The sequence below is a fragment of the Zingiber officinale genome, chromosome 8A (assembly GCF_018446385.1).
Source record: "Zingiber officinale cultivar Zhangliang chromosome 8A, Zo_v1.1, whole genome shotgun sequence".
Classification (NCBI taxonomy): domain Eukaryota; kingdom Viridiplantae; phylum Streptophyta; class Magnoliopsida; order Zingiberales; family Zingiberaceae; genus Zingiber; species Zingiber officinale.
In genome coordinates, this window is record NC_056000.1 from 30,581,267 (window position 1) to 30,693,906 (window position 112,640).

General features: G+C 36.2%; 3 protein-coding genes across 3 annotated transcripts; all 3 read left to right on the forward strand.

Moving 5' to 3' along the window:
• The first annotated feature begins 14,635 nt into the window (after nucleotides 1–14,635).
• On the forward strand, nucleotides 14,636–74,874 carry LOC122008282 (transformation/transcription domain-associated protein-like). The gene is made up of 36 exons (XM_042563965.1): nucleotides 14,636–14,905; nucleotides 15,031–15,833; nucleotides 15,931–16,056; nucleotides 16,139–16,224; nucleotides 19,335–19,443; nucleotides 33,403–33,498; nucleotides 33,634–33,696; nucleotides 33,813–33,872; nucleotides 38,349–38,417; nucleotides 38,894–38,975; nucleotides 40,658–40,710; nucleotides 40,786–40,884; nucleotides 40,946–42,178; nucleotides 48,620–49,618; nucleotides 49,693–50,028; nucleotides 50,163–50,421; nucleotides 50,500–50,722; nucleotides 50,819–51,182; nucleotides 52,009–52,158; nucleotides 52,237–52,458; nucleotides 52,562–52,783; nucleotides 53,608–54,258; nucleotides 65,345–65,614; nucleotides 65,688–66,044; nucleotides 66,353–66,759; nucleotides 66,837–67,263; nucleotides 67,388–68,686; nucleotides 68,765–69,025; nucleotides 69,095–69,385; nucleotides 69,480–69,947; nucleotides 72,568–72,999; nucleotides 73,097–73,375; nucleotides 73,536–73,938; nucleotides 74,030–74,178; nucleotides 74,291–74,497; nucleotides 74,592–74,874. Exons 1-36 carry the CDS (start codon nucleotides 14,848–14,850, stop codon nucleotides 74,709–74,711), a joined length of 11,733 nt encoding a protein of 3,910 aa, XP_042419899.1. The 5' UTR covers nucleotides 14,636–14,847; the 3' UTR covers nucleotides 74,712–74,874.
• A 6,135-nt stretch (nucleotides 74,875–81,009) lies between these two features.
• On the forward strand, nucleotides 81,010–82,342 carry LOC122011369 (peroxidase P7-like). Its single transcript, XM_042567751.1, has 3 exons — nucleotides 81,010–81,271; nucleotides 81,365–81,556; nucleotides 81,642–82,342. The coding sequence occupies exons 1-3, from the start codon at nucleotides 81,059–81,061 to the stop codon at nucleotides 82,197–82,199; spliced, it is 963 nt and encodes a 320-aa protein (XP_042423685.1). The 5' UTR covers nucleotides 81,010–81,058; the 3' UTR covers nucleotides 82,200–82,342.
• Nucleotides 82,343–84,297: 1,955 nt separating this feature from the next.
• On the forward strand, nucleotides 84,298–85,111 carry LOC122012253. The gene is made up of 2 exons (XM_042568731.1): nucleotides 84,298–84,505; nucleotides 84,575–85,111. The coding sequence occupies exons 1-2, from the start codon at nucleotides 84,323–84,325 to the stop codon at nucleotides 85,085–85,087; spliced, it is 696 nt and encodes a 231-aa protein (XP_042424665.1). The 5' UTR covers nucleotides 84,298–84,322; the 3' UTR covers nucleotides 85,088–85,111.
• Nucleotides 85,112–112,640: the final 27,529 nt, after the last annotated feature.

Here is a 112,640-nt window from a genome sequence, read left to right on the forward strand (position 1 = left end):
TAAATGAAACACAAGAACGTGAGCATCATGTGGAAAAAGATGTCTAATGATATTAAGGATTTGCTTTGGGAAGATTTTAAGGTAAGTAATAGATTTTAAATTCTAAAAAAATAATCTCATTTTGTATGAATTAATTCATTGTTAATATTATTTATAACCATTGATTATCTATTGGATTTGATGCAGTTGAAATATAAATGGGATAATTTTACTGATGGAGAAATGAAGAAGGTATGGAATGAAAATACAAGTGAAAGATACAGAGCAACAATTCATTTGGCTAAGAAAGTAGCAACATCATTGACATAAGAAGACTTAGGAAGGGAACTAAACATATTAGATATGATAGATAGGGGACCTGAATGATTGGAGACTAATATATTGAATGATTGTATATACAAATTAAAGATGAAATTTATATATGAATTTATAAACATGATTGTAAACAGATTTATAAATAGATTAAAAATTATATTTATTATATAAATTTAGACAAAATAATGCTAGATTTAAAACAAAATCTGAGATGAAATTTATATACAAATTTATAAATAGGATTGTAAACGGATTTATAAATAAATTAAAATTATATTTATTATATAATTTGAGACAAACTAATAATGGATTTAAAACAAAATTAGAGACAGAATTTGTATTCGAAATTAATTTTATTGGGTTAAATTAAAAACAGATTTATAAATGATTTTTCAATTTGTTTATGAAATTAGAGACGAAATAGTTCCGTTTCAAAATTAGCTACGGGACTTTCAATAACGGAATTTTAAGACGTAATATTTCGTTTCAAACATTCTTTAGAGACAGAAAAATAACTTTCAAAAACAAAATTTTTCGACTCTAAAGCCCTGTTTTCTTGTAGTGTTCAATAGGGTGGAAGGCGCCTCCAGCGTGGCAAGTTCTATCTATGCGAAGATAAAATTCATCTTCACAAATGATCACTTGGAATGCGCCTTTGTACTATTCATTGAAGGTGTCTTCCAGCCATGGAAGGCGCCTTCGCACTGTTCATCGAAGACGCCTTCCACACGGTAACTCAGCTCAACGCTGATCTCTTTGCAAGGCTCTTTGCATAGGTGATTCTCTGACCATTTGGAATTAAGCTCACCTGAACTCAACTCTAACCTTCTCCTTGAGCAGACTTCCTCCCCAACTTCTCATCCCTCGAACATCACACGCGTCCTTCTCATCCATCGGTGTACTATTCCGCAGCACCTCGTCCCTCAGATGCACCAAGCCTGTCGGCTCCTTTCCCATGTCACCCTTGTCGCTAGCTGCATCTTCCGCTCGACTTCTTATATTCCTAATCTCTTGCACACTTAGACGCAAGGATCAAACACAATAGGACCTAACTGAACTTGGTTGACCACATCAAAACTACCAGGAGTATTTACAATTTCTCCCTTTTTGATGTGCATCTACCCAAGTTCAAGTTAGGGTTAAAAATGTAATAACATAAAGTAGATAACAAATTGTTTGCAAAACAAGTAAAAAAAATGCTTACAAACAAATAATTAAAAATTCTAAATTCTACCTCCCCCTGAACCTGTACATATTTCTCCCCCTTTGATCACATAAAAAAATTAGAAAAAATAAAATAAACTTTATAAAATATTGAAATATTTTTCTAGGGGTAGTCCATGCAAATAACTAAAAAGAATTTTCAGCAGAAATCTAAGGGATAGAAAAAAATCAAGAAGTTTTTAGAATTTTGAAAAATATCTAAAAAATTTTATACCGGTTGAATGGTTATAAAAAAAACAATATTAAAATTATTTTAAGTGAAAATAAAAATTGAAAAAAAACTTCTATTTTAGTTAGGTAATTAAACATTTATTCTAATAATTAGCTTCCAGACTGTGGCGAGACACTAGACCTTCTTGGATATTGGAACAACAACTACTTCTAGACAAAACATTTTAAAGAAATTAAATATTTATTTTTTTTCTAAATATTCTAGGTCTATCTTTCAAACATAACATTTTAATCTAAGCATATTTTTGGAACCCAATATAGGTTTCTACCTACTAGGTTAATTTAAAATTTCTTAGGGATATATTTCTATAATATTTTTCTAATTTGGCACTGGTGATTTTTAATGTACTAGTTGATTTACCATAATTTCTAAATCTTGATTTTGATAGTAATTAGAACATGCATGGTTATCTTTAAATCTCTCTATTTGTGTTTTTAATTTTTCATTTTCTAATTTCAAATTATCAAATAATTCTAGTGGACATGCATTGGTTAATTGTCTTTTCAAATCAAAATGTTCTTTTTCTAATTTGCACATATTTTTAGAGAGCATTTTGATAAACTCAAAAGATTGCTTGGGAGATAGTGCACATACCTCATTTACCTCGTGTTCTGATTCTCCCCCTTCGTCACTGCTTTCTTTAGAGGATCCTCCCCCTTCGCTAATGCTCATCTCTGAGGAACTTTCAATGTCCCTCTAGTGCTTTGCCATCAAGGCTAGTCCGACATATGCTTCAATCTTGGACTCGAAGGATGATGACTCGTCCCATGTGGCCTTCAGATTCTTGTGCTTCAATCTTGTTGGTCTTTTGTCCTTGTCCTTGTCCTTGTCCTTTTTCTTTAGTTCTGGGCAATTATCTTTGATGTACCCTTCTCCTTGACAGTTGTAGCATCGGACCTTTCTTTTGCTCCAAAAGTGTTTCTTTGCTTCTCCTTGACAATTGCTTCGTTTTCATCAATTGACGCTTCGGAGTCTTGATCGTCCATTCTTACTGATCCTGTCCGAAAGTTGATGAGATGGATGCTGGGGATGTGGCGCTCCTGTTGACCTCTGGTGGACTTCGCTCCAACCTACAACACAAGCAGTGTCAGTGTTGAGCTAAGGAAGGGGTCCCTGGTGATGGCCCTCCGACGCTTAAGTCAGTCTCTGGCGAAGCAAGAAGAAGAGCAACAAGAACTGTAGCGCAACAGTAAATATCGCATACCTCCGCCGATGCTTGAGCCCCCTTTATATAGAGCTCCTGTAGTGTGCGTGCATGCTTCCCAAGGCAAGTACGTGCCCCCAAGTTTTTCCTAAAAAGACGTGCCAGTAAAAAGTCTCTGACATAGTACCTTAACAGGTCGAGCATATCTCTAAAGTGACAGTGGAAGCTTACACCGTACGATCCTTTGTCTGACCATGCTGCCTGTCAGCGACACTAGCTCCCAAAAGGATATCAAAAGATAGCCTGCTGTGTCTATTGCTTGGCCGAGCAGAATAGCTGTTCGGCCGAAATTCTGCTGTTCATGTGTTGTCTGCTTTCGTGTCGAGTGGGATAGCTGCTCGGCTGGAAGTTCATTGTCCTCGTGATCTATTGCTGGGACGAGTGGGATGGCCACTCGCCTGGAAGTCCACTGTCCACATGTTCGGCTGATGTTGAGTCCGTTGCTCAACCGGGCGGAAGAACCGCTCGACTCGGCTTCTGCACGTCGTTCTCCCTTAAGCATCGGTTATTTGAATGCTCCCCGTGTCGAGGGCAACGGTGGATCGAATCCTTCTCTCTGGTCGGATAATGTTTTGCCCGATCGGGCGATGCCCTATACGCGTTGATTGCCTTGACTTTGACCTACTTTGACATCTACCGTGGCAGCAGGGTAGGGTCCTTCATCATTACCGCATCACTTACCTTCATGTCAATGTTCTGACTAGGCTCTCTTTTCATCTTTGTACATCTAGATTCGTGAAGTTCAAAGGTAGGAAAAAGTTTTTCTAATGAACTAACTTTGAGGACTTTAGGTATATAAAACAAGTCGATTATAGAGGTCCACTCGGGTGTCCTAGGAAATGCATTTAAAGCGTACCTTAATGAATCTAGATTTGTTACCTTTTCTCTGAGATTTGTGAGTCAGGTGATGAGTTCTTTGATCCTCGAGTGTATATGTACAATTGTTTCTCTTTCTTCCATCCAGAGGTTTGTCAGTTGGTTCTAGAGCAAGTCTCGTCTCGCAAGCTTTGCTTCAAAAGTTCCTTCATGAAGCTTCAGGAACTTCTCCTAAAGTTCCTTTGCTGATTCGTAATCTCCGATCTGATTTACTTCCTAGGGTGAAAGTACGCTGAGTAGGTAGAACTTGGCTTATCCGTTCACTACGAAGTCTGTTTACTCCTTCTTCGTCCATTGGTATTCTTCCTTTTCATTTCCTTATGGGTCTTTGGGAGCTATAAAATCATATTTAATTATCAAAAGAATTTCAAAATCAGTTTTAAAAAATACCTTCATGCGTTTCTTCCATAACGTAAATTCTCCCTCGAACTTCAGTGGATAGATACTCGGTCTAACCATCATCTCGATACTTCAGTTGGCAGTTAGTTCTTCTGAAATATTTTGGCTCTGATACCACTTGTTGGTGTAGCGGGGCCGATAAGAGAGGGATGAATTACTTGTTAAAACAAAGCGAACCTTTCTCGTTCTTTCAACCCTAGTTAGTAACACAAGTATACTAAACAGAATAATAAAACTGAACAAAAAGTAAGAGGATAATATATTTACTTGGTGTAACCTAGGTGGTTGTTGATCCAAGGTGTTGAAGAAAGCTCCACTAAGAAAACTCCTTTGTTGAAGGTGAAGTAGTCTCTTATAGACGTTTACAGCTCATAGAATGACTAGGAAGTGAATACAAGATTTGTAGTTCAGTTGTTGTATTTTTCCTAGGTCCAGGGGTCTTTTTATAGCCCCTGGAAAATCTGATCTGAAGCTAGAAGGCTCCTTCAATAGGGTTAGGGTGGAAGGTGCCTCTAGCGTGGCAAGTTCTATCTGTGTCAAGATAAAGTTTATCTTCGCAAACGGTCACTTTGAAATGTGCCTTCGTATTGTTCATCGAAGGTGTCTTCCAGCCATGGAAGGCACCTTCGCACTGTTCATCAAAGGCGCCTTCTAGTTATGGAAGGCGCCTTCCACGCGACAACTCAACTCAATGTCGATCTCTTCGTGAGGTTCTTCGCGTAGGTGATTCTTTGGTCATCCGGAATTAAGCTCACCCGAACTCAACTCCGGCCTTCTCCTCAAGCAGGCTTCCTCCACCACTTCTTGTCCCTCGAATGTCATGCACATCCTTCTCGTCCACCGATGTACTCTTCCACAGCATCTCATCCCTCGGACGTACCGAGCTCGTTGAATCATTTCCCATGCTACCCTTCTCGCTAGATACGTCTTCCGCTCAACTTCTTGTGTCCCTAAGCTCCTGCACACTTAGACACAAGGATCAAATACAACAAGACCTAATTGAACTTAGTTGATCATATCAACACTACCCGGGGGTACTTACAGATGTTGGTGCGGGAAGCATCAGATGATCGAACATGGATTTTGATAATGACAAAGGGTTCAAAGTTAAGCTTATTTGTTGTCTAACAAGTTTGAATGAGATTGTAGGAAAGTCCTAAGTGTTCTTAGGTAAAGAACCCTAGCTGCGGTTAGGGAGGTGGAAAACCCTATGGGGTGATAACCCTATGTTCTAGGGGGTGGTAACCCTAGGTGGAAAGTCTTGGTAGGTCGAGCACTTCGAGCAAAATCTTAGAGTCAGGGACTCTAAGTTGAAATCCTGGTGGTCGCGGACCGGGTGGAAGTCTGGACGGGTCGTGGAGCGGACGTCCAGCATGAAGATCGGAAGTCTCGGGCGCTGAGCAAAAGTTCATTCGGTCTGGAGGACTGGTCTAGCAATAGGTAACTTCTCCTGAGAGGAGTAGGTGAGGATATGTTCCCCGAAGAGGGAATAGTAGACGTCAGATCGACCTAGAGTTTCGATGAAACTCAAAGTCAAAACCGGACAGTCAGAGGCTACCAAATCTCATATTATGTATATTGTTTTATGCCCAGACTAACTTTATTTTACAGAAAATAAGGGGCTAGAAAAAGTTGGTCTAGCGCCCAGAGTCCGAGCGCCCAGAACTAGTCCGGGCGCCCGAAGCTGGTCCGAGCGTCCGGAGTCGGTCCAAGCACCCGGAACTCAAAAGTTATTTGCAAGCTGATGTGACGCACGTCGATTGGCTGAATCACGTGTTCCAGGTGCCCGAAGGGGTTCCAGACGCCCGAAACAACCTATAAAAGTAGGCTTCGACCAGGAGCTTCACAACAAGATCACGAACAACTTTCGCTTCTTCGAGCTGCTCAGAATCTGAAAACGCTTCTACGACGCCCGAAAGCTCCGACGATGATTCTACTAAAGATTTCCTTATACAAAGTTGTCGATATTCTTTAATTTTTAAATTACTTGTAAAAATGTATTTGTACTCTTTTCGATTGATTAGTGATTGCCCATTGAAAGCACTCACACGTGTGGGTTTGGAGTACGAGTCACTACAGGCTTCGAACCAAGTAAATTCTTGGTGTTTATGTTGTTTATCATTATTTTCCGCCACATATTTACTAAAAATGACGAATTAGCCACGAGCGCTATTCACCTCCCCTTTAGCGCTTTACGATCCTACAATTGGTATCAGAGCGGGGTCGCTTCGAATCGATGGAACCACCATTCAAGCAATTTTGTCCTAGTATAATTTTTTTTTCTTTTCGGATTCAATCAGAATTGGTACAGTTGCCTTATTCCAATCGTTTTATCACAATTGAGAACTCTTTTTCCTTAAAGCTGGTGTAACACCACTCGAGTTCATATATTATTTCTATCCTGCACTACTAATCCAAGACCAAGTCTTGGAACAAGTTTTGTCATTTTCTTTTGTACTAGATTTCTTTAATGGCCTATTAAGAGGGATATAGCATTGCACGCCCTCTCCTCTTCACTGGCGAAGACTTCGGCTACTGGAAGAGCCGAATGAAATACCACCTCAAGACGCAAGTCAAGATGTGGATAATCATCCAGGCGGGATTCGCATATCCTGCCGAAGATAGAGTCCTTGTCCCATGCGACAAATGGAATGCTCTAATAATAAAAAGGATCGAGGCTGACGCAAAGGCTACCTATACTCTACAATGCGGCCTGACAAAAGAAGAGCTGAACCGAGTTGACTTGTTTTCAAGCGCAAAAGAACTATGAGAGAAGTTGATCGAGCTGCACGAGAGAACTTCAAACACGAAGGTAAGCAAACGTGATTTAATTTTAAATAAACTGTATAACATAAAAATACAAGAAGATGAGTCGGCAAGCCAACTTCACGCGCAGATTCAGGACCTGCTGAATGGCTTTCATGCAATCAGTCAGAAGGCGGAAAACCGCGATATAATCAGGTATGCCCTCAATGCATTCCCGAGGAACACTTTGTGGGCATCCATGGTAGATGCTTACAAAGTATCCAAGGACCTCTCCTTAATAAAATTAGATGAATTATTTTCTGAATTCGAGCTTCACGAACAAACTAATATTATTCGGGTCGAGAAAGGTATTGCTTTGATTACAGGAACGAGCAGAATGCGGGAATCAAAAGTAAAGCGTAGAACTAAACCCGAGTCCGAAGATAAACTAGACTCAAAAGACGACGACGGCGAGATTACAGCCGAACTCGTCAACCTTGTACGAAAACTCTACAAAAAGAAGAAAGAATTCACCAAGAAAGACGTCAAGAAAGTGATTCAATCCAAGATGATGCAATCAAGTCCAAAAGTGACGTCCAAAGTAACCTGCTACGGCTGCAACAAAAACGGACTCATCAAAGCCAACTGTCTGAACTAAAAGGAAACGAAAAAGCAAAGGAAGAAGAAAGCATTGCAGGCGACATGGGATGAGTTTTATTTCAGAAGACTTTGATGAAGAGCTCGAACAGACGAGCTTCCTCGTGCTTACGACCCAGGAACAAGTCGACGAATCTGAAACCAAGAGTGAGTCGGAAACAGAATACGAGAGAAGCCACGGATCTGTATCTGTTTTCGAAGGGCCTAACTCCACTATAAGAACTTCTCATATAGATAAATTGCATAACTTAGTTAACTATCTCATGTGTAAGTTAGCTAAATCCAACCCTCGAGTCAAGTTACTCTAAAAGGAGCTAACAATCCTTAATGAGGAGAGTAACCTAAGTCCTTTGACTAAGTCAGTTCAAAATAGAAGTTCAACCCAAGTCCAACAACTTGAGGAAGAAAATTTCAATTTGAAAACTCAAGTTAAAGGACTTAAGGACACTTTGGAACGATTCACCTCGGGTTCCAAGAATCTTAATCTAATTTTTGGAAAATAAATAGTTGTTTACAACCGATCCGGACTTAGATTTAAGGCTAAACAAAAATACAAATCTTACTTATCACTTGTAAATAGAACAAATAGAAAATTAGTCCAAACATGGATTCCCAAGTCAAACTTGATTAATCAAGTTGGACTTGGTTAATATTGGGTCCCCAAGGATCAAATCCACTACCTTGATAAACCCTATCAAGGCTATGATCCAAGGGGAGCCGATAGAAAGATCATTTTTATCAATAGATAGATTTGTTTGATGCTTGCTTTACTGTTTTCACTATACATGCTTAGACTAGGGTAGATAAAGACCTAGACTTGATCACATTTGACTAGTTAGACCAAGGAGTTTCAGAAAAGAAATTAAATATCTAATTTCTTTGAAAAGCTTTGTCTAGAAGTGGTGGATGATATCATACCTAAGAAGGCCTAGTATCTCGTCACAGCTTGAAAGCCAATCATTGAAATAAATATTTAATTGACTAACTGTAAAACCTTAGTTTAACTCAATTGTAAATCAATTCTTAGATTGTAATCTAAATTGAAGATAACATTAACCATCTCACAAAATCCTATAAAGTTCCCTGATTGATAATTTAGAAAAAGGGTGAGATGGATCTAGGTTTCAATTAGTAAAACCAAATTAAAATTAAACTAAAATTAAATTAAAATTAAACTAAAATTAACTTAAAATTTAACTAACCTAAATTAAAATTAAACTAAACATAAACTATATTAAAATTAAACTAAACTTAAACTACATTAAAACTAAATTAATATTAAACTATACTTAAACTAAATTAAAATTAAACTGAACTTAAACTAAACCAAAATTAAACTAAATTAAAATTTAACTAAACTTAAACTTAATCTAATTTAATTAACCATCTCGCAATCACCCATAGGTATAACATGATTGATAACATAGATTGAGTGAGATGGAAAATAAGGGGCTTAACCCAATCAATCTATCTTACAATCCCTTAAAGTTAGATCCAAATTAAATACTTTATGTGTAGAAACATAGCAATTTGGACCAATAGATGTTGGATAGTGGATGCTCCAGACATATGACTCTAGATCGATTGAAGTTCACCAACTTAAAATTAAAAAATCTATGATCTGTTGCATTCGGCAACGATGAAATACTTAAGGTAATCAGAACAGGTAATATCAAACTGAGTTCTGATTTTTTTATTCGAAAAGTTCTATTGGTCAATAAATTGAATTTTAACTTAGTTAGCATTAGTTAACTGTGTGACTTTGGATACTTAGTTATGTTTTCAAAATCTAAGTGTTTAATTAAAAATGTTAAAAATCCTGACACTTTAAGGAATTAGGAAAAAAAAATATCTACACAATTAATCTACCCACTTCCTCACTCAAGTGTCTATTGACACAACAAGAGGAAACTAAGTTGTGGCACAGAAAATCGGGTCACACTCATATTAGACTCATTTCAAAAATGAGTTAAAATAGCCTAGTTAGAAGTTTATCCAAATTAAAAAATTTAGAAAATACAATCTGTAATGCTTGCTAACAAGGTAAACAAACTAAGTTAATCCACAAGTTAACAAACCTAAATAGAACTAACTCAATACTTGAGCTCCTACACTTAGACCTATTTAATTCACATGGAGCCAAGTCACTAAACAAAAACTAATATTGGTTAGTTATAATTGATGATTACTCAAGATTTACTTGGGTAAAATTTCTGAAAATAAAAGATGAAACGCACGAAATCTTTAAATATTTTTGCAAGTTAATAGAAAATAAAAAAGATACTAAAATTAAAAGAATTATAAGTGACCATGGAGGGGAATGACAATCATAGGTTTAATGAATTGTGCCAAACAAATGGCTACAATCATGAATTTTCATGTCCTAGAACCCCCCAACAAAATGGTCTAATAGAATGAAAAAATAGCATACTACACAAGAAGTCGCTAGAATCATGTTAAACGAATACAACCTGAATAATAAATTCTGGGCCGAAGCAATAAATATGACATGTTACATTTAAAATAGAGTATTAATCAATAAATTTCAAAATAAAACTCCATATTAAATATATTTTAATAAAAACCCTAACTTAAATTATTTAAAGGTGTTTGGATGTAAAGCCCACATTCTAAACACTAAGGACTACTTAGGAAAATTTATATTAAAATCAATAATAGGAATCTTTTTAGAGTACTCTATAACCAATAGAGCTTAAAGAGTCTATAACAAAGATACCCTAAAAGTTGAAGAAACAAGTAATGTGATTTTTGATGAGAAAATAACTTACCTAATTTAATAAATGAAAAATATCAATCAGAATACAGAAAATATTAATACAAGAAACAAAGAAGATGATGAAGATATTCAAATTAAACCTCAAGAATCACAAGAACCAGTTGTTGATCCTGACATAAGACCTTCAAGAATAAATTCGAACCACCCATCTGACCAAATTTTAGGGGACCCAATCCTAGGAGTTCAAACTAGACCATCCTATAGAAATCTAAGTCAGATAGCCCTTATTTCTAAAATTGAACCCAAGATATAGAAGAAGTCTTACCTAACCTAGACTGGATATTAGCAATACGAGAGGAGTTAGCCCAATTTGAAAGAAATCAAGTCTGAGAATTGATACCTAAACCCATAAATAAATTTATCGTTGACACTAAATAAGTATTTAGAAATAAATTGGATGATAAGGGTGAAATAGTAAGAAATAAAGCTGGGCTAGTAGCAAAAGGGTAGCCAAGTAGCAGGATTAGATTATGATGAAACTTATGCACCCATAGCCAGACTTGAATCTATAAGGATGTTGTTGGCCTATGCAACACATAAAATATTCAAGTTATACCAAATAGATGTAAAATCTACATTCTTAAATGGGTTCATCAAGGAAGAGGTGTATGTAAATCAACCCCCAGAATTTAAGGATTTGGACCGCCCAAACCATGTCTTTAGGTTAAAGAAAGTCTTATATGGACTAAAACAAGCACCTAATGATTAGTATGAATGCCTATCAACTTATCTAATATCCAAAGGGTTTAACCAAGGACATATAGGTTAAACTTTATTTGTTAAAATCTTAGAAAAAGATATCTCTATAGCTCAAATTTATGTAGATAACATAATTTTTGGTTCAATCAATACTAAGTTTTTAAAAGATTTTACTAAATTAATGGAAAGTGAATTTGAAATGAGCTTAGTTGGGAAACTTAACTTTTTCTTAGGCTTACAAATTAAACAAACAAAAGAAGGAATATATATTTTTCAAACAAAATATGCTAAGGAATTAATTAAAAAGTTTGGTATAGAAAATTCTAAAAATATAAATATTCAATGACAACTAATGTCAAAATTGACTCTGATTTAGAAGGAAAACTAGTAGACTTAAAATATTATCAAAGTGTAATAGGAAGTCTACTATACCTAACTGCAAGTCGACCTGATATTCTATTGCAGTATGTATGTGTGCAAGGTACCAATCTTGTGCAAAAGAATCACACTTAATAAATGCTAAAATAATATTTAGATACATTAAGGGAACCCTAAATGTAGGACTTTGGTACCCTAGGACTAGCACTTTTTGACCTAGTTGACTATTCTGACTCAAACTATATCGGGTGAAAAATAGATAGAAAAAGCACAAGTAGAAGCTGTCAATTTCTAGGTCAGTGCCTAGTAAGTTGGTTAAGCAGAAAGTAACACTGTGTTGCTTTATCCACTACTGAAGCAGAGTACATAGCCATGGGGAAATGTGCATCTCAACTATTATGGATGATGAATATCTTAAAGGACTATCAATTAGAATATAAAAATAAAAAAATTCAATTGATAATATAAGTTCAATTAACTTAATCAAAAATCCAATCCACCACTTAAGGACTACACACATATAAGTACAACATTACTTTGTAAGGGATCATGTAACTAAAGGTGACATTGTACTTAACTATATTGAGTCCAAGTCAAATCTGACTGATATTTTTATAAAATCCTTACCTAAACTTGAGTTCAGTGCACTTAGAAGACAAATAGGGATGTACTTAGTATAATAGAGTTTACTTTAAAAAATATTCCTCTTTACTATAACTATTTCAAAAGTTATAATTTTTTTGTTGCTTGGTTTTAAAATTTCAGAAAAAATATTTTCAAAATTCTAATTTTATTAGATTTTCAAAAGATTAGACTTAGCCTAGGTATCTACCCCTTAGAAAGCATGTTCCCTTAGGTATCAGCCAGAGCATCTCACAAGCACACTAGGATTACCTTGCTTGTGTATAAAAACACTTAGAATGGTGTGAAATGCATAGGGTACTAACCTGGACTTCAGAATATTTATGTCTGTGCATCAACATAAGTCTGGACGATAAATAACAAGTTAAATCAATCAAGTTAAGTTATCCATATTTAGTCAAACTATTTGAACCATCTACTTAATTTGACTAACCATCAATCAAATTTTTGTTTGATTCAACGTAACGTAGGTAATGCAACAAAAACTTGTTTGTGTGAAAATTTTAATGAATAACCTATTTTAATATTTTATTATATTACCCTCATTTACAAAACCAACCATACATAATAATAATAATAATAATAATAATAATATTATTATTATTATTATTATTATTATTTAAACTCTATGTTTTTTTTACTTTTACTATTTCCTCTGTTTCTTCATTTTTATGTATTTTTTTAAGGTTTTTTTATTTCATTTTTTTTTACATTTTTTTTTTCACTTTTCATTTTTTTTAAAATTGTTTTATTTGTTTACATTTTTAATTTTTGTTATGGGTTTTAATTTTTATTTTTTAAAATTTTTTTTCTATATTTTTAAAAATTTTTATATTTTATTTTTTTTCCATTATTTGTTTTCTATTTTTTTTACATTTATTCTATTTTTATTTATTTTTTATTTTTTATATTTTTAGTTTTTATTTTATACATTTTGTATTACTTTTTATTATTTTTAATTTTTTTCTATTTTTATGTTTTTTATTTTTTTACATTTATTATATATATTTTATTATTATTTTTATGTTTATTATATATATATTTTAATTTTTTTAATATCTTTTTCCTTTTTTTAGTTATTTTATTTTATTTTTTATATTTTATATTTTTTCTTTACGTTTTTGTATTTTTCATATTTTTCTTTTATCCGAGGGTATTTTGGGTAAAAAAATTCGTTAACCCCAAAATCAAAGAAAATCTCAGCTTTACGAGGTTTTCCGATTCCGGATTGCATATCCCTTTTGCTGACGTGTCGAACATGGAACATTATTCGAGAATTATTAATTACCTAAACTAAACAAGGTTTCGTTGATAACCTTGAATGAATAACCAAGGTTATCAATGATAACTCTCAACTAAATATATCTTTTCGTACAAGAAAAGCCAGACGAGTGGTGATTTATACTGACTACAGCGTGAATCTTGAGACTAACGATGATGAAATAAACGAGTTGGCTTTGATACGTTACTCACAATAACCTGATTTTCGTCGAGGTCTAATCAAAGGATCCTTACGCGCTCAAAGACGTAAAACAGTTATTTGGAACACATTCCAAGCATATGTAAATTCTCCGCTTTTTTTTGATCGAGTAGAAAACATATTTTTTTTTTCTCTTTTAAACAAGATCGATCAAAATATTAAGTCTATTTTTAGGAATTTTGCGAAGAAAAAACCAAAAACGGAATTTAGAGTTTTTCTAGATTGTTTGGAATTTTAGAATAGTGAGTATTGAGAATTTTAAATTGGCCGGACAATAATTTACATCAAATCAAAGCTTACACTTCGAATTTAAGGATGTTTGGCTAGACTAGAAAATTTGAACATTGACAGATAAAATAACAGAGCTGAATTTCACCCCACGAGTTGAAGCTGGCGCGTTGCAAATCCTTAAAAACGTTTTGCCGATTAGGACTTCGGTGGTGAGAAGGAGATGATTGCTCGTCTTCCTTGATTTGTTGTCTTGAAAATAATAAGAAACGCCCCACAGACGGTCAGAAAAACACGTACGATAGAATCGGCCAGAAAAACGCGCGCCGCAAAATCGTCAGAAGAAGATTTAGGTTTCCTCTCTGCGACAAAGAAGTTGCATCGAGTTGCCCGGAGATGATTTTACTTTGGACGGACGCCATGAAAAAAAGGAGCATGGTTCAGATATGCTGTTTGGTTCGGAAGGACGGCACTGCCCCGGGAGAGGACGCCACAGCCGGGAGGAATGCCGCGAGGGAGGACGCCACTACCATGGGTATACATAGAAGGGTAAAATCGGCATAGCATATATGATTTAATCATTTATAAGGTATCCTGAATATTTAGTAAACATAATTACTGGGCTAAGTGAAAAGCTAGAAAAGTTTTGGTCAAAGTAACGACGTATTTTTGTTTTTTGCGCTTTATTTTGAGCCCAAATCCATAATATCCATATATCCCATTAGCGTTTTGGAAATTGCACCCGTATATTTCCGTCCGTGCGCCGACGCTTCCGAATTTTGGACTGTCTTCTTCGACTAACATCTCGGCTTCGTGAGCGAGAAAAACGTCCTGTAACTCCCCCCAATAGAAGAAGAGAAGACATAGTGAAGAAACCCTATCCCCTTCCTTTCCTTCGCCATCCTCGACTCCCCATGCGCGGAGAATCATAAACCCTACTCCTTCCTTTCTAGGGTTTCGAAGGGACGAAGATGGCGCCCATCCTCAACTACGAGCAGCACGCACAACGACTCATCGAGCCCGATTTACGTACGCTTTTGCTATGTTTTTTTATCACCTGAACATGTTTCTTTCCTCGCTTTGGTTTCGACGTGGCGCGATAGAAAAGAGATGGATTATTGATGGCGGTTTCTGCTGTTGCTTGCCTTGTGCAGCATTGCAGGTGCGGCTGCAGATGGTGATGGAGGTGAGGGATAGCCTTGAGATCGCACACACCTCGGAGTACCTGAACTTCCTCAGGTGCTACTTCCGTGCCTTCTCGGTGATCCTTACACAGCTGACGTCGCCGCAGACCACCGAGAGCGTAGAACACAAGCTTCGCTACGTGGTGGTCGAGATCCTCAACCGCCTTCCTCACAGCGAGGTACTCCGTCCCTTCGTCCAGGACCTTCTTAAGTTATCTCTGGCTGTGCTCACTAACGATAACGAGGACAACGGCTTCATTTCTGTTCGCATCATCTTCGACCTACTTCGTAACTTCCGCCCCACCGTCGAGGCTGAGGTCCAGCCATTCCTCGACTTTGTCTTGTCCATCTACCACAACTTCCCAGCCACCGTCGCGCACATTTTCAACTCGAACAACAATGCCAACCCTTCTTCCTCGGGGTCTTCTGTCACCTCCCCTTCCCCGCTACCGCTTCCACCTTCCCATTTATTGGGAAGCAGGGGGGATGATGGCGGTGGACTCGATGCACCTTCTGGGAATGGTGGCATTGGTGGCGTAGTAGTGCCCTACGCAGGGGCCGGGCAGTTGAACCCTAGCACAAGATCATTCAAGATTGTCACGGAGAGCCCCCTGACAGTGATGTTTCTGTTCCAGCTTTACCCCAAGCTTGTTCAAACGAATGTTCCTTACCTTTTACCACTTTTGGTTTCTGCCATCGCCATCACTGGGCCAGAGAAGGTCTCCAATAATCAGAAGCCTCAGTTTGTTGAACTAAAGGGAGCACAAGTCAAGGTTTTCCTTTTTTTTTTTTTGGCTCTCTCCCTCTATCATTCCGATTCTTGTCAGCTGGTCGACTTGATGTCATGCTTTATTTCCTTTTTTTTTTCAGACTCTATCATTCCTAACTTACCTGTTGAAGACACATGCTGATTATATAAGGCCACATGAGGAGAATATTTGCAAGAGTATAGTGAATTTGCTCGTGACTTGTCCAGATTCTGTCTCCATTAGAAAGGTGAGTTGTGTACTGAGTAAGAAGACATTTTCATTAATCTGGTTTATGTTATTTCAAAGACATTTTCTCCCCCAATTTTCAGGAAATGTTGATTGCTTTAAAGCATGTTCTCAGCTCTGATATAAGAAGAGGACTTTTCCCTTTGATTGACACACTTTTAGATGAAAGGTACCAGCATGTTAAAGTTCTCTTGGAGTTTCAATTACTCTCTTTATTTTCTCTCATGTATCATGTTCTTAGTTTTGGGCATTGCTTGGTTCTTCTCCCTTAACTATGATGACGGGATTTTATTTTATTTTATTTTTTTTTGCTTACATTATTTTGTAGTTGCAACAACTCAACTCCTGCTGACGGTTGTGTCACCATGTATCTTACTTTTGTACTTAGCTGAGATTCGACATGTGTGACACTACACCTAACTTATGGTGAAAATTTGAATAAATTCCTTTTCCATCTATCATACTGTTGAGCCTTTCAGATAGACTTAAGTTATAAAGTTGCTAGCGACATGAAAGCAATGGAACCCTATGCAATGCTATATGCTAAATGTGGATCATCATTATGGCAGTATCGAAATGACACTTGCCTTTTTTAAGTTGTGATAAATTGTTGTACAGATAATTGACATTTAACTTATGGATGAGTTACATTATATATAATGAAGCATAATGCTAGTGCTATCTAGGTAGGTGGTTTAAATGGATCTTTATTGGTCAGTTGTTTTTTCTGCCTTTTCCAAATTTCTATATCGTTTTAGTCAATTCATCCTATGTTCTTACTATCTTTTTGTTATTATTCTTTTTTGTCTCCTAAATTGATCATTTCATCCTAATGTGAGAATTGACTTGACTGTTCTTTTTTAGAAGTAAGTTTCCACATGACATTATCTTTATTGTGTAAAAGAAGTTTAATTAAGCATTGTATTATATATACACATATATATTATTGGAATAGAAATTTTAACAAATAAATGAAGTCTAATTTGAGCAAAGTATCTTTTTTCTTTTTTGAAAAAAATTCTTCAATCCTTAAGACATTCATTATTGAGAACTATCCACGCTCAATGCATGATAATATTATATTTATTCAAGATCTTTTCTTTTTTTATAAGAAGAAATACAAAAATAGAAAATCTACTTTTAACCAAATTTTAAAATGACTTTCTTGAATTTAAAGTATGCAAAATATGAGGAAATAATATATAATGTAATTTGAATAAAAATTACTATTATTCCAATATAATATCACTAAACTATTTATGCATCTTTTTTTTTGATTCTATTATTTATATTTTTTGATTAATTACAAAAGCAATAGACTGAGTTGCAAAAATAAACTAAGAAACAAAAGGCAAACATGAGTATCACAATTCAAGAGAGAATAGATAAATAACTAAATGAGAAACTATGTTCATCGTTAAATTATACTGAATTAAACTTTATTTGTTGTCTACTTAATGTGGATTGTTCCAAAAAACAATTTACAAATTCATTTCTTTATCAAAAAATTAAATGCTTTAGATGAATTTGGAATCCGCATGTTAAAGCTCTTGAACACTTATCTTATTACCTTGTTTTTTATGCTTCTCACCAAATTATATCAAATTAAAACTGTCATCAATTAACTAATGTGCATATAAATTGAGGAATTAATCATATGGATAAATATGTTGGGCCAATTTCTTATGAACTCATTGACTTTGTTTCAGAAAAAAGCAAAAACGTAACAACAACGATAATAACGAATGATATTCTTAAGTTCAATAATGAATTCATAATGATTTACTAAGAATATTAAAAAAAACTTGTTGCTAATTTTGAAAGATAAATTTAATACCTAATAGGTGAATGAGTTAGGGAAAGGTGGCAACAAAATAGATGGAAATATATGGAACATTGCTTTTAAGTATATAATTATATAAAGAGTCATCAATCGGCTTGCACAAACTTTGTCTTTGTTAATTTCATTGACCTTTTACTTTCCCTAAACAGTTCCACTGTACTGAAATTTCTCATTGCCCTCTTTCTATGTTAAGGAGGAAATGATTAGTGGGTCAAGAAATTAGTGGTTATATGGAGAATCTTCCAGCCATTGCTATGTAGATGAAAATCCTAAAATGAATGTGTGATGCATCATATTTGAAAAGATAAAATAAAAAAAAAAACCTATTTTAGATTCTTGTATAGATTATTTGTAACTTGAGTAGATGAGAGAAACTAAGTTGTGGTTGTATAAACATGTTCAAAATTGGCCAATTATTTGTATAGAGAGGTAGGCAAAACAAATCTTATCCATACCCATTTATATATACAAATTATTTTAATTCAATCCCTGCCTTATTTACATTGCCTAGTGACATGAAAAAGTAATTTGTTAGCACTAGGCGCCCTCTAGATAATGAAAAAGTAATTATATGGCCATCAATGAAAGTGATATTAGCTTTCGTTTGATTTTGATCTTGCTTTTTTGATAATGCTGGGAACAGAAAATTTGCATTATATTAGGTTTATGTCTCTGTATTTTGTCTAATGGTAAAATGTTGGAGCAGATTTTTATCCAGCTGCACAAGGCTGGAAACTCAATCCATATTGATATAAGAGCAGAAAACCCCCTCTAACACTATCTTAATAAGTTATGACATTAACTAGTAGTGATCAGATCACATTTTTCACTGCTTATGTTGTCATTGTTTCTCACAGTTTTTCTCCGATTCAACGGGTCAAATGAGTTCTATTCATTAATTGTGTTGGAGAGTCTGAATGCTGCGAGATCAACTTCTATATCCATGATCTGCTTTAAATTATGTGGCAATGAGATTGGTCTTATTATTACTCATCTTTTAGTTCATATCAGTATGAAGCATCTCTCTATTGAACTAAACATCACCTAGTTGTCAATTGATAATCTTTGATATAGCTTCTCAAACTTACTGATTGGTACACTATAAGAAGTAAAAAGTGAATGATGTACAACAAGATCAGACACTGCTTGTTGGTTGTGCGAGTTATTGTTTTTATTGGTACTTCTGATGATTCATTGTGTACATTGGTCATGTAGCATGGAGGCGAGTTAGAGATTGTTGTTATCTTCTTCCTTAAGTATTGTTGGTAAGATGGTGACAAGACTTAGCTATCTTTCCTTATTATTTGGATTCGGGTTGGGTGATAAATACAATATTCTTGGTGTTTTTAACTTGAACCCTCTTTTCATTAAATCTGCAATTTTCTTCATTATAGCAAAAAAATAATTTTGACTATTTCTCTGCTTTGTATTGCTAGAGTTTTAATTGGGACTGGACGGGTTTGTATTGAGACACTGAGACCATTAGCTTATAGCCTTCTTGCAGAAATGGTGCACTATGTTCGAGGGGAGCTTTCTCTTGCTCAGGTTTGCTAATCAGTTCAACCTGTATTTCCTTTTGATATTCTGGTTAATGTATTTTCTATTTTTTTTATCATAATATTTCTCATGGAGGTGGTGAGGGGAGAGACCCAATCGATAAAAAAGACCAAAATCCCTTGCTAATTGAAACTGAGTAGTTTTATGGAGATCAAAAGTAAATTTGGCTTCCAAGTCAATTTAATTTGTCATCCTTGGTATCATTCTTATAAAACCATGATGTGGGTTCTAGTTATAATTATGTGAGAGTTAGTTTTCTGTGTAGAAAGATAAGAGCCTAGGGTAAAGCTACCTGAGATACTGTTTATTGTTGTTTCCTTTGGTGTAAACAACGGGATGCAGAGAAGCAGTCTGTTAAACTATGTTCTCGGTGCCACCCTATTTCACTTCTAACCAGATCTGGTGGAAGCATTACTACTGAGTTTCTAGCTGATTTTTCCTTTAATTTTTTTAATAATTTAATTTAAATTCTCCAACATTTTTTAAACTGTTTTTAAGAATTTAATTTCAGAAAATTAAAAATTTCCCTCCTTTCTTTCCCTTCAAGAAATCACAAATTAAGAAAATTTTCTCTATTCATTTTCTGCAAGTTCTTTTCCCTAGCTCATTTATTTCCCTAGGTTTTTCCCTTCATTATATTAAAACATAAGAATTCTTCTTCCTGTAAAAATATAAAGAAAGCATTTAATGAAAAAAAATTGACTTTCTTTGTCATGCTTCTTTCTGCCTAAGGTGTTCGTTTTATATTCCAGGACAATTATTTACATTGACACACTTGAGTATAGGGAATTATACTAGTTGTCATCTTTTTTCAAACTTGTTATTTTTATTTTTTTTATTTCAAACTTGTTTCAAATTGGACCTTTTGATTTTCTTTAGTCGTGTTAGAATAGGATATTTCTACTTGGTCTACTATTTGATTGATTAGTAAACTAGTACTCTCTTATTTAACTTCCTAAGAGCCACAGCTAGCATATAGAGTGAATGGGTTTGTTATTCCCAATTAAAGATTGAAATATCATTCCATGCCGTCCGAAATGGATGGTTTTTACTATTCTGCCATGGGAGCGGTACCGACACAGCACGCGCGACAATTTTGCCCGCGTTTGACAGAAAGAAACACATGTGCGACAGATCAAAACTTACCTTAAGCATCAACGAAGGCAATCAGTAGCAGGGACAGCGGTGAGACAGTGGTGACAAGGGGCGGTCGCTCTTCGAACATGTATGATTCAATTTGAGAGAGGAGACATATGATCGATGAAAAATCGCGACAGAAGGAAAGGCGGCGGCAAAATCGCAAGGAAGAAATCGGAATCGTGACTTCGCGAGAAATTTGAGGATTTTTAGGGTTTTATTAAAATTCAATATAACGGTTTTAAAATCATTATATTAAAATTTTAAAAAAATTATAATTATATTTAGTGTTATATGGATTATATCAGTGATATAATTTTTTTTATAAATTGTATTATTTAAATTATATATAATTTCTAATTAATATATAAATTAATAATTGATTTAATAAACTATTAATTAACTAATATAATTATAATATATTTTTTTAAAACATAAAAAAATATATAATTTCTAATTAAAAATTTTAAATTTGTATTAATAATTTATTTAAAATTAAACTTTAAGTTATTTTTAAAATTTAAAATAGTTTAAAATTTTAGAAAATATTTAAAATAATTTTAAAATTTTATAAATAATTCTAAAATTTTTAATTGTTAAAAAATTAAATATATATATAAATTTTTAAATAAATTTAATTTTAAAATATACATAAATATATAACTATAATATCTAATATACATATTATTATTATTTATAATATATTAATAATTTATTTATAAATTCATATAACTATAATTTTATTTTTATAGCTAGTTTTAATTATGTTTTAAAAAGTAATCATTAAATTAGCTTAAATCGTTTTGACCTAAACACCACTATTTCATTATCAACAACATTATCAAGGCTTGTTAGTCTCAACTACTTAAGATCGGCTTAGGAATTTTATCCCTACTTTAAATTAATTAGAGCAAGCTATGGATCCTTTCCCGGGACTCCGCATGGTGGGAGCTTCGTGCGCCGGGCTATTTTTTTTTAAGCTATGTCTCTTAAATCACATTTAATGAAGAAAAGCAGAGTTCTCTTTGATCTACCTCCTAAACATATGACTGACCAATTTAGCTTGTCAAATTATAGAATCAATTGACCATTGGACATGTCTTCATCTCAACCTGTTATCTCTTCTTTTATAATTTTGGATTATGTTGTTCAATAATTGAAAACTTAAATATATAGATATATATCGAAACTATATTGACACGACATGATACAATACTGTAACCGTATCATTCTGGTCTGAGATCGAAGCCTTGACACGGGTCGAGATTTTAAACCTTGCTTCTAACGGTCCAAGCGAGCCCTTTAATTTCATTCTACACTATTTAATTAAGAATAAATCAAAATCTTTGCAAGTTGGACTTAAATTTACGACAACATACTCTTCTATCATTAAGCTCTGAGAGTGGATGATTCAACCCCATAGAGTGTGTCTTGTTTTCTCAACTCATGAATAATATAAGTTCCAAGCTTCCTTAAATCATTCTGTGTTGAGATTTCGATCCCGGAATGATACAGTTTTGGTACCATATCATGCCTAAGATTTTAGTATTTTTTAAATATAAAATATACTTATTAAAAATAAAAAAAATTAAAAATATAAAAAAGAAAATAATTTTTATAAAAAAGAAAAAAAATGAGATTGTGTTTGTTGTATATGGTAAATAAATAAATAGTTTTTTATTATATATTTTGAAATTTAATATATATATATATATATATATATATGTTAAATTAATGGGATAGTTTTATTAGTGTTTGATTAAACTTGTTTAGATTATCCTATGTATGACTAGGATGACTAGTGGTTGATTAAAATTATTAATCTATAGTTTTAATATTAACATAAGTGTTAACGTCCTCGATCTGTGCTCCTGTGGGCGTTCCTGTTGTAGGCTTGCACTGTGGCTGCCACGACCCGTGGTGCCGACAACAATTTCGATGTCGGGTGGCGTGCAAAACGATAAATTTTGCTTATTTTGCCTGCACAAAATAAAATTTTAAACCATGATTTTCAATGAATGAATACGTGGATCTTTCTATTGGCTTGTTAGCATTCCATATGATATACATATGTTTCTCCCATTAGCTTATTAGAGTGCAACTATTTAGTAAATGATATTCTTTTGACTGGAGATTTTACAATTTCAACCATTTGTTTCACAAACTATTGATAGCACAAGCAACTCCATAAGAGAGATTTTAATCCTCTTACACATGGAAAGCCATCTGACAAAATTTCCTCTATAGGGAAGTTCCGTTATTAAATTTCCATGTGAACATTCTAAATCTTCGAAAAGTGACAACAATTTGAGTGGGTATGTGGACTTTTAATCTATGCTCACAGCTACTACAATCCTACCATACTTTTTGGGGACATAATACGGTTTGAAGCCAAGGTGGAGGCTGAGAAGTAGCTACCAGAGGGAATATGCTTGAGATGAAGTTGGTATCTAAGATAAGATTGGAAAAGACTACTAACATGCTTGAGCTGAGCTAGTGTAAATTTGCCATGCTTGAGATGGGCATGAAGGGGCGCATTTTGACCCACTAAGGCAGTATGAGGTATGACCTAGAAAAAGTTGCTAGTGTTCTCAACACATCTTTGGGTTAGGATTGTGGGCTTGATAATTTGAATTAAAAAATTATTAAAAAATAATTAATTAAAATCTCTATATTAAAATTTTATTTTGTAAAATTATAAAAATTAACAAAATTTTTTTAAAACTATAATATTATTAAAAATTGAGTTTTTTTATTATTTGATACTTATAATATTATTATTAATTTTATAAATAAAAAATTGGGCTAAACTTGGCTCGTGAGTTGTGGTTTGACACTTAACTCATTATGTGTGTTAGATTGGGTCAGGCAGTTAGACTGTGTTAGCCATTGGATTAAGTTCAGACTTAACTAATATTCTTTACTATTTATCATTAGTATTTATGTATGAAAAGTATATTCATTTAGATTAGGACGGAATATCAACCTAGGGTTCATGCTATTGGTTCGCTTGACCAAGTATGGAGTATGAACCAACTTATTTATTTAAGAAAATATTTTAAATTATTTAAACTAACTTTGGGATAACATCTACAAGCCTTGAACCTCAAGTCATATTTGTAGTTTGAATCTGCCAATTTTTTTATTTCGATAAATTTTAGAAAAGTAAAGATGCAACGCAAAGCATAAGTGTGTAGGATTGATGAAAGTAGATTATATAATACAAAAATTCAAGTGAACTTGATAATTCAAAGGATAATTGGTATTATATCTGGAAAAGAAGAATTATAAATCTAAGAACAACTCAACCACTTCATATTTTAATCAAATTTGTTTTAGATTTTTTAGTTTTGCAATTTTTGTTCACTTTTAAAACTATTGCCACATGCAACTGAATAAGGACAAACTAAATATGTTTTGTGCGTCCCATGGATGTTGTGCAATGGTACAACACTTAGAGGAATAAATAAGAGGGCCCCCCAGGTTTGAGTCCCAAATGGGATTAATATCTTGGAGGTCAACTTTTGAGTGTGCATAAGCTATGCTCCAAATTTACTCAGTAGGCGAACTAGGTTGGAAAGATGTCTATCTTCAAAATTATTTGGATAAATTTTGGACACTTAAATTATCAAAAAAAAGAAGAAGAAGGTTCTATGCTCGTCAACTAGCGGAATGAGACAATGCAAGGCTCAGCTTCATGCGAATTCAATGTTGATGCAAGTAGAACTCTTCTTCGATACATGAAACATTTGAATAGAGACAGTGCATTGCTTCCCTTGTTATCTTTTGTCAGAACTTTCAATAACCGACATGTGAAATACTTCCACTCGTAAACGACAATGATTTGTGTTTTCAATCCTTCATTGATGTGCACAATGATAACATATTCGTTCTCCACGATTCTTGATACCTTCATTAGCGACAACGACTGCTTTATAATATTGTGATAATTACTTCCTCGACGCACGATTAGGGTTGCTGTGACGAGGAGGTAAATCAATTCCCTCACTTCATTTTATTCCTATTTTGATTCTTGTTCCACTTTACTTATCCTCCTTGGTGCCTTTGACAACATGGTTGGTGAGATAGGACAACGTCTCATTTTGGGTGGGTAACGAAATCTTAGCTTGGAACGATATTTCCAATCTCGATAAGCAAAAGTATAACCTTCCTCTGAAGATGACATTAGTTATTATTTAGTCTGATCTTTTTTATATTTGTAGTTGAACCAATTTGGTATTACAATTGAATACAAAAGAAGGGAAAAGAGACATGTATAGAATAACTAAAATGAAAGAGAAGAAGATAATAGATTTTATCCAAATAAAATGCATTAATGATGAATGCAATAGGGTACTAATGAATGAGGAAATAATATAGTGATGGAATAGGTATTTTCATCAACTTTTTAATAAAGCTTTAGGTGTCTAACTTACTTTTGGCAAAAAAATATCTGATTAGTGGCGAATAAGTATTCTAGTTTCCTATATAAAAACGAAAGAGACTTATAAAATTATCCGAATTAAGGGGGGATTAAGCTAATGAGTCACATCATGAAATTTTTGGAAAGAATAATAGAAAAAAACTAATGAAGAAACTGCCGTGATTAAAAATCAATTTGGATTTATGCCTAAAAGATGATAATAAAAGTTATACATCTTCTTAGGCAACTAGTTGAAAAGTATTGGGAAAAAACAAAACTTGTACATAGTGTTGGTCAATTTAGAAAAAGCATATGATAGTCTCTAGGGAAATTATGTTGAGAATTCTAGAAAAGAAAGGTGTTAACGTAGCGTATATTAAAATAATTAAGGATATGTATAAGGATGTAATACAAGAGTGAAGATTTTAGGTGGACTAAGTCGAAACGTTTTCTATAAAGATAGGATTACATTAAAAATCAACTCTAAGTCCTTATCTTTTTATACTAATCATGGATGAATTCACTAAACTCATCTGAGACACATCACCAGGTGCATGTTGTTTGCAAATGATATTGTTTTAGTAGATGAGATATGAAGTAAATCCTAAATTCGAATCTTGACGGGAAACATTGAAAGTGAAATGTTTTAGGTTTAGTAGACATAATTTATAATTTAAGTTTAGCAATATTAGATGTAATGAGATAATTGTTAAGATAGGAGATGCCAAATTATTTATAATCGTGAGGTTTAAGTATTTATGACCATTTTTACAAATAGATAGAGAGGTTGAGAGATGTCTTATACAAAGTACAAACAGGATAGTTAAAATAGAAGAGAGCGTCGGGTGTTCTTTGTGATTGTTAAGTACCTCTAAAACTTTAAGGGAAGTTCTAAAATAACGATTAGACCTCTTAAGTTTTATGGAATTAAATGTTGAACTATAACTTGTGCACATAAGTAGAAGATGAGATAAGAGACAAAGATGAGGATGCTAAGGTGGATAGAATGGATAAATAAAGAATGAGAATATTAGAGAGAAAGTTCAGGGTGTATCTATTGAAAGAAAACTTCGGGAGATACATTTAAAATAGGACGAACATGTACTTAGACAATTAATAAATACTTCAGTTAAACAATGTGAAAGTGAAACTATGACAAATATGCATATAAATGAGAAAGATCAAAGAATTTATTTAAATATAGATGATAATCCAATGATATAGAAAGATGAACCCATTTAGTGGGATATGACTTGGTTGTTATTGTAGTATGTTACAAAAACTCTGAATTGGAGTTGTAGCACACTTTCTTTGTTGCCTCCATAATTAGCAAAAAGATTTTACACATGGGTTTTAAGATTGCTTCTAGTGTATATGCTAGAGCAATCTTATTCATATACTATGAACCAATATTGTGTTTTTCACCATTTTAAAAGGCGGGCTGCCTAGGCAGTTTCAACAAGTGATCACTTTATTTAGTTGCTAGGTGATCCTTTTAAAACGTGGCACAGATGGTCCACCTACAATGTTTATATAAAGTTATCGTGCTATTTGAATTTAGAAACTAACATTAATTCTTCTCATTAAACAACTGACACCCTATGTATGCATGAGTCTTTTGTTCCATGTAATTCTTGCATTTCCTTTTTCACCCAATATGAGCGCCTTTAATTGGTTTTTGACTATCTTTTCTTCCTTTTTGCTTGTTTCGCTATTCCTCTTTTTTTGACGCTTTTTTCTCATTTATTGTTAGATTTTTCACCATTTAATCTATTTCTTGTTTTGGAATTACAAACCATTTTTTTACATTAAAATTGCAATTATATATTTATATAAATTAATAACTCTGCCTATTTCGACCTAGTCATAGCCGTTCTTAAGCCTGAATAAAGGAGGAGGGTTGCGCCAGGTTGCCACCCAGCATTAAACTATGTCAAATATTCAATGAATGAATTCATTGAACTATTGTGCTAATGCTAGGTCCTTCCTTGGAAGGAACACGTTGCAGGGTCCGATTATAACTTCTCGGTAAGGACCGTTACATCTCCAGAATTCGGGTGTAGTGCTAAATATGTAAGAGTTCGCGTTGCAGTGTTTGATTGTAATGTATCGTCAAAGATCACTATATCTCGATGAGAACTTTGGTGTAGTGTTAAATAAGTAAAAGTTTTCACACCATAGGTTGGATAAAAACAAATATGATAGGAAAACTAATAATCTTAAATTTGGAACATGGAACATAGGAACCTTCACTCGTAAATCAATGGAGGTACTGAGGTAGTAGATAAGATGATTAGGAGAATAATTAGTATTTTGTATGTACAATAGACAAAATGGGTAGGCGAGAAGACAAAGATGCTAGAGAATTCGGATTTTAAGTTATGATACACAGGAAACAGTAAAGCAAGAAATAAAGTGAGTATTGTTGTAGATAGTTCGTTAAAGGATGAAATTGTAGAAGTAGTTAGAAAAGGGGATAAAATTATAACCCTTAAGATAATAGTGGTGAAAGAAATTATGAACATAATTAGAGTATATGCATCACAAGTATGATTAGATGAAGCTTCTAAATCAAGGTTTTGGGATAACTTAGATAAATATTACAAAACATTCTGATAAATGAAATGATTATAATAGGTGATCTAAATGAGCATATCGGAGTGAAAAATGAGGAGTATGTGAGGGTACATAGGGGTTATGTGTTTGGAACGAGAAATGAGGAAGGGAAAACTATATTAGATTTTACGATAGCATATGACCTTATATTAACTAATACATTTTTTAAAAAAAGAGAATAACACTTAGTCACATTCAAAAGCGAGAATAATAAATCGCAAATTGACTTTCTTATGGTTATGAAAGAGGATAGAAAGATTTATAAAAATTACAGGGTCATCCCTGGAGAAAGTTTAACTACCCAATATATGTTAGTAGTGTTGGATAGGTGCCTCAAACATAGTATCAATAGAAAGAAAATATATACGACTCCTAGAATTAAGTGCCGGAAGTTAAAGGATGGGAGGCATAATATATTTAAGGAGAAGGTAGGAGTACTAAGCATTAAGTGAAATATATGGTGACTCTAATACGACATGGGATAAGATGATATCAAACTTGAAAATAATAACTAAGAGTGTACTCGGTTAGTCAAAGGGACATGCACTAAAAGTAAGAAATCTTGGTGGTGGAATGAGAAAGTACAAGAGAAAGTGAAGAAAAAACGAATAACTTATAAGGAATTATATATTTGTATGGAGGAAAACTTATAAAATATATAATAGTCAAGAAAGAAGCTAAGAAAATAGTGAATGAAGTAAAAAAAATGAACTTTTTGAACGATTATATAAAAAATTAGATACTAAAGAAGGGAAAGAAGACATTTATAGAATAGTTAAAGTGAGACAAAGGAAAATAAGAGATCTTATCCAAATAAAATGTATTAAAGATGAATGTAATAGGGGACTAAGTAAACGATGGAGAAATAAAAGAGTGGTGGAAGAGGTATTTTCATCAACTTTTTAATAAAGATTTAGATGACCAACTTAACTTAGGTAATTTTAGTAGGTCAAATGAGTATAGAAATTTAAATTTTTATCGTATAAATCAAACATCAGAAGTAGAACAAATGAGATGTATAATGAAAAAGTCGTTAGATCTGATGATATTCTGATAAAGGTATAAAGTGCCTAGGGAAATAAGGTATTGAATGACTTATGAAATTATTTAATTTGATATTGAAAACGAAAAAAAATACCCGATCAATGGAGGATAAGTACTTTAGTTTTCTTATATAAGAACAAGGGAGATACACAAAATTGTACAAACTATAGGGGTATTAAACTAATGAGTCATACCATGAAGCTTTGGGAAAAAGTAATAGAAAAAAGATTAAGGAAAGAGGCCAAGGTGACTGAAAATTAATTTGGGTTCATGCCTGAAAGGTCGACAATAGAAGTTATATATCTTAGATAATTAATTGAAAAATATCGGGAGCAAAAACAATATTTATATATGATATTCATTGACTTAAAAAAAACTTATGATAGAATTCTAAGAGAAATTATATAGAGAATTTTAGAAGAAAGAGTTGTTAACGTAACATATATTGAATTAATTAAGGATATATATGAGGATGTGATGACCAAAATAAAGACTTGAGTAACTGAAGTATTTCTAATAAAGATAGGGTTACATCAAGGATCAATTCTAAGTTCCTATCTTTATACACTAATTATGGACGAACTCATTACACACATTCAAGAGACTGTACCATTGTATATGTTGTTTGTAGATGATATTGTTTTGGTAAATGAAACACGTGAAGGAGTAAATACTAAACTAGAATCTTAGCAGAAAATACTATAAGGGAAAAGTTTTAAGCTTAGTAGAGTAAAAATAGAATATATGAAATTTAATTTAGCAATATTAGACGTAATAAGATAATTGTTAGGATAGAAGATGATGAGTTGTTCGGAACCGAGTGCTTTAAATATTTAGATTCATTTTTGGTAAAACGATGGAGGGATTGAGAGAGATGACGTACATCAAATACAAGTAAGATGATTGAAATAAGAAATGAGAGCAAGTCAGAGTTGCATCTATTGAGGGAAAACTCCGAGAGACACTTTTAAGATGGTATGGACATGTACTTAAATGACTAATAAATGCTCTAGTTAAGCGATGTGAAACTATGACAACACGCATATCACACGAGGAAGAGGGAGAACAAAAAAGACTTGATTAACAACAATAAAATAAGATAAAATTTATTTAAGTATTGATGATGATATAGTAGGAGATAAAGCTCAATGGTGTAAAAGGATTCATATAGCCGACCCCACCTAGTGGGATAAGCCTTAGTTGTTGTTGTTGTTGTTGTGTATATTTATATAAATTAATATTAGTCATTCTTAATTTAATATATTCTCTTTCCTATTCTAATATTATTTGAATGCGGACCTTCTCCCACTTAGGTGCTAAGCAACAAGCTGACTGCCTAAGAGTACCTTTCCAATAGTTCGGTGATTGCAGCACAATGCTACCTGTGTACTTGACCATTTTTACTCTTAGTACGTTTTATCTGCCGCTCCCATCCTGATGGCAGTTCGCAACCTATTGGGCTGATAAGGAAGATAAAAGGAGGCTAATTAAGCATCATAGGATAAGTATGGAATAGGGCTTACATTTATCAAGTTAGAAGCACATTTATCAAGCTGATAACTGCATTCTGTAGACTGATTAATAGAGTTGTTGCAGGTAAATTTTGCAATGGGCAAAATTCTTATCAAATCACTGTATTTTCTCCCATTAGGCGGCTAAGCAAGTTTTTTTGACTATGACAATCCGTGGATAAAATGTAGGTAAAAACATAAGTTGGGTTTTAAATTATTATTACGGAATATTCCAGAAGTAGCTAATAAATTTAACATTTCCATGCGGGAACTCACTTAATCTAACAACTTTATTAAAGAATAACTTGGCTAAACGGGATGAGATGGACTTTTAGTTCTGCAATCTTCATTCACTTTTGAAGCAAGTGTGACATAACAGAATGAGAACAAACTTGTCTTTCTTGAGAGAGGACATTAATTTCCATTTAGTCAGTGCTGACCTTTTCTTGTTTAACACTTGAGCCAATTTCCAAATGGTATTTATGTTTTTTGTAGTTTCCATTTACTCACCTTTTCTTGTTTAACTATGCATTGCATGTGGAAACAGTCTTTTGTAATACAGGGTAAGATTACGTAAAATAGATCTTCCCCGGACATGCACCTTGCTGCCTATTTATAACTATGCATTGCATTTGCCATCTCTGTTGGATCCTTCTTCATCATGAGCACTGGCAACACTGATCTCTTGTCCTCTAGAAGCATACACTCATTACTCACATGTTCAATCTGATTACGTTTAGCTTTTAGCTTTCTCCAATATTTATGCAAGATTATGATGACACTCAACTCCATCTTGCTCAAACTGTTGCCTCCAGTGAAGCTTCTGTGCATGAGCAGCATCACCTCTAGCTTTCACTTTTGATCTTACGTGTGGGGTTGTTTCTAGAGCTTAGCAGTGGGTTGCCTGGGGAAGACCCTCCTGGTTCAAGGTATTCATGCTTTTCTGCATCTCTTGCAAGCTGTTGAAGTGCGTGCGCACTCACACTGGGTCAATTGCCTAGACCTTCGGCTTGTGCTTCTACAGCTGCTGCATCTATATGATTATTTGTATTTGATAATCTGCATTATTTATAAATATTATAATATCATTTAGTATTATTAATCTGATATTTTCAATAATTCGATATTATTGATAAATAAGTATACTATCTAAGAATATCATTGATAATCTTATATATATCATAGCCTATGCAGTACATACATAAAAATATTTGTAGAATAACAATTTTCTATTGCTAAGGATCTGATTCTGTTTTTAATCTGAATAGGAAAAACAGTCATTGATGGATATCTTCGCGTTGGAGCAACATAATTAGAATTAACTCAGTCATAATTAGTTAATACAATGCGTGACAAACATTTATGTTGATATTCTTAAATAAGCATTGCACTAAGTTTAGTGGAGGAATATGATCCATTCATGCAGCTGACTCGAATATTTGGCACCAGCACGACTCATGCCTTGATGATGATGGTGATTTGTATATAATGATATCTAATGGCATATGACAATCTGGTTGATGATAGGCTAATAGCATTGATGTGTTTCTCGATTAGGCCTGGAGTCTAAATGAATGAAACCAAAGATGCTGGATATACTCTGTAGTAAAACCCAATTAAGTCTAGTTGTGCTAACTTAAAGTTGATATGGCTTTGTGGTGCTGGAATTGAGGAAGGTCGCATATGATATTTAATCAGTCCACAACACCCGCATTCTAATAGCTATGGCATGGTGAAATATTTTATTTAATATATGCCCATTATTAATGACAATTTTTGTTCTATTGTCCATTATTATGTTGGGATGCAGGATATTTGTAAACAATGCAAAACAGGGTTTCATTATTGTTCTTGCCAGATCTTAGGGTGAGATAGTTAAAATATTTGGTTTTGATTAAGGAGTACTTGGCATGGGAAATTGCCTTATTAACCAATGAAAGATCATTTTGCAAATGTTCATTTATGTGATTTTTTTTCTCTTTATTGATATGTGACATGCTGGACTTCATGTTTATACTAAGGTCTCTTTTTCTATAAAGGAAAGAAATAGATAGGCAAAGAAAAAAGTAGGAAAAAAATGAGAGAAATATTTTCCTTTGATGGAAGAGATGAAAATATTTTTAAATTTCATTTGTCTAAAATAAAAAAAAGAATAACAAAAATAAAAATAAATTTTATTTTTTTAATCTAAGATTTGAGCTACAATAAAAAGACTTGGTTAGCAAAACAATAAAACAAGATAAAATTTATTTAAGTATAGATGATGATATAGTAGGAGATAAAACTCAATGGCGTAAAATGATCCATATAGCCGACTCCACCTAGTGAGATAAGGCTTGATTGTTGTTGTAGATTTGAGCTACATGCTTTGTGATTTTTTTTATTGGCTAAATCGGATAGAATCAATACAATGGCAATTAAGTCTTTTCTCATTATCCCATTAAGTGGGGTCGATTGGATAAAATCAATATAGAGTAAAATTAAAAAAAAATCCTCCAAGGTTCAAGATTTTAAGTCGTGCTGAAGTTTTTGTTTTTTTGACTAGAATGATATTGATTTTGTATTGTGCCAATATTTTGATATATGATATTAGTGGCGAATTGGAAGTGAAATGAGAAAGGAGAGAAAAAGAAAAAGATAATCATAAAGATATTAACATTATCTTAATTTGTCTTGACCTATGTTGTAATATGCTGGTGGCATGACATAATATTTATTGACAATGGTATATAAGACATTGTGTGTGCTCTGAGTGATATCAATTTTGTTAACTTATCTTTATGATGTTTCAAAAGGGGAGTTTTGATGTAACGGTAAAATTATTGCCATGTAACTTGGAGATCACTGGTTCGAGTTACAGATACAACCTCTTTTAAATTAGGATAAAACTGTGTACAATAGATCCTTTCCTTGAGCATTGACCGGAGTTTCATGCACCAGGTTGTCCTTTATCTATATGATATTTCATTGTTTCGCCCGACATGATACATGATTTCAAACCATAGCATTTTCCTTCCCTCCAACTTTATCCATCAAAGGAAATGGAGAAAAAGTGCAGCCAGGAAAATTTTTTCTATCTTGCTATTAGGAAACATGGCATAAGAGATTATTGTGAATCAATTTTTTATCTATTCAATTTGTTTGACTAGTCAAATGTATTATGCCATTTTGTTTTATATTTTCCCTCAATACTAACTTGATATTGCTTTCATGCAGTTGTCACGGATTATCTATTTGTTCTCAAGAAATATGCATGACTCATCTTTAACCATTGTCATTCACACAACCTGTGCTCGTTTGATGCTTAATCTGGTTAGAATTTTTTTTCCTTGAAAATTGAATCAACTAAAATGCTTGTACATTTCTGTTTATATTTTTGAATAATCTGAAAACACTTTAATGCAATACATATATTTGTAATCACTGATTATCTACTTTGGGCCTTAGGTGGAGCCAATATATGACAAAGGAGTTGACCTCCAGAGCATGGATGAAGCACGAGCTCTATTGGTACAAATTCTCATGGTTTTGATCTGTTTATTTTGTCTTGTATAAAAACATTATTTTTCTTGCTCCTCATATCATGTTTCTTTATTTTATGTTTCTTATTGTTGTTTTATATTTAGGGTCGCATATTGGACACTTTTGTTGGGAAATTTGTGACCTTTAAACGCATTGTACCTCAGGTACATTGACTCTCTGTTGATTCACACCTACCTCTAGTGTGTTACATATGGTTATACTAATATATGCAACTTTGTATGATAGGTAGATTACAGTTTTTGTTTTTTATTTCCTTTTATGTTTGCTTCTGTTACCTCTTTTTAGGTACATTGGTTGTAGTCTGTTGTTGAAGGTGATAAATAATTATTTGGTATATACAAGTTTGTCAGTACCCAAGAACAAAAAGAGATCGTCGGGTTAGTAGTCGGCTTAGTATTGCAAGATCAGAGTGTAGTATCAAAAATCCTACCATTTAATTAAAATATGTTAGAACTATATTTGACATTTGTAATACATCATATTTATTAACTTTTAATATATAATAGTGCATTGAATTGTTTTGACTTTTGAATATTATTATTCCTATATCATAAAGCTTAAAAAAAATTATTCATATAGTAAAATATATGAAAAATAAAATATAATTTATAAAGTCTTCCATCTTTACATGGCTAGTAGCAATTTTTATGAGTTAATAATAATAATTAAAAATTATTCTTCTAATTAGGAGTTATAAGAATCTTATATGATTTAAAACTTTCTTGAATTATACAACAACAATCAAGCCTTATATACGGGTGAGCAAAAGTTCGGTTAAACCGAATTAACCGACCGAACCACCCAAATTAAAAAATTCGGTTCAATTATTTCGGAAATTTGAGTTTTTTGTTAAAAAATATCGGTTGTTTCGGTTAATTTGGTTTGTTTTCAATTTTAAAGCTCCTAATTCAGTTAAACCGAATAAACCGATTTATTTTATTTTCTTTTTGCAATTATCATAATTGTTAGGGATTTGGATGAGGGATAGTATCCAACTTGTGATTTTGCATGATCTCTAATGATACCATGTTCTGAAAATTGCCATTAGCAATGATAAACAAGCACACATTCTCTAAATCACCGACTTAAAAGTTAAAATTGGATATAAATGTATTATTGTTGGAAAGTTCAGTTAATTCGGCCGAAAATCGAATTAATCGATATTTTATCGGTTCGATTTGAAGGTTCAGTTGGTTCAAAATTTTTTTAATTTGTTTGGTTTCGATTAAATTGGTTCGGTTTTGAACCGATTATTCAACTCTAGGCTTATCCCACCAAGTGGAGTTGACTATATGGATCCTTCTACTCCATTAGGCTATCTCTTACTATATCATTATTTATATAATTAAATAAATTTCAACTTGTTTTATAGTTGCTAATCAAGTCTTCTTTGGTTTTACTCTTCTCGTTTAATGTGCGTATTTGTAATAGTTTCACATTGCCTAACTCGAATATTTATTAGTCGTCTAAGTACATGTTTGTATCATTTTAAATGTCGCTCAGAGTTTTCCCTCAATAGGTACAAGCTTGATTTTCTCTCTAATATTTTCATTTCTTATCCTATCCACACATATGCCCGCACATCTATCTTAACACCCTTATCTATGTGACTTTCATCTTTGCTCGTTTACTCGAGTCTTAGACTAACATTCAGTTTCATATAATATATTAGGTCTAACAATTATTTTGTAGAAGAACAAAATTCAATTATAGTTTAATATAGATTTACAATAAAAAAATCCTCAAAATCCTTAGGATCTGCCCCTACAAGATCAATAATGCCATGAGCTTGGCTTCTGTTCCCGACATAAAAATATCTCTTTCCACAAAGTTTCACTAGTCTCATTTCCTGAAAAAAGTCCTAAACCTTTACATTTCAGAGATACTTTACAATCACAAAGAACCTGACACTCTTCTCCATTTAATCATCCCGCTTATATTTTATGTAAGACATCTCTTAACCCCTATCTATTTGTAAAAATGATTTTAAATACTTAAATATCTCAGTTATAGATAACTTAACATCTCTTATCTTAATAATTACCTTATTACATCTAATATTGTTAAATTTAACTTTACACCACTTAGCGTAAAACCTTTCATTTCTAGTGTTTTCTGCCGCTAAGATTCGAGTTTAATATTTACTCCTTCACATGTCTAATCTATCAAAATAATATCGTTTACAAACAACATATACGGGCCCTAGATGTGTCTAGTGAATTCATCCATGATTAGTGTAAAAAGATAGAGACTTGATCTTAATGTAACCTTATCTTGATAGAAAATGTTTCGGTTAATCTATATGAAGTCTTAATTTTTGTCATTATATGCTCATACATATCCTTAATTATTTCAATTATGCTACGCTAATATCTTTTCTTTTTAGAATTTTTCACATGATTTCCCTCGAGACTTTATTATAAGTTTTTTCTAGGTCGACAAATATGATAGGTAAGTCTTACTTTTGTTCTCTATACTTTTCAATTAGTAGCTTAAGAGGATGTATAACTTTTATTGTTGACTTTCTAGACATGAATTTAAATTAATTTTCTCTCATTGTGCTCTCCTTCGTTAGTTTTTTTTTTTTTCAAACTTTCATGGTATGACTGATTAATTTAATACCCTTATAATTCACATAATTGTGTACATCTCTTTCATTTTTATATAGGAGGATTAGAGTATTTACTCTATCAATTTTTTTTTTTTCATATATAATATCATATTGAATAAATTCATAAGTCATTCAATATCTTGCTTCTCTAGACACTTCTATATCTCCATCGGAATATCATCTGATTTAACTTGCTTTCCAATTTGCATCCCATCTAAAGCTTTTATACTTTTAAGTTTGAATTTTATGATAAAAATTTAAATTTCTATACTCTGATTTATTTAAATTGCTTAAGTTAAGTTGGTAACCTAAACCTTTATTAAAAGGTTGATGAAAATATTTTTTCCATCCCTCTTTTATTTCATTATCATTCACTAATACATTATTGCATTTATCTGTAATGCAACGGTAAAGTTGTTGCTTTGTGACCAAAATATCACGGGTTCGAATCCTGGAAACAGCCTCTTGCAAAAGACAGGGTAAGGTTGCGTACAATGGATCCTTCCCGGGGACCCTGCATAGCGGGAGCTTCGTGCACCGGGCTGCCCTTTTATTTATCTTTAATGCATCTTATTTGGATAAGATTTCTTATTTTCTTTTCTTTCACTTTGGCTATTGTATATATGTCGATTTCTCCTTTTGCCAACTGTCGATATAAACATTCAAGTTTCATTCTTACCTTCACATATTGGTTTCTTGACCTCTTTTTCAGCTATTATATTTCTTTATATATTTTTTAATTTCTTATAAGTATATAACTTGTAGGTTGTTTATTTTTCTTTACTTTCTCTTGTACGTTCTCATTTTATCACCAAGATTCTTTAGTGAGTTGTACACGTCCTTTTAACTTACTGAGTACGCTCTTCTCTATCATTTTAACTTTAATAGTATCTTATCGCATGTCATATTTGAGTTGTCATGTATTTCTTTTAATACTTGTATTCCTACATTTTCATTAAATATGTTTTGTTTTTCATCCTTAACTTTCACCATTTAATTAAAACTTTCTCGAATTATATGAACCAAAAAATTATTATAACACACTGTTAAATTTTAAGAAGATATCTAACATAATGTAAAACATATTCTTTGTGGTTAAGGGCTTTGGGGTTGAAATTCTATGTAGGCATGATAAGGAGACATAGGATTGGCCCATAAATTTACAAGATTCTAATCCAATTTAGATCCTTATTGGGATTGCTGATGTCAATTTGAATCATAAGATTTTAAGATTGTAAGGTTTGGATTGCAATCTTACTACCATGGGTATAAGATCTTGAAATCTCTTCTTGGTGCATGTACTTTCTGTTTTTATTTATGCATTTATCAGCAATGTCAAGACTAGGTTCTGATGTAGTTTGTTGCATCTTGTAATGTATTACACCTGCCTTATTACTTGCTATTGTTTATTATGTATGTCTCTTTTTCAATCTAGATTACAATGTCGTACACTGATATGCTTATGCATAAGTGACAATATCTGAAGAAGGGCAGACTTATGAAATTGCAATCCTTAGGAGAGTTTCTCTTGCCATTTCAGCGGTGTTCATAGTGGTGTCTTATTGGGGCAGGTGTATAACAGGCGTCACATGACCATGGTTCTGCAGTAATGTGGTGGCAGAGTTCATAATGGAGTCTTGTTGTTATACTAATTTTTGAATTTCAAATTTCTTGTTAACTAATAAATTGCTTAGTAGCTATATTGAAAGGTGAGAATGAGTAAAGAGGATCAAAGAAACTTTACATAACATTAAAAGTGATTCAAATAATATGGGATTCTAAAATACTAATGATATACCTTACATTCACCTTTAGGAAGGTACAAGATCCAAGCAGTCCCCAAGTAGTCAGGGTGCAGAAGAGCAGATCTTATTACTGTTTTCATAAATCTGTTTGTTTTCATAAATCTGTTTGCTCTGCTTGATTGTGCTTGCATATGTCTGCATGTACTTGTTCCTTCCATTTAATTTTTATATTCTTGTTCCTTCCATTTTGCACACTGCTGCAGCTCTTGGAAGATGGTGAGGAAGGAAGAGAGTATTCTTCCTTGAGGTCAAAACTTGAAGTTCCCATTCAGGTACTGAAATATTTTTTTCTTTAAAACTCCATGATGCTCTTCTATCAACTTCCTGTTTTGAAAATATCAACTTGAGTTAAGTTTTATTTTTATCCATTTTTCTTGTGGTTTTTCCCCTATAATTATGCTACTTTATTGGAATTTTACTTCAGTTTGCTCGATTCATTTGCTTGATATACCAAGGAACATTTTGTAGCTGTCTTTGTCAAAGTATGGGTCAAACAACTACTTTTAGATGTTAACCTGAAATACTTTGAAGTAACAAAACTTGAAAGTGCTTAACGATATATTTCTGGCTGCTCCAAAAATAAGAGTTTCTGCTTTCTAGTTCTGCTTTGAGGCATTGCATTGCATTCCTATTCTTTTCGTACATGCTTTCCAAAATTAGTTGGACTTTGTTCTTGGTCAATATATTCTTTCTACTTGATTTGGTTATCCTTGTGTATTATTAATCTGATGTTTGCTTCTTTCTGCAGGCTGTTCTTAATTTTCAGACTCCATTGGAATATGCCAAAGAAGTCAGTGATTACAAAAATTTAATTAAAACATTGGTGATGGGTACTGACAATACACCTAGATTCTTGAATTTAATAATAATTAAATGTCTCATGTTTCATATATTCTTCCATATTTCATTTGAAATATCAGTTTTAGAGCTTTCCAATGTGATCTGATCCTTTTCCAGAACATCGCATTGGAGGGACTTCGTGCACTAGACTGCTCTTCTTTATGGAAAAAGAATTTAAATTGAACATAAAACTCTTGATATAATGCACTACAGGAATTCGTTATTATTATTCTTTTTCATTACGTTTTGTGTTTGGAGAAACTTATGGACCGTAATAGTAAAATCATGATTAGTATAAACCATAAAGTAGGACCATGTTTTTAACGGGCTTAACTTTCTTGGGTCCAGTATTCGTACAAGAGTTGTGTTTAGCATATACTTCACCATAGATGGTTTGTAATCTCCTATGTAATTGGCACAATCAGTCTACTAATACAATAGAAAATGAATTTATTTGGAATGAATAATAGTGAATTAATAAGAATCATATTCATTACAAATAGTGCTCAGTCACTTTTTTGATTTCTTGTCTAATTATTCTTAATTAAGATCAGAAGATACATGATATTGATTTTGATGTATTTCACAATGAGAGAATTTTGTTTCATGTAAAATTCTTTTTAATGGATAATACTTTCCAGAAACTCTGTTGTTTGGTACGAAGTATATGAAAAATTAATAGGAGCATTTTGGAGGAAAATGAGTTCCTATACATTTTGAAGGAAAAATGACTTCCTCTCAAAATAGATGAAAGTCATTTTTTTCCACCTGTCGACAAATAGTGCTCAGTCACTTTTTTTATTTCTTGTCTAATTATTCTCAATTAAGATCAGAAGATACATGATATTAATTTCGATGGATTTCACAATGAGAGAATTTTTTTTCATGTAAAATACTTTTTAATGGATAATACTTTGTGGAAACTCTGTTATTTGGTACGTAGTATATGAAAAATCAATAGGAGCATTTTGGAGAAAAATGAGTTCCTATACATTTTGAAGGAAAAATGACTTCCTCTCAAAATAAATGAAAGTGGTGAGCCCTTTGCCCTCCTCTATCATTGGAGAAGGGGGGCATATTTTCTGGGATTCTAAAGTCATTTCCAATGTTTCAGACATGCCCAGATGATTCCTTTATGCATAATTTAAATGCATTGTCTGATCCATATGTAAATTGAGTAAATTGTGAATTTAATTGATCGTGAAACATTATGTTGTAAATATATTGCTATCATGTTGTTGGATGGATATATGGGGTTGCTACAAATTAAAAAAAAGCTTTAATGCTTAACAATCAGTTAAGTATGAACAGGGCAAGCTTATGACTAGTGCTTGTTAAGCTCAAAAGACCTATGCAAATCACTTTTAGCCAATTATATTCCTGTAGATGAATGAAGCATACAGAAACTTAATTAAGAAAGTGAAGAGAATATTTGGTGGTGTATAGTTTTACTAGTGATCTTTCACTTAAAGCAGAGCTGAATATCAGAAAACGATCCCTGGAGCATATTCTAATCTGCTATGATCTAGTGTCATTATTTTACATCAATACACATATATTTTTAAGCCTTTCAATCATGATACACTAGTGAGGTTTATTTTTTGTTTTTCTCAATTCAGATTTTACTACTCTGTAATGATGGATGGTACTGATTGGCTGATAAATTATGCAGGAATGAAGACTATAATTTGGAGCATCACAAATGCTCATATGCCACGCTCACAGGTTTAGATATTTTTACTTCAACTGTAGAATCTAATCAGATTTTTGTATTGAGATTGTTCTCATCTTTTCATGTAGGTTTCTTCATCATCACATGGTGTTCAACAGCAAATGCAGGCCTCCCCATCAACTAATGTGTCCCTTCCTCAAACATTTAAAGGGATGCGGGAAGATGAGGTATTTCAAGTTGTGTTTTCTTTTGGTTTCTTGTCTTTATCTTGATTTTTTGTTGAAATAGGTTAGGAAGGCAACTGGGGTTCTGAAGAGCGGAGTTCACTGTTTGGCACTGTACAAGGAAAAGGATGAGGAAAGGGAAATGTTACAGCATTTCTCACAGATTCTAGCTATAATGGAACCTAGAGACCTCATGGATATATTTTCCCTATGCATGCCAGAACTTTTTGAGTGCATGATAACCAACACTCAGTTGCTTCACATATTTTCTACGCTCTTGCAAACTCCTAAAGTGCTTCGCCCTTTCATGGATGTCTTAATTCATTTCCTTGTTGATAGCAAACTTGATGCTCTAAAGCAACCAGATACCCCTGCAGCTAAGCTTGTTTTGCAACTCTTCCGTTTTTTGTTTATGGCTGCTGCAAAGGCTCCTGCAGATAGTGAAGGCATACTTCAGCCTCATATACCTCCAATAATGGAAGTTTGTATGAAGAATGCTACTGAAGTTGACAAACCTCTTGGCTATATGCATCTTCTTCGTTATATTTTTCGGTCAATGAATGGTGCAAAGTTTGATACCCTTCTACGAGATCTTATTCCGTCTTTGCAACCTTGCCTAAATATTTTCCTATTAATTCTTGAAGGACCTACTGGTGAGGACATGCGGGATCTTATCTTGGAACTCTGCTTAACCTTACCTGCACGTTTAAGTTCTTTGCTTCCGCACATTCCTCGTCTTATGAAACCTCTTGTTCTTGCTCTAAAAGGAAGTGATGATCTTGTCTGTTTAGGTCTCCGGACTCTTGAATTCTGGATTGACAGTCTGAATCCTGATTTCTTGGAGCCTAGCATGGCAAATGTTCTGTCAGAGGTTATACTTGCTTTGTGGTCTCACTTGAGACCCCTACCTTATCCGCGGGGGCCCAAAGCCTTACAACTTCTTGGTAAATTAGGTGGTAGAAATAGGCGTTTTCTTAGAGAACCTCTTGCTCTTGAGTGCAAAGAGAATCCTGAACATGGGCTTCGTCTAATTCTTACATTTGAGCCTTCTACACCATTTTTGGTACCTTTAGACCGGTGCATATATCTTGCTATGGCCGCTGTTACACAAAACAATGGTGGCATGGAAGCATTTTATAGGAAGCAGGCTTTGAAATTTGTTAGAGCATGTTTAGCATCACTTCTCAATTTTCGTGGAAATGTCCCAGGTGAGGGAGTGTCTGCTGGTCTTCTTGGAACCCAAATGCTTTCTTCAGTGGATCCTTGTAGGCGTCGTCCCGAGACTTCTGAGATGAAGGTTAGTTTGAAGTTTCCTGCTTCCCCTAGAAGTTCTTTAATGTTTTTTTTTATTATTTTAATCTACTTTTATGTTCTTTAAAATTTAGGGAATTTTGATTGTTTATAACAATGAAAAGGAGTTAAAGGGTTTATTTTGATGAACTATTTTCTACATCATTTGCTGATGTTATAACTCCAATTAATGAAAGTGTAAAAGGAATAAATTCTAAGCTTGAATTGTGGATAGATACTTTACAAACTCAAGGTTTCTACTTAAATAGAATAAAAGTTGTATAAGTTGCAGTTTTAATAAAAAGAAAAGAATCCAATGAAACTCAAAATGAGTGGACATGACATTTGTGTAAGAGTTGCATATATCCTGGAACTTTAAATCACAAGGACATTTTGATAAATATATCGTTAATAACATAAAAAATGGATTGTTGGAATGGAAAGAAGCTTTAAAAATCTTGATTATTGTGTGTCCTTTAATCTGTTTTTTTTTAAACAACATGATCCATCCTATAAAAAAGAATATGTGGATCTAACATGATATAAAAAATTTTGATTTTTTTTTAAAATGAATATGTGGAGTTATAAAAAAGAAGACAAATACTACTATTCTGAAACAATTGTGTAGATCTAACATGATATAAAATGCGAAGATAACTTAAGATTGCACAAGCATGTTCAAAAACTGATCAAAGTTGTGTGTTAGAGTGTATTCTAAAAGCCTAGCTTTTTGTAACATTTATTTTTGAAATAAAAGAATCACATTGGTCAAATGTCTATATTTATATGCTAAGTGTAGTTCAATTAATTTATATTGTAGATAACATGGTGTGTGGTGTCACACACAGAAGATCATGTTATCAGTTCTTTATAAATTATAAACAGTTGCTCACGACTAAGATGGATAGGAACAAACCATTGGAATAGTCGTAGTGTAATTTGGTATTAGTTTATCTTAACTATAAAATTATACTAGTTTTCCTTGGAGCTTGGTTGGTGGCCGAGACTTGCTATCTCTTGGAGAAGGTTGCTTGACCAAAACTTGGAAGAAGGAAGGAGGAGGCTTGGTGGATTCTCATCTCGGTAGATCGTTGCCCACACAACGTCCGAGATAAGAAGAGGAATACGATAGAAGATCAAGAGGTTGTTGCTTACAAAGAAAGGTATGACTAGTAATTGTTTTCCGCATCATACTAGTTTTCTTTGTATGAATTCCAAACACAAGAGGCTAGAGATTCTAGGTTTCGAATTTGCGTATTCGATTTGTGTTTCTTTTCTTTTTCGATCTTGTGATTCGATTGTTCTTTATGGTTAAACCTAGGGTTACTTTAGGGAGATTGAATATTGAATTTCTTTGAAAGGCTTTGCCTAGGGAATGATGGATGCTTCCATACCCAAGAAGGCCTAGTGCCTCACCACGTTTTGTCCTGGAAGCCAATCTTAGAAATAAATATTTAATCGACTTTGTAACATGGGTAGACTTGGATCAATAATGTTAAGTTCCGTTTGCGATCCAAGTCTAAACCTAAAAGAACAGATAAGTTAAATTTGGAATCAATAATGTTAAGTTCCTTTTGCGATTCCTAATTTAATTTCTAAAGAACACAATAGGTTGTTAGTAAAGGTAATTTTTGTACAGGGGGACCGGTATGATATTCTGCATAGCAACCAACAGTGGGTGAATAAAGGTGGCAATAGATCAGGCCCCCTTTTGGCTCGTGAAGATTTGTGTTAGGTTGGTTGGGTTCAACTTGGTCAATTCGAGTCATACCAAGCGTAACCTAAATTACCCAAGGTCTGGCCTTGACATTAGCCTTAGCCTATAGGATCCAATATTTTTATTTAGATATTTGTTTTTTTTTTAAATTTTAAACAATTAATAAAATCTAAACAATAAAAATGCTATTCAAAATGTTGTTTTTAAAAATAGTACTAGAAATATTTAATATTAATAACTAATATTAGTGTTTTATGGAAAAATATGGTGGGTCACACCAGTGATGTTAGAGGCGCGAGGCGCAAAAGGGCTCCCTAAAGTTTGGGGCGCGAGGCACGTCCGAGGCGTGCGCCTCTTGAACATGAGATTGATTACTAAACTACTGACATACTCATATAATATGTCAAATATGATAACTATTAATATTCAACACACAAATATTAAATATGACAAGCAAAACAACACCATGATAAAGGTTTCAAACTTTCAAGTTTCAACTTTCTAATCTAAACTAACGAAGTTCATCAAAACAAGCGTGATAAGTCAAATTAATCATCAAGCTCAAGGTCATCCTCATTGTATTATTCTTCTTCTTCAAATTTAATTTTTTCTTCATCTCTAAGTCTTAGATATGAGTGTCTCATAGAAGAAGATGTATTTTCCTTCTCGACTTGTTTAGGCCTAGCATGTGAACTAGATGTCATGGTTGCAATATTTTTTCCTCTAGTACAATATTCATGTTCTTCAGTTCCACTAGTCCTAGCAACGACATCCCATGTCAAGTCATCACCTTCAAAAACCAACTCATCTTCTTCATTATCACTTTCTCCATCTATTCTACCCATCAACCATTCATTACTGTTATCAATATTTGTCAAAGAAATAAGGTCAATCTTATCACGTGCATCATACCGAAATTTTAAGGCACGATTGTAGTTCACAAATACCAAATCATTTAAGCCATGCTGAGCTAGCCTATTCCTTTTTTTTATTGTGAATCTACGAAATGTCAAAAATCACAATAAGTATAATAAAATAGCAAAGAATATTTTCTACTTATAAAATAACATACTAATAGTATTATACATTTATATTTATTATATACTTGCTCAAATACACTCCAATTGCGCTTACAGTCGGAAACACTACAAGTGAGGCTAAGCACTTTAATAGCAAACTTTTGCAATTCTGGGGCATTTGCTCCGTAGCATTCTCACCATTCTGCTTGAGATAATGCTCTTCTATGTCTAATTGTCAAATTCCTCCCAAATAGTCCTTCTGCCTTTCGATATATAGAGAGCTGGGTAGTGATTTTATCTTGCTCGGTAGCGCTTGAAACCAATCTCTCTATAGTTTCAAACAAATCATTGACCACTTCTCCATATATATTTGAATCTGTGTATGAATAAAAATATTCTGGATTCAAATAATGTCCTGCAGTATGCAGAGGCCGATGAAGTTGGCATTCCCATCTCGTATCAATGATCTCAAATACTTCTTTGTATTTCTCTTCTTTCTCCTTAAAGGCCTTCATAATTGTTTCTTTTGCCCTATCTATAGTCTCATAATATAGCCCATTGTAGGTTTTCTTTCCCCATCAACTAGTCTCAGAATACGGATTAAAGGGCCATATATCTTTAAAATATGCACATCACTGCTCCAAAATCTAAGTGTCATGATGATTTTAGCTACCTTCTTCCCCTCCGCTTCTTTTGCCCGTTTACTCTCTGTCCAATCCTTTGAAATGAACATTTTTTTTTAATTTTACTTCTGTAGGTGCATCCTTTCAAGAGTGAGAAAAGCAGTAGTAAATCTCATGACACTCGTCCGATAAAGCTCTTTTTGTCTTGCGAATTGCCTCAACATATTTACCATGCCTGTGCGAACATAAATCTAAGCATTCACACTCATTGCCTTCTTTAATGTTGCTTTAAAATCAGACAATTTCCTAATGTCTTCTAAGATCATGTCGACGCAGTGAGCAGCACAAGGAGTCCAATACAAATGTGACCTTTTTGCTTCTAATAATTTTCTTTCAAAAGAAGTTAGAAAACTAGATAAGTTTAACATATATAAGGAAAAATATATTGATAAGAAAGAATTAAATAGATTTTTACCAGCAAGCACATTGTTACTTGCATTATCCGTAACAATTTGAACAATATTTGCTTTTCCTACACACTCCACAAATCGATCAAGCAACTGAAATATTTTCTCTTCAGTCTTTGTATAATCAGAGGTATCAACCGATTCGATGAAAACTGAACCTTGAGGAGAATTTACTAAAAAATTAATCAATGTCCTTTGCCTTTTGTCTGTCCACTCATCTGTCATCAAACTACAACTATACTTGGCCCATTTTGTTTCACACGACTTAATGTAATCATTTGTCACACTATCAACAACCTTTTTTAGAAAAGGAACCTGCACATTATGATAACTAGGTCCTTTTAGACCTATACCATATCGGCCAACCAAGTCCAACATCTTTTTGAAGCTTGAATAGTTAACGCCATTAAAAGGAATTGCCACATCATACATCCACTCAGTTATGAATATACAAGCTTTTCCCCTCAATTCTTTCTTGTATGCCCCATTTATCATAGTCTGTCTCTCTTTATCCTTTCTACTTTCAACAATTTTTTTTTTACACATTAGGAGCAAAATACGTATCCATTGAACGTATTTGTCTTGGCTTTTTTTTTGCATATTCACTAATCTAGAACTTGTACTTGTACTTAGGCAACACAACTTTAGCTCCAATATCATCCATATCAATATCATCACCAACAAGAGGGTCTACATCCTCAAATTCCAATGTCGCAAGTTTAGAAAGATTACTTTTCTCCGTCTTTTTCTCCATGAAATTTTTAATTTCTTCATGGCGGACATCTTTTGCAAGTCGTAGTATTTCGAAACCCCCCAACAAGATGTTTTGCACAATAGATACCCCTTTTTGTAACTTTTTGACAAAAGTTACATATCAAATCATTTTTGTTATTCGGATTGACTTTTTGAAAATAATTCCATGCCGGGTTTTTTGATATATATGCTGAAGTATCACTACTACCTTCCATGATAATTGAACAAGAAAATAGCCTGAAAAATAAAAAATAAAATAAAATCAATGCACAGGATAAAAAATGAAAGATCAGGACAAAAATAATAAATGAAAAACAGGATAACAGCACGAACAGGACCAACAATATAGCAAACATGGACAGCACATAAAGAATACTCTACCAGTAATAGAAAAACTGGAAAAAACAAAAAGAAAAACATGATAAAAAATTGAAAAAACAGGAAAAAAACAAATTAAAAACTGGACAGTAGCATGAACAGATAAAAAATACAGCAAAAACGGACAGTGTACCAGTAATAGAAAAACTGGAAAAAACAAAAAGAAAAATAGGATAAAAAATGAAAAAAAGGACAAAAAAACAAATGAAAAACCGGACAGCAGCACGAACCAGCAAAAATGGTAAAACAGGACCAAAAATACAGCAAAAACGGAAGATCACAACCTGCAAAAATGGAAAAACAGAAGCAAAAACCAAAATCAGACAGCAGCAAGAACAAAAAAGCAACTCAACGAGAAGAAAAAAAGAAAAAGAAGAAGAAAAGAAGATCAGAACACAGAGAAGAAAAGAAGAAAAGAAGAAGAAGAAACAAAGAAAAAGTGAAAAGTGAAAACAAAGAAAAGAAAAAGAAGAAGAAAAGAAATAACAAGAAGAAGATAACAGAAGAAAAAGGAAGAAGAGAGGATGAAGTGAAGAACAGAAAAAGAAAAAAAAAAGAAGGAAAAAACACATACTTGGGCGACGGCGCGACTCAGCAACGGTGGCAGCGGACGAAAATGGCTCGGGTTAGGTTTCTTCTTCTTGCGTTCTTTTCTTCTTCCCTTTTATCCTTTTCTTCTTCTTCTTCTTGCGTTCTCTTCTTCCCTTCTTGCGTTCTTTTCTTCTCCGTACCCTAATTCAAAACTAAATTTGTTTGAAATGGTTTTTTTGGTAAGAATCCAGAAATTGTTCACGATTGTGCCCATGATCGTGCCTTGATTGCGCCTCAGTCGAGATGCAAAGGCGCCCTAGGTCTGCCCCTGCGTATGCCTGACGAATAGCGCCCGCCGCGCGTGTGAAAAGGCGTTTTTTCCAGCGCCTTGTGCGCCTGACGCCTCGGGCGCGCCTCGGCCACGCCTTTAATAACACATGGTTAACTCCCGACCATTTATTATGTAGGCCTTGGCTTGCAAGCCATGACTTCTGTGCTTAGTACGAGCATTGGATTAGTGTTGGCCCGTCACAACCCATTTTGTCTAGGTTTTGCCAAGCACAATCCAATAGTCCAATCTGTGTTGGGCCACTAGCGGCCCAACCCAAATGATAGTTGACATTGATGGAAATAAAAAATTCTTTTTAACATATTTAAAAGTGATTTATGATGTATTAATATTGATAGTGATATAATCTTGAATGGAATTGGAGGGATAATTATTACTAAAATTTCATTTAAATTATATTCAATGGAGTACTAGAGGACTAACCTTAGCTTGACATGATGAATTCTATGGATTATCTGATATTGTTTTTAATGAGATTTTTGTTCTCTTGAGTACCTTAAGGTAAAATAAATTAAGAGTTAAGAATATGCACCTTGCTTTTCCTTGTGATTAACTGTATATTGTGTCCTCTAATATCAATGATCTAACGACTAAGGACTCTTCAACTTTAGGTTGATCTTGGTGTGAAGACAAAAACTCAACTTATGGCTGAGAAATCTATCTTTAAGATGTTACTTATGACAATTGTTGCTGCTAGTGCTGATCCTGAGCTCCAAGATGAAAAAAATGAATTTCTCAGTAATATTTGTCGTCATTTTGCGCTGCTTTTTCATGTGGAAAGCTCTTCATCCAATTTGTTTGTGATGCCGGGGCAGCATGTTGGTTCCATGATATCATCAAGCAATAACATGAATTCCAGATCAAGAGTCAATAATTCCAATCTCAAGGAGTTGGATCCTCTAATCTTTTTGGACGCATTAGTGGAAGTTCTTGCTAGTGAAAACAGGTTGCATGCCAAGGCTGCTCTAAATGCCTTAACTGTGTTTGCTGAAACACTTCTTTTTCTGGCATGTGCCAAACATAATGGCATACTAAATTCAAGAGGTGGTCCTGGTACTCCAATGATGGTCTCAAGTCCATCCTTGAATCCTGTGTATTCACCACCTCCAAGTGTTCGAATACCTGTGTTTGAGCAACTTTTGCCACGCCTTTTGCATTGCTGTTATGGAAGCACTTGGCAAGCTCAAGTTGGAGGTGTCATGGGACTTGGGTCTTTAGTTGGCAAAGTCTCTGTTGAGACTTTGTGCATTTTCCAAGTGAAAATAGTGCGGGGCCTTATATATGTTCTGAAAAGGTTGCCAGTTCATGCTAATAAAGAGCAGGAAGAGACAAGCCAGGTCCTTACCCAAGTTCTACGTGCAGTAAATAATGTTGATGAGGCAAATAATGACAATCGTCGACAGAGTTTCCAGGGAGTGGTTGAATTTCTAGCCTTGGAGCTTTTCAACCCAAATGCACCTATTGTTGTTAGAAAGACCGTGCAGTCATGCTTGGCTCTTTTAGCTAGCAGGACTGGCAGTGAGGTTTCGGAGTTGCTTGAGCCTCTTTATCCACCTCTTCTTCAGCCTCTAATAATGAGGCCACTTCGTACCAAAAATGTTGAGCAACAGGTTGTGTACTTGACGCTAGCTAAAATATTTTCTTGTTTGACTTAATCGTATTGATTTCTTACCTCCTCTGATAGGTTGGAACAGTTTCTGCTTTGAACTTTTGCCTTGCATTAAGACCTCCTCTTCTCAAATTAACCCCAGAATTAGTGAACTTTTTGCAAGAAGCATTGCAAATCGCTGAGGCTGATGAGACCGTGTGGGTTGCAAAGCCTTTGAACCCTAAGGTGGTCACCACATTAAACAAGCTCCGTACAGCATGCATCGAACTTCTTTGCACTGCAATGGCTTGGGCAGATCTCAAAACTCCAAATCATACAGAGTTGCGTGCTAAAATCATTACTATGTTTTTTAAGTCTCTGACTTGTCGGACGCCGGAGATTGTCTCTGTTGCAAAGGAAGGGCTTCGTCAGGTACTTCCAACTCTAATCACCATATTGACATTTTAGTTAAGTAATTTTAAATTGATTCTTTTCAAGAAAAGGAAATCTATGTTTATTCTGATTGTATGTGGTCATAATGTTGCCTTTGCAAACTTTGGTTGTAGGTTGTTCAACAACAAAGATTGCCCAAGGAACTTCTTCAGGGCAGCTTGAGACCTATATTGGTTAATTTGGCACATACGAAAAGTCTTACTATGCCTTTATTACAAGGTCTAGCTCGCCTTCTTGAACTTCTGTCGAACTGGTTCAATATCCAGTTGGGTGTCAAGTTATTGGATCACTTAAGGAAATGGCTGGAACCAGAAAAGCTTGCTCAAACTCAGAAGTCCTGGAAAGCTGGGGATGAGCCAAAGGTTGCAGCAGGTATCTTATGATTTGTTGTTATTGGTAATTCTCGCACTCTGATCTGGCTTGATTAACTACAAAATTTCCATTTTGCAGCCATGATTGAGCTCTTCCATCTCCTCCCTCAGGCAGCAGTGAAATTCTTAGATGAACTTGTAACTATAATTGTTGATTTGGAAGGAGCACTTCCTCCAGGGCAATTTTATAGTGAAATTAATAGTCCATATCGGCTTCCTCTTGCCAAGTATTTGAACCGTTATGCAACAGATGCTGTGGATTATTTCCTTGACAAATTAAGCAATCCAAAATATTTCAGAAGGTTAGCAGATGCTGGTGCAAATGATATAGTTTAAGATGTTTTTTTCTTAACAAATTTTAGCAGATGATAAACTCCTGATCAGATCTTATCTTTTAGGTTTATGTATATAATCTGTTCAGATATTGGACAACCTTTAAGAGAAGAACTTGCTAAGTTACCACATAAGATACTTGGGAATGCCTTTCCCCAATTTATTCAGCAGTCAGATGGGACTATTACTCAATCTTCAGCCTCTTTAATTACCAATGAAGGTCTTACTCCAGACAGTTCTAGTAATCCAACTTTACCTGTGTACTCCGATGGTTATTTTCATGGATTGGAGCTTATTTCGACTCTAGTCAAGTTGATGCCAGATTGGCTGCATGAAAATCGGATTGTATTCGATACATTACTCCTTGTCTGGAAGTCACCAGCAAGGATTGCTCGTTTGCAAAACGAACAAGTTTTGAGCTTACTCCAGGTTGTTTTTTTTTTGCTTATCAATTAATGCTGCAAGACATGCTAAATTTCTCGTGTTAAATGAAGATTACTGTTTCAAAATCGTTTGATTCCTCATATTACAAAGTTATGGTACACTTTTTGGGGGGAAGGCCTTGCTATCCTAGTTTCTACTCAAATTGTTATTTAAGTATTACTATATTAATTTTCCTCTATTGACATTGGTTTGTGCATAATCATTTTTCCTTGCAATTTATTTCATATGTTGGCTCTGATCCCTTATTCCGTTTTTTCTTCTGCTTCCAAGATTGGTTGCAGACCACTGTGTTAGTTTCTAATTTAGGGAGTTAGCAGGAAATACAGTATTGAAATATCTTCTATATTGTTTGTCTTAATTCGTCCTATGACTCTGTCAATTATTTTGTATTTTGGCAGGATAGAATTATTTATAGTAGTATCCACTGGTGCAAATGGTAACAACACTTAAGTCCCTCAGTATAATTAAAGTTCATTAGTAGAATTCTTGGCTTTTATTCTATTCTGGTAGGTCTCTAAAGGATCTTTTGACTGTGTTTGATTCATGATGCTCTTTAGAGCTTATATGGTTTTCTTCTAGTTGCACTATCTATTCAATTGTAGATTTGTGGTGTACCTTGACTTCAGTTAACTATACTAATCATGGGAATTAGTATTCTTGATATTGAAGATTGTCTACCACTCTACCCCATCTTTGAGAGACAGCAGCCATGGAGCTTGTGTTTTCTGTTTATCACATCCTAGTCGTAGTAGTCTTGTAACTTATCTTTGTTTTTATAATATTTAAGGACATCAATCTTCTTGATCTGCAGGTAAAGGAAAGCAAGCAGCTTGTTAAGTGTTTTCTGAATTACTTGAGGCATGATAAATCTGAAGTTGGTGTACTCTTTGATATGCTGTCAATTTTCTTATTCCGAACTCGCATTGACTTTACCTTTTTGAAGGAATTTTATATAATTGAGGTAAGCAAATTCTATTGTCCATCTTGGTAGAACACTACTTGGAGATGCTCTAACCAATTGTTGCAAATCACAAATTAGGTGGCAGAAGGTTATGCTCCCAACTTAAAGAAAGCGATTCTTCTGCATTTCTTGAATGTCTTCCAGTCAAAACAATTTGGTCAAGATCACCTGGTCATTGCTATGCAAATTCTCATCCTTCCAATGTTGGCACACTCTTTTCAAAATGGTCACAGTTGGGAAGTTGTGGACCAGTCAATAATAAAAACCATTGTCGATAAACTTCTTGACCCGCCAGAGGAGGTGACAATTTCATGTGCTTGCTCATTGTTTATTAGGCTCATTTTTTATTGATCAATGCTTTTTTTTAGATTGATTTTAATTTCTTAGGATATCCAACCTGCAGATTAGTGCTGAATACGATGAGCCTTTGAGGATAGAACTTCTACAGCTTGCTACATTGCTGTTGAAGTACCTACAGAATGATCTTGTTCAACATCGCAAAGAGCTTATAAAATTTGGTTGGAATCATCTTAAGCGCGAGGATAATTCCAGCAAACAATGGGCATTTGTGAATGTATGCCACTTCCTAGAAGCCTATCAAGCTCCTGAAAAAATTATCCTTCAGGTTGTATTCTTTTGTCCTTACCATAGTCATCAAAGTCCTATTATTTGTGTTCTCTGTTTTATAAACTAAATTTAAGTGGAGTATGTTTTGTTTTTTTTTTTTTATAATTTAGTAAAGTTGCAATTCTGAAAGCTATAGTTGGAGCTTTGGATCTGTTGTCTAGAGACCTAGGGTTCAGACCTACAGGTCGTATTTCATGTTCTTGTCTATTAGATTGTTTGAATGTATTCAGGGAGGTGTATTCTTGGTTTAGTAAGTTGGCTGGATCCAAATATGGATGAAACTAAATAAATTGGTTCCTCCTTTCTTTAGTCAAGTCTAAGTCAACTCCTCTGAGTTCAGTTATAATTTTGCACTGGTTAACATGGAATACTCCAAAGATGCTCATGCATAACTTAATTGTATGCCATGTAGTATTAGTGGTGACAGAAAAAAATTACAGGTAAGTTTCTTCCAGAATTGGATATATAACTCTCCATTACCACCTCTTATTAGTGCTTGTATTATCTCGATGACAGTTGCATGATAATTTAAAATCATTGTTCAATGTGATATCATATGCAACAAAAGAACCATTATTTGTCAATTCAACTGGTAATTTGGCTTGAATGGTTTTCATTAAATGCCACCTTAAATGATGAATCACATATAAAAAGTTTTTATCGTACTATACCATTTAATATATTTTACCTTTGTTGCTTTTATGACAACTAAGTTTTAGTTACGTTTTATGGTCAAATCATTTCATCTGTAAATTAAGCATATTTTGTATTAAGCTAAAGCACTGTTCTGAACATCAACTAACTGAAACTTTCATCTATCAGGTTTTCATTGCCTTGCTGCGAACTTGTCAACCAGAAAATAAGCTTCTAGTTAAACAAGCCCTTGACATACTAATGCCTGCACTTCCTCGGAGGCTACCACCAGGAGAAAGTCGTGTACCAATATGGATTCGTTATACCAAGAAAATACTTGTTGAAGAAGGTCATTCAATTCCTAATATGATACACATCTTTCAGCTGATTGTTCGACATGCGGATCTCTTTTATAGCTGCCGAGCACAATTTGTTCCTCAGATGGTAAACTCCTTAAGTCGGCTAGGTCTGCCATTTAACAGTCCTCCTGAAAACAGACGCCTTGCTATTGAACTTGCTGGCTTAGTTGTTGCTTGGGAAAGGCAAAGACAAAATGAAATGAAAGTTGCGCCAGGTTCTGAAGGTTATAACCAGACAGGTGATTCATTGCATGCTGTTGCTATAGTTGCTGACTCAAAGTGCCCATCAGATACTTCTGTATTTCCTGATGACATAAGCAAGCGAGTGAAGGTTGAACCAGGACTCCAGTCTCTTTATGTCGTGTCACCTGGTGGAGCATCAATACCAAGCATCGAGACACCTGGAACTGCTGGCCAATCTGATGAAGAATATAAACCAAATGCAGCAATGGAAGAAATGATAATTACATTTCTTATTAGGGTGAGGGTATCTTCTATTCTCTCTGTGCCTAATATGTCCAATTCTTTAAAGGACTGATGCCTTGAAATTTTTGAGTTCATGCTTTGATATAGGGAACATCTGACCTGGTTCATAGATTTTGTTTTTGCACTTTTTTGTTTGTAATAATTTTCCTGTTCTATAACTTGTCCATCATGCATATAATCACCACCATTCTGTACTTGTTATCCATCATCATTATACTTTTGATGTTCACATTGCTGAAGAACTTCTTATGGTTTTTACCATTTCTGATCTTGGCTTGTCATTCCATTATAGAGATTCTCCTAATTTTCACTCTAGACAAGTCCATTCTAGCGTTACTTTATTCTTGTGTACCAGGACTCATCTGCTCATGTTACATCTTTTGCAAAAAGAGCAGACTATTGACAATTCTTCCTTTTTGCACAATTTAAGCAGTATGCAAAGATATCGTCGCAGTAACTTTAATATTTAAGTTCTAAAATTAGTTAAAGGTGGTGTATGGCCATTTCTTTCTAAAGTTTCCTCATTTTGTTTCTTTTATTTTGGTGAAAGCTTGTATATGTATTCATTATTCTTTCTATCACATGCAGAGCATTACCTTTTTTTTTTTTTAATTTTCTTTTGGTTCTAGTGGCATATCTGATAATTTATCTGAATGGTGATTACGTATTTATAGTAAACATATTGATTATTAGTCAACAGCCACATGAATATTTTCAACAACCTTCATGCCTGATTTTTCAGTTGTCATTTTCTATTAAATATCTTCCTTTTAGTTCTAGTGGCTTTTATGATAATTTATCTGAATGGTGATTACGTATTTATAGTAAACATATTGATTATTAGTCAACAACCACATGAATATTTTCAACAACCTTCATGCCTGATTTTTCAGTTGTCATTTTCTATTAAATATCTTCTTTTTATTTTAATGGGAGATTTCTGTTGTCCCCAGTGTTGCATATTAGCACATTCAGAGTTCATGATACAACTATTTTGTCACATATGCTTGCTTGGATGGAAACAAAAAGAAACAAATTGTGTCTAAAAAAAATGCATTATATTTTTGGGTTGATTTACAATCTAAATCTATTTATCCCTAGTTGAAGAATTGATAAATCTTTTGAAGCAGGTGCACTATAATATTTTGTGATCCAACTAATTCCAATGTAGCCTTACTATGTATATGATAAATCTGTAGGATTGAAAGATAGTGATAGAGGAGATTCATCAATTTGGGTTAGGGCGTTCCGCCAAACAATTAAGTGGGTTGAGAACTTGAGATTTTATCAATCCTTTCAAGGCAGGTCAAGGCTAGGGGTGTAATTGAACCGAGTTGAGCCGAACAGTAAGAGGCTTGAGCTTGAGCTTAGTTCGTTTTTCCTAAGCTCGAGCTTGGCTCGAGTTTGATTCACACTTAATTCTTAAGCTCAAGCTTGACTCATAATTAAATTAAATAGCTCGTGAACTGCTCGAGCTCAGCTAAAAAATGACTCGATTAAAAGTTAAACGAGCTTAGTTCGAAGTCGGCTTGTTATGTGATATGCTACGGATGGTGCGCTGCACGATTGTCCGCGCCGCAGTGATTAGGTGCTGGATTTCTAGGCGCCTCAATTCATTTTTTTTCCTTTTGATTTTTTAAAAATCAACATTTCTTTAAATCTTAAAAATATATATACTATACCCCGTGAACACTTAAAATTTTTTAGTTTTTTTTTTTAGCGTGAACACTATAATCTAACCCCTAAACTTTAAAGGTAAAATCTAATTGGTTTAAATCTGGAGTTAAAAAAAATAAACAAAAAAAAGCTATTAGGCACCCTAAATTTATAACCTCATGAGCATTTAAAATTTTAGTTTGTACACTATAACCCAATCCCCAAGCCCTAAAGGCAAAATTGGTTAAACCCGGGAGTTAAAAAAAATAAAACACCACTGTATGAATCGAGGTGTCTGGATTCATTCTAGGTGCCTCAATCATTGTCTCGGACAAAGTTTGCAGCACTTCGTTCGCAACACACATATATATATATATATATATAAGCCTCTTAATGAACATGTTCACGAGTCTCTTAACGAACACGTTTGCAGACTCACAAACCAAATATTGTTAAGCTTGAGCTCGAATCAATAATGTTTTCGAGCTCGAAATCAGGCTCGAGCTCGGCTTGTTAACTTAATCGAATGAACCTTTTTTTCGAACTGAGACCCAAATAGTTTACGATCGGTTTGTCTCGTTTACACCCCTAGTTAAGGCGGGTCGGCCCATGGTGGGGGCTTGGGTTGTCCCGCAGATTGAGAAAAATAAAATTTCTTCTAAAATTTAAAATTAAAATGAAAAATTCAATGAGTTTGTGGGCTTGACCTACCTAATCCATAATCCATACGTAAAATTTTCAATAATATATATATATATATATATATATATATATATTATTTTTGGCGGATTTGTGAGTTGTCCCGCATAATCCACAACCCGCCTTGGGTTGGCTTGGGTTGGGGATTTCCCAGCTTTATAAGATGGTTGGTTGGTCGACCCCACCTCGCCATATGACAAATTTTTGGTGGGTCAGTACGCCCCACCAATGTCGCTTGTATTTTTATTTTAAAACTTATCTTTTTTTTTTTTTTCAAAATTAGAACGCAATGGAAAGATTAAAACAAAACACAAATAAGACAAGTTCATTTACTTGGTTCACAGTTCTCAGAATTGTTATTTCAAGGCCTACGATCCATTAGGTGGATCGCTTCTCGAATAGACACCTTTAATCCTCTCCTTTTGAAAATCTTTCGAAGGTAGAGAAACTTCTTACACACGAAGAGAGTATTGTAAAATACTTTAGAAATGTAATATAAGTAAAGTAGTGCAATAATAAAATTACTAACAACTTTTAGAGATTCAGAGCTCGGAACAGTTGTCGGAGACCGATGGAGCACAATCAAGCAGAATATTAGTTGGTTTAAACACTTGATGTCACTTAGATTGACGTGAATGAGTAGTTTTGAACTTCTACTTCAAACACCCTTTTATAGTGGTTGTTCGGCCGATTGATCAGATCATTCGGTCAACTGATCCATAGTTTATTTGGCTCGAATAACTGATCCATATTTGGTTTTCCGGTCGATCAAACCTTGTCTTGTCCATGTTCATCTGTTGACTAGGTATTTTAGGTGACCGGTCGCCTGATTTGTTTTCAGTCGCATGAACGCTTGTCACGTTAGCTTCGTGTCGTTTTCCTTTCGCCATGTCAGCTCTCCGAGGTTTATCCCATGACATGTTAGCTTTTACCTCATATCTGCCACTCCAGCATTCTAAGTGACACCGTTGCCACATCAACATATGATGCTAACTATTGTTTAGTTTAACTTTAAATCCTTTATCAACATCAAAACTCAGGTTGTTATTTGCAATAATGGTCTTCCCCTTTTTGATGTTTGGTAATCACGTTTGAAAAAAAAAGGGTAGCTCGGTGGACGAAGCTCTCGTTATGCGGGTCCCAAGAAGGATCCATTATACGTAGTCTTACCCTACTTTTTACAAGAGGCTATTTCCAGGATTCGAACTTGTGACCTTTTGGTCACAAAGTAACAAATGTACAGTTGTGTCAAGTCTCCCCTTCATTTGGTAATCTCGTTTAAAGTTAATAAAAAAATATGCTGCTACTAACTAAATTAAACTCTCCTTGAAGTTTATTGGGTTTACTCATTTTCACTCAGTTGAAAATAAATTTTTAACTTTTTAGACTTTTATTTTCTCCCTTTGACATGCCTCAAAATAGGAGGGAAATCAAATTAAGCCAATTTTGTTAAACTAATGTTTGAAAAAAAAGTTTTCAAAAATTAATTTTTCACAAATAGGATTGTAAATGAATCGAACGTTTGTGAACAAGCTTGGTATTTGGCATGGTAAGAGCTTGTTTATCTTCATTCAATACAGACAAGATCAATTAAATAAATAAGTTTGAACTTCTTGTTGAACTAAATGAACAAACTTGAACACGCGTTCAACTCGTAAATGTTCGTTAACCATGTTCATTAACAAAACTCTTATCAATATACTAAATAAACAAAGAAATTTTTAAAATGAATATATAAGTTTCAATTATTAAGCTCAATAACCAATCAAACAAGTAAAAATTTCAAACAATCAAACAAGTTTTAATCGAGAATTCGATAACATCTAAATGAACCAAGCCAAGTTTGAATCAAACTCAAGCTCATGAAAAATAAAGCAAGCTAAGCTTGAACAATCATTTCAATGACCTAGGTCATTTTAGGCTTGACTGGGCTTGGTTTGGTTACCTTATCAAACAAGCTTGAACACCTTAAAAAAAATCTTGGCTCGGCTTGACTTGTTTATGACCCTATTCACAAATATTTTTCAACGATAATTTAAAAAAATCTTTAGAGTAAACATATAATATTTTCAAGGAAATTTTGAACAAAAGGGCAGCCTGGTGCACGAAACTCCCGCCATGCAGGGTCTCAGGGAAGGATCCATTGTACGCAGCTTTACCTGCTTGTTGCAAGAAGCTGTTTTCAGGATTCGAACGCGTAATATTTTGGTCACAAAGGAACAACTTTACCCTTGCGCCAAGACTCTCATTCCAAGGAAATTTTGAACAAGCATTTAAGATAATTTTTTAAAATAATTTTCAAGAATAATGTTATTAAATATTTTTTAAGATAAAAATTTTAAAATATTTTTCAAAATATTCAGAATAATTTTCAAGATAAAATTAATTTCATTAAAGTAATAAAATATTTATTATATATTTCTATAAAAAAATTCAAAGAAGAAAAAATAAATTTTGAATAGCAATTTCTTAAACCTTTAACTGAAATTTATAGTTTTAAACATTGGAAGAATAGAAATGCACACAAAAAACAATTAATCATACTTTAAGCACAATTTTGAAAATGAACATAATTAATTTGTAAAAATTTTTATGTTTAGATAAAAATGCTCTAAAATGAATAATTAAGCCTAATGAAGTATTTATAATAAAGACATGTTAATTAAATAACCAAGATAAGCATTTAAGTGAATTGTAGATAAAAATTCCAAAAAGTTAAACTTAAGATTTTACACTGGAATACCAAACATAGAGTCATGCAATACCAAAATATAAAGTAAAACACTCGCAGCTAAACACACTAAGTCTAATTGAAGAAGGAGGTTGCTAGCTACTGCTGATATCTGCTTCCACTGCTGATACATGTTCTGGTGGTGTCGCTGCTGCATCTCCTGCTGCCGCTGCTCGAGTGACTGACAGTGCCCTCTTATCTACTAAATCCCTCCTGCATCTAACTAACATCCTCTAATATCTGCTACTCTAAATGAATAAAACGATCATCGGAATAGGAAGGATCTACTGGAGCAGGAGCAGGCAAGCCTAACAAACGGACTTATAGGGATATCATCTTCAAACTATGACTCCTCTTCCTCAACTGAGCTTGCTGTTGTCTGTGTTTATATACCTAGGTCCGGTCCCTTTTGTTATCCCAGCCAATGACATCTGTTTAACTTCTATTTTATCAAATGAACTGGACAATGTCTTGACATTTTCTATTGTGGTGTTTATGCCAAAAGATGCAAGTAATACAGTGACATATGACAGTAGGCCATATGAACTTTTCCGGAAGAGCTATAACCGGAATACTGAATAATAGTCTTAAATACTAGTAGGCCTATGTAAATGCCAAACATATGCCTAAGTGCATACATCAAAAGCATATGATGAGGTCTATAATCACTGCTTGATCTCTAGTGGCTAGTGGTAAAATGCACCCTATAATAACTTTATAAAATGCATTATCAGGTGCGCTAAGATGTATAACATGAATGGGATTATGAAGAGGACCCTAAGAAAATTTAGAATACTTGATATTCAAGGTGAGATGAGAATAAGGTTCAGGTAATGTCTATGGATAATTTGGAAAACAATAGAAAGGATTATTAGTTACCTCTAAGAAAATTTCAGATCATAAAGAAGGGGAGTCTTAGTATAATAGTAAAGTTGTCGTCGTGTGACATAGAGGTCACGGGTTCGAGTCTTTAAAATTGCCTCTTGCAAAGCAGGTAAGGTTGCATACGATAGACTCTTTCCTAGAACTTGCATTGGAGGGAGCTTTGTGCACCAGGCTACCCTTTTTTATCAGCATTATATTGAAATTCCTGACATGTTATTCTAGTTTTATAATTGTAGTCATTTATAGGGTAGAGGTTACGATAGAATTCTGCACATAAGTCATCATTAACGTGGTGTGTGCAATATACCAAGTTGGCCAATGCATAGTAGTTGATTATGTCAACTATGTCAGCACAATACTCATTAAAGAGATGTCTATCCAAATACGGAATGCCTAACACTAAATGAGTCCTAAATGAAAATGAATGCCCAAGTTCATTAGCAGGGAACTGAGGTCAGGCTGGGGTTTGAGAGACAGGCCTGTTCTTGGGTGATTTGACGTTTTTGACTATAAAAAAACTTAAATAAGTATAAAATATTTTCATAGGAAATGGAGGGATGAGATTGTTACCGAGGCATTTTTGAGGTTTTGAAGGCTTAACTAACTGTTGGAAGGCAAGAGAGGAGTTGTTTTTGGTGATAGGTTGACCGTACTGAGCTCCTATTTTTATAGCGGGGGATTGGTTACTGGATAAGTTTTTCGGTCGACTGATAAACTTAGTGTCCAGTCAACTGGACAACTTTTTCGGGTTACGAGGAAGGTCGATCGACCATAAATCTTTGTTCTGTTGATCGGAAGATGAAAAGCCCCTATCACCCGATCAACTTTTTTAGGTTCCAAGGTTTATCGGTCGACCTCAATTGTCTGTTCGGTCTATCGAAACATGAAACGTCTGGTCATTAGATCAGCTTTTTGTGGTAGCGAGGTGATTCTGTCGACCGATAAGCATTTTCGATCCCCTAAATAGGTTACGTCGATCAAACTGACGATCAACCTTTGATTGTGAGGTCATTCGGTCGACTGATAGTCGTTTTTGTCCTAAATGATTTATGACTTTATTTGGGTATCAAAGTTTTTATCTATCGCTCCAAAAGTGTCATTCGGTGAAAAAAATTTCTCAAAAATAATTTTATTTTTATAAATAATAATTCATCTATGATTTATCCTTACCAAAATGTCTAACACTTTTTCTAACTTAGATGATATCAATTAATCATTAAGTATAGCTAAGAGTTAGTCATTTGTTTTATACTCCTTGGTTCATATCAATGCACTAGTCTATATCTGGCCCAGGGGTTGATCTTAACATCTCACGCTCATCTACGTGGCTCAATAAACAAATAGTTAATCCTATATGTTTGTGAGATGCAAATACTGCCTGGATCTATAGTTGCATGGAATCTATGGTAATGTTTAGGCTAGTTCCATAATATAATATTATGTAATAATAACACCGAAAAGATTTTAGTCGAGTGAGCATTTGTTAAACTAGCTTCCAGGTCGTGGCGAGACATTACTTTGGGTAGCGACTTCCTTAGACAGCTGATAAAAGAAATAAATATCCAATCCAACTTAGTACAAGACCTTGGTTTAATAAGTTTAGGATGAAGTGAGTTAGGTTCTATTAGTTTCACTTACCCATGATTTAACTATTTTGTTTTTGCTAGCATGTCTATTTACTAAGAACATGTATAATCTATCTCAAGTTTTTGACTTGTAGCCAAGTCTAGATTTATTGTCCACGACTCATTGAGATCCAATTATCATATTTAAATATTTGGAGTCCAAAGTGAACCTTTCCAACGTACCTTTAAGTTCCTCAACTTGAAACCTTTCACAGAGAATTCTCTTCCTCTAGTTTTTGACCTTGATTTGAGGTTCCTTCCTGAAATTTATTAGTTAACGACTAAGGTCGATCTCCTCCTTAAGGTCTTTTACTTCCTTAAGAAGTGACGTAACCCGTTCTTTGAACTTAGCTATTTGTCTTGTTAAACAAATAATAATTGCATACAATTTCTCTACTAAAGGAGAGATTACATTATCATCTTGTTGGTCTCGAACAGACTCGGACTCGGACCCATGATTTGCCTTGGATTTGGACTCAGTTACATCTTCCTTTGCCTTTAGGGCCATGAAGCTGGTCTGGTCTGGTTTGTTTGAGTTTGGCTCTCTGAGGATGACTCATTCCGGGTGGCCTTTAACGCTTTCATTCTCCTTTGTTTCTTTGTCTCTTTCATGTTGGGCATTTTGTCTTGTAATGTCCTTTTTGGTTGCATCTGTAGCAAATCATCTCCGCTTTAGCTTTTTTGGTTTTGCTCAGACCGGGCTTAAATTACCTTTTTGATGTCCCTCTTGGTGAAGCCTATTTTCTTTTTGATCATCTTCCAAACCAAGTTGACAATTTCCGATGTCAATTCCTCGTCGTCTTCGTCTGAATCCGACTCATCTTCGGATTTCGATTCCGGTCAAGATCTTGACTTCGCCTCCTTGCTCTTGGTTTGACCTGCCATTAAGGCAATAGCCTTTTCGGTTTGATTTGAGTTAGCCTGCTCATGTAATTCAAATTCACTAAACAACTCATCTAATTTTATAGTAGAAATATCCCTAAGCTTTTAACGTGTACCTTATAACATCTCGGTTTTCGATTGGTTTCCCGATCGAGTGAAGTCCATTCAGGATGTCCTTAGTATTGCTTGTAGCTAGGCCACGGACTCACCATCCTGTATTTTACAATTGAATAATTTATTTAAATATAGATCTTGCTTAGTTACCTTTGAGTCGTTGGTTCCCTCGTGGAGTCGAATCAACTTGTCCTAAAGTTTCTTGGCATTGTTGAATGGTCTGATTTGATTGAGTTCTTCCTTCGTCAGTTTGCATTGTAGGGTGCTTACGGCTTGGGCGTCGACTTAAGCTTTCTTCTTGATATTGGCGTCCACTGTCCACTTTTCCCATTCCAGTGGGACAAATAGTGTGAATCCCTTATTTACGACGATCCACATATCGATCTCCTTGAATAGGGGAGGACAAACAATACTATATCCTCTTGATGGGCCATTTCTTTGTTTGCAAAATTGAGACAAAAATGATTCTCCAAGACTTTTTAAGGTCTTAGGTAAGTAGAGCAATAAAAGCGAAGATTAATAAGATTTATAAGAGATTTGAAAAAATGATAAACAAAAGAAATAAGAATTTTTAAGATTTGAAACTCGAATGGTGGTAAAACTAATTTAGAGTGTCATCGCTTTGATACCAATTGTAGGACTGAATAAAACGATAGGGGGAGTGAATATCGCTTGTAATTTTAATTTTAAAACTTTTCTTTTGAAAATCAGAACATAGCAAAAAGATTAAAACACAACACAAATGAGACAAGTTCGTTTACTTGGTCCACTACCCCGGTTCGATTGACCGATCCACAATTTATCCGGCTCGATAAACTGATCCAGATATAGTTTTGGGTCGATCGAACAACAAGTTCGGTCAATTAAACCCCGTTCACGCCATCTTCTTGTTCAAGTTCATTTGCTAACTAGGTCTTTCCTATCACGCCTGATCTATTTTTGGTTGCTTGAATGCTGTGTAACATGGACGCTCTAATTTGTTTTTTTTTTTGTTGAAGTGTCGGACAATACAGACACGGGCACGACACGTAAATACGCGCGTCAGATGGCAAAAACTGTGTCATTGACTTTTTTAAAGTTTTACCAGTCGGATAAGGCTAGGACATGGATAGGGATACGTTTCCAGATACGTTTGAGCTCAATTGTAAAAAATTAAAGGTTGCTAGAGTTAAATTGAAAAACAATAAATTTCTAAGGACTAAATAATAAATAAATTAATTAATGATGAAAAGTAGTGTTAGTTTTGGATGTTTAAATTTTTTTATTTGTTTAAGATGGATTTGGTGTTTTATATTTTGTTATGTTTATTTTTTGTTTGTAATGGATATTATGATTGATGTAATATAGTTTTCTATCTAGGATTTTTAATTTTTAATACTATATATATATATATATATATATATATATATGTATATATATATATGATATTTTTATATTTTTAATAATTGCCGTATCATGTCTTATATTTTCAAAATTTTCTGTATTGTCATATCCGTGTCGTGTCCAATACGATACCCATACCTGGATCCATGCAACATAGCTTGAATGCTTGCCGCATTAGCTTCGTGTTGTTTTCCTTTCGCCACGTTAGCTCTCCAATGCTTATCCCTTGACATATCAGCTGCCACATCATCATCTCGAACCTTATCCATGCTACATCAACATCCTGGAGCTTATCCAGGTCATGTCACCAGACATGTCAACATTCTCAGCGAAACTGTTGTCACATCAACATAGGCTGCCAACTACCGAACACGATTTTTCGGCCGAACGTACATTTCGGTCGCCTGAACATGGTTATCCTACAAAAAAAGAGCTAGCACAATATACAATATATAATAACAATGGATGGATTGGTTCCTTAGTTGGATCAACGCCCGACTAACAAGACTACCCTCATCCCAAGATCGAGACACGCCTTGCAACCTTCTGTTCAGAAGGTCCTCTCCTAAACTTACCTTATCTTTCTTGCGAAACATTCGGTCCAGTTGATCAACTGTTTGGGCTTCCTTTGCTTAATGTCAAATCTCCTGATCCACTAGGACTTCCTTTGACTCGATGTCCGGTCCATTAAGTCTGTCCTCCCCGACGTCCGGTTTGACAATCCATTTGGTCTTCCTCTGCCAGGTGTTTGACCCTTTGATCTATTAAGACTTTGCTTAGTATCCAGTCTATTGACTTGCTAGGGTTTTCCTATCAAGTGACCTGTACACTTAACACCTATATCAGTTCTCAAGGGCTTAACTTTAAACTCTTTGTCAACATCAAAATTGAGGTTCGATTATTTGGTGCTATTTGCACTTAACAAAATGGATGTGTAAGATTGAGATTGTTTTTTATTTAGAATATGAGGTTGTATTAATAGTTTGATTTCATAGGATACCTTTAATATATTACATTATTGGTGAGATCCATTGTTGTTGCAGGACATGTCTACTTCAGCTGCCCTCATTTCTAATCTCAGTTTCTCATCTGGTTTTTCTAAATAGGTTGCTTTGGTAATAGAATCTAAGGATAAAGAATCAACTTCTATGTATAAACAAACTCTGGAGTTACTGACTCAAGCTTTGGAGGTGTGGCCAAATGCGAATGTTAAGTTCAACTATCTAGAAAAGTTGCTTGGACAACTTCCACCTCCGCAGGCTCCTCAATCCAAAGATCCAGCAACAGCTCTTGCACAGGGGCTTGATGTCATGAACAAGGTCTTGGAGAAGCAGCCACGTATATTCATCCGCAACAACATAAATCATATCTCACAGGTATCTCATTACATATATTTAATTAAATGAAATTTGTTAGAAGCGCTAAACTTTTTCAATTTCTGTCTTACAGATATTGGAGCCTTGCTTCAACAGTAAAACATTGGATGTTGGAAAATCTCTTTGTACCTTGCTCAAAATGGTATTTACTACCTTTTCACTTGAAGCGTCTGGTACACCACAGGAGGTTAAGTTACTATATCAAAGGGCTGGAGAGCTTGTACAGAAACATCTAGCAGCAGTCACAGCTCCTCAAATATCTCTGGAGACTAGCAATGCTAACTCAATGATTACTTTTGCTCTCCTTGTTGTTAAGACTTTGACTGAAGTTCAGAAGAACTTTATTGATCCATTCATTCCTATGCTGCTTCGTGTACTTCAGCGTTTAGCACGAGATATGGGAAGCTCTTCTGGTTCACATATCAGACAAGTACGTAATTGCGTAAAAATAAAGAATTAATTGACTATGTTTTTATGGCATTCCATGTTCTTCATTTTTCAATTTCCTGACTCATAGATGTAACATCTGAAGGGTCATTGTGCTGCTGTTTAGCTTATGTAGATATTGCAATAGAAAGCAAAGAGGTTTAGGCTATCAAATGATGTTAGATTGGGCTCATTACTTGATGAGAATTGCTACATTCCTAGAGCATGTGATGATCCCTTAGATCAAGCATGAATTGATTAGAGTTGATCATACTGATGCTGATCAAAAGAACAATGTGGCTTATATTGCAGGGACAACGGGCAGAGGTTGATCCATTAATCAATGCACGTTCAGCAGTCGACTCATCTTCTGCCATTTCAAACATAAAATGTCTCTTGAACCTTGTAACTGAAAGAGTCATGCAGTCACATGAGTGTAAAAGGTTAATATGTCAAATTCTGCAAGCTCTGCTTTCTGAGAAGGCTACAGATTGCAGTGTGCTTTTGTGTGTCCTTGACACGGTGAAGGTGTGGATTGAAGATGATTACAAATATTCCTCTTCTAGTGCATCAAGTTCAGCTCTAACTCAAAAGGAGATAGTTTTCTATATGCAAAAGCTATCATTAGTTGAATGGAAAAAATTTCCTGCAGCTTCACAAGAAGAATGGCATGGAAAATATTTACAACTTCTCTATGAACTTTGTGCAGACTCGAAAAAGTATTAACTTAGAATTTATTCTCTTGTCCATATATCTTATGCCTTTATTGTTGCCTAATCTTTTTGATTCATAGCAGGTATCCTTTGCTCCTTTGCCAGGAAGTGTTCCAGAAGGTTGAAAGGCAGTTTATGTTGGGTCTAAGAGCCAAAGATCCAGTAGTTAGACAAAGATTTTTCATGCTGTATCATGAATCACTTCCTAAATCTCTATTTAGCAGATTGCATTTTATCATCCAAAATCAGGACTGGGAAGCTGCAAGTGATGTTTTTTGGCTAAAGCAGGCCCTTGACCTTCTGTTGGCGATCTTAGTAGAGAAAGAGCCCATCATGCTAGCACCAAATTCAGCACGTGTGCCACCAGTAATGGCATCAGGAAGTTTTCCTGAGATGTATAACGTCCAGCACACATCTGATTCGTCAGATTGTACAGATGGAGGTTCCCTTACTTTTGACTCTCTTGTGTCTAGACATGCACATTTTTTGTCTGAAATGTGTAGACTTCAGGTTTGTTTTCCCTATATGGAACTTCACATTTTTGCAACTTTGCTTGCTATGTTCTTACCTTCAACTTTGTAAATCTATGGATCCTTATTCTATATTTATTCCATCCATAACTTTCTTTGTTTAGGTGGCTGATCTTGTCACCCCCCTGAGAGAACTGTCTTATGCGGATGCTAATGTTGCATATCACATGTGGGTTTTAATATTCCCCATTGTCTGGGTGACTTTACAGAAAGATGAACAAGTTGCACTTGCCAAACCAATGATAACTCTGTTGTCAAAGGATTACCACAAAAAGCAGCAAGGTAGTAGACCTAATGTTGTGCAAGCCCTACTTGAAGGGCTTCATCTGAGCCACCCACAACCGAGGATGCCGAGTGAGCTTATCAAATATATTGGAAAAACTTATAATGCTTGGCATATTTCATTAGCTTTATTAGAGAGTCATGTCATGCTGTTCATGAATGAGGCTAAATGTTCTGAATCACTGGCAGAACTATATCGACTTCTTAATGAAGAAGATATGAGGTGTGGATTGTGGAAAAGAAGATCAATTACTTCTGAAACAAGACTTGGATTATCACTGGTTCAACATGGTTATTGGCAGCGGGCACAAAATCTTTTTCACCAGGCAATGATCAAAGCAACACAAGGTACATACAACAACATTGTTCCTAAGGCAGAGATGTGTCTTTGGGAAGAGCAATGGCTTTCCTGTGCTAGTCAGTTAAGTCAATGGGATGCCTTGGCTGATTTTGGCAAGAGTATAGAAAATTATGAAATTCTTCTTGATTGCCTGTGGAAGGTTCCTGACTGGACTTATTTGAAAGAGAGTGTGATTTCTAAGGCTCAAGTAGAGGAGACCCCTAAGTATCGTCTAGTTCAAGCCTTTTTTTCTCTTCATGACATGAATGCTAGTGGTGCCAGTGAAGCTGAAAACATCGTGGCCAAAGGAGTTGACCTTGCATTGGAGCAATGGTGGCAGTTGCCTGAATTTTCTGTTCAGTCTCGAACACCTCTGTTGCAGCAGTTTCAGCAATTAGTAGAGGTTCAAGAATCTGCAAGAATACTTTTGGACATTGCAAATGGGAATAAACAACCCTCGGGAAGTTCAGGTGGCAATATGAGCAATATATACGGTGAGCTCAAAGATATCCTTGAGACTTGGAGACTGCGCACGCCTAATGAATGGGATAACATGTCTGTTTGGTATGAACTACTGCAATGGAGAAATGAGATGTATAATGTTGTGATAGAAGCATTCAAAGACTATTCTCAGACCAATCCACAACTTCATCATCTTGGTTATCGTGATAAGGCTTGGAATGTTAATAAACTTGCTCATGTAGCTCGTAAGCAAGGGCTCTATGATGTATGTGTAAAAATCTTGGACAAGATGTACGGTCTTTCTACAATGGAAGTGCAGGTAATTTTTGCTAATGGATGTTATGATATTCCATACTTATCTCTTTTAGTGTCAAACTCTCTTTGTTTAATTTTTTAGGAAGCATTTGTCAAGATAAGAGAGCAAGCAAAGGCTTACTTGGAAACAAGAGGAGAATTAATCAATGGTCTTAATTTGATCAATAATACTAATCTTGAATATTTTCCTGTAAAACACAAAGCAGAAATATTTCGCATCAAAGGTGATTTCTTATTAAAAATGAATGACTCTGAGAATGCTAATCTTGCATATTCCAATGCCATAAGTCTATTTAAGCATTTGCCAAAAGGATGGATAAGTTGGGGAAACTACTGTGACATGGTATGTCAAGTTTGTGCTTTGATCTATGCATAGATATTGTGAGAAGTGTTACAGTCTTTCCTCTTTCAGGTTTACAAGGAGACACGTGATGAGTTGTGGTTAGAGTACGCTGTGAGCTGCTTCTTTCAAGGCATAAAATATGGTGTTTCCAATTCGAGCAGCCATCTGGCACGTGTTCTATACCTTCTTAGTTTTGATACACCAAATGAATCTGTCGGGAAGGTATTGGATAAGTATTTGGATCAGTTACCACATTGGGTTTGGCTTTCTTGGATACCACAACTTTTGCTTTCTTTACAAAGAAATGAAGCTCCTCATTGCAAGCTAGTTCTTATGAAAGTCGCTCAAGTTTTTCCTCAGGTCAATCTCAAATAGACTGTACATTTTTGAAATTATTGATATTTTTCATTGATAAGATACCTTTATTGAAATTTTGTTTTGAAATCTTTCTCAGGCCTTGTATTACTGGTTACGTACCTATCTAATGGAACGTCGTGATGTTGCTAATAAATCTGATTATGGAAGGCTACAATTAGCTCAGCAGCGAATGCAACAAGTTGCAATGGCAAATAATGCTGGTTCACAAAGCTTGGTTGATGGTAATCAACGAGGGACCTCTCATCTCAGTGTTGCATCAGAAATTCAGACACATCAAGGTTCTCTTGTTGCTAGTGTTGGCTCACATGATGGTGTAAATTCTCAAGGACAAGAATCTGAAAGATCTGGAACTATGGAAGGTAATGCCAATAGTGTGCAGGACCAAACTCCACAAAATCCAATTTCTGCTGAAGGTGCTCATATTCCTTTAAGACGCAATGGCGGACTTGGTTGGGTGGCTTCTGTCGCAAGTGCTTTTGATGCAGCAAAAGATATAATGGAGACTCTTAGAAACAAACATCAAAACTTGGCCAGTGAATTAGAGGTGAGGTTTAACTCTAGGATCGTTCTCAAAGACCTTTGTTTTTCTTCCACTTTTTATCTACCAAAGTACATCACATCCTCACATGCTATGAGGTCAAAGGGTGTAAACTAGAATGACTTGGTGACAGTTGGAATCTTTTCTAGCTTTGCATGTAATTTTTATCCATTTTGCATGTTGTAGGATTATATTTGAATCATAATTTGAAGGATGACGCCCTATTTGATTCTATAAATTTTGTACATTATAGTTTAAGGAATTTGAAAAAGGAAATACAAAAACTCATTAGAAATCAAATATATCCTATTAAATAAATGCAGGCAATTGAAAATTGTGTCCATTTTATCAAAAAATGAAACCCAGTGCATCATAAACACCACAAAAAGAAAAGAATCTTCTACTATAGAGAAATCGAGAGGTTGAGATGTGGCATAGAAGAGTTATTGTATTTCTTTTTTTCAGCATTTTCACCATCATAATCATCTCCCTCCAATCCTCTTTGTTCTCAAGTGTTGTTTTTTCTTTTTCATTTTTCTCTTTTATTAAGGAAATAACAACAATCAAACCTTATTCCATTAAGAGAGGTCGACTATATGGATCATGCTATCTAAACTTAAATTTCATATATTCTATCTTTATTCTACTAAGTCTTAACACCTTCAACTTCAAATATCTCCCACCATGTTTCGAGCTTAACATTTTGGATACGTTTGGTTATAATGTAATAAACTTTGTAATGCAATGTAATATAATCTTGATTACATTAATACATTTGGTAATGTAATGTATGCAATCTTTGATTACAAGGATTCTTTTGTTTAGTGTCCATTATTTTTTATAAGGAATGCAATTCATATTATTATAAAATGATAAAAATATCTTGTGACTTTTGCCGGAGGCGACGACCGGCGGCGATGGTCGCCCACCTCTACCGGATGCAGCGGCAGTGGTCGGCAACCTCATAATGATCAGTTGATGCCGAAAATGAACTAGGAGTATATTTGACATTTAAATTTTACTTAAACATTGACCTCGTACATGGTGTTGGACTTGTAATCCAGATTACAAAATTTTATTACCTTTTGTAATCTAGATTACATTATATTAAAGCTTTAAAATTGTATCAAATAAAATAATTAATATTGTAATATAATCTTGATTACATTACGAGGTGGATTACCTCCTACCAAACGTAGTCTTCCTCTTTTAAGAGTCTCATCGGCTAAAACAATATCATTGTAAACAACATGCATCATGATAACTTATTTTGGATGTGTCTAGTGAAATCATTCATAATTAGTATAAAAAGATATAAACTTAGAGCCGATTTTTGATCTAACCATTTTTTTTATAGGAAATGGTTCAGTTAATCTACTTGGAATCCTCATCTTGTCATTTACATCATCATCATCATCATACATATCCTTACTTATCTCAATATGCGCTGCTATCACCTTTCTTTTGTAAATTGTTCACATTATTTCCCTTGGAATTATGTTAGAATTTTTTCTAGGTTAATAAATACCATATGTAAGTCTTATTTTTTTTAATACTTTCAATTAGTTGTCTAAGAAGATGTATAGCTTATATTGTTGACATTTCAGACATGAATTCAAATTAATTTTCGATCACTTTGATCTCCTTAATCTTTTTATCTCACTTTTATTTTCAAAGTTTCATAATATGACTCATTAACTTGATACCCTTATAATTTTCACAATTTTATACGTCTTTTTTCTTATATGGGGGATTAAAATACTTATCCTCTGTTGATAATGTATCTTCTTCATTTTCAATATTTAGTTGAATAACTTCGTAAGCTATTCAATACATTAGTTCCCTAGGCTCTTCCATATTTCTATTGGAATATCATCCCATTTAACGCCCATTGTACTTTTGAAATTTGAATTCTCTAATAAAAATTTAAATTTCTAAATCGCTTTGACATTTCCTAAGATAAGTTAGTCACCTAACTCTTCATTAAAAAGGTAATAAAAATACCTCTTCTCTTGCTCCTTTATTTCCTCATCCTTCATTAGTATCTTATTAGATTCATCTTTAATGTATCTTATTTGGGTAAGAATAAGATCCCTTGTTTTCTCCTCGTTCGCTTTAGCTATTCTATAAATACCCATTTTCCCTTGGCCTTCTAGGCTACTGCATACTTTTAGAGATTTCTTCGTTTTTACAAGTAACTTATAGGTTGGTGCTTTCTCTTTCAATTTCTTATTGTACTTTCTTATTCCACTATCAAAATATTTTATTTCTCTCTTGATTATTGTTGCTGTTGCTATTGTATTATGCTCACATGCTTGTTATGCGATCAATTTAAGTAGCAACTGCCTTGGTATGATCATGGTTGTTAACAGATACTTATTGTCTTTAGAATTGCACAATTTTTGCTGTAAACTTTTGGAACATTTGCAACTAGTGTACTTATTCCATTATAACAAGCAACAAGTTTTTTTGGGGATTATTATACACTTCAAGATAAATGTTTTGAAATGATGAGAGGTGTGCCTATTACAGTTTTGAGATGGTTTTATGGGTCTGTGTTACTATGTTAACTAGGTTGGACAATTTGTTTTGGAGTATTCTGATTATGACATTTCTATTTGTTCAGGTTTTACTATCTGAAATTGGTTCAAGATTTGTGCCGCTTCCTGAAGAACGGTTACTAGCAGTTGTTAATGCATTGCTTCATCGTTGTTACAAGTATCCTACAGCAACAACTGGTGAGGTGCCGCAGTCTTTGAAAAAGGAGCTTTCTGGTGTATGCAGAGCCTGTTTTTCAGCAGACGCTGTGAACAAGCATGTTGAATTTGTAAGAGAGTATAAACTAGAATTTGAGCGAGATCTTGATCCAGAGAGAGCGGCAACCTTTCCTGCTACTCTCTCTGAATTAACAGAACGTTTGAAGCATTGGAAGAATATTCTTCAGCTTAATGTTGAAGACAGGTTTCCTGCTATCTTGAAACTTGAAGAAGAAAGTAAAGTATTGCATGATTACCATGTTGTCGATGTAGAAATGCCAGGACAGTATTTCACTGACCAGGTCCGTGTAAATTTGTTAAGATCACAATTGAATTTTTTTCTTTTGATTGATTGTTAACTCTGTTAGCGTTGTATATTTAATTATTGTTCTGTTACAGGAAGTTGCACCTGATCATACAGTTAAGTTAGACAGGGTTGGGGCAGATATTCCAATTGTGCGGAGGCATGGAAGCAGCTGCCGCCGCTTGACACTAATAGGATCTGATGGTTCCCAGCGCCATTTCATTGTTCAGACATCATTGACTCCAAATGCTAAGAGTGATGAGCGTATGGTTCAGATATTTCGTGTACTTAACAGGATGTTTGATAAGCACAAGGAATCAAGGCGCCGTCATCTAACTATTCATACACCAATAATAATACCTGTTTGGTCACAGGTGAAACAGCACTTTCTGCATTTCATTTTGTTTATTTGCATGAACAATTACTCTTATGCACATGTTCGATCAGTTCACATGTTTTGCAAAATTTTCTTGCTTCATCTTGCATGCAAACAAGTTGTTGATATATGTACCAGAACTGATTGTTGCTTTTCAGGTACGAATGGTGGAAGATGACTTGATGTATAGTACATTTCTTGAGGTCTATGAGATTAATTGTGCACGCCATAATAGGGAGGCTGATATCCCCATTACTTTATTTAAGGAACATCTTAACCAAGCCATTTCGGGGCATGTCACACCTGAAGCAGTTTTAGAGTTGCGCTTACAGGCATATAATGAAATTACAAAAAATGTGGTGAATGATAACATATTTTCTCAATACATGTACAAGACTCTCCCAAGTGGCAATCATTTTTGGACATTCAAGAAACAATTTGCTGTCCAACTGGCACTCTCTTGCTTTATATCGTACATGTTACAGATTGGTGGCAGGTCTCCCAATAAGATTCTATTTGCTAAAAATACTGGCAAGATATTTCAAACGGATTTTCATCCTGGTAAGATCTTTTTGTCATCTTGACTTAATATAAATGATTCACCTTCATTTTAAGTTTAAACTGATCTCCTTTCCTCTTCATGACATGGAAGCTTATGATGCGAATGGAATGATTGAGTTCAATGAGCCAGTACCCTTCAGATTGACAAGAAATATGCAAACATTCTTCTCTCAGTTTGGGGTGGAGGGTCTCATTGTATCTGCAATTTGTGCTGCTGCTCAGTCAATAATCTCGCCAAAGGTAGCTCTCGTTTCTTCATCCCAATGCTTTGAGTACTTATACTGTGGTAAATATGTGATGGAATTCGCTTACTTCACCTCAACTCTATGATATGTTAATTTTCGATGTGCAGCAAAGCCATCATATATGGCATCATCTTGCTATGTTTTTTAGAGATGAGCTTCTTTCTTGGTCATGGAGAAGGCCCTTAGGAACTCCACCTGCCACAGTTGCTGCAGGAGGGGTCAACCAGCTGGACTTCGAGCAGAAAGTGGCGACCAATGTTGAGAATGTCGTTTCACGTATTAAATCAATAGCGCCACAATGTTTTCCCGAAGAGGTATAACTTTTAAGCCTGTCATTCGATTCTTATGATTGAATTGTTCTTTAGCGTTTGACATTATGGCATTATTTGACGGTGCACTCTTGTTTAGGATGACAATACTACTGACCTGCCACAGTCTGTCCAAAGAGGTGCGACCGATCTAGTAGAAGCAGCCTTGGAACCGAGGAATCTTTGCATGATGGATCCAACATGGCACCCATGGTTCTAACTTCTCTCTCTGATATTTCTAATTTACGACATCAGTAGGCGAGCCAAATTTTTAGGTTATGGCCAACATGAGATTATTTTGTAAATATTTAGATTTTTTTTTCATCTGTATATAATTTATTCAGAAGTATCGTTCGATAATTTTCTTTTTTCCCTCTAGTTTATCTGTCGACTTTACAACTTTTATCTATAAACAATTGACATAAGTCTATTTTGAGAGTTGGTTCAATTGGTACGTGCATCCCATGAACTCTCTTACTGGTGTGAGACAGTCACGAGAGGTCATGTTTTTTATTATCCAGCATTTAAAATAAAATGCCAACTGAATCTATTAAAATAGTGCTTATATTTGGGAGGTGACTTACTGGTGTTTGAGGAAAATTTTATTTATATTTGTTTAATATATAAAAAGTTAATTAAATAAAAAATTGAATAATTTATTAAATTAAATAAATAAATCCTAAATCCTATTTATAAATAAATCATGTTAATTAATAATTTTTTTATTAAATTTATAAAGATAAATACATTTTTAAAATAAATAAATATTTTTTTATTAAATTCATTAATTAGTAAAATAAATTTTAAATATAAAAAAAATCAAATAAGTTTAAATTTAGAGATCAACGAGAAGGCACAATGACTTTAATTGTCTTTCGAGACAATAGGTGGCAAGGAGATCAGGCTATTCTAGCCACTATGGAAGTGGACCTAATCCAAGGAAGCCAGATGGTCTATGTTATTCCTGAGACAATGTTTACTATTGGAGACTTCTTCCGAAATATCCAAATTTCTATATTAACAAAAGGCTATGAAGCATGGTAAAATAGAGAAACAAACCTCCTAATCACTCGAGGACTAGTAGGTAGACTATCCAATACTCCTAATGTGGGCTTTGCTTATGAAATAATTATGTTGCTGCTTAATCATCTCGACAAACTATTTACAACGAACGGGATGAAGAAAAATACAGAACTAATAGGAAGAATTAATAGCAGTATTAATTGAAAGAGCAAATGTTGTTTTTGAGGAAGTAGACATCACTACTAATCCGGATATTGAAGACATCAGCTATCCTTACTGGTACACAAACTTTCTCCTTCTGCAGTTATTCCTTTTCGAAAATCTTCTGGTGCTGCAGGACTAGACTTAGCTGCAAGTGAAGAATGCACAATTCCCACCCCCCGAGGTCGTAAACTAATCCCAACAGGCCTCAGTATGGAGATACCATAGGGAACCTATGGTAGGATAGCCACGCGATCAAGCGCAACATTTAAGCTTGGTCTTGATATTGGAGCTGGAGTCATCAACAGTAGGATATCCTCCTGCAAGAGCTCAAGAAGGCCCGTATGCATTTCAGCCAATCTATGAACAACCCCCGAAGGCAAAATTTCGAGGAGGAATAAATAATAAGTTGTGGACACTACCATCGGCCCAGCAGTAAAGTGGGGCCTTATTTGTTATCCCAGAGCAATTGGGATTGTTTGATGATGTATTTTCTCGTTGGGAATCTATAACGGAATTATGTTTCAAATCAAGTTTTTACAGATACAAAGGATAAGGTGGAGTTTATAGAAAATTTATTAGGAGAAATAGAAAAGATAACATGGGTACAATGGCGGATGAGTTATCCAGCAGAATATGAGGCTCTCATCCAAATTGGAGAAGGAAGAGAAGGAACACAGAATATCCTATCCCAAATGAGAAGAGTATTTTCTGCAGAAGATCCCGTCCAAGGATCCACTATTATCCAAGAGACAGCCATATAGAAATCTTGAAAAACTTTCTTGTGATAATGTAAAAAACATTATCTAGTACATCAACGATTACATGCGATTAGCTATCCAAACAAGAAGACTCTATGTTGGACCAGAGCTCTCTGAAAAATTCTAGTTCAAAATGTCAGGAGATCTAGGCAATCGAATTAAAGGGGCATTTGATGAAAAGTATCCTGGCCTAACAGTGGAGTGTTCCCAAGAGTCATTTTCGCGCATGAATTTCTGGAGCAAGAATGCAAAGATGCAGCCTTCAAAAGGTCACTGAAAAATCTCTCTTTTTGCAGTCAAATTCCTATACCTGACTATTATAAAAATCAAGGGCAGAAAAGGTTAGGACTAAGGCAATCAAAAACATACAAAGGAAAGCCACATGACACACATGCAAGAATCGAGAAGAGAAAGCACTTAGTCAGAAACAAAAAGTGTAAATGCTACCTATGCGGACAGGAAGGATATTTTGCTCGAGAATGTCCCAATGAGAAGAGAAATATCAAAAGAGTAGCAATATTTGAGCAGTTGACATCCCAGAAGATTGTGATATCCTATCTGTCCAAGAAGGGGAGAACCAAAGTGATGCTATATATAGCATATCTGAAGGAGAAGATGATATGAACGATTCTATATATATGTTGGGACAGGTAGATAGTGGTTACAGGCTGCAGATAAAAGTCTCTGGTCAACAATCAAGCTGCCTCCATGATTGGAAGTTAACTACCTCCACAATTTACAACATGTACCTGTTGTAAGAGGGCTACTCTTCAAAGGGCAAGAATACATTGCCCCGAGTGTTCTATAACAGCATGCAATCTATGTGGGCCATACTACTTCAACAAAGAGGTACCAATAGCACCATCCCCTCGAACTCCCTTCTTTCTGCAAAATCTTATACAAGAACAAAGATATTATATTACCTGGTGCGAAGGAGAAATAGAGCGCTTACAAAAGGAAGTAGCCTATTATAAAAAATAATTTAAAGAATTGTTATTGGAGAAGGACTTAAGGGCAGAATTCTAAGCCCTAGAGGAAGAAGAAGAAGAGGAGGAAGCTACAAATATGCTTCTCGAAACAACTACCATTAAGACCGTAGCAACAACTCCAAGCCCAAGGTTAGTAAAGAATATGCTGTATAACCTGACAATAGAAATTGATATCCCAGGGATTCCAAAATTCTCCCTAAAGGTAATACTAGACACTGGAGCTACAACCTGCTGTGTCGACCAAAGGTCAGTATCAAAAGATGCACTGGAGAAAAATACTTTTGAAGTCAGCTTTAGCGGAATTAATTCTCAGCAAAAGGCTAATATGAAGCTGAAGCAAGGAAGAATGACTATATGAGATAATGTGTTCCGAATACCATACACTTACAGCTTTCCCATGGTATTGGGAGATAATATTCAACTCATAATCGACTGTAATTTTATACGAGCCATGCATGGGGGACTACGAATTGAAGGAAATACGGTAACATTCTATAAAAATTTGACAACTATAAATACTTTACCCTCAATTAATGCAGCAGCAATAGAGGAAATGCTCAATTTTTCAGTCGGGAAGACCAGTTTTGACTTCCAGCAAAAATTTAGCTCATTATTAAAGGAGCTAACTAATCAAGGATATATTGGGGAAAACCCCCTACAACATTGGGAGAAGAATAAAATACTTTGCCATCTTGATATCAAAAATTCGGATTTTATTATTGAAGACAGACCGCTCAAACATTTGACACCTCAGCAGAAGGAAACCTTCAGTAAGCATATAAAGGCATTACTAAAACTTGGCGTAATTCGACCAAGTAAAAGTAAGCATCGAACCACAACAATTATTGTCAACTCCGGGACAACGATTGACCCGAAGTCAGACAAAGAAATAAAATGTAAAGAAAGAATGGTGTTCAACTATAAACGCCTGAGTGATGGTGTTCAACTATCATCACTCATTGGAATGTGCATGATAGGAAAAAAACAATCAGTAAAAAAAGAAAGCTTACAAGGTGCAAATTGATAGAAACTCAAGATGGATTCTGGACTTTTTATTTTATTTTATGACGATGCTTTACCTGGGTGGAGAGGCATACTAATTCAAGTAAGGGTTTCACATCTGCATTGGCATAGGGGCGAGCCGTCTGTAATTAAACAACGAGGTTACTCGTAGGAGGCAAAGAGAGCCTGGAGAAACATGATATGTTTCCTAATGGCCCAACATTGCAGAAGAGGTCATTTTTACTAGGGAAGAAGTATTTTTGGCCTTTTAGTCAAACTTCACATAGACGGTGATCTATTCATCAGTTGTTTACACTAACAATCAACAAATGTTAAAGCACCTAACATATTAAGTGAAATACTCATTCGCTGATTGATTTACTTCATCCGCCTTTGTTGTTCTATGTGAATATACCACTTGACAGGTTAGTGAATGCTCATTCACTGTTTGATCCACTTCATCTTCTACTGTCTTAATTCTTCTATGTGGATTATCTCCAATGAATTTAAGGAGACTAATTCCGTGCGCCGAACTGTTGCTTGTCTGAATTGTTTTTCTTCCAAGAATAGTTGATCAGCCACAATTTTTCCTGCAGGCTGAAGGAGCTCCACCAGAAATGTCCTAAAGAAATGGATGCCTATGCTGGCTGCATGTACTACTATTCCAATGAGTTTGACTGGTCGCAAAGAGCAGGAAGCATTTGAGAAAGCTTACCCAATATCCAAGTAATCCTCAGCTTCCCTGCGCTGACCTTTTACTTTGAATCATATTTCATTTGAACAAATGTTGGTCAAGATACTTTCCTATTGGCCAACATCTCTTACTTTCTACTGCACGGAGAATATTTTATGCTTGATTTACTTGGTTGAGAGAAAAAAAAAAAAAAGTTAGGATCCAATTTATTGTAGCCTACACATTTACATGCTACAACTACAAATTTAACTTTAAAATATCTTAACTTATGATTCAGGTTGAATCACAGGATGTATAATATATCAAATCGAGAATTTTTGAATGATTTTGATTTGATATATTATGCGTCTCATGATTCAACTTGAGTCAAAAAATTATGACATCTCAAATTTTATTCAACATACACGTTGTAGTTGTTACAAAACCTTTGTTGATACAACTATAAATTCAACTTTAAGAAATTATAGTTTTTTATTAAGATTGAACTATGAGACACGCAATATATCAAATAGAAGCTTATTCAGAGATCTTTAATTTGATATATTGTGCGTCCTGTGATTTGAGTTAAATGTTAGGACCTCTCAAAATTTACTAATATATATGTAGCAGTTACAAAATCAAAGTTGCTAAAACTACAACTTATAACTTTGAGATATTATAACTTTTAATTCAGCTTGAACCACGGGACAAATGATATATATTAAATTTAAATTTGTTCAGAGATCTTTGATTTAATATATTGTAGGTCCCGTAATTCAATTTGAGTTTTGACTCTTAAAGTTTATCTAGTAATTAAATTTAAATAATTTTAATTAAATTAATAAATAATATTTTAATATTAGATCCTATCATCCGGTAGTCATTCAATAGAAAAGAAGAATTCAGTGGGATGGTAAAAAGTAGGACCGACTCCCATGCAATGAGAGTTTGAAACTCATACTGAGTACCTCATACATCCACGGTGTTTGTGTCACTCATGATATAAGATCGTCTGCAAGGACTTATCTGTGCATCTCGAATTTTTCCTAGTGGTTAATTAAAAATTTTGGTGGGATCGGATAGTCATCTCATTAGTTGGATTGAAAAACTAAATACATGTATTATTTAAAAAAATAATAATAATACTCTGACCGATTCACTTACAACGGCAGCCAGCTTAATATATTTATGCAAGAATTCCTCTCCTTTCGGAGAATATCTAAGAAAAAGCATTTCAAATCAACACAAGGAAACCAATTAAACGTAAAGAAATAGCCACGTTCATACCAAGATCTGCGGAATAGTCCACAACTCTGCCTAATTACCAACTAAAGTCATGAGGTCGATGACAAAGTTTCCCTGCTTGGCACACAAAAGTCAACCTCTCTACCAGTTCCTTATGTGAAATCTAACTACTTGTAAGAGCATTTCAACTCATGGCCCAACAACGGCAACAACTCCTTCCTTTCTCTCTGAAACACTTTAGCATCTATATTTATTGCTAGGGTTGCTACTCACTGATGATGAAGTTCAAAGTGGGACAGAGGTTGACTGCCGATCGAGTCTTTTTCTAAGCAGACATGATATGGTGTTAGGTGTACAGTCCTCTTTCTGTTTCCTGAAATTTAATTCGGTTGGCAGGTAATTAAAGGAATTAGAAGACTCATAATGGATCGATGCTTTTTTAGTAAAGCAATTCACTTTTAGCATGCATCTTTACCTTAATATATCATCGATACAAACGTGCTTAATTACACTCCTTCTGCAGTGTGAATGTCTTTTTCCTTCATGCAATGATAAGTGATATAATTAATCCCCTGCATGCTCCCCTATATAAACCCAAGTATTTGGAACTCTCTTCTCATCCCAAACAAGCTCGAATTAGTAGCTTAACGATACAGCTAGCTAGCTATAATTCATGGCTTCTTCCTTGGCAGTGTTCCATGCCTCTTTCCTCGTCATACTACTTTCTATAGCTTGCACAAATGCGCAGCTCTACACTTCCTTCTATTCATCTTCATGCCCGAACATCTTTTCGACAGTGAAGCCAGTCGTTCAATCTGCTATTTCAAGGGAGAAGCGCATGGGCGCCTCACTTCTTCGCCTCTTCTTCCACGATTGCTTCGTTAATGTGATAGAATAGTATTCATAATCGATGATGGTCAAAACTAATTAACCTCTATATATCCACACCTAACTGATCGACTATATGTATATATTATAGGGCTGTGACGGATCACTGCTGTTAGATGACACGAACAGCTTCACCGGGGAGAAGACGGCCAATTCAAATAGAAACTCAGTTAGAGGATTTGACGTTGTGGATGGCATAAAAAGTGCAGTGGAGAAGGCCTGCCCCGGTGTGGTCTCCTGTGCTGACATCTTAGCGATTACTGCGAGAGACGCTGTAGTAGCTGTAAGTAACTGTCCAAACTATAATATGTATATATAGATATAGTTGAGATAGAAGGATATAATTCTCATCCATCCATTGAATCTAGCTTGGAGGGCCAAATTGGGAGGTGAAGCTGGGGCGAAGGGATTCGAGGACTGCGAGCCTCTCAGCGGCCAACAACAACATCCCTCCTCCAACCTCCAACCTCGGCAGCCTCATCTCCAAGTTCTCGGCGCAGGGGCTTTCGGCTCAGGAAATGGTGGCGCTCGTAGGGGCTCACACCATCGGCCAAGCTCGATGCACCTCCTTCAGGGATCATATCTATAACGACACCAACATCGATGCTTCGCTGGCCGCCGAAAGGAGGTCCGGTTGTCCCAGGACTCGGGGCTCTGGCGACGGCAGCTTGGCACCTCTTGACCTGCAAACCCCGACCAGCTTCGACAACTACTATTTCAAGAATCTCGTCGCCAAGAAGGGCCTGCTGCACTCCGACCAGCAGCTGTTCAGCGGCGGATCGACTGACTCGCTGGTGAAGGCATATGATACTGACCCGAGCAAGTTCACGGCGGACTTCGTGGCGGCCATGATCAAGATGGGGGACATCAGCCCGCTCACTGGATCTCAGGGGGAGATCCGCAAGAACTGCAGGAGAGTTAATTAATTAACTAGCCGAATTAACCAAGTGTGATGCCATTAATAATACTGTTGTAATAACGGACGAGGTTATAACTATGTGTGGCGGTCGTTGTGATATTAATTATCCTTGTTTTTTTTTTTGTTTACAAGATCACGATGTTTCTGTGGGAATCCATGAATTTTCTTGTTGCCATAGGAATGAGTTCTAATTTACCTGCCGGGGCAGCCCGGACCATACACTTTGGGAACATCTTAATTAACGAGGAACGTCTCTATATCAAGTCACACACTTCGGAATATCCCCGCATCAGCTCATAATTGGAGAACTTCTCCGGTTGGAGGCCTGCACTGACTATTAGAGGGTTACGTCGGCCATGATTAGTGTTTTGATGCATGTTAACGTGTAGGCACGTGGACAAGGAATAAGGGGAACTTGTTCTTCTGCAACAGTGGTGATGTTCTCCGCATAATTTATTGTATATTCAATGAACGATTTTATAATCAATCTTGTTATATATGATGTTTGTCGATACTAAAATATATTACTTCTTATGTAGAAAATTATAGTGACTTTAAATCAAAGAACTATTTATACTAATTATAATCACTATCAAAATGCTTATGACATTCATATAACAATTCATAAAACATTCTCATTATGAATTAATTTAGTATATATTTTCTAATATATACCAATATATTAATTTGATATTTTCTCTCATAATCAATTCAAATAATTGATATGTTATAGAATAAAATCTATATTATTGTATTTATTTAAATTTATATAGATATAAAATAAATATAATAACTATAAAATGTTATTTATTATTGGAGTAAAATACGATATTGTTCATCTCAAGCGGTTTAGTATTGCCGATCCCACGATAAGATATAGGTAGGTAAATCATGGGAGGTATTTTTCCTAGTGCAGTGACTTTTTGCACGAGAGAGATCATATACCTAACTAAGTTGAAAATTGACAATAAAATTTATTAGATTAAATTAAATACTTATACATAGGTACTAATTATACCAACTAACTAGGAGAAGTCTATTATTAAAATATAATATAAAAATCTTATATCAATCAGTTTTTTTTATTGGTTTTTAAGGCTGACACTAACGAAAGCTCACTTGATTTATATATCTCGAGTCTGGGATGTGGAGCATGTGGACGGAGGTTGATGGACTTGAGTGGATTCTTATCCAGGTATCAATAAAAGAGAAATTTAAAATTTTTAGAGAAGATTTTTGTAGTTTTCTTATACAAAGTATAAATTGGCGATTTAAAATATTAAAGAAGATTTCAAAAGAAAACATCAATTATAGGGTAAAATATTTTTTTTTAGCAAAACTCAAAAAGACGCCCTTTTTTATCGGAATCGTTAAAAGAGGAACACGCACATTTTTTTTTATTTATTATCAAAGGAATGTTCAATCACAGTTTTTTTTTTCAAAAATATCTTTATTTTCAATGATGTTGCAGTAATGATCTTATACTGCTACAATTATTAATTAGAAATGAAGTGGCTATATTGTAGCAACTATGGCCTTTAATGATAATAGCTCATAGTTAAAAGTATAAGATAGTTATGATCTCGTAACTATTATAATAATATAAAAAATAAAGATGTTTTTTGACATAAAAATGTACTGAGACGTGACACGGGATAAGCCACTGTTTTGATAACAAATAAATAAATTATTTGTTTTTACCATTCCAATTAAAGAACGTTCTTTTTGTCAATGCTAATGAAAAGAGGCTTTCTTTTCATTTTTGCTCTATATTTTTCTTATACAAAGTTAACAGATGCTAACAAGATTGTGGAATTGAAGGTGTTACCACTATAATTATAAATCTATATACAAATTCTAAAAGCTCAAGTGCACTCACTAACGATACCTAATTGATGAAGTGATAGTGCATGCTGCCTCGTATCCTCATTAATTTGATATATATAGCTGGAAACCAAATATTCTCGACCATTACTGTGTATATGTATATATATATATATATATATATATATATATATATAATGGTCAAACCATTACTACAAGTGTACATGCATTTGTCACTATATATATACATACATTACGATGCACCTTTGAAATTTACAATTGTCCTGCAGATTGAGAGATCTAGTGATGGATTTGAACAGCTATCCCTTGGATTTGGTTCTAGTCCCCTTTAGCTTTCTTCTGACAGCAAGTTACCACAGTTACATCTGGTTCAACTCCAGCTCCAAGGCCAAGTCCAAGAAACCTGCAGCTAATGCAATCAGCTTAAGCATCACCAACAGAGCATCATGGAACCAGAGCATCCTCCAGGTACGAACAGCAAGCATTTTTGATATATAAAATAAATTCTTGTTTTTCTTTTTCAATAAATGCGTGCAGGGCAAGAGGAAGGACATGCTCGGAGTGCAGAGCCTCCGCAATTCGCTGATGTCGGCCATCCTCTCCGCCTCCACCGCCCTCGCGCTCGCCATCTCCCTGGCCGCCCTCGCCAACAACGCCTTCAACGCCCACCGCCTGCTCCGCCACGCCTTCTTCGGGTCGCAGGCAGGGCCGACGGTGGCGCTCAAGTACGCTTGCGCCATGATCTTCCTCCTCTTCAGCTTCCTCGCTAATTCCCTGGCGGTCGCCTTCGTCGTCGACGCTTGCTTCCTAGTGAGTGTCGTCGTCGACGAGGAGGAGGAGGAGGAGGCGGAGATGTTGGAGAAACAGGCGCGGAGGATGCTGAGGAGGGGGTACGTGCTCGCGGTGGTAGGCAACCGCCTGCTTTTCGTATCGCTGCCGATGCTTTTGTGGTTGTTCGGTCCGGCGGCCATGGCGCTGTCATCGGTGGCGTTGGTGGTGCTGTTCTATGAGCTCGATGTGGGCATTACGTATGGGCCTCAAAAGACTTAGAGATGTGTAATAAATAATACAATTATACGAGACGCTTAATATTAAACTTGAGTTAACTATAATTTGGTAAACAGAGGCGTTAAAACTAAAGAAACAGAGAGAATAAGAAAAATTATTTTGAATGATTTTACTACTGCAGTCATCAAGATTTATTTATATATTTTTATCAGATAATAAATTAAAAGAGAAATTATCATAATAACATTATAATCATATCAATAAAGATAATAAATCTTAATTTATTTGAAAATATTATTTTACTATTTCAGATTATGATATAGAATATGATAAATCTTAATGGATTAAAATCAATTTAATATTATCCTATTTATATTTTTGCTATCCGTAAATGGTAGCAAAAAGTAAAATCTGTTATCCCAATGATCCCACACGATTTATCCTATGATTATTTATGAGGAGGTAAATCGAGAAGATATAGTTGACCAATAAAGACGAGGGTTTTTTTCAACTTGTTAAAGCATATTGTCATACAACATATTTTGGATGTAGTAATTATGAAAAGATGTAATTATGAAAGAATAGATTCTAGTTAAATAATTTCGGACGTCACGTTAGATAGAGCTTTGTATCCAACTTCAATGCTTAAATGAGAGATTATAAGCTATTTCTTTCAAAGCCCATAAACCAGATTCATCTTAAAAAAATATGATATATCTACTAGTATAACTGATATTGTTTGAAAATCATGCAGAAGGTGTTGATTGGTCCTAGGAAGATCATACCGGTTCTACTATACAAAAATTTTGTACAAATGTCGAACTTTTCCTAAACAACCTATTGTGTTTTTTAAAAATTAAATTAGGAATCGCAAACGGAACTTAACATTATTGATTCCAAAATTTAACTTATCTGTTTTTAACGGTTTAGATTTGGATCGCAAACAATGTTTAATATTATTGATCCAAATCCACCTATGTTATAAATTTAATTAAATATTAATTTCTAAAATTGGCTTCCAGGATTGCATAGCGAGACACTAGTCCTTCTTGGGTATGGGATCATCCACCACCGCTTAGACAAAGCCTTTTAAGGAAAACTAATATTTAATTTCCTTATATAACTCTAGGTTTAACAAAAAAGAACAATCGAATCACAAATTCAAAAAATAAAAAAACACTAACTCGAATCACAAATTCGAAACTCTAGAATCATATGCCTTTTGTATTTTGAATTCATACAAAGAAAAACTAGCATGATGCGGAAAACAATTACTAGTTATACCTTTTTTTTGTATGCTAATAACCTTGAGATCTTCTGCCATATTCCTCACCTTCTCTTGGACGTCGTATGGGCGACGATCCTCCAAGATGAACACCACCCAAAAGCTCCTTCCTCCTTCTCTAAAATCCGGCCACCACCACCACAAAGAAATAAAAGAGAGCAAGGGGAAAGGAAGGGGAGAGGGCCGGCCACAAGAGGGAGCACAAGCAAGAGAATAAGAATTGATACATCATAAGGTCTCTCCTCCCTTTCTTTTATAATACTTGCCCAAGGCAAATAAGGAAAGATTTTTTTACAAAAATTAAAATCTTCCCCTTGATTTCCTTTCCTCCTTTTATTTTCCTTTTCCTCCTCTTTTATTCTCTTAATGGCCGGCCCCTTGCTTGAACACCAAGCAAGGGTGGCGGGCCCCTATAAAGAGGGAGAAAAATATTTTGTAAAAATTTTATAAGCAACGAAGGAAAACTCTTATAAAATTTTACAAGCTCTCTTTTAATTTCCTAATGTGATGTTTAAAAAAGGAAAATTCTAAAAATTAAAACCAAATTTTAAAATTTAAAATATTTCTTCTAAAATTTCTTTTTTTATCATGGTTACAAAAAAGGAATGTTTCAAATTTAAAACTCTCTTTTTAAAAATCATGTGGATGGTTAAAAAAGGAAAATTTTAAAAATTTTAAAACTTTCTTTTAAATCATGTGGCCTAATTCAAATAAGGAAAATTTTATAATTTTAAAATCTCTCTTTTAAAACTTATAGATATCTACAAAGAGAAGATTTTAAAAATTCAAATTACCTCTCTTAATTTGAATTATGTGGTTGGCCCCTTCATGAAGCATATGGCCGACCACCTTTAGGAGAATATGGTCGGCCCCTTTGGCTTGGTCACCAAGCCATGGGTCGACCCCTTCTTGGACACCAAGATGGGCTTCTCATGAGTGGATATGAGGCATTAATGAGGCTACGACAGGGACCTAGAGGAGAAATTGGTTTTGGCCTCCCGACGAGCTTGAGTATCCCGTGTTCGCCCTGAACACACAACTCAAGTCCATCAATAATAACCCATTCCACTAGAGAGTTATTATTGCACTACTGCATCAATCCCAAATTACATTATGGGCTCCTTCTTATCATGTGTGTGTTAATCTCCCTGTGTTTAAGATATCAAATGTCTACTAATTAATTGAGTTACTGACAACTCATTTTAATTAATGTCTTAGTCCAAGAGTAGTACCACTCAAACTTATCGTCATGTTGGACTAAGTCCACCTGCAGGGTTTAACATGATAATCCTTATGAGCTCCTCTAGTTTTCTTCTATAATCAACAACACACACTATAAGTAATATCATTTCCCAACTTATCAGGCCTTTTGATTTATCAAACTAAATCTCACCCTTTGATAAGTCAAAGAAATAAATATTAAATATATGTGCTTGTCATTATTTAGGATTAAGAGCACATACTTCCATAATAACCGAGGTCTTGTTCTTTTATTTAGTCAGTATAAAAAGAAACTGCCTCAATGGTCCTACTTAATACACTCTAAGTGTACTAGTGTAATTATATAGTCAAGATAAAATAATACCTAATTACACTACGACTGTTCTGATGGTTTGTTCCTTTCCATCTCAGACGTGAGCTACTGTTTATAATTTATAAGGAACTGATAACATGATCTTCTGTGTGTGACACCACACATCATGTTATCTACAATATAAATTAATTGAACAACTACACTTAGCATATAAATGTAGACATTTTTGACCAATGTGATTCTTTATTTTAAAATAAATGTTTACAAAAGCTAGACTTTTAGTATACACTCTAACAGAAGGCTAGTTGGAGATGTAGCTCCTCAGTTGACCTCGCCAAGACTCTGTTCCGATCTACAACACGAGAAACGTCAATGTCGGGTCAGGAAAGGAGTCCTCGGTATTGACCCTCTGACGCTCAAGTCAGTCACTGGAATAATGGAAAGAAAGCGGAGCAACGTAGTAACAGTAAAAGTATAAGCGCATATAATGAATATCGCATACCTTTGCCGATGCATATGGATTCCCCCTTTATATAGTACTACAGTAGGCGACATGCACGCTCCTCAAGGCATGAGCATGTTTTTCCCAACCATCCTATGAAAGGACATGTCAAAAAAGTATCTCTGACATCATACCTCAATAGGGTATACAAATCCCTGACATGATAGTAGAAGCTTCCATCGTACAATTTGTCGTTGACCATGCATTGTTGTCAGCGGCATTACCTCTTAGAGGGATATTAAGAGATATGAGAAGGGTTCCCCTGTTCGACCGAGCGAGGTAGCCGCTTGGTTGGGACTCCCACGCCCGATCGATCTCCGTTGCTTTTCTTCATAGTACCTTGGTTCGGCAGGTGATGTGTTACTCGACCAGACATGATCTCCGGTCGGCCCGACACTCGCTTAGTCAGTTGTGTGCCTTTGGTGTTCTTTTTGCACTAAACCCCGATCAAACAAGAGATCTATTAAAATGAGCTTCATGGCTGACTGGACCCTTCAACCCTGATTGGCAATTGGAGTTAACATCCGTTCGACCCACTTCCGGTGAGCCTAATTATTCCCTGGCTTTGATCGCCCTGACTTTGACCTTCACATGGGTTTCTATCGCTTCCCTTGACCCCTGCTTGGTCGGCCCCCTTTATCACCGCATCACAAGCCTTCCCATCAAGTCTAGTCGAAGGAGGCTATAAGTCCAATTGACTAGACAAGCAGTGTCTTCGATGACCTTCATGGTTGACGGAAATTCTGGGCTTCTAGAGCTGCTGCTCAGCTACTAATTACTGACCTAGGTTTAGAGTCGCCACTCTACTATCAATTGTTGTCATGGGTTTAGAGCCACCGCTCGGCTATCAATTACTGACTTGGGTTTAGAGTCGCCGCTCGACTATTAATTACTGACCTGGGTTTAAAACCGTCGCTTGACTATAAGGAATACTGTGGTCGCTCCAAGCCCCGGGCTTAGAGTCGCCACTCGGCCATGACTTAGTCAAAGATCTTTGCTAGTCGGGATGTTTGGCGACAACACTTAGCAATTTTTCATATCTCATCGCTTCCTCGAACGAGCGCCTGCTATTTGTTACTGATGTCATCTCAATTTTTAGAAGACTGTGCAAATCTCTGGTCATTATTGTCGAGTACGCCGCCCATGCCTTTTAATTAAGCCTCATTAATGCTTCTCTATCAATCGTCGTCACGTGTCCCAATTTCTACCACTGCACCCTTGAGGTGACAGGTGGATATCCGCGATTGATGTGACAAGCGCCGTTTTGAATTCCACGATCAAATTTTGGTCTCATTTCCCATAACCCTCGATCGAACAGCCCAGAGCGATCGTTCGCTGGGTTTATAAGCCCTTACTGTCGTCGTTCTCATACTTCGTCGCCTTTGTTCTTTACGCACGTACTCCGCCAATTTCCTTCTTCCTCTTCACCGTCGGTAATCTTTATTAGTAAGCTTTCTTTTCCCTTCTTATCGCGTCACTGGTCTTCTTCCCTTTCCGCTTTCTATGGTCGTTTCTCCTTAACCTCCTGCATCCATCCCCGGGCTTTGGTACACTTCTACTTGTTGATACAGTCTGACCTGGCTGTTGTTTTGATGTTGACACTGATTTAAGTTTGTATCAGATATTAATTAAACTTAGACTGATTAATGATCAAGGTTGATCATGTGGAGAAGAAAAGATCAAGTATGAATACTTGGCACGCGAAGTCGGAAAGGGCTCGGTAGCTCATTTTCTGGACTAGGTCAGAGAGGGCTCGATAGCTTGTTCTCTGGACCGGACAAAGTCGGAGAGGGCTCGGTAGCTCGTTCTCCGGACTAGGTCAGAGAGGGCTCGGTAGCTCGTTCTCTGGATCGGACGGAGTCGGAGAGGGCTCGGTAGCTCGTTCTCCGGAGCATCAAGTATCAAAAGGATTAGTGTGAGACTTACCAAGCATCAAGTATCAAAAGACAAAATTATGTGATGCATGTCAAAAGGGTAAGCAAACAAAAGCGGCTTATAAAGGTAAAAGCGCCGTAAGTACATCTACTGCTTTAGATTTATTGCATATGGATTTGTTTGATTGCAGTAATGTTATTTCATTGAATGGGAGTAGATACTGTTTAGTGATCATTGATGATTTTACTAGATATACATGGACTTTCTTTTTGAAAAATAAGGATCAAACCATAGATGTTTTTGTTTCTTTTTGTAGAAGAACTGAAAATGAAAAATCAACAACAATTAAAACAATTAGAAGTGATCATGGTGGAGAATTTCAAAACCATAGATTTTTAGAATTTTGTCAAGAAAAAGGATATAGGCATGAGTTCTCTACTCCAAGGATCCCACAACAAAATGGGATTGTGGAGAGAAAGAACCGAGTCTTGCAAGAGGCTGCACGAAGCATGCTCAATGAGTACTCACTACCGAGCTACTTATGGGCTGAAGCGGTAAATACCGCTTGCTATGTGCAAAATCGAGTCTTGATACATAGGTTTTTAGAAAAGACTCCCCATGAACTTTGGTTTGGGAAACCCCCTACAATTAAACATCTTAGGGTGTTTGGTTGTAAGGTGTTTATCTTGAACACCAAGGATCATCTTGGAAAGTTCACGGCTAAGGCTGACGAAGGGATACTAGTCGGGTACTCTCTCACCAGCAAAGCCTATCGAGTCTACAACAATAGGACTAAGTTGATTGAAGAGTCCTCGGATGTAGCATTTGAAGAAATTCCTAAATCAAATGATCAATCAAGGGATGTAGGAGAAATTCAATTTGAACTTAGAAATCTAAGTTTAAATGATCAAAACATAGAAAGAGTCGAAATTGACTCCGATGATGATGAGCAAAGGCAAGAGAGGACTCAGTCTGATCCCTTGCCTGATACTGAGCCCTTGCCTGTGTCTAGTGAGTCCACTCATGAGGCACCGCCAACACCAAGACAATCTAGGATAGCCTCTAGTCATCCCCAAGACCAGATTGTGGGAGACATTCAACAAGGGGTTAGGACTAGATCATTCTTTAGAAATGAGTCTAATGAGGTCGCCTTGATCTCAGAAATCGAACCAAAATTAGTTGATGAGGCATTGCACGATCTTGATTGGAACATAGCTATGCAAGATGAGTTAGGTCAATTTGAAAGGAGTCAAGTGTGGGACTTAGGTCCTAGACCTAAGAAGACCACCATTATTGGAACCAAATGGGTCTTCAAAAATAAGTTAAACCAGAAGGGAGAAGTCGTAAGAAATAAGGCAAGACTTGTAGCTAAGGGCTATAGTCAAGTCGAGGGCCTCGATTATGATGAGACTTATGCTCCCGTGGCTCGATTAGAGTCCATTCGTTTAATGCTATCTTTTGCAGCACATAGAGGCTTCAAGCTCTATTAAATGGACGTTAAATCGGCCTTCTTAAATGGTTTTATTAAAGAAGAGGTCTATGTTGAACAACCACCGGGGTTTGTGAATACCGAAGCTCCAAACCACGTGTACAAGCTCAAGAAAGCTCTTTATGGGCTTAAACAAGCACCTCGAGCATGGTACGAAAGGTTGTCAACTTACTTATTAGAAAAGGGTTTTGTAAGAGGTCAAATAGACCCAACACTATTTCTGCGTAGAGATGGTGAGAACATATTTGTAGCCCAGGTGTATGTCGATGACATAATTTGTGGCTCGAATAACAAGGGCTATTTGAATGAATTTATCACTCACATGGAAAATGAGTTTGAAATGAGTCTGGTGGGAGAATTGACATTCTTCCTTGGACTTGAAATCAAACAAACTCGAGATGGCATTTATGTCCATCAAACAAAATACACTCAAGAGATGCTCAAGAAATTCAAAATGAGTGACTCTAAGGAAGTATCCACTCCAATGGCGACAAACACTCGCCTTGACAATGATGAGAGTGGAAAACCAATTGATCTAACGCAATATAGAAGCATGATCGATAGTCTTCTATATCTCACAGCTAGTTGACCGGACATACTTTTTACTCTGGGCATGTACGCTAGATATCAAGTATGTGCCAAGGAATCTCATTTGATTGCAGTTAAGAGAATCCTGAGATACCTTAAGGGCACAATTAGAGTAGGTCTATGGTACCCTCGTACGGAGTCTTTTGACTTGATAGGTTATACCGACTCTGATTATGCTGGGTGCAAATTGGATCGGAAAAGCACTAGTGGGGGTTGCCAATTTTTAGGTTCATCATTGGTTAGTTGGTCAAGTCGGAAGCAACATTGTGTTGCTCTCTCCACGACCGAGGCTGAATACATTGCCATGGGAGAGAGTGTATCACAATTGTTGTGGATGATCCACACCCTAGAAGATTATGGGCTTTCATATAAGGGAGTGCAAGTGTTGTGTGATAACATCAGCACAATAAACTTAACAAAAAATCCAGTCCATCATTCACGGACCAAACATATTGAAGTGCGTCATCACTTCATTAGAGATCATGTAGCTAGGGGAGACATTGCGCTCACATATGTTGAGTCAAAATCGAAGCTAGCCGATATTTTCACCAAACCTCTTCTGGAAAATGAATTTAGTCATTTGAGGAGAGAATTGGGAATGTGTTTGTCTCAATAGGCGATTAGGACCTCATCATGATCAATAAGGACAATTAAAACAACAAGAGAAATTGGGAAATTAATTTGGGCAACTTGGGGATATCTCACACAAACTATAAGGTTTAACAAATTATTTTTGTTTGCTAGAAATAGGGTGAGATGCTAGGATCAGCCGAATTATTCAAAATGTATCATGCATCCCTTGAATAATTAGGTTGAAGAGACATAAATTGAGTATGGGGAAGACCATTACATAATTCATGTGTATTTGGTTCCTAGATCTTACTCATATATTCCAACCAAGGAAACTTGGTTGGACTTTTACCTAGAAATTATGTAACTTTGGTTGATGGACTGTTTGATACCTTTGAACGATACTTTTCATGATTTTGACTGAAACTAGGACAAGTCCTTGAAAGAATGAAAGCAATTTGGTTATATTTTGACAAACTTGAAACTGAACATAACAAGGTCGAAAATTTCAGTTTTCAAGCCTTGAGTTGTCTGTTTTTCTAAATGTCTGAAACTTTCGGGCTATGACCAATTTCAGACCATAATCTTTAGGGAATAGTTATGCTTGTAGATTCTTTAGAGTCTAGGTACTGGATTTGGAAGTTTCACTGGAGTAACTTATACGAATTATCGAACACCTCTACGAATTTCAGTTACTGAAATTACAGGAGAAATTTCAGTACCAGACACCGATCGGTCTACAGACCGATCAGGAGGTTCCTGGATCGGTCCAGGGACCGATCAGGTTCATTTTGTACGCAGGAAGCCTACTGATCGTCTTCTGATCGGTCTACAGACCGATCAGGAGTTCCCTGATCGGGCCGGGGACCGATCAGGTCAGTCTGGTACGCAGAAAAGGCTACTGATCGCCTTCTGATCGGTCTAAAGACCGATCAGAAGGTTCCCTGATCGGTCCAGGGACCGATCAGCGGCTACTGAGCGTCTCCTGATCTGTCTACGGACCGATCAGGAGGCTCCTGATGTCTCCTGATCGGACAGCCGTCCGATCATTTCGACACCTGGACACCCATCACCCTTAAAGCTTCCCGATCCTTTCTTTTCTCCCTTCATGCTGAAGCCCTAGCCGACTCTTCCCTACGCCTCAACTCTTCTCTTCTCTTTGCACGCCGGAACCCTAGCCAAAAGATACTTCAATGGCACCAAGGTAACTCCATACTTCTCTTGAACTTGGCATTTCGGTTTCATTTCTCACCATATCTGTGCTTTTTGTTTCGGGTGTTGGTGGCTCCGGTGCTCACTTACTTGCCCCATTGTATCACATTGTTAACCCTTAGGAAGAAACTAGTGGGTGAAGGAACCTCTAAGTCTAAGTCACCTGAGAAGTCGAAGTCTAAGGCTCCTTCCCGACCTCAACCATCTGTCTCCGAGAGATTTCCAAACCACCATTTTGAGGAAGCCTTTAAACAAAGAACTTTTAAATTACTCCCTTGTAGGTCTGTGGATCGAAAATTCATGGACGAATTTTGTCCAACTGTGTCAGAAATCATTGCCTACTACAAACTTGATTCACTTGTCTACTTAGAACGAGATATCAATTATGACTTAGTATATGAGTTTTATAACAATCTTCATCAAACTAATGATGTGAGTTATAAAACAAAAGTTGCTAAGCAGACTCTTGATTTCAGTTTTTCAGCCTTCTTTGACTATCTAGGTTGCCGGAGGTGTTCCGGAAATGTCTTTTCGATATATCCTGACTTACCAGACCCCTTACCTTCACCTTTTGATGTCACACCTGACTCTATTTATGAGTATTTCTTCAGACATCCGAGACCGGGTGGACTAGATGAGTTAGATGTTGATTTTCCTACTTTTACAGCTTTGAGATTATCTGCCCCCGATTACATTCTTTTTAAGATTGTCACGAACTGCCTTCTGCCTATCACATCTAAACCATTGTCTGAGATCCGACGATATCATTGCCTGATGCTTTATGGATTGCGTCGGCGTCTCGACTTTGACATCATGTCTAGCATCTACTCTTCGATCATCTCTTATAGTGAGCCAAACAGCTTCACTGTTTATATGCCTTATGGGCATATAATTACAGATTGGCTCGAGACCCTTCAGATTGATGTCTCCAAGGGTAGAATAGTCAAGATGGTTAGACATGATTGCAGACTTGGGAAACTGGCATTTTCCAAGTCTGGCATCATAGGACAAAATGGGGATGTTCGGTGGAAGGATGGGAGAGCTCTAGGTGAGTTACCACGGGGACCTCCACGACAGGTTGCGGCTGCTCCTGTTGCTGCTCCTCCTACGGCTGCTGCTGACGATGGCGAGGCAGATCCTGATCTGCGCTGGCAGATCGCCAAGCTGGAGAGTCGCATTGATCGGCACGATGAGCTGCTGGTTGCTGAGCTCCACGGGGTGCACGTCCGGATTGACCAGCGCTACGATGATTTACGCAGTCAGCAGTTGGCGACACATCAGGCGATTATGGGATGGATGGCCAGATATCCACCTCCGCAGGATTTCCCGGGCTATCCATCCTCGAGCAGCGGCATGCCACCTCAGGGACCCACTCCTCCCGTTGATGATGCTGATGCTCCTCATGATGAGGAGGCTGATTGATACACATTGTTCTATGATGTCATTTTGATTATCTGGGTTTTGGATGTTGGTTGTTGGATACTTATGTCTGACCTGGATACTTGCTGTTTTCATATATATATGCTGCTTTTTCTTTACGTTTCACTTCTTATTTGCTATTAATTTGCTGTTCATATGCCATGTCTTGTATGTCTCTTATTTCTTTATTACTGTCTTATAATACACTTAGAGGGCATTCTAGGAGATTAAGAAAAAGACAGTATGGGTTAAGGGGGAGTCCTTTAATGTTTTCTTACCTAATTCGTACCTTTTCGGTGTTTGACAAAGGGGGAGAAGATAACTAAGTTTAGAGATAAATGAAAGTTTGGCTTTAGGGGGAGGATCTTGATTCCCCTAAAATTGAAATATGAACATTTCTGATCTAAACTTAAATCATGTTGTCAAACAACAAAAAAGAGGAGATTGTTGATACAGTCTGACCTGACTGTTGTTTTGATGTTGACACTGATTTAAGTTTGTATCAGATATTAATTAAACTCAGACTGATTAATGATCAAGGTTGATCATGTGGAGAAGAAAAGATCAAGTACGGATACTTGGCACGCGAAGTCGGAAAGGGCTCGGTAGCTCGTTTTCCGGACTAGGTCAGAGAGGGCTCGATAGCTCGTTCTCTGGACCGGACGAAGTCGGAGAGGGCTCGGTAGCTCGTTCTCTGGACTAGGTCAGAGAGGGCTCGGTAGCTCGTTCTCTGGACCGGACGTGAAAGTCGGAGAGAGCTTGGTAGCTTGTTCTCCAGACTAGGTCAGAGAGGGCTCGGTAGCTCGTTCTCTGAACCAGGAAGACGTTAGGAAGACGTTAGGGTTTAAGACTGGGAAGTTCTAAAACCAACGGAGGCAGTGGATCGGTCTGTTGACCGATCCAGTGATACTCTGACTGTCTGGATCGGTCTATCGATCGATCCAGTGATACCTTAGTTACCTGATCGGTCTCGTGACCGATCAGTAACCACACAGTAGCTTTCTGTGAGTTATCTGATCGGTCTGGTGATCGATCAGTAACCAAACAGTAGCCTTCTGCAGGTTATCTGATCGGTCTATGGACCGATCAGAAGGGAAGCGATGAGGTAGAGGACTATAGGGGATCGGTCTGTGGACTGATCCACCTATAGGCTGATCGGTCCACAGACCGATCAGAAGTCCTCCAGACCGATCAGGATATGTCCTGATCGGTCCAGAGGGATATGGATCGGTCTGTTGACCGATCCACAATGATGTCGTTTGCCTTCTGATATCTCTCTACGATTTCTGATTCATCTGATCTAACCATCTGCTGTAAGCCTTTTGAGTTACAGATTGCAGGTGTCGTGCCAATTCTTGATTTCAAATTAAGCTCCATCAGAAGAATAAGACCAAGTGCCCTTTCTGCTGTGTTTCACTGCAAGTGGTGCAATTCGAGCGTCAACGTTCACTGGCTGCGATCAGTTGGCAACAGCTTGACTCTTGCTCATTGGTTCGAGCTCAGAGACACCAGTGAAGACCATGGATGGTATTGGTGTGAGTTCAGAGAACCAGATGAGGAGGAAGAGTGATTGGCGACGCCTGAGATGGTTGCAGTGATTCGATACAGGTGACAGTGATTCGGCTCTGGCTGAAGACAGTGAGAAAGCAGAATAAGAAGAAGGAAGAAGAGAGGTTTGCTAAGGTTTTGGAAAAACTCTCTGTCGATCAAGCAAGAGGCTGTGTTGTTGAGCTCTTGGCTGAGGAATTCCTTCTGTCTTTGCGTTTTGCTTCGTGGCTGTAAGTTTTATTGTTCATTTCTTTCGGCCACTGAACTTTGTAAGTCTTGTGCTTCATTTCAAATATTTTCTGTGACTTTGTGGAGAGGTTACTCCACCGAGAAGGGGAAATACTTAGCCGGATTTTGTCCAGGGTGTGATCTACCGAAAGATCAAGGGATCGTCCACCTTACGGACACGCCGAGGAGTAGGGGCAAGTTATTCCCGAACCTCGTACATCGTTTTTGTTAGTGGTGGGTTGCTTATTTTCCTTGCATCAGTTTCCTTTTGCTTATTTCCGCTGTGCTAACAAATCTTTTGCTTATTCCCGAAAACTTTGGTGGATTTATAGCTGTCGCTCGGTTGTTGTTTCATAGACTCAAGGATTTATAGTCGCTGCTCGATCGACTTTTAACTTGGTCGATCGTCGCAAAAGTCTAGGACACTTGGTATTTTTATTTATTGTTCCCTTGCACTTACATGATATATGTTTGCACAAGTGTATCTAAATTTAATCACGCACCTCTCACCCGGCCCTATAGGGCTGGAGGTGGTTTGCGCTCCAAGGCCGTTCAAGCTTTCTCCCATTTCCGTCTTGCAAATAGTAAGCTCCTGATCGGAGTTTCTGAATAACTTTGTAGAGTCCTCCCCACGGGACTTCTAGCTTAGTGATGTCGTCGACCGGTTTCACTCTCTTTCATACCAAGTCACTGACCTTGAATGACCTTAGGACCACCCTCGGGTTGTAACTTTGCTTCATGAGCTACCGGTATGCCATCAGCCGAACATCGGCCTTATCTCGCACTTTATCTATCAAGTCAAGCTCCATCAGCCTCCAATCGGTATTTTCCTCGTCATAGAGCTATACCCGGTCTGACTCCACACCAACTTACACTAAAATCACTGCTTCACCACCGTACATCATATGGAATGGAGTTATCACGGTCGCCTCTCTTGGTGTGGTGTGATGAGCTTATAATATACTAGGGAGTTGATCGACCCAACTGCCTCCAACGTGGTCGAGCCGAGCCGAAGCCCTCTGAGGATTTTCCTATTGGTGACTTCCGCTCAGCTATTGCTCTGTGGATAAGCCACTGAAGTGAAAGCCTATGCAATGTCATAGCCCTCACACTACTCCTTGAGCTTCCGCCCTGCAAACTGTCTCCTGTTGTCCAAGACGAGCCAACGAGGGATATCGAACTGACACAAGATGTTTTGCCATATAAATTTGATAACCATATGCTCGGTTATCTTAGCTAGCGACTCAACCTCCATCCATTTTGAAAAATAATCTACTGCCATAAATAGAAATCTTTGCTGATCGATCGCCACGAAAAACGGTCCGATGATGTCCATGCTCCACTGGTCGAACGAATAGGACACCGTGGATGCTTTTATCTCTTCGGTGGATCAGTGCGAGATGTTAAAATACTTCTGGCATGACAAGCAAGTGACCACCATCTAAGCAACATCGTCTTGAAATGTGGGCCAAAAGTGTTGGTTAGTCCTAGGAAAACGTACCGATTCCACTGTATAAAATTTTTTTGTACAAGTGTCGAACCTTTCCTTAAATAACCTATTGTGTTCTTTAGAAGTTAAATTAAGAATTGCAGACGGAACTTAACATCATTGATTTCAAATTTAACTTATCTGTTCTTAATGGTTTAGATTTGAATCGCAAGCGGAACTTAACACTATTGATTCAAATCCACCTATGTTATTAATTTCATTAAATATTAATTTCCAAAATTGGCAAGAGTTTAAGTCCACCTGCGGGGTTTAACATGATAATCCTTATGAGCTCCTCTTGAGGGCATTCTCAACCTAGATAACTAGGACACAGATTCCTTTTATAATCAACAACACACACTATAAGTAATATCATTTCCCAACTTATCGGGCTTATTGACTTATCAAGTTAAATCTCACCCATTGATAAGTCAAAGAAATAAATACTAAATATATATATTTGTTATTATATTAGGATCAAGAGCACACACTTCTATAACAACTAAGGTGTAGTTCTTTTATAAAGTTAGTATAAAAAGGACTTACCTAAAATGGTCATACTCAATACACTTGGAGTGTATTAGTATAATTTATTAGTTAAGATAAACTAATACTTAATTACACTACGACTACTTCAACGGTTTGTTCCTTTCCATCTTAGTCGCGAGCAACTGTTTATAATTTTTAAAGAACCGACAACATGATCTTCTGTGTGTGACACCACACACTATGTTGTCTACTATATAAATTAATTGAACAAATTACATTTAACAAATAAATTTAGATACTGACCACTGTGATTTTTTATTTCTAAATAAATGTTTATACAAAAGCTAGGCTTTTAGTATACACTCTAACAAAATGATCACGTGATCAAGGTCTTGAGTTATTCGATGAAACCAATGTTAGCTAAGACGACTAACCATTGTCTTGTAATACATACCACGATTGCTCCAGAGGTTCAATAACCTCTAGTGACGAGCAATGCACACTAGGGTAGAGAAGCACTATCAATAAATAGCTAACCGACATAACTGTCGATCGTCGCTTTGCTTCTCGAAGATCATCATCTGAAACTTCCACTCGGTAACAGTGGAACTTCATAAGTCCCTAAGTACCAACGAGGATATCCGCGACTGGTCCATGAGTCAGGATCCCCCATGGAACAGCATTAGGCGAATCGACTGGTCATCGCCTTATAAATCGTTATGCTACCAAAGGAGGTAGAGAGGTACTCTCTCTCAAAACACCTCAAAAATAATCATCAAGTGATGTATGGACCTCCAAAAATCCTCATCTGCTTCTTCCTTCACGTGGTGTCTGGTCATGTAAAAGATAAGCAGCTAACTTCAACTTTTCTTCACCAGTACATGTCATATATCTAAATGTACTCCCCAAGTTATACAACCAAGTAACGGTTATATCCCGTAAGTATTAAGCAGCTAGCTCTACGCTTTTCCACATCAGTGAGGGTCATCTATCTCAATGTACCTCTAAAACTATCCAACCAGATACAGACAGCCCATGGTCAAAGTCCCCATGGAATAGGATACATCGATCCTTTACAGACTATTCAACAATGGTATGCGACTAACTTAGTCAATTCTACGTCTGTGCAAGTCATGAACTCAAATGTGCCTTCTGGGCTATCTAACCAAACACAAATAACCCAAAGGTCAAAATCTTCATGAAATAGAGTAAGTCAGTCTCCTACTGACAGAACTAATAAAAATATTTCGGTACTCTACTAACTACACCAATAAGAATGGATCAGTCCTCTACTGACCAAGTCAACAAAGGTAAATCGAACCTCTACAAACTAAAGCAACTAGGATAAATCAATCCTCTACTACCCCAAGTCAATAAAGGTAAATCAGTTCTCTACTAATCGAATCAACAAGAGTAAATTGGTCATCTACTGACCAAATTGCCAAAAATAAATCAGTCCTCTACTGACCGAACCAACACGAGTAAATTGATACTCTACTGATCAAGCCAACATGATATTTAGCAGATACTATCCACTATTAAACTAGTGATAATAGAAACTAATAATACTGGTTGTATGGTAAAAGAAATCTCATGAGATTGTAATCCTTGATGTACAGTAGGGTTAACCGTAATCAGTGATTGACCCAACACAGGAAATGCATGCAACAAACAAGTTAAGTTAGGTCATGTCTGTTTCTAACCTGGTGTCTAAGTGTGCAGGAGCTTAGGAGCACAGGTACTCGAGCGGAAGACGCAGCTAGCGAGAAGGACGGCACGTGGTGCGTCCGAGGGACGAGGTGCTGCGGAAGAGTACACCGGCGGACGAGAAGGAAGTGCGCACGGTGGTTCCGAGGTACGAAAGCCGGAGCGGAAGATTGTTCGGGGAGCAAGAGACGCAGCTAGCGCGAAGGTCGGCACGGGGTGCGACCGAGGGACGAAGTCTGCAGATGAGTACGCTGGTGGACGAGAAGGGACATGCGGCAATTCCGAGGGACGAGAAGCCGGAGGGAAGCACGCTCGAGAAGACCGGAAGGTGGGTTCGGGTGAGCCCTATTCGGGATGTTAGAGATCACCCAAGCAAGCGGAGCCGGAGCAGAAAGACCCGGACCATAGGCGAGCTGAACCGGAGAAGAGAGCACGGACCAAAAGTCAACTGGGTTGACTTTTGGCTCCGGGGCGCCCGGAAGTGACTTTTTCACAGGATCGAGCTTTGACTCGATCCAACCGTTGGGGGATAAATTTTATCCCCCCAGGGGCCCGGAAAGCGCCCCGTCCAAGGCTATAAATATAGCCTTGGTCCAGAAGCTTTTCAACAATCACGATCATTCTATTTCCAAACACTTGTATGCTTTAGTTGTAGTTAAGCTTCTGTTTTCTGTGCCTAAACGCTGTAAGAGGCTTCTCCGCCTGAAGGAGTTTTTGAGCTTAATCTTCCTTGGATTAACAACCACATCGGTTGTAACCAAGTAAACATCTGGTTCCTCGTCTTTTCTTTTATGCTTTTATTTATCTGCTTAATTCATTTTATAAGTGTTAGTTTAATCGTTTGAGGAAGGGTTGTCTGTTTTTAATTGACAGGTTATTTACCAACCCCTCTAGTCGGCCCAACGGTCCTAAAAGTGGTATCAGAGCCAAGACGCCTCAGAAGGACTAATCGCCGTCTGAAGCAACAATGGCCGGAGCTAGCGACTACCCACCAGCATTCGAGGGGGAGCTTTCTTCATGGAAGCAACAAATGAAGGTATTCCTTAACTCTGATATTAGTATTTCTCTAATAATGGAAATAGGTTATGAAGCACCGAAAGACACGAACGGAGAGAAAATCGGCATACGCCTATGGAACGAGAAGCAACGTGAAGAGTCCATGGCAAATGCTCGGGCAGAGTTTCACATTCTAAGCGCAATACCAACTAAAGATTTCGACAGAGTCGGAGAGTACAAAAGCGCGAAAGAACTTTGGGAAAAGTTCTTAATGCTCTATGAAGAACCGGTTGAAGTCGTCTCCTCAATAGACATCGAGCCGTCATCAGAAGAATCCGAGACCAAGACAGCCCCAACAGCCGAAGTACATCCCGAGATCGATGAAGGGGGAGAATCTTCGGAAGAAATTAATTCAACAGGGGGAGAACCAATGGCCGACGAGGTAAGTAAGGTATGACCTCTACCCTCTGAACAACTGGTTCAATTAATCAAATTACCTGAAGATTTTTGCGAACCAAAATTTGAATTATCGAAAGAACTTTTCGGATTAAAAAATCTTCGGTAGAATAATTGTTGCAAATTACAAAATATTTTTTCGAAAGAATTATGCAACTTAGAAATATTATCGAAAACTTTTTCTGGATCTAAAAATTTCGAATTACAAATTACTTTACTGAAAAAGTTTTGTGAATTAGAAATTGATTCATCAAACAAAATTTTCAGATTAAGAAATCTATTATTAATAGATCCCTGCAAACTATTATTGTTAAAAAATTCTTACAAATTACAAAATATTCCTTCAAACGAATTTTGCACATTGCCGAAAGAATTTTTTATATTGTCGAAAAATTTTATCAAGTTAAAATCTATGCCATCCGAATATTTCTGTGAAATTGAAATTCAAAAAATAATAGAAATTAACATGATACAAATTTCTGCATGTATAATCTTTGTGGCGTTAAATCTAAAAAAGATTTATTTAAGAAATTATGATAAGTTAAAATAGAAATTTAAAACTTTCTGATAAATAGAATTAAGAACTAAATAAATAAATAAATGCATAGAAATTTTTTAAATGTTTAAATTTTCTTGCATAAAAGTCTTTTGGGGTTAGAAAGTTTTTTTTAACTTAGAAACTTTTCAAAAATCTATTGTTGACTTAGAAATATTTTAACAGATAACTTTTCAAAATTTTCTAAGTCTTTAAACCCTTAGAATTTTAAACCCCATTTTATTGTGATCAAAGGGGGAAAAGAAGAAGTATAAGTTTAGGGGGAGGTAGAAAAAATTGAAAATTAAAATTTTCTGTTGAAATTTAATTCTTTCTATCTTATTACACTCAATTATTGAAAATTAAAACTTTCTGTTGAAATTTAATTTTGTTCTATCTTATTGCACTTAATTGCAATATAAGTTAGTTTATGTTTTATGTCTATTTTTTTCCCTAGCTTAACTTGGGTTGATCACACAAAAAAGGGGGAGATTGTTGGAACCCCAAGGTTGGTTTTGGTGTGACCAACAAGTTAAGTTAGGTCCTGTCTGTTTCTAACCTGATGTCTAAGTGTGCAGGAGCTTAGGAGCACAAGTACTCGAGCGGAAGACGCAGCTAGCAAGAAGGACGGCACGTGGTGCGTCCGAGGGACGAGGTGCTGCGGAAGAGTACACCAGCGGATGAGAAGGAAGTGCGCGCAGTGGTTCCGTGGTACGAAAGCCGGAGCGGAAGATTGCTCGGGGAGCAAGAGACGCAGCTAGCGCGAAGGTCGGCACGGGGTGCGACCGAGGGACGAAGTCTGCAGATGAGTACGCTGGTGGACGAGAAGGGACACGCGACAATTCCGAGGGACGAGAAGCCGAAGGGAAGCACGCTCGAGAAGACCGGAAGGTGGGTTCGGGTGAGCCCTATTCCGGATGCCAGAGATTACCCAAGCAAGCGGAGCCGGAGCAGAAAGACCCGGACCAGAGGCGAGCTGAAGCGGAAAAGAGAGCACGGACCAAAAGTCAACTGGGTTGACTTTTGGCTCCGGGGCGCCCGGAACTGTCCGGGGTGCCCGGAACTGTCCGAGGCGCCCTGAGCAGTATTTCACAGGATCGAGCTTTGACTCGATCCAACCGTTGGGGGATAAATTTTATCCCCCCCAGGGCGCCCGGAACCCTTCCAGGCGCCCCGACCAAGGCTATAAATATAGCCTTGGTCCAGAAGCTTTTCAACAATCACGATCATTCTATTTCCAAACACTTGTATGCTTTAGTTGTAGTTAAGCTTCCGTTTCCTGTGCCTAAACGCTGTAAGAGGCTTCTCTGCCTGAAGGAGTTTTTGAGCTTAATCTTCCTTGGATTAACAACCACATCGGTTGTAACCAAGTAAACATCTGGTGCCTCGTCTTTTCTTTTATGCTTTTATTTATCTGCTTAATTCATTTTACAAGTGTTAGCTTAATCGTTCGAGGAAGGGTTGTCTGTTTTTAATTGACAGGTTATTTACCAACCCCTCTAGCCGGCCCAACGGTCCTACACTATGCATGTACTAACAGAAGTGGATGATAACAGTAAACTAACATACCTCCTATAGCTTGGAAATTTCTGTCGTTGTCTGGTCCCAAAACTCGAAAAGTCATATCGAGAAACCAAATCATGAAAATCCAAAACATAAAAAATATGCCTCGTAAACCTTTAGCTCTGATACCAATAAATTGTCACACCCCTAAAGGAGTCCCTACCGAAAAATTTCGACAACATCTTCCCTGTACCGGTGACAATCTGAGGCATACATACATACAAAATACATCAGCCACATACGGCTGGAATATACACACAATCACGCAGTTAATAATGCAGCCCACACGGTTGAAACATAACATAACCACGCAATTAATAATGCAGCCTACTCGGCTGAAACATAGCACAACGAAAATCACAAAATAACGAATATGAAACAAACAAAACAACTAACTGCGAACCAATACCCATCACAATAATCACATCCAATGTAGACATGAAATTAACCTTAAAACTCACCCAAATCTAGATGCTTCACTATTGACTCGCAATCGACGAAGATTGTTGTCACAATGGGTGATTGGAGCAAGATCATGTTGCTGTTCAAAGGTTCAAATACACATAAATCATTACTAAAATAGATCATACACTACAATCAACCGCTAAAGATGATCTATTACCTCCAAAGCAACAAGCAGCACAATACTTCGATAAACTGTACTTCATCGAAATGTTGGCCAGAAGCTTCTTGCTGGACACAGGATCGAAGCCTAATTCTGATTGCTCTACAATGCACTCACGGCCGAAGAGGAAGGGAATCAGCTTGCATCGACGTTTGCTAGAGCTTCGATATATCCAAAGAAGGTGGAGGTCAGTGGTGATCGCAACACCAGCAGCGATAGCGGCTGACCAGGGGGGCACAGCAAGGATGATGCTGCCGCGGTGAGATCACGATGTTGGTTGCTACTCAGAATACCGTTCTAGTTCCCTTGTGTAAAAATTTGTACAAGCATAGAACTATCCTAGTTACCCATGTGCTCTACCGAAGTTAAATTTGGATTGCAAACGATGCTTAACATTATTAATCCAAATTGTCTTTCAGAAGTTAAGCTTGGATTGGAAACGATACTTAACATTTTTACTCCAAGTTTAACCGCTGTGATCTTCCTAAGTTAAACCATATTACAGAAGTTATCAAATATCTATTTCAAAGATCGGCTTCCAGGTTAAACATGGCGAGGCACTAGGCCTTCTTGGGTATGGGATCATCCACCACTTCCTAGACAAAGCCTCACAAAGAAATCAGATATTTAACTTTCTATAGTAAACTAGGTTTAACTATAGAGACCTCAATAGAAATACATTATCGAAACATGAAATCGAAAAATAAAATCGATAACAAAAACGATAACTTAAATCGATAGCCTCTTGTGTTTGGTTTTACAAGATCTATACAAAGAACATGAACTAGTTATGATGCAGAAACAAATAACTAGTTATACCTTTCTTTGTAGCTTATAGACCTCTTGATCTTCTGTTGTATTCCTCTCCTTCTCTGGGACATCGTGTGGACGACGATCTACCAAGATGAAATCCACCCAAGCTCCTTCTTTTCCTCCAAGACTCTTGAGCCACCAAGGGATGCCAAAATAGGAAACTTTCTTCCTTTCTTCTCCTTCTAGTAACCTGCCACCTATGTAAAGTCTTCTCCTTTTTCCTTCAAGTTTCAACCACCAAAGAATATGAATGCCGACCTTAGAAAGAATACAAGAAGAGAAGAAGGAAGGTGTGCCGCCGGCCTAAGGAAGAGAGAGGGAGAAAGGGGTTGGCCACACCAAGGAAAAGAAAGGAGAGAATAGGGTTGTGTTCTCTCATGAGGCACCCTCTCCTTCTCTTTTATAATCTATGGTCAAGGTAAAAGAGAAAAGTTTTAAACATAATTAAAACTTCCTTATTTGTGGCCTCCCTTTAAAAAAGAAAATTTTAACAACAATTAAAATCTTTCTTTTCTAAATTTCCTATTGTACACGACAATAAAGGGAAGTTTTAAAATTAATCTCTCTCTTTTAAAATATATAGACAACTATAAAAAAAAGGAAAGATTAATTAAAACTTTTCTTTTTAAAACATGGTTAAAAAAGGAAAGTTTTATCAAAAATTAAAATCTCTCTTTTAAATATTATAGATAACTACAAATAAGGAAAGATTTTAACAAAATTAAAATCTCTCTTTAATCCTTTGTAGATAGCTATAAAAGGAAAGATTTTAAAATTTTAAAACTCACTTTTAAAACCATGAGGATGACTATAAAAGGAAAGTTTTTAACAAAATTAAAATCTTTCTTTTAACCATTGTAGATAACTACAAAAAAGGAAAGATTTTAACAAAATAAAATCTCTCTTTTAACCATTATAGATTACTACAAATAAGGAAAGATTTAACAAAATTTTGTTTACAAAACTTCCTTTTATTTTACTTTGGCCGGCCCCATGCTTGGTCGGCCCCTACTTGGGCTCCATAAAGGGCTTGGCCGACCCTAGCTTGGGCTCCAAGCTTGGCTTGGCCGGCCACAACAAGATGGGTAAGAAGCTTGGCTCTAAGTGGATATAAGGCTTTATAAATAAGAGGCTACAACAGGGACCGAGAGGAGGAATTGGTTTTGGTCTCCCAATGAGCTTGAGCTTTCCGTGTTCGTCCCGAACACCCAACTCAAGTTCATCAATAATAACTCATACCATTAAAGAGTTATTATTGCACTATCGCACCAATCCCATATTACAATATGTGCTCCTTTTTATCATGAGTACGTTAGTCTCCCTGTATTTAAGATATCGAATACTTACTAATTAAATGAGTTACTGACAACTCACTTAATTAATATCTAGCTCCAAGAGTAGTACCACTCAAACTTATTGTCATGTCGGACTAAGTCCACCTGCAGGGTTTATATGACAATCTTTATGAGCTCCTCAAGGAGATATCATCAACTTAGATTACTAGGACACAGTTTCATTCTATAATCAACAAGACACCATATAAATAATATCATTTCCCAACTTATCGGGCCTATTGATTTAACGAACTAATAGCACCCTTTGATAAATTAAAGAAATAAATATTAAGTATACGTGCTTGTTATTATATCATGATTAAGAGTACGCACTTCCATAATAACAGAGGTTTTGTTCTTTTATGTAGTCAGTATAAAAAGAAACTACCTCATATGGTCCTGCTCAATACACTCATAGTGTACTAGTATAATTTTATAGTCAAGATAAACTAACACCAAATTAACTACAACCACTCCAATGGTTTGTCTCATTCCATCTTGGTTGTGAGCTACTATTTATAATTTATAAATAACTGATAATATGATCTTTTGTGTGTCACCTCACGTCATGTTATCTACAATATAAATTAAATGGACAACTACACTGAGCATAAATGTAGACTTTTGGCCAATGTGATTCTTATAAATGTTTATACAAAAAGCTAGGCTTTTAGTATACATCCTAACACACGAAGAAGGGAGTAGAGAGATCGGGTGAAGGTCGGCATTGACGTTGCTGTTTTGATCCCTCGCAAAGCTCCGATGGTAGATCTGCACTGGAGATGCAGAGGGGAGGGAGAAGAAGTCGGCGTCAGGTTGTGGAGCGGCGATCTGACGATGGTGAAATGCGAAGGTGGTAATGATGAACCGAGAAAGCTGGTGGCCGACGTTGGATGACTGGCATCGAGCCATGGCAGTCGACGATCGGGAGAGGGAAATCGCAAGTGGAGCTTGAGTGGCTCTCGGCGCTAGCAGATCGAGTGGCTATCGGCACACGAAGGGGGCGGTAGCGCTAGGGCAATCGGCGATAAAGATGACACGACGCTCGGGCGATCAAACGTTAGCAGGGCTGGGCGGTCGGTGATCGGGACTCACCGATGTCGGAGCCAGTTGATCAGGGGCGATGAGTGATCGGGAGAGGCGGCGAGTGAGGGAGAAGAGAAGGGGATCGGGAATGAGGAAGAAATCGAAGGTTTTCGAGCACTGTAGCACCACATAGGTTTTATACTTAGGATAAATTTATTAAGTCCTATGTTAATTCCTTAATTAACTCCCACTTAAATAGAGTATTATAAACAGGCTTTCTCCATACCGAATAACTTTATCCCCTTAAATGACTCATACGAACTCCGTTTAAATTCCAGAAAATTCCAATAAGATTATTTGTCAAATAACCTTATTATTTAATTATTATTTGGGCATCGTATTTTACATAATCAACCGAGTTAAGTTAGACTCTTAGGTTTGATCCCTTGTGTCTAAGTGTGCAGGAGCTTAGGAACACAAGAAGTCGAGCGAAAGATGCAGCTAATGAGAAGGATGATACAGGAAGAAAGTCGACCGACTTGGTGCATCTCGGGACAAGGAGCTATAGAAGAGTACATCGATAGATGAGAAGGATGTGAATGGTGTTTCCGAGGGATGAGAAGTCGGGAGGAAGATTGCTTGAGGAGAAGGCCGGAGTTGAGTTCGGGTGAGCTTAATTAGCTCTTGACAACTAGAGGATCACCCGAACGATTGGACAAATCAACTGTTAAGTTAACTTTGTCCAAGCATCTGGACCAAGTCCAGGCGTTCAGACTTCATGCGCCCAGACCAGGTCCAGGCACCCGGAGCTGTCTCAGCCATATCAGCAAGTCATTGCCGAAAAGATCAAGATGAAATCCACGTCAGTCGACTCCAAGAGCTCAGACTAGGTCCAGGTGCCCAGGAAGCCGATAATCTTTGAAGAAGAGTCATTGCAGAGTGGATCAAGTTGACCGAGTTCAGGTGCCCAGATCGAGTCCAGGCACTCGAGAGGTGTCACGTTAGCCAACGACTAAATTCATCCAATGGATTATAAATAGACCCTGATCCTCAAAGTTTACAACAACACTTAGTACTTTCATTTCGTTATTTCTATTTTTGTAATTCTGTGCTTTCAACAATTGTAAAGAGGCTACTCTATCTGCTTGGAAGGAGATCATTTTAGTAGAGCTTTCACTGTCTTGGATTAATAACCTCCTTAGTTGCAAACCAAGTAAATCTTTGTCTCTTCCTTAATTAATGTTTTTATTGTCTTGAATTAATTAACATTTGTTTTTCCTTGCTAAGTTTAGAAGAGAAGTATTAATTTTTTTATTGCAGGGCTAGCTATTCAACCCCTTTTAACTGACCTACCTAGACTTATAAGTGGCAAGAAAGTCAGGCTACTTTAGAAGGACTAATCGCCAACTAAAGAAAGAAGACGATGGTCAGATCGAGTATTATCCACTAAAGTTCAAGGGGGATTTTACAATATGGAAAAAAATGAAAGTATTTTTTAAGACTGATTGTGAAATTTTGCTAAGTATTAAATACGACTTTGTAGCACCCAGAGATCAGTACGAAGAAGAAAAAAAAAAGAACACCTTTGGAATAAGAAAGAGCAAAGCGACTTCGTGGCCAATGAAAAAATAGAATTTCATCTGCTGATCGTATTACCATATCAAGAAGTCAATTGCATCGGAAGGTACAACTAGGCCAACAAATTCTGGGAGAAGTTCTTGGAGCTTCACAAAGGAACATCAAAGGCAAAACTAATAAGATTGGGCATCCTCTGAAATTAGTTAACTACAAATCTCCGAATGGAAAAAAGGAAGACAATGACTTAACTACTTGCAAAGATCAAAAAGTTGATTGTAAAACCGTTGGCATGTGAGAGGGGGGGGGGAGGGAGGGGAATAAAAAAACAAAAAAATAAACGGAAGAATACAAGCGTTTTTACTTGATTCATAGTCTTCGTCGACTCCTATTCTAAGACCTAGATCCCTTGGACCTTCCCAACAAGTAATCACTAAATCTCTCCACTGGTATATTCTCAGTAGAGTAGCCGAGTACAAAAAAAAAAAAAAATGTAACACCCTACACTTTTTTTTTGCAAGTATAAAAGATATATAATAAATGAAATCGTTACTAACACTTAGAAGAATGAAATGGAATTTGATCGAGTTTGGTGTCAGTCTATCGACAGTCGTCGAATATAGTAGAATTGTAGTAGTTGGAGAATGAAGCGGCAGAATGAATTGAATAGTTCTTCTAGTAGTTATATTTGATAGCATGGACAAACATCCCTTATCCTTATTAAATCAAGAGTGGGTTAAATCAAGAGTGGGTGCAAAACTAGTGCTCAAGAGTGGGATGCAAAAGTTTCGAGAGCCTTCCAAACTTGATGAGAGTTGTTGAGCCCCACAATCATAAAAAGTATTAGCTCATTAATTGATGAGATTAACTAACTCAAGACTAAGTTATCCTTATTAAATTAAATAGCATAAGTTGGATATCTTTTTGAGAATATGTCCAAGTAAATCATCAACATAGAGTAAAGAAAGAAGCTAAATTTTTTTTAAATAGTTATCATTGTGATGGGTAAAAAAGATCATAGGTAAGGAAACATTTTGTCATGCTGGAGATATTTCTCGAAAATGTGAAAGAGAGATCTCATATCGGGGAAAGAAGAAGAAAAAGGAAAAAGAAAAAAACTGCAGGAGAGCAGGGAAACAAAATGGATCAACGAGATTCAAGAAGGAAAAAGTGAAAGGATGAATCACCAGTGTGCTGTTACCAGTGTCTTGATGAATCTGTGACCATCGAACCTCGGCGCGAACTTGTCTTTGGTGCTTTCTTCAATGATCTTGATTCCTCTTTAACAGAGGCGGAGGGAACTGCGATGACCGCGAAGAGGTAAGGAGTAAGGAGAGAAGGTGACTGAGTATGCTGCAGTGAAGAGGAAAGAAAAATAATGGCATAAAGGAACAGAGGCAAGAATAGGAGGTAATTATTTTGGATGATTTTATTATAGTAGGTAGCTAAAGAAATTTACTTTTACAAGTCAGATGATAAATGAATAAATAAATAAATAAAAATACTAAATATAGTTAATAATTGTATGATAAATTCTAATTTATTTGAAAATATTAGAGTTAATTCTAGATTATCATTAAAAATCACTGAAATAGGAGAGGCGAGGAAGGCAGAGCGATAGGACGGGAGCGAAATTAGTCATATCGCAAGACTCGTTCTTCAATCCTCGTGCAATTCTTGCTCCGCCACCAGCCGCAAGATATAAAGACGAAGATGGAGATGCATATTTTCCTCTGATTTCTCCAAGTATTGATTGTCGTTCTCTGCATCAAAGTTTGGAATTTGGAACGGATATGTCAAGAATCTCGACGATCTCAGATATCCAGGAGATAGGCGACGACGAGGAGGCAAGTCCCTCCCCCCGCCGAGGCGCAGATCGAGTAGGCGCAGGGAGCCCACAACATGCGCCTCGCCCGCACAAGGCCTCTTCCGCCGACGGCAGCTCCGGCAGCAACGCGAAGTGGAGGTCGCTTCGAGATCACTTCCACCGCGTTGGCGCGACCTCGTCGTCGGCATCGGACGGTCACCCGCATCCGATATCTGACCCGGACCTCCAAGTCGCCTCCCGCCGCGATTCTCCCCTCGCGGGCCGGGAAACTGTCTCCCGCACCGTCTCTTCTAGGAACCCGTGGCCGATCTCCGACCCCGAGCTCGTCTCCAACCGCTCCAACCGCTGCAACCCCGTCCGCCCTCTGTCCGTCTCCCTCTCCGTCTCCGTCCGCAACTCCGAGCCACCCGCGCGGGAGGAACCACATCCCGCAATCATTAACAAAGACGGGGAAGAAGAGGCCGACGACGGCGCCGGCAATAACAGCGTCAGCGATGGCGAGGAAGAGGAGGGGCGATCGCCGGAGGCGGCCCCGCTGTCATTGATGGCGTTGCTGGGGCAAACAGATGACGATTGGGGCGGGAGTGAGAAGGAGGATGAAGAGGAGGAGGAGGAGGAATTGGGGACGGAGAACGAGAGGGAGGGCAGCGACGACGGGATGCAGTACGTTTGCTGCGTGTGCATGGTGGAGCACAAGGGGGCGCGGTTCATCCCCTGCGGCCACACCTTCTGCAGGCTCTGCTCGCGCGAGCTCTGGGTGAGCAGCGGCGACTGCCCCCTCTGCAACGGCTACATCCTCGAGATCCTCGAGATCTTTTGACGTCATTGCTGGAACGTGATCTCCCATTTTGAGTTTTAAATCCATAGCAGTTTAGCAGTCCTCGTGATTTTAAACTGATTGGTATTGTT

Coding starts and splice junctions, on each gene's coding strand:
- LOC122008282 (XM_042563965.1), top strand. CDS start 14,848: ATGGCGCCCATCCTCAACTACGAGCAGCACGCACAACGACTCATCGAG. Junction 16,057..16,138: donor ATTCTGTCTCCATTAGAAAG/GTGAGTTGTGTA, acceptor CCCAATTTTCAG/GAAATGTTGATTGCTTTAAA. Junction 16,225..19,334: donor GACACACTTTTAGATGAAAG/GTACCAGCATGT, acceptor TTGTATTGCTAG/AGTTTTAATTGGGACTGGAC.
- LOC122011369 (XM_042567751.1), top strand. CDS start 81,059: ATGGCTTCTTCCTTGGCAGTGTTCCATGCCTCTTTCCTCGTCATACTA. Junction 81,272..81,364: donor TCCACGATTGCTTCGTTAAT/GTGATAGAATAG, acceptor TATATATTATAG/GGCTGTGACGGATCACTGCT. Junction 81,557..81,641: donor CGAGAGACGCTGTAGTAGCT/GTAAGTAACTGT, acceptor CATTGAATCTAG/CTTGGAGGGCCAAATTGGGA.
- LOC122012253 (XM_042568731.1), top strand. CDS start 84,323: ATGGATTTGAACAGCTATCCCTTGGATTTGGTTCTAGTCCCCTTTAGC. Junction 84,506..84,574: donor GGAACCAGAGCATCCTCCAG/GTACGAACAGCA, acceptor AAATGCGTGCAG/GGCAAGAGGAAGGACATGCT.